Source organism: Zootoca vivipara, chromosome 15, assembly GCF_963506605.1.
Source record: "Zootoca vivipara chromosome 15, rZooViv1.1, whole genome shotgun sequence".
NCBI classification, from domain to species: Eukaryota; Metazoa; Chordata; class Lepidosauria; order Squamata; family Lacertidae; genus Zootoca; species Zootoca vivipara.
Genome location: NC_083290.1, coordinates 36,733,177 through 36,877,355, shown reverse-complemented (window position 1 = coordinate 36,877,355; position 144,179 = coordinate 36,733,177).

The window sequence follows — 144,179 nt, the reverse complement described above, 5'->3', positions numbered from 1 at the left end:
CAGGCCTTTGACCATTTTGGTTGCCCTCCTTTGGACATGTTCCAGCTTGTCAGTATCCTACTTGAACTGTGGTGCCCAGAACTGGACACAGTACTCCAGGTGAGGTCTGACCAGAGCAGAATACAGTGGTACTATTACTTCCCTTGATCTAGAGGCTATACTCCTATTGATGCAGCCCAGAATTGCATTGGCTTTTTTAGCTGCTTCATCACACTGTTGACTCATGTCAAGTTTGTGACATGAGAATGTGAAATACAGTAGTACCTCTAGTTACAAATTTAATTCGTTCCGGAGGTCTGTTCTTAACCTGAAATTGTTCTAAACTAGAGGCTTGCACCTCCAGCACACAATTTCCGTTCTCATCCTGGGGCAAAGTTCTCAACTCAAGGTAACTCTTCCAGGTTAGCGGAGTTTGTAACCTGAAGCGTTTGTAACCTGAAGCGTTTGTAACTCGAGGTACCACTGTATTCATATTTAGTGTGTGTATGCGCAGACAGTTTCAAACGCCTAAGTAAAGAATTTTCCTAAACTTTGCAGCAATCACTTAACAAAGGTTCCCATGTTTGCATTTACTGCCTTTATGCCAAGGGCATTCTTTGCTTTCACATTATAGCATCAGGAAATAAGCTACTTTTGAAGCTCAGTCTCTTTACCATGTTCCCCTACAGTGCAACCACTCAGAGAGCCATCAAAGTGCTGTGGTGGATGATAAAAACAATGTGTTGAAGAATCAGCCATTCATTCTGATCTCACCTTCCTCCCCCTTTGTTCTTTTCCTTCTAAACACACACACTCACTCGCAAAATGCTTGTTTATTACCTAAAAGCTCAAGTTGAGGGGGCAGCGGGGAAGAAAATTATGAGAGATGACATCTAAATGGTTTCATGGATAAAGCAAGCGTATTGATATGTAGACTGTTTGCTTTTGCAGATTAAAAATGCATGTTACACTTGAGGTGTTCAAGCTGTGGAGCATATTGCAAAGGCAGGTTGCAAATTGCCGTAACTGATATGCTATTTGTATGAAAAGAACATTGAGGGATATGTAAATGTAGCATTTGATTATGTTGACCACTCAAGAGCGGGACTGAAAGATGGATGAAGCAATGCAAGGAAAGAGAAGTTTTCCAAGTGACTGCATTTCCTCCAAAACTGATAGTGACAAATGCTGTTTTGATTACAACAGCACACCATGACTATGACTGAAAGAAATACAAGAAGTTTTATTTTAGGACAAGAAGCTACAAGCAATCCCCCCCCCATGTGTGTCCCTTTCTGGACTTACCACTTCCCCTCTCTGTAACAGCAAACTCAAGTGGTGAGTGTCAAAAGGATTGTAGTCAAAATGGGGCTACTAAGAAACAAGAAGGAGGTATTGGTATACTTGAGAGAAGAGAAGTTATTTCTTTCCTTTTTTAAAAAAAAAGCTAAAGAAGCAAAGAAAGGTGGTGATAACTGAAGAGAAAGATAGGAAGGTGGGGTTGACTACCCTGGAAGAGGTGATGGCTGTTGGCTAAAACTTGAAACAGGATCTCAACTGTTAAGAAGTGAGGAGATATTGCAACATTTCTCTGCAGATCCCACATGTCAGTACAGTTTCTGTACTACATTTTACTATTCCACTGAGGGCAGGGTTGTGGTATACCAGAGTTTGCCTTTTCTATTACCAGATGACCTGGTTAAGAGGCTGGGTTTCTGCTATAACACGACAGAGGATGAGATGGTTGGACAGTGTTCTCGAAGCTACGAACATGAGTTTGACCAAACTGCGGGAGGCAGTGGAAGACAGGAGTGCCTGGCGTGCTATGGTCCATGGGGTCACAAAGAGTCGGACACGACTAAACAACAACAACCTGATTTAGAAATAGTTTTCTCCATCCACCCCTGAATAACAGATTTCTGAAATAAATTCTGGTTCATTGTTTGAGTCTGGCATAACTACAGATCTTCCACCATAGCTCACTTGCAGAACACATGGTTTGAATGCAAAATGCCCCAGGTTAAACCCCTTGTATTTCAAGTTAAAAGGGCATCGAGGACAAACTGCATGCACTCTGAACTGAGTATTCCTGCACAAATTGCCAGCACTGGAGCTCTGATCCAGATTGCCCCTCATTGCTACCTTGATCCAGATGAGATTAGGGATAATGCATTCCAACTCACCATGCATTCCAGATCCTCCTGAATCATCCCAGGACCAAACAATGGCAATGGGTCCAAGCAAAATCCAAAGCAGAAGGTTAAGTAGCTTTGTTTCTGAGTCTTTTTCAGAAGTATGAGTATTCACTGAAGAAAACTCTGGATCAGGGTTCCACTGACAATCCAGAAAGGGGAGGGGCAGCAATGCTCTTCACTCTGGTCATTACTGGTGCAACCTTTTCTTCTATCCAGATCCTATCCAGAAATTCCGCAGCTTCTGTGGGCCTGTTCCTTGTCATGCTGGGAGGTAGTAATGGAAGGAATAGGCCACAACCTAAGAAAAAAGAAAAAAGAAGTGTGCTATATTTATGGCTCAAGCTATACAACAATGATATGTTTTGGCACAACCTCAGTTCCCCCACTTTCCTCCCAACCGAGATGCCTTAAATTGACTTAATCTGTCAACATGCATCCTCAGCAATTTCTCTGTGGGATTTATTGGATTAAAACCTGTATCCCTGCTGCTCCCTGGCCTCTCAATTTCAGATCCCATTTTATGGTGAGACTCCATCAACGTTGTCCATCACGAGCTGGCATTATGAAAATTGGATTGCTTTTTTTTTATCCCCATTATGCAAAAGGTGGTTTGATACCAGGCACACAAATATGATTACATGGTTCCCACCCAGCTCCATCAAGCCCCTGTGGTGCACTCTGTGGTGCACCATGAAAATAACTACATATTAATATACTGTAGTGGCATAATGAAAAATAAACCTGCACCCCAACCCAGCGAATGGATCATTGTTCCAAATGGTGAGTACCAAGCTTTTGTTCTGTGACTGCGGAAGGGAAAAGAAACAGACACATCTGCACTGGTGTGATGTTGCCATTGCTTGTGTGAGCAGACACTAGAAGTAGAAATGATTGCAGGGCATACTGTGGCCTAGTGATAAGATTTTACATAATGTTATTCAGATTAACATAAAATTATTTTATTTCACTTTAATATTGCATTTTGGAGAGAGAGAGAGAGAGAGAGAGAGAGAGAGAGAGAGAGAGAGAGAGAGAGAGAGAACAATATTTCCTTTTTAAAGGGGGGTGCTTTGATTTGCCAAAGGTAGTTTATTTGGTTCTGAGATAGAATTCTATGGAGTTCAACTTCTAAACCATTAGGCTTGATGATCAGATGCAAATAAAGAAAATTTGAATCTGATCCAATGATAGAGATGGGCCAGTAACACTACTTTCTGGTTTGTGTCAATTTTAAATGTGCTCATTCATAAGTCCATTCCATCCTGTTTCCACATGAATCTGTGATTTTTATTTTATTTTAAGAAGTACAGACGTGTGTATTTAAATCACACTTCTTATCACAAAATACATATTTTATCTCAAAGAACAGTTCTCTAAACATATTTAATACTAACATGTGGGAGGATTATGGATTGTGGAACATTTTTGCATCAAGAACTGTTACATGATTCAGAGAAATGAAATATCTGGAGAACCGATGATTCACATCTTCATATTAGTCTGGAAGATGTGGTTTAGATTGGTTTACTTCAAAATGCATTTTTTAAAAAAACCTCTCTTCCATCCCTATCCAACAATCATCACAAATGAGTCTTGAAACCAACAGGTTTTCAGAGTCCAGGTTTTCCGGATCCTCGAGTGCAGGATGTCTGCATGAAATGAAATCAGTTGAGTTTCAAAATAAATTGCTATCTCCAGTGGTTGATTTGGGGTGGTGATGGAGGTCAATTTGGGCTGTCGCGGCAAGCCCAAATCACCGAGGGAAATGATTTGGGATGAGCTTAAAAGAGCATGCCAAAAATCACGTCAAGTCACTTAAGCCTCCCTTTGCCCTGGTGCAACTGTGAAGGAGAGGGATTGAAACCATTGCCCCTTCTCAGGCTGGCGCTTACAGTCATAGAATTGTAGAGTTGGAAGGGACCCTGAGAGTCATCTAGTCCAATCCCCTACAATGCAGGAATCTCAACTAAAGCATCCATTACAGATGGCCATCCAACCTCTGCTTGAAAATCTCCAAGGAAGGAGAGTCTACAAACGTCCAAGGGAGTCCATTTCACTGTCAAACCACTATTATGGTCAGAAAGTTATCCCTGACGTTCAGTCAGAACCTCCTTTCTTCTAACTTGAATCCATTGCAGAGGCAGATTTAGGAAAGCATGACTGGTTCACCTACACTGGGTTCCGAGCCAAGAAGGTGCAGCAGGGGGTGATGCACCAATGACAAGCAATGGAAGGTGAAAAGTGGTGGGGCATCAAGGTTTTGGCATTGCACAGGGCGCCAATGAAAATTTAAAGCCAGAAGTCCTCCACCGACCATTGGTTTGGCTCCTACTCTCTGGAACAGGAGAAAGCAAGGTCTCTCCATTTTCCACGTGACAGCCCTTCAAATTTTTGAAGATGGCTTTTATAGCTCTTCTCAGTCTCCTCTTTTCCAGGCTTAACAAATGCAACTCCCTCAACTGTTCCTCATAAGGCTTGGTTTCCAGACCCTTGATCATCTTGGTTGCCCTCCTCTGCACACACTCCAGCTTGTCAACATCCTTCTTAAAATTGTGGAGCCCAGAACTGGACACAGTATTCCAGGTGAGGTCTAACTGGGGCAGAATAGAGTGGTACTATTACTTCCCTTGATCTGGACACTTGATGCACCCTAGAATAGCATAAGCTTTTTTGTTTGGGATGTCGAAGTACCTTTGGTACAATATTTCAGCTGCTTAGAAACAGCAAAGAACAAGGGGGACAAGGGGCAATTGCAACAGGAGAGCTAATGATGTGGCAGGTTTGAAGTCCAGTTTGAATTGAAGATTAGCTTTTTCTGTCAGAGTGATAGACGGAATCAGATGCGCCACCATTTTGACCAGGCCACTATTTTGAACTGGTCAGTACCTGACCTGCTTTCCCATCATTTCTATACAGAAAGGGCCTCAGGGCCACTTCATATTACAGGTAGCCTTGAGGAAAAACAAACCCCCAAAGTAATCCATGCTATTTGAGTGAGGTGAAGGGGAGTATTATTCCTGCAGGAGGGAAATTTTTTCAATAGCTTGGGTGGGGGAGAAAAGGGAAATCATCTGAAAATTAATCAGAAAACTATTCAGTGAAATTTCACCTCATTTCATTTCTTGTTGGTTGCTGATATTCCAAGATGAAAGAAGGAATAGTCAGAGAGGGAAAGACCGGGAGAAAAGCACAGTGGGTAGAATCCTGTTAAGTTCTGCTCAGAGAAGACCCATTGGATCTAAGTTAGTCTTGTCCATCTATTTCAACAGGTCTACTCTGAGTGTGACAAATTTTGATACAACCCACTGCTTCCTTCAATGATATTAATACGAAACTGAATCCACAGTTGTGCCCCAAATTCTCCACTCCATTCATGGATAGTCAAATTGGGCAAGCCATTTCACTGGAAGTTCTCAAGGAGAGAATCGGCATTTTTCTAAAGTTCATTAGGAACTCTAAAATAAAATAATAATAAAGTATCGGAAAAGTTCTCTTCTGAGAATTTCCCATTCAGCCCTAACCCTAATATGGAGGCCGCCAAAATCAGTTCCACATGACTATGTTCTGCCATTCTACACTGTGTAGCATTTGAAAGTCACCTTGCCCCCACATGATTCAGCCTAGAGGCTCTCTACATCAGTGCCAGTGGCTGTCAAAGACTGCGCTTTTCGGTCTTGAAAGTTGGAAATAAGGGACATGACATGAGGCCCACATAGGTGATATTAAAAGGAGTCAAGGCCTAATTGAAAGGCTGACACACAAAGCATAGAGAGAGCTGAGGAAATGAACTCAACAGCATCCACAAGGCCAGCTCTGAGAAAGAGGCATGGCAGTCTGGGAGGACGGAGAAATCAATCTTCTGGTGTGACATGAGATTCCTTTGATCAAACTAATCTTTTCATACCTTTCTTCCCTTCTGTTGTTGTTCCGAACATCGTTTGCCTTCAGGGGAAGAGAAAGAGAGAGTGGGAGGAAAGAAAGAGACAAATAGACTGGCATTCAAAATCTACCCTCGCAGCACATACTGTGATGGTTCATATAGGTGGGGATGGGGCTCCCCAGGCACGGATTCTGCTCTGCACTGATTGCTGAATTCACTGCCAGCTCCTGCCTTAGTGCAAAGTTGGTTAGTGCTGCAGATGTGTTGTGAAGGATTGGTAATAAAGGAAATGCTGGATACTTGGTGGTCGGTGACTAAACAATCTTGGGCAAATAAAGGCAATGCCCAGGCTGGATGAAACGCTGATTGAAGTGGACTGAAGCACTGATTGTGATGCCCTTTAATTGACATTTCATATCTTTTCAATCCAAGTAGTATGCTTTAACTAATTAATTAATTCAATATTGTTTCCATGAAAGAGCAGCATATTACACACTGCAAAAAATGCATGCAATTCACTATTTAACAACTACAGTATATTCACAAAACTACATAAACTTCCTATTTACATACATACAAATTAAACTCCAAACATTTGCCACTTTTATAATCCCATATACTGTACAACCCTTTTCAATTCTGTTACCAATGAGCTTGGTTCAACTGGATCTCTGCACATGTCCTGGCCAATGGAAGGGTACAGTCATTGCAAGGGCACAGAGGAATGAAATCTGGGCATAGAATGGTACAAAAACTCTAGTTGTATGCTTCATGCCTTACTAGGTGCCCAATGATTTGCCAGCAGCTAATTCAAATACAAGCATCTATTTGGTCTTCATTATCCCTGAAGAGAACCAATGGGTGCTGCCCCACGGGTAACAATCTATAGCCATCTGCATCTCCTAAGAGTAGCCCCTGGTACCCAAGGGGCAGCTCTGTGTCACTCAAGTTCAATTAGTATTGCATCCCAGTTTGCTCTTTGCCCTCACCTTCCACCCCACCCCCAACTACCCAGCCATCCTTGGTCAAAAAACCTGAACTGCAGTGACTAAAAAAATTCACCTCTTCTTTATATCTCCTTCTCTTCCTCCTCCCCCTTCCTCCTCCTTAGGTGTTCCCCCCATGTAGGTCAGTACCCTACTTCATTAACAAACAAGAGGAAAGTTTCTACCATTCATAGACCCTGATATATGAGGCAAAATGTACAAAATGTGCTATTCTTCTCTTTCTTTTTTTTGGGGGGGGGAGGGAGGTGAGTGAGAACAGGATAGTTTTGTTGGAAGTGTTGGGATGCAACTCAGCTTGGACTGGATGTTGATGTGTCTGCATGGGAAAGAGTAGATCGAGATGCACCTTGAAGATTCCTAGACCATCTCTTGGCCTTCCTTCAGTGCTAGACAGATATTTAGGGTTGCTGGCCTCATTTCCTACTTCTTCTTCATTCTCACCCTGGGAGAGGAGACATCTTGTGTGTAAGCATGGATTGCTCATTGCATTCTCCATCTTAGTTAGAATCAGGATCTTTCCTATCAACCATGTTTTTCCTGCAATAAAGCAAACTTCTTAATTTCATAAACTCCAGTCTCATTGTGATTATACCCTGAACATATGCTGCCCTTGCGGTATTAGTTCACTGTTCAACTTCTGCTGATGCATTTACACTCCACATGCCATAAAGATTCTGGTTTTATTTTGCCCTCACCTCCTGGAAAAATTGCCGTGGGTACTCATGTCATTTACTATCTCTCCTGATGTAACCACATTGTTCAATCCCAGGGACATCACTCGTATCCAACCTGGGCTACCATACTATCACTGCTAAGAACAATCATCATTTCTCCACTGGGAATTCTGGGATAGGCATTAAATTCTCCACCAGTGCTGCCAGAGCTGGTAATACAAACTTGGCTGCTTCAGGAATGCTGGGCAGGGCAGAAAATGTAAAAGGAGGGAGAGAGAGGAAGATGGGTAGTATTGTTCATGAACACACATGACTGTCTGGGCCCCAGTGCATCCCTATACAGTGGTGCCTCGCTTAACGAATGCCCTGCTTAACGAAATTTTTGCTTAAAGAAAGGATTTTTCGAGCGGAGGTTGCCTCGCTAGACGAATTCGTTTTATGAAAAATTCGTCTAGCGAATCACGGTTTCCCATAGGAATGCATTGAAATTCAATTAATGCGTTCCTATAGGCAAAATAAATAAATAAAAAAAATTCAATGCATTCCTATGGGATTTGCTAGACGAATTTTTTGTTATAAGAAAAGACCCGTGGAACGAATTAAATTTGTCTAGCGAGGCACCACTGTATGTGGCCCTCAAGGCCAGAAAGATCACCCAGCCCTGGTCTACATGTTAGCTTGATGCGTGGAACTAAGATGTGGGTTGAGCTAAAGTACACAGTACATAACTTACTTTGCTCATCCATGAACAATACAGGGCAGTGAATAGAGTGCTATAGTTGCTGAAATAAATGTCTTATTCATGAAGCAATCCTACAGGACTGCCTTCATAGATAAGCAGGCATCACTATATCTAAGTATCTATGCATAAGCATATTTTGACTGGTTAGTGAAAGCACTTGAAGTGGTAGCCTAAAAGAAAATAGAATATCTGAAAGGCAGGTGGTGGAGCAAAATGTAGAAGGGGGGAGGACTCTTGGGAATGAATTCACTCACAGTTAGTGCAATGATCTCCCTTGGGACATGACTAAGTCTAGATGAGCTCAAGAGAAAACTGGATTTAAAGGTAAACTGCAGAGGCTTTGCAGAAAATTAAAAACCAATTCATAAGATCCCTGGAGAGGGAAGCTGCCTGTAGGAACTGTTTAAATATGTTGTTAATGCTGGATTTTAGCAAACATGAGTCAGTTATGACTGCCTTAGGATCCTGAAGAATTTGATCGGCAGATATCTCATTTCTTTAGCCGAAGTGATTTATACATGCAACACTACCTCCCTCCTTCCACCGGCCCAACACAGCCAAAAGTAGAAGTTACACAGCTACTGGGCGCCAGTAAATCGAGCAGTGAATCTCCCCCCCCCCCAATTTACAGCTAAGGGCTTCATTCTCTTGGGATTAATCTGTCAGGGGCTACATTCTGACAGTTTCATCACACTAGAACTTGTGGACATCCAAAGAAGCAGAATGTGGGAAGATTCAGAGTAGACCTTTGCACACAGTGCACAGTTAAACTGTGTAATCCACTCCTATAAGAGGCAGTGATAGCCACCAATGTGGATTGGACAAATTCTGACTGTCTCGCTGGAGTGGTGCATTCTCTGATTATCTCCTGCTTGGACTACTGCAATGTGCTCTACGTTGAGCTACCTTTGAAGGTGACTTGGAAAATACAACTAATCCAGATTGCAGCAGCTAGACTGGTGACTGGGAGTGGCCGCCAGGACCACATGACATCAGTCCTAAAGGATCTTCACAGGCCCCCGGTACGTTTCTGAGCTCAATTCAAAGTGTTGGTGCTGGCCTTTAAAGCCTTAAACGGCCTCAGCCCAGTATACCTGAAGTAGTATCACCACCTCCATTGTTCAGCCCAGACACTGAGGTCCCCTGAAGGGCCTTCTGGTGGTTTCCTCACTGCAATAAATGAAGTGACAGGGAACAAGGCAGAGGGCCTTCTTGGCAGTGGCGCCCTCCCTGTGGAACATCCTCCCATCAGATGTCAAGGAGATAAAGAACTACACAACTTTTAGAAGACATCTGAAGGCAGCCCTGTATCAGGTAGCTTTAAATGTTTGACAATTCATTATGTTTTTATATGTACTGGAAGTCACCCAGAGTGGGGAAACCCAGCCAGATGGGTGGGGTATTATTATGATGATTAGGCTACCAACAAGGCTCCCCTTCATCGTCTTGTCATGACGAAGGGGCTTGAATAACTCCAAGAAGCTATGAGCTATGCCGTGCAGGGCCACCCAAGACAGACAGGTCATAGCCGAGAGTTTAGACTAAATGTGATCCACCTGGAGAAGGAACTGGCAATCCACTCCAGTATTTTGCCAAGAAAACTCCACGGACATAGAAAAAGGAGAAGCTTTGAGAAGAAAGTGAGAATTTCCAAGGCATGCTCTGGTTCATGGGGTCACGGAGAGTCGAACACGACTAAGACAACTAAACAACAACAATCAACAAGGCTACCAGCCCTGATGGCTATGTTCTACTTCTGCTGTTGGATGCAGTATGCTTCTGTATACCAGAGACTGGAAACCACAGGAAGGGAGAGTGCTGCTGCACTCAGGTCCTGCTTGTGGCTTCCCTTAGGTATCTAGTTGGCAACTGCAAAAGCAGGCAGCTGAACTACACAGGCTACTGGTCTGATCCAGAAGGCTGGGCTTATTTGGGCATGGCCAAAGCCTGTGACAGGCAAGAGCAGAGTGAAAAGTAGATGGGGTAAGCCCCTTTTCTCTCCTCCCTTTTTGACATCCCTTTTCTCTTTCTCTACCACCCCATTTCCCTACGCATGCTGCCTGCATGAAATTAGACTGAGGGCCTATTAGCCTTCTGTCACAGGTTGATCACCCCTTCATTAAATTGTGTGTTTGGCCCAGATTTTGGGAGAGTCGGGTTCCTAACTTTGGTATGGGTTTAGATTTGCCTTTGCCAACCTGGGGCTCTCCAGATGTTTTGGACTACAATTCCCAGCTGTGCTTGCTGGAGCTGATGGGACCAAAACCTTAGGAGGGCACCTGGTGGGCAAACTCTGGTCTAGATTACCATGGTTGATTTAAGGCAGGTCACTTCACTGCATGGATATATGCTTCAACACTAGAGAAAAACCCTATTTTGCCATAAATGTAAAGGTAAAGGGACCCATGACCATTAGGTCCAGTCACGGACGACTCTGGGGTTGTGGCGCTCATCTTGCTTTATAGCCAAGGGAGCCGGCATACAGCCAGCATGATTGACTAAGCCGCTTCTGGTGAACCAGAGCAGCGCACGGAAATGCCGTTTACCTTCCTGTTGGAGCAGTACCTATTTATCTACTTGCACTTTGACATGCTTTTGAACTGCTAGGTTGGCAGGAGCAGGGACTGAGCAATGGGAGCTCACCCTGTATGATTCTATGACATAATCATTAGAGGCAAATCATAGCCAGCCCTACCATTAGATGCTTTTGTGTGCCAGACCTGCCTTCAAGGGGCTGCCTCTACCCCAGAGCTTCTAAATGTTTCAGTGTACATCAACATAAAAGGTCAATACAATATTAAAACAACACATGGGCAACCCAGCCAGATGGGTGGGGTATAATATCATTGTCATCAACAACAACAACAAGCCAGATCATAAAAATTGAGAAAAATTAAAGTGAAAACTATTCAACCAGTTGAAACAACACAGGTTAGATGAACTATTTATTGAGTATTCATCCTGATCTGCTTGCACAAAGCATACATGGAAGTTAGATTATATCCAGTCTTTTTGGAGCAATCAGCCTGATTTGTTTGCAGGGCTTTTTAGCAACAATGAAAATTCACCCTACACTCTTCCTGATTTGCTTGCTGAGTGTTATATGGCTTCCTGTTCGTCCCATATGTGTCAACCCATTTCCCCATCGCTCCCCAAACAGTGAAGTGTCTGGTTCTCTTTTAAAAGTAGACTTGTTGTGCTGGGGAGACAGAGCCATTGAATCCAGTTTAACTGTGCAAAGCTAAAGCAAACTTTTGCCCTTCTGTTCCTCCTGCAAAAGAGTGACAGTCTGGAGGCCCCAACAGTAAATTTTAAAAAGCCAGGGCAAATAAAAATGACTTAACCTGGCACTGAAAAGAACACAATGTCGGCACCCGTCTTACTTCCTCAGGGAAGGTATTCCAAATAATGCTGATTCATTGTATATTATGGAGACAGGTAGTCTCTATTACCTGTGCATTTCCCTGTACCTCCAGTATCTTCAACATCTTCAATGTATGTGAACTCCTGCCAATAGGGGTATGCTGGGGGGAGGGAGGCTATAAAACAAGTCAAAACATGGCAGAAAATATAATGGAACCTACCACTGCTGCGAGAAAGGTTCTCCGCTATTTCTCATCCCTGACTTGTTGATTAACTTTGCTATCAGACTGGATTAATGCAGGCTGCTGCATTTTTTTTCTTCCCAGTCCTCCCCTTTATTTTATTTTTTGTTGGAGCCCTTTGTCACACGAATGCAGCACAGAATATTTAAGGTCCTGCATATTCCATGAGTTATAGGAAAGGAGATGGGGCTGGGTTGACCTTTTCAGTATTCTGTATTGTTACTAGCTATAGCCATTCCATTCATTCTGCTGATTTTACAGCCTTCCTGAGCTCTGGAGAGCCTTGTGGAATGGCCACCCCAATCAAAATACAAAATGATGAAAGGTCAGAATTGTAAAGCACACGAGTGTGTTTCAGGGAATATAATGCAATGCAATTCTGAAACCTTGTCCTTGGGCCAAAGTTTGTAATGAGAACGAAAATGGGAGTCCATGAAATTGTCCTTGTAAGAGGCACGGGATGAACAGGACAGGGATCCACTCATCTGCACACCTTTGTGCATAGATAAGCACATCCGCTAGTTTGAGCGTGCTCCACACAACCCAAAAGAAATATCTGGCAGAACACTGAATAAGACATCAAGGATCACAGAGATCACTAGAAAATGCAATCCTAATCAGCAGAACTCCAGATGGAAAAAACCTTTGTGTGAAGAAACTCCTCATCCACTTGGGGTGATTATAGCCATACCACTCTAAACTTCAGACCCAGGGATGCATCAGGGAACAGCATGATATTTTTGACAAAACTGGGGTTTAGGAAAACAGTGGCTCTCCGTGTGTTGTTGGGGTTCAACTCCCGTCAACCCAAGTCAACAGGGCAAATGTTCAGGGATGAGGCAAGTTGGAGCCAGACAACATCTAAAGGGCAATAGCTTCCCTATGGGTTCTCAGTGAGTCCTTGGGTGGTGGGAAAGAGAGGAAGCTTAGGGGAAAGACCACAGCTTAGTGGTGGATCATCTCCTTCACATGCAGAAATTGTCTTGTCCTAGGCAACAATCTGGCTGCTGAAATCTGCACTAGCTGCAGTTTCCAGAATGTCTTCACGCACATTGAAGTAATCCAACCGAGAGATTGCCAAAACACAGTCAAAATAAATTAGGCTATCCCTGTCCAGATAGGGGGGCAGCTGGGCCACCAGCCAAAACTGATGGAAGGCACTCAGTGACACCAAAAACAATTGAGCCTCAAGTGACCTACCTGCTCCTTCAGAGGGAATGTAACCCCATCAAGATCAGGCAACCTCCCATCCCCCCTGTGTCTCAGTCTTATCTGGATTGAGCTTCAGTTTGTTGGCTCTCATCTAGTCCATTATCAAGGCAAGACAGTGGTCTAGCATATCCACTGCCTCACCTGTAGATGTAAAGGATAAGTAGAGCTGTGTCATCAGCATATTACTAACAACATGGTCAAAATTTCCAGATGACTCCACTCATCTATTTAACAGCATGGGGGATAAAATTGGACCCTTAGGTTGAAGGCTCCATGGAGCCAAACAGCACTTCCCAAGCATCACCCTTTGGAAACAACTACCCAAGTAGGACCGGAATCATTGCAAAGCAGTGCCGCACACCCCTAACTCAGACAGCCACTCCAGAAGGATACCATGGCCGATGGTATTGAATGACACTGAGAGGTCGAGGAGCAGTGCTTTTTTTCTGGGGGGACGCAGGGGTATGCATATCCCTAAACATTTTGTGAATCTAAGTTTGGCCTCATTGAGGGGCAGTATTTCAATATGAGTAGGAAAATGAGAGTACCCCTATACAGTTTTTTAAGAAAAAAAGCACTGTCGAGGAGAATAAGCAGGGACACATTTCCTCTGTCTCTTTCCCAGCAGAGGTCATCATACAGGGCAACCAAAGCAGTTTCTGTGCCAAAACTGGGCCAAAACCCTGATTGAAACAGATTAGAAAATCAACATTAAGCAAGATGGACCAATGGTCTACCTTAGTATAAGGCATATTCCTTTGTACCTACTGTATATTTAAGGGAAGGACTGTACCATCTGCTTTGCTACAGAAGATCCCAATCCCCAACATCTCCACTAAGGGTTGGAAATGTCCCTTGCCCAAAACCGAATGGACCAATGGTCTGATTCAGTATAAAGCAGTTTTCTACGTTTCTATGAAACCTTATGATCAAGGACTCACAGAAACTTACAGACTGCCTTTGGAAAAGAGCCAAAGAATGGAGCAACTCTCTCTAGCTGCATCTTATGCCAACAGAAGTTAGAGGTCACTGCCCTTCTGCTAGACATAGAAGAGATTAGTCCTTAGGTGAGAGAAGTGAACAGATTGCTATATGTGGGAGGAAGTTCCATGGCCTATAGTGTGTGGCTTATTAGAGCATGAAAAATTACCAGAAGGGAGGAGAGCGTGGGAGACTCCTGGACAAGTGCTGGTGGGAACAAGTTGGCCTAAATAAGGACCAGTGGGGGTGTTCTGTCTCAGTAAGCTCAGCATGTATTTTCATATAACAGCTTGACAAAGGCAATTCTTGGCAGTTCTTGCCATGCAGTTGTATTTTCCAATGGTTACCTGTTGCACCTGTCAAGCAGGCAGGGCCTGATGGTCCAAGATGAAGCTCAACAACTGTTCCATTTTTCAAGGAACGTGTCCTTTTTTTAAAGCAATACTACATTTTCAAGGGGGGGGGACTTTTCCCTGAGATAAGGAACCGGTGGTAAGCCCAGGTGAATCTGGTCAGTGCTTGAATGGGATCATGAATGGAAGTTTGGGAGCATGCAGTTAACCAACCCAGTGGAAGGGCTGTTAGGAGCACCCTGTCCACTGCTGCTGGCTGAAGGGTGACATTTTCTTTCTGGTGTGCACGGGACAGGGTGTGGGATTGGATCCTGTAAGTGTGTGAAAACAATGGGGGGCGCTCGCACCCACACACGCATACACACACAGCGCAATAGCAGATCAATAGCAACAGGAACTGGGGCTTTTTCAGCTGGAACTCAGCAGAACTCAGCTCCAGCACCTCTCAGGAGAACAAGCGAAGTGTTTGTGGTGGGTTCTGGCACCTCCCTTTTCTAGAAAAATAGCACTGTCCGGAACGCATTCTACCTGAGACTGTATACACAGTAAGTGTTCACGAGTATGAGAGGAAGAAGGAAGTGGAGCAACCTGAGTGATTTGCCAATGTTGGTGTTTCAGCCCCCCACCCTACCCTGCCTCAATGGAGAGTGGGATACTGTACTGAATGTACCTTTACTTTGGGGGTTGCAGTAGAATGCTGTGTCTGCAGAGAGAGGTGTCCCCCCCCCCTCAATTCCATGATCTGGGTGGTGATCCTGCAAGTAAAAATGCTCATGAGTGTTTGGCCAGCAGCAGCAATGGTTCGGTTGAAACATCTCAACCTTGAAGGGAGCATGTGGTAGGCACTGTTCATCATTTTCAGAAGAAAGTGTGATGGAGCAATACCATTCATACAAGCATTCATAGTTAGCAGAGGGGAAAGAAGCATTGGTGACTATTGTAGCAATGATACCTTGTAGAGTGTTTTCCTGTGTGCTCTGTCCTGGATCCTCCAGCTGCTGGAGTGGAGCAGGCTTGGGCATAGGATGGGTTTTTTCCCCCTCTCCTACCAGTATGAATGACCATCACTCAGTGGGAGAGCATCTGCTTTACATGTGGAAGGTCCCCTAGGTAGGGCTGAGAGAGACCCTTGTCTGAAATCCTAAAGATCCACTGCCAATCACTGTAGACAATATTTTGCTATCTGGACCACTGATATCATTCAGTAAGGCAACTTCCTTTGCTCAGGTGGGTGTTTGTTTTGGAATTTGTTTGGGGATTTTAAAAAAATGCTTTGCATTTGAAGCTGATACTGATGTTTTAATTATTTCCCATGCTCCTTCATTTTTATTCTTATTTTTATTTTTGGCCTTCTCTCTCTTTTTGGCTTTTTGTTTAAATTATTTTAATTGGTGGTTATTGTTTACTGCTGCTGTGATAAATGGAAAGGCATGAGTGAAATTATTCTAATAAATAAAACAATAAATATTTTCCCCTTCAGACTTATTTGGCTCTATGTCAAGGGCAAACGATTCACTGAAAGTTTGCCAAACTAATTGCTAACTTTCCACCATCAGTTTTAGATGACACCAATATTTGAACCTCAATGTCTTGAGATTTGTATCTACTTATTTTCTCATTTATTTCGGGAGTCGGATGCTAATTGGCTGATTGGTAATGCAAATAGCCTCCTGCTGTGGGTGCATTAAATGGTAACAGTTTCGGGTTGCTGGCTTTCTAGTTTAATTGAGGAGCTATTCAATTATAGGTAATAATCATTTATTACTAATAAGATCTTCTAAAATCCTCGAATCACAATAAGAAGTGCAACTGCAAAAATTAAATTGCCTGTGTTTGTTGCAAAACATAGAGTGGTTGATAATAAAAGATTTTGAAGGGGGGGGCAGCAAAAAGACTAGCCCCTAATACATAAGTGCTTGCATCAAGGCCAACTTCAGAGAACAGGGAAATCAAGAGAAGTCTGATCAAAGTTATCTTTCCACTCATGTGCTCTTACTTTCTTATAGTTTTCAAGAGGCTTTCATAGCAGGGGAAAGCTTTTCAATGTGTTCAGCTCGAAATAATAATGTGCTTAATCAAAATGATCAAATGTGACATCTAAAACATATAGCTGAGATCAGAGTTGAACATGCCATTTGCCAACAGCACACTCTTTCTAACAAGCTCATTTGTGGTCTCATTTGGATTCCTGGAATTAATTCCTTCATGATATTAGTGATAGTGCCCAGAAAAGTGCTTCTCTGAAGATTGCTTCACAAGCTGATATTTTTTTTCTATTTTCAGATACGCACTCTATAGTGTTCAATGTGGAGCATATGTATGCTTTATTTCTAGAAGGCTGTGTTATTAGGTTAACTGCTGTTAGTACTGGGCTGAAACTTTTGCAATTATCATTGGCTTCTAGCCATGATGGCTGTGTTCTCCATCCGCTGTTGGAGGCAGTATTCCTCTGAACACCAGTTTCTGACGATCACAAGTGGGGAGAGCGCTGTTGAATTTTGGTCTTGCTTGCAGGTTCCCTACAGACAACTGTGAGAACAAGATTCTGGACAAGAGGGGCTTTTGGCCTGATCCAGCAAAGCTGTTCTTATCTGCTTCAGCCATTTGATTAGTGGTATTTGTGATTCATCCTACAAAAAGGCGATGAGTGAAGAGCTTCAATGTAGTTGCTTTCACATTTTCCATCTGGGGTGGGAGGTTGTATTCACCACATTAAATGTACCGTGTGGCTGAGTAGCTTGTTTTCTGTAGGGGCAAAAACTCCCACCCTTGCAGGAGTTAAGCAAAGGTGGTTTTAGGGTAGCATCACTGAGAGCCCAGCTCTTGAAAGAGTCTCACGTTGCATCAAGCATGGACAGGCATATTTTTCAATATCTTAAACACACCACTGACCACCTGCCATGCATTTAATGTAGTTACTGCAACACTCACACCTTGCGCCCCTTTTTTCTCCATTTCCCCCTCTTCTTTTGAAAGAGGCAGAAGACAACACACTTCTTTTTTTGCAGAGGGAGAAAATCCTCTTGAATGTTGGCAGGATTTGGCCCAGCACAAGCTGCTTGCTCTGTCAGGGCTGGTTCAGCCGTAGGTGAGCACAAAGACTCAAAGATGATGCAGCAAAGTTGATTCAAGGAAACAGAATACAAACAGAGAAACCTACAGTGAGACTGGCCCTGGTAAAGCAGTTGCTAGAATTGATGGTCTGGGCCTCCTACTTCCCTCCAAGTCTCCTCCCCATCCAGCTGTTTTGTCTGCAGTCTTAAACGCCACCAGGGAGCCCCCCCCACAACCTCTGGGCTCGTTGTTCTGCTACATGCAAAAGTCTCTGAGCCCTTGGAGACAAGGAGAGAGGGGAGCTGAAAAGAGTAGGACCAGCAAGCTCCTGTGAATCTGATGCAGCCTCAGCCCCCACCTCCCCTTCAGTTGTCTGTCTTAGGTCTGCGGTGATTTCTGTTTCTTTTCTCTCTCACTCACTCAAGCCTGGTTACAGGTAGGTACGGTAGCCGTGTTGGTCTGGGTCGAAGTAAAATAAAAAAATTCCTTCAGTAGCACCTTAAAGACCAACTAAGTTTTTATTTTGGTATGAGCTTTCGTGTGCATGCACACTTCTTCAGATACACTGAAATGTATCAAGCCTGTTGAAAGCCTGTTGCTTGTTCAGCATCCAACCATTCCCCTGGCTCAGAGCATTCCTCTTCAGAGGCTTCTGTAAGGGGTTCTCCAGCTGGAGCGTCCCACCATTCCTAACCATTCTAGCCTGTCCCTGACATACCCCTGTCAATTGTCTAGTGCATTTCTACCACAAAGGACTTTTAAACAGAGGAAGTATAGATTTTAGGATCCAACTCACTTGGTGTCAAGAGCAGCCCCAAAGGAACGTGGTAGGAATGCTTGAGGAATATTATTTTTGGAGACAGGCGGAGTACCCCCAAACCCCAGGCGACCCCTGAGTGGAATAATGACTCAAGACAACGTGTTATGGGATTAAAATTGGCCACAACTTTATTAAGATGTAGGAAGACCTTGGCTCAGGCATTGGGTGTTTATCCTTCCTCAATTTCAAAGACCACAACCGCTGCGCTATGCAGGTAGCTAAAATAGCGTCACCCACAGGTGCACAAAAAAAAAAAGCAAGCAGCTTTCTAAGTGTAGTATATCACTGATGACACTGGCAGATTTATGTGACTCAGCACTTTACTTTTCATTGCCAATTATCTTTTCTTTCTGCATCACCAAAAAGAAGAAGATGCCAATTAGCATACAGGGTTCATATGCTAATTTGTATGTAATGGATTCAAATTTAAAAATAATTACTGCAATTTAAATAGAAGTATGGTACATCCCACATCCCACTACAATAAGGAACATTATTTTCTGTGGAGTTGCTCAGTTTGCTGCACAGGTGCTAATTATTGATAGGCAACTTCTTCTTGTTCTCCCTTTTTATGGTTCTGCATCCCACTTGGGTGGGGTGCCATTCAAATAGAAAATGCTGCTCCCTTCCTCAAAGGGGGAGCATCTTTGCCACACTCCAACTCCCCCCCTGAAGAAGCATCTAGAATGGTAGATCCTGTGGGAGGAGTTGGGGATGACCATGTGATCTGTATGACCAATCAGACTGAGGGAAGGAGGAGACAAGGTTTTATGAGCCAGCTTTTACTTTTGCAGTGTTCTCCCTCCTTTGGTATGCAGTATGGGCTGCTGCTAATCACCTGTTTGGAAACTGAGTAAAAAAATTAGGGGCGGTCCTATAGGTCCCTTTTTTGTCTACTTCATACTGCTAGGAGTGGACATTTTGATTGGTTTAATTGGCTTTTAGTCCAGCCAGGAAAGGGATTTTAAGAATATATCTGATGGGATAGATATTTGTGGCATAATTGGGTTAAGGGTAATATTGAGGTGCCCAGTGCCAGATTCATTTTGGGGAACTGTGGGGATGCCCTGTGGCTTGGCATGCAGATGGTTCACTTTTCATATTTTTAAAAAATATTTTTTATTGATTTTACATAATAAAGAAAGACATACAGAATATATTCTACCTTCTTCTCTCCCCCCTCCATGAGCCCCCTTCTGCCACAAGAGAGTCTCATGAGCAGTGAACAGTCGAAGGTAGTCCATTTTATAGTTGAGTTTCTCCCCACCTCACTCCTCCCCCCCAGAGCCCCCCCCTGCCACCAGAGGCCCTAGGATGGTAAGGCAAAGTAAAGGCGGGTATCCACCCAGCTACTTTTCCATAATTACTTTAAAATCTAAAAAGAAAAAAGCAAGAAAAAAGAAAAAAGAGAATAAAAAGAAAAAAAGAAAAAACAAACATCTTATTTTAGGTCCCTTAACATTATCTTAGTGACTTCCTCATATCCCCTCTTCCTGGTTATTCATAATTTCTATTTACTAATCATAGCAGATTTCTTCATTCCAATTTCAATTCTTATTCTTAAGCACACATTCCAATGTCTATAGCTAATGCCTAAACTTATCTCTTTCCTTTCTTAATATATTCCCCACATTCCTCCTGTCCACCCTCCACAGGCCCCCTCCTGCCACGAGAGAGTCCCATGAGAGGCGGACAGTCAGAAGTGGTCCATTTTGTAGTTGAGTTTCTCCCCGCCCCACCCTCCCTCTTTTCAACCTCGTGTACCCAAGAGACTCATAGCAAGGAGGAAGGATTCCTTCCAATCCTGTCCTGTGCGGACACAGCTTGAGTTTCTTGATGTTTCCAGAATAGCAGAGGAAGATGATCTCTCCTGGCTTAGGGAATCTCCCTGACCAGTTATATTTTGGTTTTGGTTAATTTAGTTGAATTATTTGCAGAACTTCCAGTTTTGCTGTATTTTAATAAATATAACCCTTTCCCCCATAATGCTGTTGTATTCTGAGTTTTTATATGTGTGCTAGCAATTCTTTCAAATAGAAGGGCTGTCTTCTGCTAGGCCTTCAGGACTGACCTCTGTTTAGGGTTGCTATATGTCCTCTTTTTCATGGGTAGAGTCATCATAGCAATTCATAGTTAAAAGTAGAAGTTGGCAAATGTGTCGTCTTTTTTTGGTCTTCAAAATATGGCAACCCTAAGTTGAACATCAGCTCTGCTGGGGACTTAGAATCTTTTCTTCCTTTTCATTCTGCTTACTCTTGAAGACTAGTAATTTAGGGTTTTTTTCTAAATAAATATTCCAGCAGATTTGAGTGCTCAATTTCAGGCTTCATCCATTGATGTTAAATGTGTGTATCCTTAGCTTTTAGTATATTTTCCAAGGAGCAGTGGGTAAACCAGCTAATTCTGATGGCAAATAGGAATCATTTCCCATTTAGAAAACAGGTTTTTACATTTGTACAAGGTAATGAATTGGGGTCTTGAAGATCACTTCTAGAACAAAATGTATTAAGTGAAATCAGGCAGTTAGTTGTCTGTTCTGATTTGTCTGGTTACCCAAATCTTGTGCTTATGCCTTGCTATTATGCTTCTCACTCTATAAAAAAATACAATAAATATGTGATTAAACGGAAGGGGGGGATTATAATCAGCTTCCATTCAGCTCCTGCCCAAAAAACTGATGCTCCTTTGTCCCCAGATTTGTTAATTTGCCTTCAATAGAAACATGGAAACAGAAATGGGAAAGATGTTGCTATGTAGCTTCCAGTATTGAAATGTATGAGGCGCAGTGACCTTAGGCTCTGGAGATTATGTGCCAACCATTTATATGCGCAGCTGTGCAAATTGCCAGAGTTTAATGTTAAATTTGATGGAAAATCATCTTTGCTGCTCTGCATTTGAGGAAAGGACAAGGTTTAAATATTTAATGGGGTTCCTTGCTGTGTGAGCGCATTCAGTGTTGCATTTAGAGGGCAGAAATGTCTCGGAATCCACTTTCCAGAGTTTCCCATCAAGGCGTCTGACATACTGCCTTGTCACCAAGGCACAGGAGATGGTAGAGGGGATGGGGTGGGTCCACAAGTGATGGGGAGGGTGCAAAATGTCTCACAGTTTGAGAGGCCTGCTGTGTCCTGGCTCCCACCCAAGAATTGCAACAGGTATACTTTCTTGTAAGTAGAAGAGCTAAAGTTTGTTCCAGCAGACTGACAGGAGGAGAATAGAAATTGGTCCAAAGGCACTGAGGGTAACAGCAAAGAAGCATGGCTCAGTCTAACTCAGGAAAGCAGCTTCAGGGTTTCTTCAGTGCAGATCAGGGAGAAGGTCGCTGGATTAGGGTTTCAGGATCAGGAGCTGTGACCTTAGACTGCACAGGAGCATGGAACCTTTCCAGGAATTGGACCCACCTACCCATCACACAGAGGGGCGCAGGTGGCACTGTGGTCTAAACCACTGAGCTTCTTGGGGTTGCCGATCAGAAGGTTGGCGGTTTGAATCCCTGCGATGGGGTGAGCTCCTGTTGCTCGGTCCCAGCTCCTGCCAACCTAGCAGTTTGAAAGCACGCTTTAAAAAGTGCAAGTAGATAAATAGGTACCACTCCGGCGGGAAGGTAAATGGCGTTTCCATGTGCTGCTCTGGTTTCGGTGTTCCGTTGCGCCAGAAGCGGCTTAGTCATGCTGGCCACATGACCCAGAAAACTATCTGTGGACAAACGCCGGCTTCCTCAGCCTGTAAAGCGAGATGAGTGTTGCAACCCCAGAGTCGTCTGCGACTGGACTTAACTGTCAGGGGTCTTTATCTTTACCTTTTTAATCCATCACACTTCTTAATAGAAGTGAGGAAAGTGCAGCAACTCATGATGGTGCCATTGCTTGAAGGTTGGGTTTGCTTCTGCGTCTTGAGGCTTCAGTATTAGTGCCTGGCTTTTCTCCTCCTCTTACAGCTCAGTCTGTGGCTGAGGAGCTTGCCCCCTTCCCTGGCAGAACTGGGGTGCCCCAACATTGGATGGGCTTGCTTCCCCCCCTTTCCTGAGCCAAAGAAGAAGGGGCAAGATTTCCAGAGGGAGAGTTGCAGTGGGAGGGCCTGGCTTCAAGTTGTGGGCTTGAGTGGGAGGGCTCTGATCCATGGCCCCTTTCTCCCACTCACCATTCTCAGTGAGGGCCATGACATGGGGCAAATTGGCATTGCAGAACTTACATAAGTTGCCATCACTTAATTCAGTCATGGCACCGGTATGAGGGAGAATTTTGTCTCTGTTCCCATTTAAAGTCAAACCTACCTAATTTCAATCAAAATCAAACATTCATTTGCACTTCCTTGAAACAATACTCAGAAGAAAACACAGTCCTTATTACATTTTTGTATTTCTCAGATTTTTGAAATGCTGTTTTCCAACCACATAATGTACCCAAAAGTGACTGCTACTAAAGTGTGCATAAAAATACATACATCAGTGAAAGTGATCAAGCACACAAATGCTTGATATTGCAAAACACTTCTTTGCAAAATGCACATCATAAATTGAATACAAAATGTGTGCATTATGAGAAATTAACACTAAAATGCTGATGAATTGCAAACTGATCTGGAAATTTGGGGTGCCGAACTTAAGCTTGGGAGAATGAGAAACTGAAAGAAATCAAAACTGACAGATTCACCTGCCCCTTCCTGTTTCTGCCATGCTTTCTGTTTAGCTTCTGCACAGGCTCAAGGATAGAGGACTGTTTCTAGGTGAGCTGTGTGCCTGTTCAGGTGCTAACTACTGATGGGTTACTTGAAAGTTCCTGGTCTCCAGGGTTCTTTATCTTTAAAAATGGACATGGACTGGACATACCTTCAAACAGAGGAGTCCTTCCAATAGTTTACCACCCTCCATAAAGTATGACACATCATCGTACTTGTTGTTGTTTAGTCGTTTAGTCATGTCTGACTCTTCGTGACCCCATGGACCAAACACAGGCACTCCCGTCTTCCACTGCCTCCTGCAGTTTGGTCAAACTCATGTCAGTAGCTTCGAGAACACTGTCCAACCATCACGTCCTCTGTCGCCCCCTTCTCCTTGTGCCCTCCATCTTTCCCAACATCAGGGTCTTTTCCAGGGAGTCTTCTCATCTCATGAGGTGGCCAAAGTATTGGAGCCTCAGCTTCACGATCTGTCCTTCCAGTGAGCACTCAGGGATGATTTCCTTCAGAATGGATAGGTTTGATCTTCTTGCAGTCCATGGGACTCTCAAGAGTTTCCTCCAGCACCATAATTCAAAAGCATCAATTCTTCAGTGATTAGCCTTCTTTATGGTCCAGCTCTCACTTCCATACATCACTCCTGGGAAAACCATAGCTTTAACTATGCGGACCTTTGTCGGCAAGGTGATGTCTCTGCTTTTTAAGAGGCTACCTAAAGCCTGGCCAGGGTCATCTGTTTTGGATACTGTAGTGTCCCAATAGGTCTGAATATGGCCATACTCTATGGAGAGTTTCTTCTGTGGTTGGTCTGATCCAGACAGGCAGCTTCGGTCCTAAATCATTAGCGGTCTGCACACTATGTGAGGCATGTACTTGTGGACTCAGCACTGCCTGTTCTTTTCAAACTCCCAGTGCACAGTTATTAATTCATATTTTGGGAGCAGAAGCCAGAGTCTCCACTCCCAGTAAAGTGACTCAGACATACGAGCTAGAAGGATATTATCTGTCCAATTCATCCCTGTGTACTCTAGCAAAATTAAATGCCCTGCCACTTTGACTTATGGGCTCTCGAATCTGGGCGAACCTTATCAACAACTTTTAGGAGAGATATACACAGGCCTAGCATTTCTCAAACCAGCCATTTTCTAGGGAGTGAAAAGTGGGCAGCACACTCTAAGTCTCCTCCCGCTGGGGACCTTTAGGTAGATTATACAAATTTTAGTTTGAATACAAGCAGCTACCTCTGCTTGAGTGCTGCCCCAGGGGCAATATGGGTAAGGCACCAGAGCCCTATGCCCAGGTCCCTTTGCTCATATTCCATGGCATTCTTGTTTACTAAACTTGATTGGGCAAGGAGAGTAGGAAAGTGTTTGCAATGGAATCTTGTGCCTGGTGGGGAAGAAGGCAATGAGAATTAATATTATTATTATTCATTGTTTATACCCCGCCCATCTGGCTGGGTTTTCCCAGCCACTCTGTCCGGCTTCCAACAAAATATAAAAAATAATAAAATGTCAGACATTAAAAACTTCCCTGAACAGGGCTGCCTTCAGCTGTTGTATAATTCTTTCTCTCCCTGACATCTGATGGGAGGGTGTTCCATAGGGAGGGTGCCACTGTAGAAAAGGCCCTCTCCAACAGCAGGTGGAGCAAGATCCAAAAGCTAATGGGGCCAGAACCAGCAATAGGCAACTACCGGTAATTCTGCTTTTGTCCCTGTCCTCCTCCCCACCAAGTTCTACAAAAGTGCCATTCACTGAACTCGTTGTTAAGCTCAGTGTGCCCTCAGCAAATCCCCACCTGCGTTACAGGGCAGTGCCCCATTTGTTTTCATGAACCAGCCTGAATGAAACCATAGGGACTTGCATGTAAAAGATCACAGGTTCAATCCTCAGCAAGCCCCAGAAGGTCTAGATTATGGTGGTGGAGGTGGTGGACAGAAATCCATAGCCCTACTCTGGGGAATGTCAACAGAGCTGGCTTACAAGATTATGAAGTACCCGTAAGTGAAGTTATACACATGGCCATTTGCATGTGTATAAACCAGTGTCTACAAGTACTCAATTGCACCACTGGAAGGACTCTCAAGTTTCTCACCTGATCAACGAAGACTTAAGATGGTAGTCTAGCCCTTGATACCTTCGCTATACCCATGTAAAAGAACAGGAAAAATGATTATGCAAATCAAGCCTGACTCCCTGGCTCAACTTCTCTGTCTCATCAAAACACAGCTATTGCCAGTAACATCACATGAGCAAAGAAACAATCCCACATCTTTGAAAGCGGTGCCTCATTTCTATTCTTTTATTTTTCAATATTGTTTTCAATTTACCATGGACCCTAATTTCCCTATCAGTGCCGCAGCTTTAAGCATATTGATTTAGACTCTTCTCTGATCTCTGCTGTGGAGCAGCACTAAACAGATCAAGGGAAATGCTAAAGCGATTCCCTAAAGTCAAATCAACAGAACGTTCCCAATGGGAGGGAAAATGACAACAGCAAACTTGAGAGTGAGCGAGCCCAGAAAGTACACAAGGCAAGAATACAATTCGGCAGCTGCCCTTTTTCAATTACATTCACAAAAGGCAGGCTTTTGTCTGTACAGCTTTCTTTCAAAATGCGAAATAGCAAAAATGAAAGGGGAAATGCTAAAGCAGGGATGCAATCCCATGCCCTCATGTGTCCGAGCATGCCCCGTTTAATAAAATACAGCTTGCTTGACATAAGAACATAAAAAAATCTTTCTGGGTCACATGAATGGCCCACCTGGTCCAGCATCCTGTTCTCACAGTGGCCAACTTGATGCCTATGAGAAGCCCACAAGCAGGACTTGCAAGTGTTAATCAGAGGTGCACTGTCTCCTGCAAGGGGCTAAACATAGCTATCGTGGATTGTAGCCATTAATAGCCTTCTCTTCCATGTTGGCAATTTTATCCTCCAGTAGGGATGGGCATATCTGATCCATGCCTGTTTCATATGTGTGCATTCAAAGGTCGGTTCCATCCCATTTCCTGCATTAATCTTTCAGGGAAACAGGAAGCTCATTTTACCGGGGGGAATGCACTGGTGCAGAGTTACTTTGGCTACTGCAGTCGCAGATGCTATTGTGGTTAATCACAGAAGTGTGGAAGCCCTTTCAGATCAAGGACTGCATGACTTTCTGGGAAACCTTCCAGGAGGCAGAGGGCACATGGCAGGAGTAGGTGGAGCCAGAGGTAAAAACGGGTGGAGCAATAAATGTAATTTTTAGCTTTTTACATGAGGCATATTTCTATCCTCTATTCAGGCAGGCAAGACTCAGTATCAGCGCTCAATGATACATCCCAGCCAGGCGAAAATCCTCAAGGGAAAAGTGAATGAGGGATGTGGCCTGGGAAAAGTCCCAGGGGAATAAAGCAATTTGATATGTTCTTCCTTCGACTGTCCCCCATTCCATGAGGTTCCCCATTCCTGTGGGGGGAGCTCCACATAGGCAGCTCCACATAGGGAGCTGCTTTATACCAGGTCAAACCATTTGTCTATCCAGGGCAGTGTTGCATAATATGATCAGCAGTAGCTCTCCTGTTTGATGTCTTGCTCCAAGACTGAGGAGCTTTGAGCAAAATGCCCTCACTCGGACCCCTCCTCTTCCATCTTGGATTTAGCTCACCTGGCCACAGCACTCAGCAGCAGTGGGAACACTCCAAGCAGTACTGCGTATCTACCCCTCGCTGCCATTTTTAATTTCCCAAATAGCCTTGGAATGATGCTACATTGTAGGAATTGTAGGAAATTAAACTGGCGGACAGACCTAGAACTGCTCAAAGTGCCAGGCCAAAAAGGGGGGGGAGAGAGAGGATGGGGAATTTAGAACAGGTAACAACAGCAGACCCAGCTAGCAGTCCTAGCAGTTGCCCAATATTTCCATATGATGGTACCAGTTCTGCTCTCCAGGGTCTGAGGCAGAGGACTTTCATGTCCCCTGGTGTCTGATCCTCTTCCCTGAAGGTGCCAGGGGCTGAACCTGGAACCTGGGCCTCCTCATCCCTGGATAAGGAGGGCTATTCTCACCTGACACACTTTCCCATCTGTAAAGTGTAAAGTTAAACATCACACCTCCAATGATTGTGGGGTGCATTTGCATACACTGTAGAAATGATGAAATATAAAGTTGATGAAGCTAATGGGTTCGTTCTGCTTAGGCTAGCACTCCAGTGAAGAAAATGATCTGCATTAGACTGATTGCATTTCTGATGTTCAAAGTCTTTCCAAACTTTGTCCAATGAATCTAAAAGTTAAGCTTTAATTGTCAGATTCAACTTGAGGAACCTTTAATCAACTGATTGCGGGGCGGGGGGGGGGGGTAACCCCTGGAAGCCTTTGCAGTTTATTAGGTCATCTGGACATTTGTAATTCATGATGTTCTAAATTTATTCACATTCTGATGGAGGCTGCTAAAAACAAGGGAACAGGCCTAAATCATCATAATTTTGTTGGCTCTGATGAATTTGAACCAGCTTCTGATTTATTCGGAACTTGGGGGAAGGATGGGAAAATTCAAGTTCCAACTAGATCTAAGATAAGCTGGTTTCCTAGCTTCCTAAGTGCTACTGGGAATCCCAGGCATGGGAAATGTAAGGCAGAGCAAACATATGGACCAAAAAATGAAGAGAATTGATAGAGGGAAACCCTTCACCCCTTGGAAGGAAAATCACTTTAAAACAGGCTCATGTTCCCTGTTCCCTGCTGAGATGCAGTAGGGCAAGAAAATGTAAGACTTGGCCATATAAATATGCTTCTTTCTAATGGAAGGAAATGTCCAACGCAGAACATCTTGCACTGAGTCTTCTGCCCACTTGCTTAACCTCATTTCCACTCCTAACTTATTTATGTTGAAGACTCCACCTCTATTGAACATAGCTTAATAGTATTATTTTCAGAAGAACAAACACAGCTGAAATACTAACACTATTAGGGTCTGACTGTATCTGTCAGGAGTTGTGCTTAAAGCTTTGCAGAAGGCCACCATGCACTCAGAAAATGGTCAAAAACAAACATGCAAGGGGAATGTTTGAAAGGAGCTGCTAAGGGCCCAACTACACTATTTTTAATTTATTTTATGGACAGGGAAAGAAATGGTTTGATAAAAGTGGTAATGGGCGGAATCCAAATAATTTCTACTTAATTTCTACTTAAAGTAGACTCAATGAAATTAGTGGATCTAAGTACACCATGCCCATTGATTTCAATGGATGTATTCATTCATTCATTTATTTGTGGTATTCAATGCCTAATCCTTAAGTATATATATATCCCTAAGTAGTTCAGCCAGAGAAGTTCCCTAAGTCAGGAGGCATCGGCTTCCATCCATGTTGACAGGGTCAGTCTGTGACCCCACAGCAAGGGACTGGAAGGAACTATTCCTCCTTGCAATGAGAGCCTTCAGTTTGTAACCAGAACCAAGCCAGTGTTGGGCAACCCAAGAGTGTCCGTAACCCAATAATGCATTAGGTTTTTACCCCACCTGATCTTAAAATTCTCCAACTGCTCATCTTAAAAACCAATTAAACAAAGCAGGCAGGCAGGCAGCACTCCAGCACAAGTAATTCCCGGCTATATGATGGAGGGGGGATCCTAATGCCAACCAGGGTCTCCCCATAAAATTCATACTCAGTTACCTAGCAAAAACCTATACCACATAGGGAGGGCAAGAGGGCATTGTAAGAAGCAAAGTGGAGTTTGGAAGCAACAAGTTAATAAAGCCTGGGTTCCTTGCCATACATGGTTGACTCTCAGAGTCATGTGGTTGTCCCAAACTCCTCTCTGAAGCAAAACCAATCTGAGTCTTCTTCCTGGGGAGGTTGGAGTGTGGCAAAATTGCCCCATTAAAATTTGGGAGCGGCATTCTGCGTAAATTTGCCCACAAATTTGGCTAATATTTAATCTCCCCTTTTTTCAAGCATTTTTCTCTAATATAATGCATTCTGGTATGACATTTCCAGCAATTTGTACATTTATTTTGTGTTTCCCCCCCCCCCCAGTATACTTATTTTTATAAGAATTTTTGGTTGGAGAACTGCACTGGAAAATCTGATGAATTGAAAGGTTTGAAGGATAGCTGAGTTTCAGTTCATGAACTGGTTATGTACATTAGATAAAATATGAACTGGGGGAGGGACTCGCCCCCATCCTTACTCAAGTGAAGTGTGACAAAATATTTAACTAAATCTCTTCCACTTGGGAAACTAAATCACACCACAGACCTTCAGTGCAACAGGCAATGTGGGTCTGTGCATTATTAGACACATCAAGCTCACTCGCTGGATCATCCACACTGTGATCAACTCCCACCTGGTAACCAATATCCCCACTGTGGAAGGACGTATATATCCAGAATTGGCCTCCACAGTCACTTACAGACTCTTTGTTAAAATCGTGTTCATGGAAGACAATCTTACTCAGCTACGAGTGATCACAGAAGAAGAGGAAGAGGAAGAGGAAGAGGAAGAGGAAGAGGAAGAGGAAGAGGAAGAGGAAGAGGAAGAGGAAGAGGAAGAGGAAGAAGAAGAAGAAGAAGAAGAAGAAGAAGAAGAAGAAGAAGAAGAAGAAGAAGAGACGCATCAGGTGCAGCAGCTAGGAAACCATATCTCCTCCAAATAATAAAGGCTATTAACGTTTTAATTGAGAATCCCAGTGGGGAGAGGAAGGGCATATACACACTTCCTAGGACGATGTGGCATAGGCAGTCCACCAATTAATTGGCTAGGAAATTGGATAATACAAAGGAAGGAAAACAAATGAGTTGTGGGTTGTTGTTGTTTTTTGTTTGAGTGACTGTAATGATACAAGGTCTTATTTGCATGTATCTATAAGGGAGGCACAGTACATGTTTATAATGGATTTCATGTATCTGAGTTTATACACATTATGCTTCATTTATAACATAATGGTTGGGCAATGCCACTCCTGTCTTTTAGCAGAGTGAATTCACCACACACCCATTTTGGGGGGAAGGCATGAGTTGGTCTTTCCCGTGGGGAGGTTGTATTGGGGATCACATGGGCCAGAGTGCCCAATAGGAGGGAAGGAACCAGAGTGCTTTTTAAGCCTGCTCTACTCTCTCCACCTTCTTCTCTTTTACGAGTGCCCTCAATTCCTCTTCAGTGTGGGGTTTGCTAGTTGCTGTATCTGGAGACTGTAGAAATTTTTCAGGGAGCCCATGATCAGCCCTTGGGACACCCATGTTTGCCCACTTCACACTGAGTTCTTAGATTTGTTATTGGAATACGGTATGTGCTTGTTTGGTCTGTTTGGCATTCAGTGCAGGCAAGTAAAGGAATGTAAGAACTTAATTGAGAGATACCCTGGGGCATTCTGGGATTTAAGGGCACTGTTTTTTTAAAAATAATTTTTATTAGATTTTTATACAAATAAGACAAACAAACAAATCATGCAATATAAAATTTGTCCCCTCAATTACCCTCCACCCGCGAGTCCACTTCTGCCACCAGTAGTACCCGCGGCCGTTGAGAATCAAAGGGGTCCAGTATAAGGCTGAGTTTGACCTCCCCCTCCCCCCTCATCCCCTCCCTGCCACTGAAAGGACAGGGATGGAGGGGCTCTGGGGATTGGTTTCCCCTCAGCTGCTCCTTTAAACACAATACCTATAAAAAAACAAAAACAAAACAAACAACAACAACAACAACAAAGAAAACAACTAAAAATTTAAAAATTCCCAATTCTTATTTTCTTCTCATTATAATTGTGACTTCCTCACATCTCTTCTTCCTGGTTTTCCTAACTTCTCTAATTGATTATGGCGGATTTTCTACTCCAGTTCCGAATCTTATCCTTATTATATTGACTTATTCCTCCTCCTTCTTCATGCTGCCCCCCCACAGGTCCCCTCCTGCCACAAGAGGAACCTGCGAGGCGCAGCACTTCAAAGGTTCCATTTTTGTGTCTGGGCTTCCCTCCACCCCCCTCCACCCCAGAGCACCTTCTGCCACCAGGTGCTTCTGAGCAAAGAGAGGGGGGAAGGCGGCTAAGTGCACTGTTGAGTAATCTTCCACAGCCTTTGGCTTGGAGGGTCTTTTAGGTCTGTCTTTTTTTGGCCTTGATGAATGCTGGACAACAGGCCTTGGGTTTGTATGTTGGATTTACATACCCAGGGTTCATTTAGCAGAAAGGGACAATTTTCTCCCAATCCTTGGCTGGGGAAGCATGCAGTGCTTTTTTCCCACACACAAAAATGTTTAGGGGGTTCTCTCATTTTGACTCAAGAAAATCACCACTACTATAGCAGTACTATAACAGAACAGGAGATCACCACACCCCTCCAAGTGGTTTGTGAATTTTCTCAAAATATGTGTGTATAAAAAGTGCATCTTCTCACAAAACACATATTTAAATGGATATTTTGGTTAATATAAACTACTGAGAACTGTGTTGTAACATTTGAAGAAGTGTAAAACCTGGTGATAGCTCAGTTACAAGCACCACATTTAGTACAAATAATGCAAAGGTGATACTGTGTAGGGATTTGCCCTCCCTCACAGCCTAACCAAACTTACAGGGTGCACACAACCAATGGTTTCAGATGCTCAAAACGATTGTCCCCATCATGCCATACAAGGAACCCCCCCCCCACACACACACTTTTGAACATAGTTTTATGCAGTGCTTCCCCCCCCCTTAAAATGTTTAGGGGTACTCTCATTTTGACTCAAGAAAATTTTATAGTTCAAATCGGGGGAAATAAATACAGTAAATGGACAAAAGTTCAAAGATTCACAAAATGTTTAGGGGTATGTGTACCCCTGCATACCTCACCCCACCCCCAGAAAAAAAGCACTGGAGGCATGGAATGCAGCTGTTACATGTCCAGTGGAGTGAGGGGGATGCTTCCTTCATATATGGCAATTAAAACCCACCTGCCCATAATTTGCTGATCGTCTGTTATGCATTTGAATAAACAAAACATGTTAACCATTAATCTGTCTTCTTCCATTGTGTGCTGGCAAAGCATTGACTTCAAAGTGTATGTGCTGTGTATCTTGGTGACTCAAGATGTCAAGTGATCCTCCTCCTAATTTTGGAAAGAAAAAAAATCCAGGAAAAACCAGTTCACATAATGGTATAGTTTGAGTAAGTTGGGCAAAGCAGCCAAACAACTAAACATAAATGACAGAATAATACAAACTAAGAACACGGTATGATCAGCTGATCTTGTCAGGTGAAAAAGTAAGTATCACACTATGGCTTGCTGGAAATTAATTGTGAGATTAAATTTGAAAATAATAAAGAAAATTAGAGAATTGTGAAAAATCTAATTTGTTTCTAGGTTTGTGATCATGTCGAAGGATAGGAGAGAGGGAAGAGTAGTGGGGATAGAAGAGACCTTCATTTTTTCTCCATCTGTATGCAAACCAACCTGATTTGCACTATTCAAACAAATACATGGATCAGAATATAATTATTTTTCAGATTTTGCACTTCTCTGAATTTTGCAATAATGTTCCCATCTGAAAAATGTACCAAAATGCATCATCATTGTATTTTATGACAAACTATTTATAGCAATGTCTACACTGGGATAAAATTTGTATTTGCAAATCCTATTTTGTTGGTTTATTTCAACAATGATCATCATGTTTTTTAAAATCACAGATTAATGCAGAAACGGTATGGAACAAACTTTTGAATAAAACCATGGAAATTATCTTGTAGCAGAAGCAGACTGATCTGGCTCTCAATGAGAAAATGTATTAATAAAACAAACCAAAACCAAGCAGAGGGGAAAGATCTTTCTGACCCGAGCAGCAAAGATCTAGTCTTAATACAATCTTCTTTTTGACAAGTTGATCAGAAATGCTGTCTTTGTAAAAATACTATAAAAGGATCTATTGAACTCCAAGAGCATCTACGGTGCCAGAGACTAATCAGATTAATGCTCTTGCCATCAGGTGAGCATGACCCTTTCTTTATCCTGCCCCACAGTGATGACTTTGCTGGGTTTCAGTGCACTCCAGATTTTCATCAGTGTGAGTGAGACTCGAGGAGAATGAAATAAGTCCATGTGCATTTCAAATATACTGTACAGACACAGCCTTCTGTTTCCTGATAACTACCAGTCCCTTGCTGACCTTTGCAGTACATCATCATTTTGAATACAGGGGAGAGATGCACTCTGTACCTGCAAGTTAAAATAGATGAGTAGGTGGCAGATTGCAAAGTGGTCACAAAGTGACTCTGTCCAAAGTGCTGAAAAATATGGCTCTGCTGAAATGCAGACCAGCAGTAAAGAAGGATGTTTTCCAAAAACAGCTCAAACCTTCATTTTAAAAAAAGAGAAAAAGATTAATTAGAGTTCTGCAGAAGTCCAAAAAACTGAAGCAAATCTCCCTGAAGAATAACTAAGGGTTGACTCAAACATTCATAAATGCAGGCGGCAGGTGGTGCAACTTGCCCTGATGCTGGCTATACCACCCCAGTTTTTTCAGAGGAGCAATCCTTTTCAGAAAGACCCAAGATGGGAACTATTTATTCCCTTCCTTATTTGATGTATATGGCAAATGCTGTTACCTTGTGACATGGTTTTCCGGTGTTGGGGCCAGGCACAGTATTTGTGCCAGGGTTTTCAAACACCCATCTCCCCAAAAATATCATTCAGAACAGAGAGTCAGTCAAAAACTATCCCCCCCCCCAAAAAAAACCCCGAGTTTGTTGAATTAAAATAAACAAATCCAAGAAATATGTTTGTGTTCAGTGAGACTTACTCTCTAGAAAGTGTGTTTAGGATAGCAGAGATAAAATAATATAAAAGGTTTGTAAAGCCACACACATGCATAAACCCAAATAAAAATGATAAAATTAGAAGAAAATCCTCACGGTTTATGGGTTGTAGCAGCCAGTGTTACTCCTACTCAGAAGGGACCCATCTAAATTAATAGATGTGACTAATTTAGGTCCATTAACTTAACGGATATACTCTTAGCATAACTGAGTTGGATAAATCCATACTGAATAAATAATATTAAAACCAAACTAAAATGGCACAGGAGACTCAATAATCAGGAGTGCTTATTGTGGTCGTTGATGACTGCAGCTGCAATACCTCCTGCATGCACACAAGTAACCAGGATAGCCTGACCACTGTAGTATGTATAAAAATACATATATTTGCCAAAAAGTAAAGAATGCATTATATTAAGGGAAATCACTTGCAAATATGTGTCTATTAGGAAAGATGCATACTAAAAAACTAACAGTACCATTCCCCTTATACAGAGGGGACAAATTTGACACTCCCTCCCTCCCCAGATAGAAAAAGAGAGGTGATTTCCTGCAGAGGGCACTTTCACTCAATGGAGGGAGGTGGAGACAGGCTATTGAAGCCTGCTTCACCCCACACTCTCCCCTCTACTTTGATTGACACCCACCTTCCCATCCTTTGCAGTATGAGCCTTAGGCTAGTTGCCCTGTTTGGGGGATGAGTAGGCTTTTTCAGGAAGCTCCCGATAAGCTCTTGGCCTTCTCTTTTTTGCCTACTCTACAGGTAGGTGATATCAGTGTGACTGGGTTGGTGTTCATCATGTTTTGGCTAATCTGGCATTGGGTCCAGGCAAGTGAGGGGATTTAAGAATTTGTTCATCTCATACCTGTCAGTGTTGGGTAGGGGGCACACCTTGGTCACTTTGGACAGGCATGGCCTGTGGGGTGCTGGGGGTCCTCCCCTTTTGGCCTGGCTGACACATTGGCCAATGGGGCCATGGTGGGCCTGTGGGAATCATACATCCAAGGGCCACACAGCAGGGTGGGGAGAATCTTAGGAAACCATGTGGCACGGACACAGTGTGTGGCTGTAAACTGTTCCAGGTGATGGGGAAATAGATTACCCCCCATTCATTACCAGACACCTGCCCGAGCTTATTTTATTTGGTTACATTGATTTAACACATTAAATAGACTGTTTTCCAGATCTTTGTGTTGTTATATTTTAATAACTTACTTACCCATAATTGTAATCCTGAGTCCTCTTTTGGGTGTGTTGGGAATTGTTTGTGATGACTTTAATAAAATTGCAAACTGATTAAAAAAAAATATAGCAAACTGAACTTAAAGTAAGAAACTGTGAGAAAACAAAATTGACAGAGCTACCTACCTCTAAGCATGGGTGTTTTGCGTGTATGTGTGTTTTCCCCCTTTTCTGTTCAAGTCTAGGATGGGGAAAAGGCACTTTGTAGCTACTCAGTGGCGCTTTCATTTGCATCGTTGTCCTTCTTGTCTTCAAGGGTTGAGCAGTGCACTTAATACAGATTTAGGGAACAGAGCCCTGGTACAGTGTACCATATTTTTCTGTGTATTAGACGTGGTTTTTTGACTAAAAAAACTTGTCCAAAAACTGGGGTTGTCCAATACATGGGTAGTGGCAGGAGGGGGAGAAGCGGTGTGCCCACCAGCCAGCTAGTTGGTGGGAGCACGACTTCCCCCGATGCTGCTGCATGCAGGAAATGATCTAGGGCAGGCATCCCCAAACTTCGGCCCTCCAGATGTTTTGGACTACAATTCCCATCATCCCTGACCACTGGTCCTGTTAGCTAGGGATCATGGGAGCTGTAGGCCAAAACATTTGGAGGGCCACAGTTTGGGGATGACTGATCTGGGCATGTTTCCTGCCCACAGCTGCATGTGGGGAGAAGCTCAGCAACTTTGGGCCATTCTCCCCCAATTTTCTTAAAACTGAGTCCCCCAAAATGGGGGTGTTCCCATATACATGGGAGCGTCTTATAGATGGAAAAGTACAGTAAGTGCTGTTGCCCAAAGAAATCTCCAGGAATACAGTCAGTTGCCTTAACCACAGAGACACCTGGAACCTCTACATAAAAATGGCATATTCATGCATTCTGACCTGAAATATATTTGATGAATAGCAGGCTCTAAAAAATTTTTCAAATTGGGCATGTGAATAATGTTAGCTGTGAAAGTATTTCTTTAGGATCAAAGCCTTCATTACTCAGGCTCCTGTCGTACCTGCATTAGCCTTGCACAGCTATCGGGGGTGGGGGATGTGAGAAGGGGAGAAAAGAAGGAAAATAAAAAAATACATTCATAACACTACCACCAAATTTCAGGGAGCAAATTTCCCGTTCTTGCAAGATGAAGCCTACTTTTCCTTCCAAGAGAAAGAAAGCCTTTCAAATGCTCAAATTATTTCTTTTGACAATGCTCAAATCATTTCTCTTTTGTAAGAGATGGCAATCATGCAGGGCCAATAGAATAATAATGAGCTGGGGATAAAAGGGGACAGGATAACAACTACACAGAAACAATAAATTTGTGGTACATGCAATGTACATTGGGAAAATAAGTCTCTAATCTTTGCTTCTTCGTGCACCTGGATGTTGTCTGTGAGTGGTTAAGTTTGTGAGTGCAAGGATTTGTAGGGAGTGTCAATGTGATCTGCTATCCATCATCATCCCCTTCATGGATCAATGCCTTATCGTGGCGAAGGGGCTTGAATAACTCAGAGAAGCTATGAGCTATGCCATGCAGGGCCACCCAAGATGGACAGGTCATAGTGGAGAGTTTTGACTAAACGTGATCCACCTGGAGAAGGAACTGGCAAGCCACTCCAGTATCCCTGCCAAGAAAACTCCATGGACAAAGACAACAGGCATATAAAAGTTATGACGCTGGAAGATGAGCCCCTCAGGTCGGAAGGCGTCCAACATGTTACTGAGGAAGAGCGGAGGACAAGTACAAGTAGATTCAGAGCTGATGAAGCGGCTGGGCCAAAGCCGAAAGGACGCTCAGTTGCGGATATGCCTGGAAGCGAAAGGAAAGTCCAATGCTGTAAAGAAAAATATTGCATAGGAACCTGGAATGTAAGAACCATGAATGGAGGTAAGCTGGATGTGGTCAAAAATGAGATGACAAGAATAAATATTGACATCCTGGGCATCAGTGAACTAAAATGGAAGGGAATGGGCGAATTCAGTTCGGGTGACTATCATATCTACTACTGTGGGCAAGAATCCTGTAGAAGAAATGGAGTGGCCCTCATAGTCAACGAAAGAGTGGCAAAAGCTGTAATGGGATGCAATCTCAAAAATGACAGAATGATCTCGATACGAATCCAAGGCAGACCTTTTAACATCACAGTAATCCAAGTTTATGCACCAACTACCGGTGCTGAAGAAAGTGAAATTGACCAATTCTGTGAAGACCTACAACACCTTCTAGAAATGACACCAAAGAAGGATGTTCTTCTCATTACAGGGGATTGGAATGCTAAAATAGGGAATCAAGAGATAAAAGGAACAACTGGCAAGTTTGGCCTTGGAGTTCAAAATGAAGCAGGGCAAAGGCTAATAGAGTTCTGTCAAGAGAACAAGCTGGTCATCACAAACACTCTTTTCCAACAACACAAGAGACGACTCTACACATGGATATCACCAAATGGGCAGCATCGAAATCAGATTGATTATATTCTCTGCAGCCAAAGATGGAGAAGCTCTATACAGTCAGCAAAAACAAGACCTGGAGCTGACTGTAACTCAGATCATCAGCTTCTTATAGCAAAATTCCAGCTTAAACTGAAGAAAGTAGGAAAAACCACTGGGCCAGTAAGATACAATCTGAATCAAATCCCTTATGAATACACAGTGGAAGTGAGGAACAGATTTAAGGATTTAGATTTGGTGGACAGAGTGCCTGAAGAACTATGGATGGAGGCTCGTAACATTATAGAGGAGGCAGCAACGAAAACCATCCCAATGAAAAGGAAATGCAAGAAAGCAAAATGGCTGTCCAACGAGGCCTTACAAATAGCGGAGGAGAGGAGGCAAGCAAAATGCAAGGGAGATAGGGAAAGATACAGGAAACTGAATGCAGATTTCAAAAAACAGCAAGGAGAGAGAAGAGGGTCTTCTTAAATGAGCAATGCAAAGAAATAGAGGAAAACAATCACCTCATCTGTCTCCTGAGAAATCTCTATGTGGGACAAGAAGCTACAGTTAGAACTGGATATGGAACAACTGATTGGTTCAAAATTGGGAAAGGAGTACGACAAGGTTGTATATTGTCTCCCTGCTTATTTAACTTATATGCAGAATTCATCATGCGAAAGGCTGGACTAGATGAATCCCAAGCCGGAATTAAGATTGCCGGAAGAAATATCAACAACCTCAGATATGCAGATGACACAACCTTGATGGCAGAAAGCGAGGAGGAATTAAAGAACCTTTTAATGAGGGTGAAAGAGGAGAGCGCAAAATATGGTCTGAAGCTCAACATCAAAAAAACCAAGATCATGGCCACTGGTCCCATCACCTCCTGGCAAATAGAAGGGGAAGAAATGGAGGCAGTGAGAGATTTTACTTTCTTGGGCTCCTTGATCACTGCAGATGGTGACAGCAGTCATGAAATTAAAAGACGCCTGCTTCTTGGGAGAAAAGCAATGACAAACCTAGACAGCATCTTAAAAAGCAGAGACATCACCTTGCCGACAAAGGTCCGTATAGTTAAAGCTATGGTTTTCCCAGTAGTGATGTATGGAAGTGAGAGCTAGACCATAAAGAAGGCTGATCGCCGAAGAATTGATGCTTTTGAATTATGGTGCTGGAGGAGACTCTTGAGAGTCCCATGGACTGCAAGAAGATCAAACCTATCCATTCTTAAGGAAATCAGCCCTGAGTGCTCCCTGGAAGGACAGATTGTGAAGCTGAGGCTCCAATACTTTGGCCACCTCATGAGAAGAGAAGACTCCCTGGAAAAGACCCTGATGTTGGGAAAGATTGAGGGCACTAGGAGAAGGGGACGACAGAGGACAAGATGGTTGGACAGTGTTCTTGAAGCTACAAACATGAGTTTGACCAAACTGCGGGAGGCAGTGCAAGACAGGAGTGCCTGGCGTGCTATGGTCCATGGGGTCACGAAGAGTCGGACACGACTAAACGACTAAACAACAACAATCCATCATCATCAATCTGATTTTCCAGGTAGAGTGAATAACAGTTTTAACCTAACCTGCATAGGGTTACACAACTCAGAAAAACCATGAACATTGTTGACTCATGATGTAATGCAAGAGAGAGAGAGATTTCAAAATGATACAATGGTTCTTGGAGATATGGCTATGTCATTCCTAGGATCTGTGACAGCACACTTTCCCACATGCTTTTTGCTCAGTTATATGTGTACAATTACCTGTTCAATTTCCATTTAATATTCCCTCCCCTTAATTATTCCCGTTTATGGTTCTAGAGGCATGGATTACCTGCTAAAACCATTCTCTGCTAAATGTAATGATTTGACAAACACCAACTCTGAAAGAGTAGGTCTGTGGCTTGGTGGTACTTCTGGATCGAAAACTGTCACCTCAGGTCTCAAGTAGCCTTGGTGGCATAGAGTGGCTTCTACCAGCTTTGACTAGGGCCCAGTTGCACCCCTATCTTGACAGGGATAGCCTAATTTCTGTTGTCTATGTTCTGGCAATCTATAGGTTGGGTTACTTTCATGCCTTTGAAGACATTATGGAAACTGCAGCTGGTGCAGAATTTGGCATCCTGGGACAAGACAATTTAAACATATAACATCAACCTGGCATAACTGCACTAGCTCCCTATGGATTTCCAGGCTCAATTCAAAGTGCTGCTTTTGACCTATAAAGTCTCGTGTGGCTCAGGACCCCAATACCTCAGGGGCTGCAGAAGTCTCCTCATGATCAGAAACGCTGATAAGGTTTCTAACCTCCAATGTGATTCTAATCATATTCAGCTAAATGTGTTCAGATACCACCGTAAAACCTAGACGTGGGAATATTAGGCATGGAGCAGGCAGGGATGGGGGCTTTGGGGGTGAGATCAGTTGATGTTTCACCTCCTTGCATAATATTACATCCATAATATCTGGTTCAGGGTTTGTTTTTAACGTTTTAACATTTACCATCTTGCCTCCTACTGGTACAATTGAATTTGACCTTTTTATCACTATTCATTCTATGCAATCAAATCATGTTTTCTGAAATGACACTCTCCCCCCCCCCAAGTGTATGGTACAAAATGAACACTTCTTACCATTCTGCTTCTTAATTAATAAACGGCGCTAACTCATCTTCCCTCCCCACATCAGAAAATTTAGCGACAAACTTATGACATGAGCTTTGAACAGAAATCCTCTTTTATTCCTTCTGTCTGGACATGATTAAAAGTGAATGCAAAATCCTTCTAGCAGACCTGAGAGCCAACTGCAGCTTTCTTCCTTGGCAATGCTCAAACTGGTTTCCAGCAGAGTTCTGAGCAGCCAGCTGTTTGAACTGAGCATCAGCTCCCCTCTCAATGGCATTCAGAGGTGAAACTCCTTGCAGGGGTTCTGTGACCCAGTAACTTGCTCCTTCATGCAGCCCACTTTCTTTTCAAAGGGAAGTCTCTGATTACACTGATGGTTCTGCAATCAAGGTGGTTTGATTAGTGGGGAAAGGAATGGGAGGGGAAAGCTCAGAGGGGGGAAAATGTCACCATTCTTAAAAGGAGGCAAACTCTCCAGCTCTAATTAAATCAAAGATGACCGCGGAGAAAGAAAAGCAGAAGGCATGTTGTGTCCCAACAGTTTGCTGATTGCCTGACCGACGAGGGGACATCCAAACTGCCCGGGGAGGAATCAGGGGCACTGCTGGGACCAGATTAACCCTGAACTGGGATGCAACATGATGGATGCTTCTGGGCAGCAGTAGCAAAAGTGAGCATCAAATGGACAGGAACAAAGTTCCAAAAAAAATATTTCATCCAATTTCATAACAGAACTTATGAATTCCATCTGAGAGGCCACTAAAGCACAGAAGCATGAAATATAAATGCAAGCCCCTGCTGTCAATGTTCAACAGTGTCATGGCATGGCTTGTTTTTGTTTCTGTTATCAGAGGAGGACAACATACCAGACTGAATAGCAGCACAATGTTGTCTGAATGATGTGCATTCATATGTGACAGGTTTAATATACGCTGTATAAGATTCTGCTCTAGGAGAAGAAGCAGGGCTGAACGATCTTTTCAGATCCTTCAAATAATCATAATCACTATCATTACAATACCACTGTGAAACAGTCACTAATATTCCCATTTTACAGATGAGGAACAGTAACATAAAGCCTGTGATTTATATAATACCACCCTAAGTTTCTTCCAGTACTCAGAATCAGAGTGTTCTGTTATCTCTGTTGCGGTTTTTTAACCAGCAATGAGGTTTCCGTGACTAGTTGAGCTACTAGATAGAATTAGACAGAATAGCCTCAGTGAAGAGTTATTGTCCCTTAAAGTGGACTGTCTGACCAGTGATTGGGTGCTGGTAGCCCAAGCTTTGCCTGAACATTTCCTCATTCTAGCTCTGTGCACACATGATGCCTCAACTGCAGCCTGTTGTCGTCAACTGTGCCTGTTTCCAGTCCTTAGGCTGACTGTTCCTATAAGATAGGGTTACCAGACATCCCTGTTTCCCGGGGATAGTCCCCGGATTTGCAAATTTGTCCCCAGACACATTCCATCCCTGGAATGTCCCCGGGAAACACGGCAACGGCAGTCTCGGCAGCCTGGAGCCAGCCTAGTAGCGCAGTTGGCTCTGGCTGGCTTCAGGAGCTGCCCACTGCTGTGGCGTCCACCATTTTGCGTCGCTGGAAGTCCCCATATAATGTGTTGCGCACAAGACACATCATATGGGGACTCAGTGTAGGGGTTGAAGAAGTGTTGTTGGGCGCTGCCACCAGGCAAGAGCTGCGCAGGGTTGTTGAGCTCTGTGCGCCGCTGCAACTTGGCACTCACCTCGCCATCAGCACCGCTGCCAAAGGCCATTGGCTCGGCCTCTGGCTCGGCCTCCGGGTGGTGCTTGGGTGGCTGCAGCTGCTGCTCGCCTTCACCATTGTGCTCCTCGACTTGCAAGTGGTGGCTCAGCTTGTTGGCCAGCTCATCATTGGCCATCACGGATGAGAGGCGAGCAGGAGACGAGCTGATCTGACCCAAACATGCCTCCTCCCACTCGCACACCACCGGCTCTGCCCCGTACCCACTGACTGGGCATGCCACGGTGCGGATGGGCGGCCGCCGGATGATGCCTGCGCAGGAGATGCCCAGGCAGGCAGGCAGGGCAGCAGCAGGAGGAAGGGGTTTCTGTCCTGAGTAAGCCTATAGGGGATTGCAGTGCAAGGAGGGAGAGGGAGAAGCACTGCTAGCACTAAAAAAAAAGGCCGGGACCCAGAGGAAGGCCACACAACAGAGGAGACCACAGAAGAGAAGATATTACTTCTTTACTTTTTAAATAACCTTTTCCCTCTTTTTTTTATTAAAAAAAATCATTCATTCATTCATTCATTTATTGTGTCCCCGGATTCATTGAAATAAATCTGGTAACCTTACTTTAAGCTGAGATTTGGGAGATCTGTGCTCTGAAAAGCAACGACAGGGGTCTCCAAATTGGACCAATTCACCTGGGGAAGAGCAATTGACATATACTCCCCATATCCTTCCCTGGATCAAAATGGCCTCTCCCTCTCACAAACAGCTAATGGCCTAGCAATGGGCAAAGGTAGAGTATTAGCCTATAGCACCTTGAGGTGTCTTGATTGTGGAAATGGGTTAAATCCCCTTCTCTGATAGAATAGCCCTGATCAAATCACCACTGACTGATTTTAAGCTTTGCACCCAAGTTACATATCCCCTGCGTCTCGCCTACTTTGGCCCTTCCTGTGCTTTGCTTTGTCCCTTTGACCAACTTGTGAGTTGAAATGCTGTATTAATTATTGCTCCAGGTGCATAGCCATGGTATTGCTGACATAGAATTTTGCATCTTGTTCACACTTTGTTATTACTATCCTTCCACCCAGGCAAGGGAGAGCAGTAGCTAGATGGACCAGCAGCCTGACATTGTATATGGTTGTTTCCTCAGGAGAAGCTGCCTTAGAACATCTGCATCAAATCTGTTTTGTCCCTTGAAGGGTCAATGTGCTGCCAATCATAAAACAAGTATATACATTTTTTTAAAAAAAGAAAAGAAAACCAGCTCTATATATGAAACATTTCCTTTAAAAAAATCCACATATAAAAATGCAAACATATTAGAAGATGGTTTAAAAAAATGGTTCCAATAAAGATGTCTTTTATTAATTAGATATTAGTCTGGCAAAGAGGCCGTAATCTTTCTCCCCCACCCCACCAACTCTGTCCATGCTCTTCCTGTGTGAAATACTGGGGCAGCAAACTCATTTCACAACACCCCATGTCAAGGCGGACCAGGATCTCAGGGATGTGATGAGCTTTGGCACAATGTGTATAAGCTTCTCACAGCTGCATTACACTCCCAGTCCCTGGTTTAGTTCAGTCGCTTAGTTCAGCTAATGAGAAAAGTCTTTGGGGATATTTCTAAAAACCACCACAAAGAAATAGAGGACAGCCATCAGGGCTCAGTTAGTTATTGGAAACAAATAGCTAAATGACCTTGGGTCTAGAGCCAACAGCACTCATAGGCCTAACGTCACATAGCATTACCTGTGGGTCATCGGCTGGCTTGGTGGGCATTTAAATTCATATACGTATTCAGGTTGTCTTTTCTGCCTCTCTATGGCAGAGAGGGAGAGGGAGAATGGAAGCAGGGATCTGGGTTTCAAGAGGACAAAATGCCACTGTGCCTTGCTGAGGTAAAGGACACCGATCCAAGGCAGATGGTCAGAAAAGAAGCAGCCAAAGGGTGAGTTAGTGAGAGTGAAAGACGAGCTTTCCTGGATCAGTATGGAGCTGCCTTATAGTGGGGTCAGAAAATTGGTCCATGCAAAGCAGTGTTTTCCACACTGACTGGCAGTGGCTCTCCAGGGTTTCAGGTAAGGATTCTTTCCCAATCCCAGTCCTACCTGGAGATACCATGAGTGCAGACGAGAGGACAAAGGTAAGGGAGGGATGAAGGGAAATGGGGAGCTGCGCAGTATGATTTGCCACAGGCCCACACACCCCTAGAAATGGCCCTGACTCCAGCTACCTGTCCCTGTGTGTTTCCAGTTGGAGCCTGTTAAGCTGATTGGGCTGTCTGCTCCTCTTCCTCTCCAGGTAACTTTAAAAGCTTGGCTCTTGCCACAGGTGAGTGGTTTAGTGGGTGTTATGCCTGCCTCACCAGAACCTGACATCCCATTGGAAGACAGAGAATCTATGAAGTCAGCCCCAGCCCCTGTGAAAGAGAGGTTGCTCTGACAACTGGGGAGATGCATGAGCTTTAGGCAGACGGCCTGGGTAGTGGGTGTGGCTTGCAGAAAGTCCTCAGGACCAGATAGTGAGGTTTGGGAAGGGGGGCTACACACTGGCTCCTGGACCTGACATTCGTCACACCTGATTTAGAGGAGTTCAAAGTTCAGGGATAGGGAACCTTCAGCACTCCACACATTGCTGCCTTGCAACTGCAATAATCCTTGATCACTGGCTATGTCCAACAACATATGGAGAGCCACTTGTGCCTCATGTCTAATCTGGTGTGCCAACTTGAATAAAACATGGGGGGGCAGGGCTTACCTGCCCCACATAATCGATCACAAGTTGTGGCGCATGCACACTACTTGAATGGCAATGCACATCAACTGGGGGCCTGGCCCCCTCTAATATTTTATTGGGAGAGCGAAGGGACCTCAGCCCTTAGGAATTGGTTCCTATGTTTCTGATGTATGGGTTGCCAACTAGACAGAAGAAAACTAGCTTGGATTCTGGTACCTTTAGAACCATTTGATATACCAAAAAAAAAAGGCAGTAAAGATTTTCACAGCATGGAGATAAACATGATCACCTGCTAATTGCTAGAATTTGCACCTGCTCTTTTGTGCCTGAAAGATGGATGGCTTGCAGCGCTTGGATTTATTTACTTCGTATTTGTACCAATTTTATGCTACTAAGGAAGATCAGCAATTGAAATGTGTCCAGCAATTAAGACATTTGTGTGTGTGTGTGTGTGTGTGTGTGTGTGTGTGTGTGTGCATTCTTTTGGGTCATGAGAAATATACCCTAATAACTGTCTCAATGTGTACAATGATAAATATATACGCTCATTATTCTTGCATCAGTAAAACAGTGGGCTAATAATCCAATTCTGGTGGAATTTTATTGATACACAATCTCATGCTGTGTGGGCATTTCATCAGCTGCTTTAAACAATATGCTGTGACTTTGAATAAAACTTTGTATCATTTTGTACTATAATCTTAAATACAGGGGGGGAAATGTTTTGTTTTTATGGAAGGGGGTTGGGATTAATTATCCTCATGAATTGATTTTTTCGCAAGAAATTATCTGTCCATGACAAAGATCAAATACCACTGCCTTTATGAAAATCTAGGTCTGAATAAAACAGCAAACCTATGTCCTGAAACAGGCTCTGCAGCAGAAGCAGGTTTCCTATCTCTTTAAGAGCTGAATAACAGGAAGAAATTCAACCAGACCCTCCACTATTACATATTATAGACATTCATTAGGATAGAATAAATGTGTGTAAAGGAGGGATGAAGGGAGAATCAAGACAATACATATGTCCTCATCCTTCACCTGCATAGGCAAGGAGGGCAGAGCCTGCCACCAGGATGCTGCATATTCATTCACTGAACCCTCATGAAATCCTGAAAAGGCTTATCATTGAAAGCTCCTGTGTGCTGCATTTTCTCCCACTGCAATAACTACTCCACAGCTACTCAGCGGCTACTGGGTGTAAAAAGGCAGACTATTGCATTGCCTACATGAGAACTAGAGGCAAGCACCAGCTACCCACTGTGTTTGGTGATTTAACTGCTAGAAACCAAGGGATTACGCAGGGGTGGGGAATTGGCTCAACCTCAGAGGCTGGATTCCCCACCCTCCCTGGAAATGCCCGCCTGCCAAGCATTTTTTCCCTGGGCAGAGCAAACCACTTCCTCCAAGCAGAGGAAACATTGGCTGCCCTTGGGAATTCTCCGTCAGGAAGGAGTGCTCTGACGGAGAATTCACAAGGGCAGCTAATTGCTAGTCATCGTTGACAGGGAGCCCTGCTTGCAAAGGATAGATCCAGTGCTTACTTTAAGGTCCCAGTTGTCTCTTGATACTCTGTATCCGAGATATGATGTCAGGTGGAAGCAGTGCTTTTCTCCCAAGAAAAAGAGGTGCCGGAACTCACCATGAAATCATTGCAGTAAGTCGCCAGGGCAGCCAGTTTGACAACAGCCACGTTCACTGCCTGTGGAGGTGCTCAAAACTACAGCAAGCTTTCTCCCTAGCAGGTTTGGGGGTCGCCCCTGGTTCTGGTGCAGGTCAAATATGTTTCCCCGCCTCCCTCATTCTCTTAGATTCTGGGCAGCTCAGAAGGGCCCTTAGGCAAACTCCTGTTTGTGCATTGGTAGAGGCCAGGCTGGGAAGCTTGAAGCCTGCCACCACGACACTTTTTTATTTTGTTTCAACTACGGCAGACCAACACAGCTACCTACCTGTAACAGCCACCACTACACGAGAGATGGGATTGAATAAAAGGAAATACAAATTGGCCCACAGCTTGAGCAACCCCACAGCTTGACCAATATGGCTAGGAGTGCCTAGGACCTAGGTGGAGCCAGAGATTTTTTTTAAAAAAAAGTGTAGACTTGTACATGCTGGTGAGCTCCTGTTTTGACATGAAATGTTTGTTTTGGACTTCTCAGAAGTGCATAAAGGCAAGACGCGGACAGGGGGAGCACTGGCCTGCAATGGGACCCACTTGAAAGGTGCCAAAACTGTGGTCTGGTGCACTCTCGCTGGGGCGGGGGGGGGAGCATTGGGTGTTAGAGGTGTGATTTGTGAAGAATGGCCTCATGGGAAAAGTGCCAGATCTAATTTAGACCTATGGGGTGGATTTCTTCACTGCTGCATATGCAGCTGAAGCCTGAAATATGGCAAATCTAGCGCCTTGTGCCGACAATGTTTTTAAAAACATATTCCCAAAGGGCAAAAGCTAGAATGAAACAGAGACTGTGATTTCGCTGCTAAGCCTGATAGCTACGTTCTGCATCCACAGTTGGAGGCAGTAATGCTTTGGAAAACTAGTTTCTGGAAACCATAGGGATGGAAATGTTATTGAGCTTGGGTCCTGCTTGTAGGATTTCCCATAGGAGCAGCTGGTTGGCCATTGTGGGAAACGGAGCAGGATGCTGGACTAGGTGGGCCACTGGCCTGATCCTGCAGGCTCTCCTTATGTTCTTATTTACCAGGATTGGCTAGTTTAGAGAAGGAGGCATTTGGAATATTATTATTATTATTTTCATTTCTACACCACTTTATATTTTTAAGAAAAAAAATCCCAAACCTACATTAAAATATCATATTAAACAATGCAGAATAAAACATTACAGAAGAAAGTCAAATATAAAGTATACATTCAAAGCAATGTAGGCTGGATCTACACACAGGGGAAGTAGCTATAAATAAGTCATAAATTAAATCGTTATAACGAAAGAAAAAACTATGTAAAATCACATAGACAAAGTTTTGTGCTCTACATCGTCATCTGGTGTTACATGTTTATAATGCAGTTATAGTGTTGTAACATGGGTGTTGTAGCTAGGGTTGCCAGACTCAATAGTGGATAGGACTTCTGTGCCTTTAATTGCCCTGCTCTCTTTTGAGTCTGGAAACCTTAAAGAGAAACCAGCAGACCCTTTTGTTTGGAAATTAAACAAAGGGTCTGCTGGTTTCTCTTTAAGGTTTCCAGACTCAAAAGAGAGCAGGGCAATTAAAGGCACAGAAGTCCTGTCCTCTATTGAGTCTGGCAACCCTAGTTGTAGCTGAGTCTATAATTAACAGTAAACTAAAATATTATCTTAAAGATTTCTAAAGAAAACATTACTAAAGGAAGTCAAATATAAAATGCACATTTAAATCAGCATCATTAGCAAGAGAATAAAATATCTTAAGCATATAATATATCTAAGTCAGCCAGGATGGTCTCTGGCCTCTTCAGTAACCTCAGCTTTTGTAGCTGGAGTCAGTCATGGCCCTGTAGAAAAAAAGGCTTGCAAGGCAGGGAGCAGGTCTTCCAGGACTCTCAGTCAATATATCCTATGGAAACCTGCCTTGTTTTCCTAATGATTTGCAGAAGAGGCACCCCCTGCTAGAAGGGTCGTACTAGTTTCTTCTTATTGTTTTTGGTTGATTGTTTTGCTTCCGCTCTTTCTCATTCTCAGGGTTCAAAGCCCACATGGTTTATTGTTCAAAGCCAGTTGGCTGGGTAGGGAGGCGCACGAATTGCTCCAGCAGCACTAGCCCAGGCCCTAAAGAGATTAACCGGAATGAAGTGGAGAGAGGAAGCTGCCGTTGAGCTGTGAATAGGAAATGATCTGTGAGCAAACCGAACAAGCTGGGATGAAGCAAATAGGCAATTAACATTCATTTGGGCAAATCTGCACCTGTCGGAGCTGAAGTGAGAAAAGAGGAAGGAGATTTGGAGGGGGGTGAAGGAAGGGGAGAAAACAGCGCTTAAATGAGGTCAAAGACAGAAAGGATCCATTTGGTTTATTAGGCTCCTGACTGTATGTCATGAGCAGAAATTATCGCTATCTATTATTTATGGAGTGCTGCGAGCGTGAGGAAAAGCAAGAATTATATTTAAATCTGTGAAAATTAAATATTTCTTCCCTAGATTGTGTCGCTTAACCCTTCTGCAATCGGTTCAGATGTTTTCTCTTGTTTGCCTTTCCATGCAGAGCTGGCCCAAGATGATTTCCCCCCTGAGGTGAAAGGCGAGGTGCTAGTTTCCCCAACTTCACATTTTGAAGACAACAAGGCCACATTCGCACTATACATTTAAAGTACGGAGAATACCGCTTTAAACAGTCATCGCTTCCCCCCCCCCAAAGAAATCTGGGAAGTGTAGTTTGCTGAAGGTGCTGAGAGTTGCTAGTGGTTTAACAATCATTCCCTCTTCCCAGGGAACTTTTCGTGCTTCGTGTTTCTGTGGGGCCTTGAACCCAGAGCTTCCTGGTCTCATCAAACAGTCAAACTCCTATACCACTGCTGGTTGCTATAGAGACAAAGGACCTCTTACGACCTTATTTACTGAATTCTTATCCCATCTCAGCATAAGATTACTGCAATGTGTGTTGCGCTGCCCTTGAAGATAATTTGGAAGCTCCAACTGCTTTGGAACACTTTTGCTGGAGCCAGTAGCATAAGGGCATAAGCATAGCCCTGCTAGATATGACCAGTGGCCCATCCTGCTTTCACAGTGGCCAGCCTAATGCCCTTTGAAAGCCTGCTAGCAGGGCATGAGTGCAACAACATTCTCCTCACCTGTGATTCCCAGCAACTGGCCTTCAGAGGCATACTACATCTGACAGCGAAGAAGATACAACATAGCTATTGTAGCCAGCAGCCCACGAATCCTCCATGAATTTGTCTAATACTCTTCTAAAGCCAGCCAAGAATGGTGCATTCTCTGGATAGGGCTATGTTAGTGGTTGACAAAAAAAAAACACCCTGCTTTAGTATATGGGAGAGCTGCCTTTCTTGTGGTGATGGCTTCTGCTACTGCTTCTCCATCAGCTGAATCTCCTGATCCATCACTGGTTCCAAGGCATCCTCAGGGCCATTTGATAGTATGGGAGTGGCAGAAGGGAGGCTGGAACTGTAGAATTTCTGGCTGCCACGCCACTTTTGAAGACTCATCCTGTGTCATTAAAGCACTTTTTTTTGGTTTCCGATAGACTTGATATACATTCCATCTACTTTTTATTTGTAAATAAAACCCAAATGATTAAACAAGCAGAAACCCAGTGATGAAAGGAACACAATATTGAATGAACAAGACCCAATTTGGTACAAATTTATTATCCTCTTAAAATCCATTCCCCTTTCTTACAAGGTTTGTTAATTCAGCTATTTAAGACACCCATCTATCAAAGGTGATTCCCTATTCTTCCATCTTGAAGCAATACAAAGGGCCATAAATTCAGTATCATAAATATTATATCATACATTTTGTCATAATATCATGAATTTTGTCATAAATTCAGCACCACATAGCTCAATTTCAAAACCTCAGATGGTCCCAATTTTCCTTGGACAGCAATTATTTTTTCCCCCAGCCCCATCCCAGACAGCTCACCATACTTCCAAAATTCCAATCTTACCTTGCATAGCCTTCAAATCTAACTTAGCTCAGCATTTTTCTTCTTGCACTTTCAAGAAAAGCTGTTGTGCATTTTCCGCCCCCCAAAATGTTCAGAATAAAATTGCCCTGTTTCTCCTCTTCCGCCACCACCACCCAGCCCAACCCCCGGCATCAGTAATTGCAAAGCTGCCTGCTGTCCAAAAAGCAGTCACTTAATTAGTTCCCTCCTGTTTCCTCTTGCAAATGATTAAGGAACTTTATTTCATTACTGTAGCTGATTGCCACATTGTTTTTGCAAACAATGTCTAGTCATATATATTTTTTTAATGAACAAAGCAAATGCCAGGGACAAAGGGAGGGCTCAGTCCTCCGCACCACACACATAAGAAAGAATGTATACGATGATAGGTTTTGAAAATAAAATTGGTTAGGATATAGTTTATATATGAGACACGAAGCTCACTGGGTTACCGTCCTAGAGCCAGTCACTGCCTCTCAGCCTAACCTACCTTTCAGAGTTGATGTGAGGATAAGCTGGGGATGAAAAGTATGTAGACCACCTTGAGCAACTTGGAGGAAAAGTGTATAAATGTAATAAATAGATAAAAATAATATAAATATATATATAGTAGAGATAAAAAGCTTGGAAACTGGAGCTTCCCCCTCCACTCACCAGCTGTCTCATTCACACATCACTAGCTTTACTAAAAAACATAAAACAAGACACACAGGAGTCCCATTGGTAAAGAAAAATGGTTATTTACTTGCAGTTACTTAGGTGGCACTGTGGTTAAACCACTGAGTCTAGGGCTTGCCGATCAGAAGGTCGGCGGTTCGAATCCCTGTGACGGGGTGAGCTCCCGTTGCTTGGTCCCAGCTCCTGCCAACCTACCAGTTTGAAAGCACGTCAAAATGCAAGTAGATAAATAGGAACCACTACAGCGGGAAGGTAAACAGCGTTTCCATGTGCTGCTCTGGTTTGCCAGAAGCGGCTCTGTCATGCTGGCCACATGACCTGGAAGCTATACGCCGGCTCCCTCGGCCAATAATGTGAGATCAGTGCACAACCCCAGAGTCGGTCACGACTGGACCTAATGGTCAGGGGTCCCTTTACCTTACTTCATATTCCCAAGGATGGCTTTGGATTCTAAGTGTACATTGCGAGAGGTAGTTTCATGGTCGTCTCGTGCAGGACAGAAGAGAGCACAGGAGGGAGGGGTGGAGTGGGCAACCCTAAAGTGTCTATTCTCTGACTATCTGTTACTCTCAACCCTGCTCTCCGTTGACTGGAGGTGTGCAAGGTTGCTTCACCCAACATATGACTGGACCTTTTGCATGTATCAAGCCATTATGGGGCCGATTCACACCTAGTGGGGTGGCAAAAATTCCTGCTACCACATTTTTCCATAGGAAAAGTTCCATGGTCAAAAATTGTTCCACCTATTTTTTTTAAAAAAAATTCCACACATAGAGTTCTTCAGATACACTGAAGTTGTTGTGACATCTGAATGGTTTCAAACCTATATGTCAGTTTGGGCCACCCAGAGCAGTCTTGGGCTATTGGGGGGGGGGCTATCGTAAGTGTCTTTCCTTCACAACCTCTCTCCTTTGCTGGCTGATGACTGCCCCCCCTTCCTGCCTGATGGCGCATTCCTTGAAGCAGCCCCCTGCTGTTGAGCGGAAGATTCCATCTTATGGGGTTCAGGGTGCTCCTTTGCAATTCTGAAGCAGCAACATGCAGGATTGAACACTCCCTGCTCACATTGTCAATTGGGAAGGGAGGGAGGAGACACGGCGTCTCCTTCCCCTGCCCCACATATAACTCTATGTTTAATTAGGAGTTGTAGTTTGATTATTTAATTGTGGATTGATTAATTAAACATTAGCCCCACCTCCTGAATCGATCCAGCGCCGATTCCTGGATGGTGACACCCAGGGTGTCTAGAACAGGGGCCCAGGTCAGCTCAGACACAGGTCCCACACCCAGTAAGATGCAGAAAGTAGGAACATTTAATTGGGGCTTCAATAAGCACCCATACTGCAGAGTTCATAGCTGCTCAGAGAGAGCCAGGTAGCCCCTGAGCATGTGGAGGTGGCAAGTCAAGACACTTTCTGAACACTCTTTATTACAACGTTGGTCACTGAGCATGTTTGGATGGCAAGTGAAGATAGTGTTATTTCTTTGAACGTGTTTCTCTTTGCTGATGTTGCTCACAGATTATCTTTTTGTAGCTGTTGTAAAGTTTTCATGTCACATTGCTGTATCAGTAGTTTTTGTTTCGTTGTTGCTTTATCATTTAAGGGCTTGTCATATTTTTAAGCTGCTCTAAGCACTCTGGATGGGAGAGGTGAGATAAAGATGGGTTTTTTTAAAATAAATAAATCAAAGCACCATCAAACTGATCAGCCTTAGGGACACAGGAGGTTGTATTGTGCTAGGTCAAACAAAGAAATGCAAACTGACAGTTTTATGGGGTCAATGCGGGGATGGGAAGGCCCTATGACATTATATGAACTAGGCTCCTCCTTGCCTGGATCACCACCTAGAGGAGTGCTTTGGCCCTAACTAGACAGAAGCACCTTCCTCTGGATCCCTTTAACGGGATACCCCCATATCCTTGGAGGGGCAGGCAGCGGCTTACAACCTCCCCTCTGACCATGACTAAGGCTTTATTAAGGTCTAGCACTGAACAGCTACACTTTGTAATGGGTAGGCACAGGCTGAACACAAGGGAGGGAGGGAGGGAGGGAGGGCGGGTCAACCAGGAAAAAAACCCTGCAGTGCCAGAAAAGGAGCAAGCCACATTTTATCCGCCAGGAGTGGGACTGGAGTGAAGTCCTCCTGAGGACCCAGTCTGCTCTGCTCCTTGAAAAGGCTGCCCCTGGGTCCTCCTGCATTAGGCCAGTTTGCAGGTGGACTGAATTCAAGTCCCACATCCAGCAACAGAGTTGTCTGGTTTCTCTCCAGCTGGAGGTCCCAGGAGGGAGAAATCTCTTCGGATGAGGTGGCAGAAGTGGCACCCGACTGCAATGCCATACCGTGTCAGAGGTGAGCAGAATTCTATCGCATTGTGTTGGGACTCTTGGAAATACCAATGTGATTGCAGCCTAAGCTGAACAGGTATAGAGTCTATCTTCTATTTCTTCTCTTGCACACAGCCAAAAGCAGACTCCTACCCTCCTTTCAGAATCCAATCTACATAAATCCTGGAGCAGCCTATTCTGTGATTAACTCAGGGTGTTCTAAAATACTGGTCTGGATCAAGGATCTGTTGTAAACATTATGCACCTTGGAGCTCTGCTTATTTCTTTTAGGGTGTTGGAAAAAAATTAAGATTCAAATTTGGCTGTGTGTATGTGTGTAACTTAATGAACACCTGGATTCAGCTCACTGGAAAGAACTGGAACAAACAACTTGCCACCAGGATCCATTCCATGGAAGGGGCTACCTTTTGTATCCCCTAATATGAAGAGAACAAGAGTGAATTCTAAGAAGCCTTCTGTATGCTGCTCCTGTATGATTTATTATTTGGTTATAGCCTCTAAAGAGAGAAATAAGACCTTGTTGTCAACTCTGATTTATAATCTCTCATTTTGCAATTTCAGTGACTAAGTCAGGGGGGCATTGCTGGAAGCTGGTTATGGATTTTGCCCAATGAGATATAATTGTATTTGTATTCAAAGTTTCAGTTTTATTCTCTTGCCTTCTCTTGCTCTCTCTGTGCAGCTTTAGTTTTCCACTGCCTTTGTGAAGCTCAGAATGAAAGGCAGGCATGTCTTATGCAACTCTGAGCACTAGAGTGGCTGTCATTAAGATAATGTTTCATATATTCTTTTTCACAATATATTGGCAGACAAAAAGGGTGGGTGCTGAGTTTGAGAGGGTCCTGGGCAAAGTTCCTTATGGATGGACCCCACAAGTTTGGGCTGCTGAGAATGGCTATGAGGTGTTACAGGAAGGAATGGAGGAGAAATTGGTTCCACTTTTTATTTATAGGCTACCTAATTTGGATTTCTGAAGCAATAGCCAACCTAGGCACAGTCGGCTTCTGAAATTCACCCTTCTCTGAATTTTGTAATAACATCCTCCAGCTAAGTAAGGTAAAGGGTAAAGGGGCCCCTGACCATCAGGTACAGTCGTGTCCGACTCTGGGGTTGCGGCGCTCATCTCGCTCTATAGGCCGAGGGAGCCAGCGTTTGTCCGCAGACAGCTTCCGGGTCATGTGGCCAGCATGACAAAGCTGCTTCTGGCGAACCAGAGCAGCGCACGGAAACGCCGTTTACCTTCCCGCCGGAGCGGTCCCTATTTATCTACTTGCACTTTGACGTGCTTTCGAACTGCTAGGTGGGCTGGAGCTGGGACCGAGCAACGGGAGCTCACCCCGTTGAAGGGATTCGAACCGCCGACCTTCTGATCAGCAAGCCCTAGACTCTGTGGTTTATCCCACAGTGCCACCTGGGATAAGTAAGGTGTACTAAAAGTAAGGTGTACTTATCCCACCTGGGATAAGTAAGGTGTACTAAAAAGATAATACGTATAAAAATGCATATACCCATGAAAATAACATGCAGAACTCTGCAAAAATGTGTATATTATGGGAAAATGCATAGAACAATATGTATATTAGGAGAAAATTGCTCTAAAATGCTAATGAATTATCAGGAGGAGATACATTTAAAATTGTTGTGGAACCATGGAGAACTGAACTGAATTTCAGACTGGAAAAATGAGAAACCAAAAATGCCAGTTCACACATCCTGAATTCTCCAAGGACTGAACTGGGTGAGCAGATCTCAGATGACCTGCGAGGCAATTAGGCTTAAGGGGAGAAATACCTTCTTTACACAAGTGGGACCTTACCTTCTACACCCGAGCCTATTGGCTGTTTGGATGGTCATGGGATGGGGGGCAGATACTGTGGACCAGATCCAAAGGCTCTGTGGGCTGTATATAGCTCACAAATTGGTGGTTAAATTGAAATTGGGACTTCCAAAATACAAGCTCTCTCACCCACTAGGAGGAAAATGGCATATTGTACAAATCTTTACAACCTTGCTTCTTCCGCCCTCCACTTAGTACATCTCAGATCCTCACCAGGGATTCAGCCCAAGTCTTTAGCACAATGCCCAGTAGATAAGGGGGTGGTGCCACTTCATGGAACCATGGGAGGGAGGGTTAAGGGGTAGGACATTGGTGTGGGGAACTTTCGTCAGCCAGAGGGCCACAATGCCTCATGCACAACCTTCCATAAGCCATATAACACTGGTGGAGCAATGGGTGTACAACAGCCTACATCCCAGCTGCACAAAAGTCAGAGGGTTCTGTATACATGCATATTTCTTCTTCCAGCCAAGCAAGAAGAATCTTCACAGCTCAAGGACAAATTCCAGCAAGGCAAAATGCACTCAAAGAGAGCGGGCAGCAAGGCTGGCCATTGTTGGGGCCTAGGAAGAAGGAGGGTGTGACCTGAGAAGGGCCCTGAAGGCCAGGCAGAGAGGCCTGGGCCACATATGATTCCCCACCCCTAGAGTAGACTCTCAGTCATCTTTCTGCATCCCTCACACTTTAGTGACAGCGAGGCCTCTATAAGTAATAAGAATTATTTCCCTAAATTACCATGAATCATTCTGTCAGGGAAGAGTGTAACTACCAGTAATTTTCTGATCAATTTACATGACACACCGCTTATTTTATACAGCATGGTGTAGGTGCTCCTCTTGACTGTGCTAATAACATGTGACCTTAAAATTAAAACTTTTTCCATCTCTCTCTCTCTCTGGCTATACTCCTTTGTCAGCTCTTTTAACTGATCATTTACCACCCAACACTACTGCACAAAAGGCCTTTTCTAACATTCAAGAAAGAAGATATAGTATATCCACGGTGTCCATAGTTTGTGCATTCCTGGGTGGTATTCAATTTAGTTTTACACAGAGTAGACCCACTGAAATTAATGGGACAACCTTATTCATAGCCATTGATTTCAGTGGGTCTTCTCTGAGTAAACATAATGCTGTTTTTGAGACTGAAAAGTTGGCATTAGGGTTGAATTTTCTGAAAACGTTGATGTTGGAGTTATACACATGGTTTATGTCTAATTCACCCCTTGATCTCGACAAGAAGCGGGTTATTTTATTTATTACTGGCTCCACTTAAAATACAAACAATATTTCCATTATTATATGCACTGTCATATGCATAATATTATATGCATTTTTATATGCATATACACTTCAGGTATCCTAAGGAAGCCATTACAGTAACAGATGCACACAGCAGTGAATACAACTGGATTTTTTTATAATAAAAAATTGCAGTTTTTTCAATTGCAGACCAGTACAGCTACTGTTTGGAAAGCAGCTGAAAACAAGTTCTTTCTGACTTTAGTGTGCTATAGACATGTGCTGCAGAAGCCTACCAGTTTGTTCTCAGACAGATGGGGATGGGGGGCAGATTGGTTTCCCCACTGGTTGTATGACTTTGGAAAAAATCAATCCATTTATTTGTGGGGAAGAATTATTTGTTCATTTGTTTATTTATAGTCCACCTTTTCTCCAGAACTGGAACTCAAGGTGACTAAGAAATCTGTCCCCCTGTGCATCTGACCATATTTCTCTCCCACCCCCCTTATTCCTTCTCTATAATAAAAAGAAACCCAAACAAGCAGTTGGTCAACAATTGTACCCAAAGTTACAATTTGTTTTATGATAAAAGGCAGTATCACATCAGAATGCAATAGGGATTTGTGCTCTATGACATGTTTTTTTTTTATATAGAAAGCTCAGATGAGGGCCTCATCGGATCCAAGCCTCAACAGTGCTATGGCACTGAGTTATCTCTCCACATTTCTATTTTTTTTACTGCATATTCATTGAAGAAAAAGAAGAAGAAGAAAACACAGGAAGGAAGGAAAATTAAGGTCTGTGTCATGAGCCCTGCAGCACAGTCAGGACTGAGCTTCGAATAGCAGGCCCAGATGGAGAAAGGGAAGGAAACAGAGAAAGGCAGAACTGTTGCAACTTGGATTGGAGGAGGGGGGTTCCCCCTTTCTGCTCTGACTTCAGCCATTTGGGAAGGGGAAGCAGGGATGCTGGCTCTCCCCTCCAACCCTCCTGCAGAGCAAGGAACCTCAGTGGAGTCTGGCTATGGCTTTGATTAGCCAAAGTGGGTGGCTGAACAGGAGGAGTCAGTGACTGAACCTTGTCACCTAGAACCAGGTGCCGCCTTCACAAATGCAGAAGACCCACCCTCCCTGACACAGTGGACCCTTGCAAGCTCAATGTTCCTACAAAGCAAGAAAGTCCTGCATGTAAGCACACAATGCCTCGCTTTTAAAAGCTTGGTAGGAGAGGTGGAGGGACCCAGGTGGCACTGTGGTTAAACCACTGAGCCTAGGGCTTGCTGATCAGAAGGTCGGCGGTTCGAATCCCTGTGACGGGGTGAGCTCCCATTGCTTGGTCCAAGCTCCTGCCAACCTAGCAGTTCGAAAGCATGTCAAAAAGCAAGTAGATAAATAGGAACCGCTACAGCGGGAAGGTAAACGCCGTTTCCATGTGCTGCTCTGGTTTGCCAGAAGCGGCTTTGTCATGCTGGCCACATGACCTGGAAGCTATACGCCGGCTCCCTCGGCCAATAATGCGAGATGAGCACGCATACCCAGAGTCGGTCACGACTGGACCTAATGGTCAGGGGTCCCTTTACCTTTACCTTTAGGAGAGGTGGGGAAACCTGTTGGGACATGTCTGTCCCTTCCATCCACTTCTGAACTTCCATCCACTTCTGAACATGCTCCTGAACTCCCAAGCCAATTGTTGTTGAGCATGTACTCTTACTTTGCCGAATAAATAACTTACTTACAAATAAAAGTCTTCTGTGTGTTTTGGGTGGGAGCCAGGACAATATGCCTCGCCTCTGCACACCTCTGCCTGCAGGTTCTGTGAAGAAAATGGAGACAGCTGTGGCTGGAGGCGGAGGCTTGCGGCAGATGATAGACTTCAGCAGATGATAGATAATCTGGCTTCCAGAGACCTGCCAACATGGAATGACTCTTCTTCTGGAAGATGCAATGGAAGCAGAAGATAAAGGCATGCAGTGGGCACAATTATGTGCTCTACTTCATGTTCAGTTGCCCTTGCAGATAATCTTTTGCCCCTGTTTGCAGAGAGGCAAGCCGTGCTAACCTATTAAGCCAATTTGTTGCTTTAAGTAGGATCCAGTATTATGTTTGTTTGTTGTTGTTTTTTTCTGGGGCAAGATGTCAATAGAGGCCTGGTCTTCTTAGAATGTTTAAAGTGGCTTTTCTCCTCAACCTTCCCAAGTGAGAGCAGAGAAAGAGACAGAAGGTATTTGCACACAAATGTATGCGATTCATTTAAAAACATTGTTTCCAGGCTTGTTTCAAATGAAAACTCCCAGACCAGGGAGGTGAGGAAGTGTCACACTCTCCCCACAGACTGGGGTGTCTGTAATAGGGAACTGAATTAGCAAGTAGGGAAAACCAACATGCGCTACTCATTATGAATTGTTAATAGCCTGTTTACAGCTGAAGCTGTCACAGAAAACAAGAGAGTCTGCTAAGTCAATAATTTATTTCAAGCCGTGGAATTAATTAGGGAGACAGTTAAATAAGTGTGGGAAAGTAAGAATATGTTTGGTTTGAGATGCGAGCAGCATTTTGCAGCTGGGATTGCTACAGTGAACAAGAAGGTGGGGGGTGGTAACAGCAGCAGTTCATCTAACAGAGACACAAAAAGAGACTTGAGACAGGTGATCCCTGATAGGTTCTCCTGATGTTTAGGAACATAGGGAGCTGCCTTACACCAAACCAGACTCTTACTCAGAGTAGACCCATTGAATTGAATTTAAGATGTAATTGAATCATGTCAATCAATTTCAGTTTCCGCCCGCCCGTCGCGCTGGGAAACGGGGCGGGGGCACCGGAGGGATCCATCACACCACGGCGCCAGGGCACCAAATATACTTAAGATGGCTCTGGTCAGACCAACATGGCTACCTACTTGAATCCTCCGAAATACTTCCAACATATTGGTGTCAAAGCAACCAACCAATATACTAAAATCTGAAGCATTGTATCTTTGATTTCTTCTATTTCCCTGGTGGAGAAACTCACATTTTCAGGTGTTTGCACTTTGACCCTTTCTTTTTCACTAAAGACAAGTGAGAAAAACTGTATTACTTTCATGTCTAGACAGTGGCAGATGAACACCTCAGGCCAGTGGTAGCATTGAGTGTTATATGAAGCTTTGCAGTCTCACTCCCAACTAATCACCTAATTTTTCCCAGGCAATTTTACATGATTACAACCTCCTGGATGGAGTAAATAAGTTGAATGAAAGCTAAACATGCTGTAATTTGTTGCAAGATGTGTTTAAATAACATTAGTCTATGTAAACGATTAACCCTCCATAGGGGAGGCAGACCAGAGAAATCCCATCAAATATAGATTATTGAAGTCCCCATATGGGAGCTCCATGGCTTTTCACTTTTTATTTATATAAAAAATAGCTTACTTGCTGATGGACTAGAAATACTGTTTAGATAGCAGGAAGGGTAGGGATTATAGAGATATAAATTACTGTAAAATTCTATTGGGCTATGATTGACAATAGCTAAAGAAGCAAATATTTACTCAGAAACTCTCAGGACCATGTGAGGGAGGGATTATCATCTGTTTCTTGTTTCATACACTGGGCTATCATGTGTTTCTTGTTTCATACACTGGGCCTACAGTAAGGATTAGAGATCCAAATGGCTAAGGATTCACACTGGGTTGAATGGAACGTTCTCTGTTTCACAGTGCAGGATGGGGGATCTGGACCACAGTGGCTGACTTGAGATTATAAGTGAGCTCTCCATGAGGAGTGGAAAAAAGAGTGTACACAGAAGTAAAGACCCCTTCAACCATCGTCTGTTTAACTCGTTGCTGCTTTTCCTTCTCTTCCTGTTTTGTGGGATGAAGGTTTTGTTAGTATGCAATGAATTTCAACATTTTAAATTATTGTTGTGTTGATATTTGTGTACAGACATGGTCCTCACAATAAATGGTTTTGTTGTTGTTAAAATATTTGTGCAGCTGTGGTCGCATACATGAAGAGGTATGTGTGTGTGTGTGTGTATGTATATATATATATATATATATATATATATATATATATATATATATATATATGGTATTTCCCTTCCTCTTCTGGGTTTTTTTTGACGAAGGTTATTTTATACATTTTATTTAGTTCATTATATAACATTTCCCATTTTTATAACTTTACATTGCCCCCACATATAGTAAAATGTACCTTCAACTTCTTTACATTTCCAACATTTCTTATCTTTTGATTTATACATTTGTGATAACTTCACTGCTGTTAAATACCACCTATACATCATTTTCATGTAATTTTCTTTTATCAGTGTACAGGTCATAAATTTCAAATTATTTCTCCACAATTTCCCCCAATCTGACATTTGAATATTATGTCCCATGTCTTTATCACTACAAATTTGACCTCTTCATCTTTGGTTTCCCATTACAACAACAAATTGTACGTTCTCGATAATACTTTAATATCACATTCTATTATTTTTCTCTGATTTTTTTTATTTTTTATAATTATTTTTATTAAGGGTTTTCTTGGGTTACAAAGGTAGTGCAGTGTCTCGTGCATCATTTTTACACATCAATTTTACTTGTTGAGACATTATGAGGAAGGGGGGAAAGAGGTGGGTGGGATGGGGAGTTGGGTGTGGTGGATTGTCAATGTTTCTGTTTTTCTTGATATGTGTAGGGGATTTCATGAGCAAATCCTATATATATATATATATATATATATATATATATATATATATATATATATATATACATACACACACACACACATACACACACATACACACACACAGTGGTACCTCTGGTTAAGAACTTAATTCACTCCAGAGGTCCATTCTTAACCTGAAACTGTTCTTAACCTGAGGTACTACTTTAGCTAATGCTGCCACCCCGCCGCCACCGCGCGATTTCTGTTCTCATCCTGAAGTAAATTTCTTAACCTAAGGTACTACTTCCAGGTTAGCAGAAACCTGAAGCATTTGTAACCCAAAGCATTTGTAACCCGAGATACCACTGTATGTGTGTGTATGTATATGTATGCATCTTCTCATTTATCTGGAGGTGTTGTAACCAATCGGTTACTTCTCCTCTTACTTCATTATATTCTCTCAATTTTAATTGGTTATCTACTTCAATTAATAGTTCTCTAGATGTTGTCTAATTTGATTTCATAGAACTGAGTAGTTTATATCAGCAACCCTCCAAGCTCAACGGCCTGTTCACAATGAAACAGTTACAGATTGTATAGAGAAGATGATGCAGAAAAAGAGAATAATGTGTTAGTCAGTGTAGAGGAGTTCCCTTTCCCTCAGCTCACACAAGACTGGTGTACATTACACTCCATGAAAATGGATCCAAAAGCTCCCTCTACAAAACAAGTGATTCTTGCACTTAATATTTAGGACTGTTTGCTATGGTGATTTCCACTGTCTTCAGAATCTTCGTGCTTCCTTCTCTTCCTAAATGCTACCAATAATATATGGGACTGGGCATAGACACTCCCATTGTCATAATAGCAACTCTTGCAGTAAACAGTTCTAAACAGTTACATCAAGGAGTCAATTACTATCCTCATCCATATCACTGTCTACCACTAGCAGGACTCAATGGCCTGGATGAGATAGTGAGAGGCAGGCCCAGGACTGCCAGAACCCACTTTGTGCTAGAAGGACATCAGGACCTTGGACAGTTACAAGGAGTTGGGTTGGGATGAAGGAGCAAGTGGTTCAGGACCAAGGATAGCAATCCTGCAGCTGAGACGCAACTGTAGAATCAGGACTGACCATCCAACATGCCTGCTTTATGAGAGCTGCAATATGCCTGTTAAAGGGTCAGTGTCTGTGGGTTTTTCTAGGCATGAGGCAGTTCTGAGCTTTAAAGGCTTGAATTGTGAAAGCTCTGTGTTGTTTTCTTGATCCTCAGAGGAAATGTAGGCAATAGCCAATAGGCAAAAGTGCACCATTGGGATTGGAGGCTTGTGTGTTGGAATGTGTACCAGGATGGTCTGGGGAACGAACCCATTTCTTTGATTGCTTGGAGACTCTAAGTCAGGCATGTCAAACCTGCAGCCCTCCAGATGTTTTGGCCTACAACTCCCATGATCCCTAGCTAGCAGGACCAGTGGTTGGGGAAGATGGGAATTGTAGTCCAAAACATCTGGAGGGCCGTAGGTTTGACATGCCTGCTCTAAGTCAAAGGACAGGATCAGGGTCAGGGGCCAACACACTTCTAATGGAAGACTGTTTTCTGTTACTAACTTGGCAATAGGGACATATTCCCTCCTTTCCCTCCTGCCCATTCAGACTGAATAGCAATGTCACTGGCTTAGTTTGCCTTCAGTGATATTTTTCAATAGCCAAACCTGATTTGCTATGCAGAGCTATGGCATCACTACATGATTCTTGATAGACTGGGATCACATAGTCAAGAAGGGAGAAAAATGGGGCCAGAGCAGAAACACATCAGGACGGTAAAGAGGCACAAAAATATAAATTGTCACAATCATAAGAGGTTTTTCACTCCTCTTGAAATCATACTTTTCCCCACTGAAGATGTTTTTGGACAACTATTCCATGTTGTGGCTGGAAAACAACTGGAAGATGGGCTCTAGGGAGCTTGACCTGTAAACCCACCTGCAGTCCCTTGGCATGTTTGCTGAGTAATCTGCCGACAGCAGGTTCTGTGATCTCACACAGCTGTCAGTTTGGATCACGTTATGTACAACACATGACACTGCATGAAAGCTCTCACAGAGATGGAATCCAATATGACTTTTGAGAATATAATATTCACTTGGAAAAGGAGGAAAAGAATGTCTAGGTAAAGCTACTTATTTTTAATCTTTTAAGCCCTTTGAAGAACTCATTGTGTGTGAAGGGGGCAGGGAGGGAGGGGAGGGGGAGAGAGAGAGAGAGAGAGAGAGAGAGAGAGAGAGAGAGAGAGAGAGAGAGAGAGAGAGAGAGAGAGAGAGAGAGAGAGAAATCCACAGGAGCTTGATGTAGAGAAAGAGAATAGCAGAACTCCAGTCCATGATTGGCAGAAGTGTTGCCAGACCTCCAAGATCTTTTCAGGCACCAGGTAAAACATCTTTCTCTTTGCCCAAGCCATTGGCCCTTAATATGAAACATTTCAGACATCTGTGGCCTCTTTTAGTGGGGTGGAATCTGTAAGACTCATCTTCTACCTGCCTAGATGTGCTAGTCCAACCCTCTGAAAGAATCACAGCTAAAGAATTCTTGACAAATGGCTAACCAACCTCTGCTTTTTAAAATAAAGCAAAACACCAATGAAGGAGAATCCACCACCTTCTGAGGTGTATGTATAGCACACCATGAAAACTGTTTGCTATAACATGACATTCTGGAATGTAGTGATTTGCTAGACATACATTTCTGCTGGTTGTCTCCAGCTGGGTAGGACTTTACTAATACAGCAATATGAATTTACTGCTGTCTCTTGAAAGAGACAATACAGGTTTTAGAGGAGTGGGGAGAGGGACTCTTTCAATCTTCCTGGGCAGAAATAACTAGTAAGATTGATCCTATCCCCCCCTTCCAACAAAATGCATCTCCCATACATGAAAAAGCAACCCTCTTGTTCACAGTGTGGAGAGCAAGCAGAGAGAAACAGCAGTTGTAGCGAAACAACCATTTCAGGGTGATTTATGATTCTTGATGTTGGTACTGCATTATCCTCTGTTATTATGGATGCTTTATTGCTCTTTTTATCAGATTCTGAAATTTTATGTTGTTTTTTTTATCTGTTTTGTAAGATACCCTGAACATTTGCAGATAAGGTGAGATATTATGCTTAACAATTGCAGCAGCACACCACTAATAATAAATAATTTAATCGGGCAGTGAAGTGGCTGTTGTATAAACAGTGCCGGAGTGAAGTAGTAATTTAAGGCTGACATTTATATGAGCATAAATGAATGCTAGATGGAGAGGCCGGTGTGGAGTTACCCTAGCTTCTCAGAAGACTCCAACTTATCCTCTTTCACTCACGGATCCCTTGTAGACAGCCATGTTATTTACAACTAATTGGAAGAAAGCATCGTCAGCTTGGTCATCAAGCATGGTCAATAACCAGGGATGATGGAAGCTGTAGTTCAGCTTGGAGGGCTAAAGTAGCTTACAAAGCACATTTTTCAATATCAACCATCTCTGAGCCTATGATTGGCTGGTGGTGCCATCACTGGATGCTATTGAAAGGGCATTCTCACTGGCAGTTCCCCATTTATGGAACCAAGGAGGTGTCCTTGGTGAGTTTCATATGTCTCCCTCATTACTGACTTTCAAGAGGAATCTAAGAATATTCCTGTTTATCCAGGCACTTGACTGAAAGATACTGTTCCTGATAAACATGGGATCGGGACTGAGAATGTTTTTAGCTGGGGGCTTTTTTTAAAATGTTCTTGATCAGGCACCCCCAAACTTCAGCCCTCCAGATGTTTTGGACTACAATTCCCATCTTCCCCAACCACTGGTCCTGTTAGCTAGGGATCATGGGAGTTGTAGGGCAAAACATCTGGAGGACCACAGTTTGGGGGTGCCTGTTCTTGATTGTTTTTAGAATGCACATATGCATGAATATGATGTGTTTGCTATCCCAGCTCCTTCAAGAGGAAGGGTGGGAGATACATTCAAATAGGAATAACAATACCCTTGAAACTGGGACATGTAATATTCTGGTCCCCGCTGTGCCTGGGGGGCAAAGGATCAGCTCAATCTACCATTGCAGGAGGGAGGAAGAGGAGAGTCATGCCAATATAAATTGAACCTTTTGTGGGTTGTGTCTTAACATAGAATTATTTTATGGGCTGCCATGCATGCTTACCATTGTACATATATTTGTGAATTTGCACTATTCATGCCTTATCCCTTAAGCAATAAGCATTTTTATGTGAGCATATATATATATATATATATATATATATATATATATATGAATGTAAGTGCATGCTATGAGTTCTCTGTCTGAATTCTTTTGCTTGAGACTCTCATCAGCCTGCAACATGTGGCATACAACGTCTCCACAATACAAGTGTCAGAACTGTCAGGAAGATTAACAATAGGTATTTGAAAAGAAAACAGTAGGTAGTTAAGGAGCTGTTCTTAGATTGTGATTTATGGAGGTCTTTATGACAGACCCATGATTTTGCAGGGGGGGAATAGTAGATGTTCCAATAAAACCCAAATAATGGATGTTCTGATAAACAACTTGATCTTTACAAGAGTTGTTATTTTGCTGTTTCTTTTCTTAAAGATGGTCAAGCTTCAGAGAAGGAAGCTAGTAAAGCACTTGGCCTCTCTAAAGGTGCAAAAAGGATGAAATGTGACGCATAACATTCACCTGGTATGCCAGGATTCTCTGACTGACTACATTCCCTGAGCAGTTAGTGTCCATAAATGTTACATGACATCACAGCATTTCAGCCAATGGCTTAGAAGAGGGAAACTCACAATCAGGCAGCCAGTTGTTGTTGTTGTTGTTCTTGTTGTTCTTGTTGTTCTTGTTGTTCTTGTTGTTCTTGTTGTTGTTCTTGTTCTTGTTCTTGTTGTTTAAATTACCTGTCATTGTATAGTATGGTAGATTAAACTGTCCATATGAGTACAGGGAAAAGGCAGCACCCTTTGAGGTCAACAGGGAGGAATCTCTCTTTACTAACTCTTGGGAAAACCCAGGGACAGAGTTCTGTCCCCTCCCCATTGTTATTTTTCCCCCCAGAAGTCAGTAACTTAGATGTCAGGAGAAGCAAATATTTATGGGATGGCTGATAGGCTCATATTATTGAGTGATGTTCATTGATGCCTGTGGCTTTTGAAAAAAAATATTTTTATTGCTATTTTGCCTGCCTTTGCCTTACAATACTCTTTGTCAGCCCCCACCAGTGGGTTTGGGGCTCAGTAGTTACAGTACGCACATCCTATTTTATGAGTCATTTTGAAAGACAAAGCAAGGGGGAGGGTATTTTAGGAGGGCTAGTCTATTCTCATCTGTAAAAGCTTGTTCTTAAAAAAAATCTGGATGTACTGTCTTATTTTTTTCAGGAAGGTGTAGACACATATAGGGGAATAGAAAGAAAACATGGCTATATAGAGTAATAAGTACACAATTCTAATTTTGCTTTGTTTTGAATGCTGAGCTTTTGCATACTAACAACCAGCATCTCTGTTTAGGACTGAACCTGACCTAGGCACCATTAGGGTCAGTTTAGGGGGCCTACATCTGGAGGGCCTACAGAGTAGTACATGCTCAGAACCCTTCAAAGTGTCCCTATTTTCCAGGGATGTCCCTGATTTAGAAAAGTCGTCCCGGTTTCTGATTTGATTCTGGAATGTTCCAGTTTTTTCCTTAAGAGATCCCTACTTTCATTGGAGAAATGATGGCGGGTATGGAGTTATTCAACTCCTGAGCTGCCTGAAGGTAATCCTGTATATGGAAGGTTTTTTTTTTAAAAAAAGTTTTATTATGTTTTTATATATGTTGGAAGGTGGGGCAACCCAGTAAGTTGTGTGGGGTATAAATAGTAAAATTATCATTATGGAATGGGATGTCCCTATTTTCTTTGGAGAAATGTTGGAGGGTATGAAAGCTGGTGCACATCAGTGTGGCAGGAAGCATTCATGGCAGGAGTACCTTGAAGGCAAGAACATGCTGAGGCTGATGCCTGTTGCCAAAAAACACCTTCCCTTTGTTTTTATTATTTCAGTGGGCATCCAGACATGCTACCCAAACATTTTGGATGTAGGACTGTAGCTCAGTGGTACAGCACCTTCTTTGAATGCATAAGAACATAAGAACATCCTGCTTGATCAGGCCTGTGGCCCATCTAGTGTAGCATCCTGTTCTCACCGTGGCCTTTTAGAAACCCACAATCAGAACCTGTCTGCGACAGCATTCTACACCCTTTTGACTCACAGTAGCTGGCATTCAGGCGCATAATGCCTCCAACCATAGGCACCATCCCTGGGGGCCTGGGGGGACTGACGCACCCACAAAACTTTCACTGTAGGTGCCCGGCCAGGCAACTCAGTGCATCACACCACATGCCAAGTCCCAATGGGGCCCATTGCACCCTCTGAAAGGCTGGAGGGCCTGTTGGGGCTCGTTGAAGCTGTGGGAGGTCCTGGTGGGGCCCCGCTGTGCCATGTGATGTCATGTGCATGCCACATTGAGCTGTGCTGTATCATGTGACATCACACGCATGTGCCAGGCATCCCCATTGTGGAGCAGAAACCAACAGACCAACAGTGGAGCTAGAAAAATGACCATCATGCTTTGTGACAGCCATCAATTTGTCTAGTCCTCTTCTTAAGCCATCAAATTCAGTGGCCATCACAGAACCTTGTGGGAGTGAAGTCCATAGTTATTATTTCTCATAGGTCTTTACATGCCAATGTCACTTTTCTTCTCCACCCTCCCCCACCTTGACTTTTCTAGCCATTGTTTCACATTTCCCATGACAGCTAGAAACTTAGCAAGCATTTGCACACAACAACCACAAGGCTTTGAACAAAAGCTCGCAGTCTTCACAGTAGACTCAGAACTTGCAAACTGTTGTTGGCAAAAAGAGCAGATTCACAATCGCCAGGGTATAAGGCAGACTTTAATCTGCAACATCTGTTCATAGCTCACTCCCCGCTTAATAAGCTGGCATTTCCTAGTCCCATTCATCTGTTGCTCTCTCGCTAATTTTGCAATAACGACTAAGATCAAGCTCTGTATTTCTGGCTGGAGCAACTTGATTGGGGAGATTATGTCTAGCAAGCCTTTGCTATCAAGTCTCATCAAGACAAATTTTCGCTTTACTTCAGAGAATCAGCAGGTAAGTTGGACTAGTTGCTCTCCAAAGCAAAACACATTAAGAAGGCTTAAGCCTCAAGCAGGCAATGATAACAGAAGGATTGTTGGTAAGAAAACATTCACCTGTAGGACATTTTCTACTGTTATAATCTAAATGATTGAAATGAACATTACAGTCCTTGGTTTAACACAGAGGATGTCATGCCCCAAGGGATTCTCCCAGTTGATTCAGAAGAATCAAGTGTGCTGAAAAATAGCCGTACATGATTCCTAAGTACCAAAGATCAGCCAAACACTTTATTCAGAATAAATGTATTTGGCTGCATCTCTTTCCACCTGGTGCAAGGTTTTGGAATTAAATCCTGTTAGGCCCTGGTAAACCAGGATGTAGAATGAGGTGGAAAGGAAACTGTATGTAGCCAAAGTGTATTGCTTTCATGCCAATCCAATGTAACTGATGAGACCTTTGGGGGCCCATGGGAACATTTGTAGACTGGAGAAACTCTCGTGGGGCCACCCCACACACAAAGAGAGCAGCCAAGTACTCACCACAACTGAAATCTGTTCTACCAGGCTGCCCTGTTCCATACGGAAGGGTTTTTACTTGTTTTATCATTGCAAGGATTTCAGATGGGGTCTTTCCCAGACTTGTCCCAGCCCTAACACAATAGGTTAAAGGTGAAGGACTCCTGGACGACTAGCGCGTTACAGTGCTCATCTCGCTTTCAGGCCGAGGGAACTGTCGTTTGTACGCAGACAGCTTCCGGGTTGTGTGGCCAGCATGACTAAACCACTTCTGGTGCAATGGGACACTGTGATGGAAGCCAGAGCGCATGGAAATGCCGTTTACCTTCCCACCACAGCAGTACCTATTTATCTACTTCACTGGCATGCTGTCAAACTGCTACCATAGGTTGGCAGGAGCTGGGACAGAGCAATGGGAACTCACCCCATTGCGGGGACTCAAAATGCCAACCTTCTGATCAGCAAGCCCAAGAGGCTCAGTGGTTTAGACCACAGCACCACCTGTGTCCCACTCCTAGCACAATATTCTGAACTTGAAGATGCAAGATTGTGCTCTGAGCCAAAAGGGTTAATCTGGTGTAAAAGGGTTAATCTAAGGTTACCAGATGTCCCCATTTCCTGGGGACAGTCCTCGGATTTACAAATCAGTCCCCTGACAAAATCCATCTATTTAGTAGGAAATCCATCTATTTAGTAGGAAGTTGAAAAGTGTCCCCGGGTTCATTGAAAAAATCTGATAACCTTAGTGTCAGGGGTTCTTGCGACTACTCTAGAGTAGCGACACTCCTCATGCTTGTTTTTAAACAGTTTTTATTAATGCAGTCTATTTACAGTGAGACAGGTGTGTAAAACATGTCTGCTCATTCCGATGCAGAATCCGGCACTGCCCCCCCCACGTGATCTTCTCCAACATAGGAGTCTCGGGACAGTGAATCTCCTCCCTTTCTTTCTCCTGCGTAATTCCGGAACCGGAGGAAAGGGTCTATGCTTTCCTTTTCCCCCTTCTCCCCCTCTCTTTCCTCCCTCCTGTGTAGCCGGGGCTCTCCCATGCTGCTGGAGCCCTGGCCCTCTCTCTACACTTCCTGACTAGCCTCCTCCGAGCCCTCGCTTTCATCACTGCTTGGGGAGAAGCTACTTCTGATGCAAGGGGGAGGTTCTCTGTACTTTCTCCCCCTTACACTTAGGTTAATCATAAAACTGCATCATCACATCCTGTGCTAGCCAGCACTCCTGAACTGTCTTCAAGCCTACCCTTTAGCACTGTTGCATCTCAGGGTAAAGGAACAGCAGCCAGCAGAGGGTCAGATGCGGTCCACTGCTAGGCACTGCTGAAGCCATCCCATTGGTTTCAACAGCCCTACGAGGTGTGAAAGAAATCTCCAAGAAGCACCTACAGAGCTAAAGTTCTCTTGCGTGTAAAATGGATGTAAAATCCCATGTGCCTGAGCTGCATGTTAAAGTCAGACTTGCATTTCTTCCATTGTTGTGGAAACAAAATTCAGAGTGCTGGTCAAGTATTCCTATTGTTTGAGGAACAACTGCAGTGGCTTTATTTTTAATGTCGTATGACAACTTTGTTTAAATCTGATTCATTGTGCTCTTCATTGTGAAATCCTTCCTCTCCCTCTGCTTGCCAGGCATTTCAGGATTCCTCGCATATATGAATTGCAGCGAAGAGAAAGCAAAGAAAGGGATAAACAGAATGGATTGACTTTGATCACAACCAGTGCAGAGATTTAAATACCCCATGATAGCAAAGTGGCTGACTGTGTTGAAAGGAACATAATAGTAATTGTTTGGGATTGTTTTTTTCTAGCTGTTATTTTGTTAAACAGAAAAAGAAATGAAAGAAATGAAAGAAAGAAAAAAAGGAAAATATTTCCGCTTATACCCACAGGGACTCTAGGAAATGGCCTCATGTAATTCTCTCAAGCAGCTGTGGAAATGTTTATCCCTCTTTATAATGATGTTCTTCTTGCTTTATCCAATATCTTTTGTTAAGCTTGAGGTTTTTATTCCAAAGGAAGGTGGGAAGGAGAAGAGAGGCATCACAGAATTTTGTGACTTTTTCCTCTTTTCATATATTGTGTCTTACAATGCCACTCTATACATGCCTGCTGAGAAGCCTCGTTCTGTGCCCAGTAAGTGCAAGACACCTTTGCCTGCCAGTACTCTGGCCCTTAGATTGCAACAAAATACCGGGCAAAGTTTTGTCCAGTATCTTGTTGGTGTGATTTTCCCATGAGCCTTTGCAAAGGGGAGGGGAAAGGCTATGTAAGGCTGCTTCCCCTGGAGCTCAGGGCCATTTTGCCTTGAGAGCTTTCTGTCCACTCACCCTTGGTTTAGATCCTTCACTAATCAATCTTGAGTCTCCAGTGACAGGTCCGGGAAGGATTTCTCTCTCTCTCAACCTGATTGGCACTCTCTAAGGCTCCTCCCCCATTTCCTTTGCCAGCAATCTATGGCTCCTTTGCCTGGTCTCTCTTTGTTCTGGGTGACCATAGGGAGGGGAGCTGGTCACAGGGGGCCATTACAGAGAAGGCATATTGCCAAGACACCCAAGAAGACTCAATAGTCACCACCCTCCTTATGTTTTCTGGAGGTGGGATGCAGTAAACGGTGTTTATAAACCTATGTAATAAAAATGAATATAACTACATGAGATGCTTGAATTCAGAACCTGTGCGGTTCTGAGCTCTGTTTGCTTTCAATTAAAGAGATCAGATGTTCCCTCCAGGAAGCTACACTTCAGGCAGAAACCCAGTTTTGTTTAGTTTGAGGTTTCTTACAAATGTCTGAATATTGCTGCACAGACAGTCCAGCCCCTAGAAATCATAATACCTACTTAAAAATTCAAAGTTAATTCTAAATTTGGAATCCCTAAAACTGTCCTGATGATAGATAGCATAGCCAAACATGTGCTAGCATTTTATGCCTGGAAATGCCTCCAATAACTATTTAGTGATACTGTCTCCCTCTCTCTTATCTTTCAAATACCTTTTTCATTAAGCCTTTGGCACAGCCCCTTAGGCTTAGTTTTAACATGGAATGAGGACTAAGCCCCAAACCTAAGACCTATATGGATTAGGACCTGAAATACCATTTGCTCCCATAATGCGATGGAGGGAGACGGGGGGGGGGAGTGAAGTTCTGGATTTTACTTACTTATTTCAGAGCAAACAAAATGAAATCATCTGCATGGGTACCTTACCATATACATGAGTGAAGGGGGCACTCTTCCTTCTTACAAAATAATAAACCTGTGAGTGAGATAGACTAGACTTAGACAGTGACTGGCCTAAGGTACCCATGAACGTCATAGCTGAACAGGGTCTTCCCAACCAAAATTCAACATCAGCCCCTTTTCAGTTTACAATACTATTCTATCCTACTGAATTAGGGCAGTATTCAACCAACTTGTTCCATCAGTGCAAGGATTCCAATCCCTCTCCCCTACCCATGTTTGCCTGGTACCCTCCCTCATTCTGCTCCAGAGGGTTGGAGACTCTGAAATAGATTTAGGGGCTGCGGGGGGTGGGGCAGAGAGGAGGTGAAAGTATTGTCATTTTGTACGTGTCGTAATTTATTCAATTTTAATTTGATGTTTGTGTACACTCTGCATCTTATCACTTTTCCTCTCTTGCCTTCATTTTTACTATGTTGGACAAAACGCTTCTGCAGAAAACTTTTGCCTACAGTAAATCTCAAGCTATACACTTTGCATTGCTTTAGTTCCCCCCCCCTTCCCTTTTTCAAGATGTCTTTGTGTCCATTAAGTTTTGCTACTTCATCTCTAGCTTGTAGGTTTTCCCCTGCCCACAGACAATCCTCTCTTCCCTGCCTGCAACTGTCAGTCCTGTTGAAAGAGAGGCAAGGGCAAAGGGGATCTTGGAGGAGTTACCTGTCAGTTATGTCTGCATGTAGAATACTTGCTGTGCTGCTTGAATACATAGGTGAGTTATTCTTGCAAAGAAATATCATTATGCTGCTGATAAGAAAAGGGGCTCCCCTCCCCCCCACCTTCCAGCCTAGTTGATGTGCCATACCTGCATCAGAGATTATATTAGTAAATCATGATATTAAATCAGCTCAAGTGAGCTCAGATTGCAAATTAGTTTAGGGGTTCAACAGACCCACGCAGGAATGCTCAACTGTGAGTCAGGGAGATCAACATATGTTACAGTATATTGTGCAACAGCTAGACAAAGGCATGTTAAGCTCATATGCAGTGTATAGAACTGATACAGACAGGCTTGCACCGAGTGTTGGCTCTCAGTTTTGGGGTGGGATGGGAGGGGCTGGGCAATATAACTTCAATGAGGGATGGCCAAACACATCTGTGTTTGCCTCAAAAAAAAATGATCTGGATTTTCTGGGTGGCGCTCCCCACAACCAACACTGCAGCTTCAGAATCATAGGCATGGATGGAAAGAAAAAAAAATGATATGTGGTGTGTGTGTGTGTGTGTGTGTGTGTGTGTGTGAGAGAGAGAGAGAGAGAGAGAGAGAGAGAGAGAGAGAGAGAGAGAGAGAGAGAAATGTGCATTCTTATTTTTACAGAGAATTGGCATGAAGCCGAATTACTACCATTTATTGCCATAGTGCCATTAATGTACATGGTTCTGCGCACAACTGAAATAAGAAATTCAACTCTGAAGAGTCAACAGTCTAAAACAACAAATATAAACAATACAGTAAAAATCAACAGTTAAAAACACCATTACATTTGGTATAATAAAACTAGCTAACCAGACCCAGAGGCCTCTGAAAAAAGGTAAGTTTTCCAAAAAGATTTAAACATATGAAGTGAGGGGACAGACAGCAAATGTATCCCAGGATGATTCCAACCATACAGAGCAGCAAGAGAGAAAGGATAAAGATGTGGTAAAGAAAAACAAACAAACAAACCTTGAATGGGTAAGAAGCATGAAATTAGAAGAACAAAGAGAATTACTAGGCCTATAGTGGGATGCCAAGGCTGAGGGAGAGGAAGGACCTTGACCATGAAGAGCTTGAAAAGTGAAGACAAGAAACTTATGAAGTATTCTAGAGTTAAGAGACACCCAATGAAGTGAGTAAAGAAGAGCAGAAACACAGTCCAATAATCCACCAATAAGATTATATTCTCTGCAGTCTTTTGAATGGAAACAAGAGGATGTGTTGGGAGAAAACGTTACAAACATTTCAATCAGAAATAACCAGAGCATGGATGGCGGGAGGCTCAGGATAGGCAAAAGCAAGTACTTCCCAGTTAAACTACCTTACATAGCATTAAAAGGAGATGTGACAAATTCCTGAAGGATATATATCTATCAGTGGCTACTAGATGTGATGGCTGTATACTACCACCAGCCGCAGAGGAAGGGGACAATGAAAGAGGGCTGTTGCCTTCATGCTCTGATTTTGGGCTCTTTGAGGGGCACCAGGTTGTCTACCATGGGAAACAGGATCTAGCAGGACTCTTCTTAGGTTTGAGATCCAGGGATCCCTCACATGACTCACCATACATGAACTTTATGAACACGTCTGTGATTCTGTCAAACAAGCACTACTGAAACCGCCCCAGAAACAGTGTTGAAGCAAGGTGAAACTACATCACAGGCAACCTACAACACAGCTATGTGCTCTTTTGGCAAAAGAGAGCAACAGATCCCCAACTGGTTTGAGGCTGGCATAAAGGACATGGAGCCAGTTCCAAGGGAGGTGGCTACCCTAAAAGTGTTCTATCCCTAAGACTCTGGCTGTTCCAAGCCTGAAGCCTCCTGTCACAGAGTTGTCTCCAGCAGCGGTGTAGCACGGGGAGTGCCAGTAGGGCCGTGGCCTTGGGCATGGATTATGGAGGGGATATGAAGCAGGCACCCCCAGCAGATGCCCCCATCCCAGCCCAGTATTGTGCTCCTCTCCCAGCATCAGAGGAAACAACGCTCATGGAGAGGAGTGCCGGGACAGGCCATGCTGGGGGCGCTGCCAAGGGGGTCCTGGTTTTCACCCACAAAGTACCATGTCGGCTGGGTGGGCTCCTCCCTGCTTGTCTCCACCCAAAAAAGGAAGGTGCAGGGTGCATGTCATGTGTTGCATCAATGTCTTTGCTAATGCTGAGCCATGTTTCTTAGCCTCTGATGCACCTGCTTAATCCATGCCTCGTATCAAACTGACTTATGCATTAAAGCCTTTGGCAGAAACGAGTGTTCTCATTTTTCGTCCACATGAGAGAACCAGAACACCTTTTATGTTCCAGTCCTCACAAGGTACCTTCCAATAATATAAGACTATATAAAATATACAGGGTAGCCTCACGCCATACATTTTAAAGTACATATTAAAAAGTAAGGGTCAAGGACCCCTGACAGTTAAGTCCAGTTGTGAACGACTCTGGGGTTGCGGCGCTCATCTTCCTTTACTGGCCGAGGGAGCCGACGTTTGTCCACAGACAGTTTTTCTGGGTCATGTGGCCAGCATGACTAAGTCGCTTCTGGAGAAACCACACCAGCGCATGGAAACGGCATTTACCTTCTTACCTATTCATCTACTTGCACTTTATTGTCCTTTTGAACTGCTAGGTTGGCAGGAGCTGGGACAGAGCAACAGGAGCTCACCCCGTCGCGGGGATTTGAATCACCGACCTTCCGATCGGCAAGCCCTAGGCTTAGTGGTTTAGACCACAGCGCTACCCGTGCTGTAGTATGTGTAGATACTACACACATTTAAATCATGTGGCTTCACCTAAAGAATTGTGGGAATTGTAGTCTGCCCCCCTCCGAAAGAAAGCTACATTTCTCAGCACACATAATGAATTAAAGTTCCCAGGATGCTTTGTATGGTGTGGATCTATCCATAGTTCAGCAAACCTGCCTTATAACATCTGGTTGTAATGTATCTGCTTGTTTTTAATGCACAGGTGTTTAATGCTCAAATTATGGGTGGAAGAAGAAGAAGAAGTTTGGATTTGATACCCCGCTTTATCACTACCCGAAGGAGTCTCGAAGTGCTAACATTCTCCTTTCCCTTCCTCCCCCACAACAAACACTCTGTAAGGTGAGTTAGGCTGAGAGACTAGCCCAAGGTCACCCAGCAGCTGCATGTGGAGGACATAGCTGCCAAGTTATCCCTTTTTTAAAGGGAAATTCCCTTATGCTGAATAGGCTTCCTCGTGAGAAAAGGGAAAACTTGGCAGCTATGGTGGAGGAGCGGAGACGCGAACCCGGTTCACCAGATTACGAGTCTACCGCTCTTACACTACACCACACTGGAAGGTGAGGAGGGGTTATAAAAGGTAAAGGTAAAGGTAAAGGGACCCCTGACCATTAGGTCCAGTTGTGTCCGACTCTGGGGCTGCGGCCCTCAACTCGCGTTATTGGCTGTGGGAGCCAGCATACAGCATACAGCATACATGTGGCCAGCATGACAAAGCTGGGCGATGAGCACAGAGGAAATCATGGCAAAAGATGCAGGCAGAAGCAACTGCAATGTTTAAGGATTTTACATTAATTTTGATTACAGCTTGGACCCAAAATTTTAATCTTTCAGCACAAATTTTGAGCTGAACACGTACCACAAAAATTCAACACTGCCTTAAATACACCACTTTAACATAATGCAGATTCTAGTGTTGGAAACCCAAGCCATCAGCAGTGCTGATTTTTAGAGCCAGCAGTGTCCTAGATGACCCACTGAATTATCCATCATCTTCCAAAGATAATTCATTATAAATTCATGAGTGAAATCTTGCCGGCTTTTCCCCGCCTCCTATATCTGACTTTACATTATTAGGGCTGACCAGAGAATGCAGCAAGCATTTGTCTCGAACCTCTGCATATCTGTTCCACACTTTGCTTCAGTCACTTTTATTCTAGCCGCCCGCCCACCTGCCAGCAGACTGTAATATTACAGGTAGACACGCTAACCACCTGCTAGTAAATGGCTGTAAGCTGAAGGAGCAACATGGGATAGTCATGCAGGTATCCAAAGGTTTTATTTGTGCAGTGGGAGAGAGTTACCAGAAGACAAATATCTGCTTTTGAATTGGAGGTTCATTTTCTCTTTTTCTTGCTTGCTTACTGCTAACCAGGATTTTGTAAATTGGGGAGGAAGAGAGGAAGGAAAGAGGGGGGGAGGAAGGAAGGAAGGAGAAAAGCTAAGGAGGAGGGAGAGAGAAAAAGAAAAATGTCAAGGTATAAATGTGTTGAGCAGGGGAAAAGAAACAAAATCCTTTCTTAAGTTTTGGTCAGTAAACAAACCTAGAGAGAATAGTTTTTTCAGTGTGTTGACGATGTTCTGGCAGTTCATTAATCCCAGCAAAATCTCTCCAAAGTTACTGATGCGTGGATTCCATTTTCAAATTTCTCATTAGTTCCTCTTTATGGATTAAATGCTGATGTTCACGAGTGAGTGCACACAGCTTCAGCTGATGGATGTAATTGGGTTGTAATGGATTTTAGCTGCTGTTCCTTCTGATCTAGCCAATTTGAAATGCGGTATCAATGTATTCTCCCCATATCTCTGTTGGGAATGAGAAATTGAAACCTACAAGATGAAATTTATCAACTTTCATAAAGTAAGCTTCAACCATCATAAAACTGTATTTGAAATAAGTAGATTTGATCCCTCTGTATTCTGGGTGTCCCAACATTGATTTAGGTGCAATAAATATTACCAGCCCAGGATGACATTAACATAGCAAAAAATTTAACAGCAGGGGCATAAAATGACAAGGAAAGATTTAAAGGTTGAAAAACTCCTTCCAGTTTTATGCATAAATAAACACAAATGATTTGCCACTGAACTGAGTCTAGCAACAAAGACTGGGTGTTTCTGTTTTCCCAATATGATTATTATTTCTGCAAGATGCATGTTTCTTCATAGGCCTTTACTGATTGTCTGATTTTTTTTTTTTTAGGGTGAGGTCACAATGGACTGGATTGGACTCCAGTCCAGTCCACTGAGTGTAGGGGAGTGAAAGGGCCTTACTCCTCCCCACCCACTAAGTCCACCAGCCTAGCCTCTGGCTGTCCTTTCTGCACATGTGGGTATGGGATGTCCAAATGCTTCCTATGTACAGTGGTACCTCTACTTACGAATTCAATGCGTTCCGAACACACATTCGTAAGTAGAAAAAAAATTGTAAGTCGAATCCCATAGGAATGCATTGGGAGAAAAAAATTGTAAGTCGAAGCAACCCTATCTAAAAATTCGTAAGTAGAAAAAAATCCTATCTAAACCGCATCCAAGATGGCGGACGGAGCTCCGTTCGTAAGTAGAAACATTCGTAAGTAGAGTTATTCGTAAGTAGAGGTACCACTGTATATGCTGTGTCCAAGTAAATCACAAATAATTAATTCTAAACCAAGAAGTAACAACCATAGCAATGCTTGACAACTAGGCCTTTGCCTAGGAGTTCCCCATTGTTACAACCCATCTTTTTATATATACCCAGCTCCCTTGAGCTTTCTGTTACTCCCAGCTGTCTCAAAAGAAGACCTAAAAGGAACGCCACACTAAATCACTACATCTCTCTGCAACTGAAGAAGCCCTCATGCTCCCACAACCCAGCACTACTAAATCACCACAGTGCGTACAGTTCAAGGCGCATAGGTGAAAACCACATGATTTGTGTTAAACATTAAAATACTACCTCAACCACTCCTTTTTGGGCAAGGCACATTGAAGTGTAGGTGATGTGCAGCATTTGAATGGTCCATTCCTGTGTGCATGTCCAAGGCCAGCTTTACACATATGCTTCTTCACACACGAGGGAATGGACCAGGGATAGGGTTGCCAGACTCAATAGAGGACAGGACTTTTGTGCTTTTAAATGCCCTGCTCTCTTTTGAGTCTGGAAACCTTAAAGAGAAACCAGCAGACCCTTTGCTTGGAAATTAAACAAAGGGTCTGCTGCTTTCTCTTTAAGGTTTCCAGACTCAAAAGAGAGCAGGGCAATTAAAGGCACAGAAGTCCTGTCCTCTATCGGGTCTGGCAACCCTAACCATGGATGGTGTGTTTTCCAGTCTGGTCCCAAACCACTCTACATCAGTAGACAAGAATCAGTAGGCTCTCCAACTTCGTGCCCACTCTTGGATTATTGGTTAGAGATCAATGGTGAGGAATGGTTGAATGACAGCTGGTGATACTTCAAACATTGAAGTAATAACTGCAGCTTTGAGTGTTGAGAGCTTGAAAAGAAGAATTCTTCTGTAGGTTTTTCTAAGCATGCTTATTAGAGAGCAAGTCTAGTAACATCAGTCGGGCTTACCTCTGACTAAGTGAGCTTAGGAGACACTGCTCGCTCCACAGGTGTAAAAGAAGCAAACAGCAATTTATCCCATGCCGGTGTAATGAGGTCCACTATGGTCATAAACTCTCTGCAGCAAAGGGCCAAATGAAATTTGAAAAGCCTGATGGCAGGGTTTCTTCCAGAGGCAAGCAAGGCTTCAGTGGAGCTTATAGGCCTATTGAAAATGAGCGCTTTGAAAAAGACACACCTGGTTTTGTCCTGCAAGCTGATGGGATAACAAGCAGAGAAATCATTAGGCGGGAAGTCTGGTGCTGGACAGAAACAAAATCAAGAAAATGATACATTTTCCCCCTTTCTTGCCTTTATGCAGGACTGTAGCTCAGTGGTAGAGCACATGTTTGCATAAAAAATATCCCACGTGTAATCAAGTAGGCCTGGTAAAGACTCTTGTCTGAAACTCTGGAAGTGCTGCTATTGTAGACAATACTGAACCAGGTGATGGTGGCCTGACTTTGGTCACATTCTCACCATACATTTAAAGCAGAACCATACCACTTTAAATAGCCATGGCTTCCTCCCAAGAATTCTGGGACGTGTAGTTTGTTACGGGTGCTGAGAGTTATAGTTCAAAGAATTCCTTAGGAAGAGGGATGTTGGTTGAACCATTCTGAGAACTGTTGCTCTGGGAGGAAAATCATGGTCTCCTAAAAACTCTAAGCACCCTTTAAAAACTACAGCTCCCATAATTCTTTGGTGGTAGCTATGGCTGTTTAAAGTGGTATCATAGTGCTCTAAATTCATGGTGTAGGTGTGGTGTTTTTTTTTGTAAGTTAGCATCCTAATGTTCTTCTGCACTCGTTGCCTTGGAAACATTTTTCTGCACAGACATGTACGGTACACTTCTTTTCATTTCTCCCCACCTTGTGTAGCAATACTACACTGTTAAATTATCCAAACGTTAAGATTTTAGAAATTATGTTTTTCCTCCATTTGGCAAATTATTTCCTTTCCTGGGTGTCTCTATGCCCTTGGTATTCTGTTGCTTTCTGGTCAAACTTGGCAACTGATAAATCAGTTGACTGACTGAACCCAAAGGGTGCTCATCAATGGCTCCTCTTCATCCTGGAGAGAAGTGACTAGTGGGGTGCCACAGGGTTCTGTCTTGGGCCCAGTCTTATTCAACATCTTTATCAATGACTTGGATGATGGGCTTAAGGGCATCCTGATCAAGTTTGTAGATGACACCAAATTGGGAGGGGTGGCTAATACCCCAGAGGACAGGATCACACTTCAAAATGACCTTAACAGATTAGACAACTGGGCTAAAGCAAACAAGATGAATTTTAACAGGGAGAAATGTAAAGTACTACACTTGGGGTGTGTGTGTGAAAGGCACAAATAAAGGATGGGTGACACCTGGCTTGGGGGCAGTACATGTGAAAAGGATCTAGGAATCTTGGTAGACCACAAACTTGACATGAGTCAACAGTGTGATGCAGCAGCTAAAAAAGCCAATGCAATTCTGGGCTGCATCAATAGGAGTATAGCATAGATCTAGGGAAGTAATAGTACCACTGTATTCTGCTCTGGCCAGACCTCACCTGGAGTACTGTGTCCCGTTCTGGGCACCACAGTTCAAGAAGGATACTGACAAGCTGGAACGTGTCCAGAGGAGGGCAACCAAAATGGTCAAAGGCCTGGAAATGATGCCTTATGAGGAATGGCTTAGGGAGGTGGGTATGTTTAGCCTGAAGAAGAGACGGTTAAGGGGTGATATGATAGCCATGTTCACAAATATAAAAGGATGTCATATAGAGGAGGGAGAAAGGTTGATTTCTGCTGCTCCAGAGAAGTGGACACGGAGCAATGGACACCTAAACATTAGGAAGAACTTCCTGGCAGTAAGAGCTGTTCAGCAGTGGAATTTCCTGCCAAGGAATGTGGTGGAGTCTCCTTCTTTGGAGGTCTTTAAGCAGGTCTTTTTATTATATTGCGTACATTGCCTTGAGACATACGGTATATGTGGTAGCGATTGAAATAGCAGTAGTCGTAATAACAATAAAATAATGATATTAGTTACAGCCACTGAATATGCTCAGTCCTCATTGGGCTAGGTTATTTTTTTAGGAGGAGTGGAGTCAGTGGCGTAGCAAGGGAGGGGCGATAGGGGCAGGTCACCCCAGGCTCCACTCTGGGGTGGGGAGCAGCACCCCCTCCCCACCTCGACCGGCGACGCCATCGCGGAGAGGCCCCGCTATGCAGCGGAGCCGCTGGAAAACATCCCCAGCACCACATGGGGAAGCAGCCATTGTGGGGCAGCAGCATCCCCGCACGGTGCCGAGGCCCGCTGGTGGCTCCGCTGCACAGCACGCATGCGTGGAGCCCCCGCGCACAGTGCACGCATCGCGCGCTTCCTAAAAAGTCCCTCTGCTAGTGGGGATGGGAAAGACTTGGAAAAACTGCCAGTGAAGGTTTAAAGCACATCATATTATGGATCATTGCCTGATCAAGCAGCTCTGTGTTTGTGTTTGTGTGTGTGCGCGCGCGCGTGCACACGCGCATACATCAGAGGCAAAAGGGCATTCTTATAATCTTATAATTCTTATAATCTCTTGGAAAAGTCCCTTTAGGTACTAGCAAAATGTGGATACTGCTGAGACCTACAAAAAGATGTAGAGTGATGTCCTGGAAAGCCAACTCCATTTCTATGTATAAACTTAATCAAAGCCATTATCTGGCCTTTCATTATCCAAAGCTACTTATTCCATGCACTAGAATTGGTCTATTTGTGCTATCTGAGTGGTTTATATACTGTATGTGGACATTGCACCATGCTTTATTTTTCTTCGTGGTGTTCAATGGTCCACAGAGCTATTGCTCACCTTGCACCAATTTGCAGTGCCAAGCTACCCTCTGAGATAATAAACCTTAGTTCCAGGCAATAGTCTCCAGATTTAACACTGCAGCAATTCATCACCTTTTTAACTACCTCACATTAGTAATGCATGTACTATTTAGATGCATTTCTATTCCACCAAGGCTTTAAAATCTCAATTATTAAGAGCACAAAGTGGAACAGATGACTCTGTTGTTTTATTCTCACAAAGCAGTACCTAACTGGAAGTCTTCTAGGGACAATATAAATGCCTGGCAAGTTCCAGTGGCCATTTTGGGAGCAGCTTCAAATAACAGGCCTCTTATTTTGATGCTTCGATGGAAGTATAAGGCCTTGATAAATGAGGCAGAAGCTCCCTACTCTGTTACTATTTCCTCTTGCTGATCCATGTTAAATATGAGGAACCTGCAGCTCTCCAAATGTTGTTGGATTCCAATTCCCTTCAACCCTGTTCATTGGGCTACATCAGGGGTCAGCAACCTTTTTCAGCCATGGGCCAGTCCACCATCCCTCAGACCAATTGGTGGGCCAGACTATATTTTGAAAAAAAGAGTGAACGAATTCCTATGCCACACAAATAGCCCGGAGAAGCATTTTAAATAAAAGCACATGTTCTACTCATGTAAAAACACCAGGCAGGCCCAACAATAACCCAGAGATGCATTTTAAATAAAAGGACACATTCTACTCATGTAAAAACACACTGATTCCTGGACCGTCCGCGGGCCGGATTGAGAAGGCAGTTGGGCAGTATCTGGCCCACGGGCCTTAGGTTGCCTACCCCTGGGCTACATGTTTTGTTGCTGCTGCTGCTGCTGTTCTTTAGATTTATGTACCGCCCTTCATCAAAAGATCTCAGGGCAGTTCACAAGATAAAAATACAAGATAAAACCACAAATAAATAGTACCAAACAGTCTGGCTTGATCTTTCCGTTGGAACCACCAGATTCTCACCCTGCAAAGGAATGTTGAACAATGCCCCCGCTTTTCAAATATTAGATCAGACATATGGGTGGGCAAGAGGGAGGATGAACCAGGAGTTACATAAATATTGGGGTTGGGTGTGTCTCCAAGTGCTCCCTTGATGAGTTAGCTGTACACATCTCTGTGTGGATTCTTCTAAACCAGGCACATCCAACAGCTAGATCACTGGACGTCTGTGGTAGATCACTGGCTCCCCTAAAAAAAGCCCTACACACACCCCCAAAATGGGCTTTCCTCCTCCCTAAAAAAGCTCAACAACTTTGACCTGAACCCCGAAAAAGGGGGTAGATCACTGCCAGTTTTCAACTCTGTGAGTAGATCGCAGTCTCTTGGGAGTTGGCCACCCCTGTTCTAAACTATCCTTTTCTACTCTAAAAATACCAAAACACTCTCTAACCTATACTCATAGGTCCCTGAATCTGCTAGTCCCCCAGTGCCCTGAGAGGGGCTCGGATAAAGACTAGGTTCAGGCAACATTCCTCAGGGAGAACCTTCAGAAGTTGCTCCTCACAACAGGAAGTCACCACTCTCATGCTCACAGGGCAAGCCCCAGTAACCCTTTCATGACATAGAACTTGAAGAAGACAAAAGATACAGAAATAGAAAAGGGCCTTTTAAGAAACAAGGAGATAGAGCTTGATGTGCAAAATATCTTGTCGACTGCCTTTATAAAGCCCCAGATGAGTTCAGCTCCCTATTGACCAATGGACACCACTTGTCTTGTGAGAAGGGAGAACAGAGTGCTGGAGGGAGGCAAAGAAAACATCAGGGCTTCTTATACCCCCCCCCCCAACCACAGCCAACTTTACATTTTGTATCATTTGTAAAATTGTAATCTGCCTTGGGGGTCTTGACACAAAGGCAGTATGTAAATGTAAGCCCTGTTTAGGGAAGCTTTTAATATTTAATAGATTATTTTAATATTCTTTTGGAAGCCACCCAGATGGGCCGGGTACAAATATTATTATTATTATTATTATTATTATTATTATTATTATTATTATTATTATTATTACTACTACTACTGGGAATTATTGGGAACTATTATTATTTATTTATTTATTTATTTATTTATTTATTATCCTCACTGGGAACTGTCCAGGGTGCTGATTCCTGCTTAGAGAGTTATTTCATTGACTTGATATGGCCACAAACTCTGTGAGCTGCATGCTACAGCAGAAGAGGAAGGGAGGTATTCTAACTCCTTTAATATTTTGATTGCCCCTTTGTGTGCCTATTCCAAATCTACAATATTATTTTCCCCTTTTTAAACGGGGAGCGCAGGGTTTCCAAATGTGGTTGCGCTACAGATTTATGTAAAAGGGTTATGAGAGTGTTAACCTTGTTTTCAATCTTTCCCTCGATAATACCAATATCTTTCATGTACAAACGCACATACCACAAATCCATCAGCATGGTAGGGTGTCATCCGATCTCCCACAACTCTGCTTTGACATTTGAATATAAAATCAGATATGCACAGTGGCAAAAGTAGATAGAAAGGGGATATACATGCCGTTCTAAAGGACCATGATGGGATTTCAGCAGAACATTTAATCTACTTCCATCACTTATCTTAGAGTTCAGATATAACATTATGGGAGCACATATAAAAAAAGATAAGCTATAAACTTAGCCATGACTCAGTTGAGTCATTACTGGGTTATTTAAAAGACTGTTCAATCAGTGGACAGAGGATTTATTGTGAACCTTTTGACTGCTACAAAAGATATAATAGTAAAAGAACATATGCTCCTCTAATGTGACAGTAGTTGTGCAGGGGAATCTGGACTGTTGTGTCAATGGAAACATTCCTGTTCCTGGTTGTGGTGCTGATGCGGCTCCTGATAAGCCTTCTGCCCTGCTACTGACTTCTGCATGGTCAGTCAATTATCCATTAGAGATGGGAGAGCAGTTCATTTCAGTTTACATTTGAATGCAAACCTACCTAACTTCCAATTCCCGAAACAATAGGTGAACTGAAATGCAGCTATACTTCAAAATTTGAACTTCTTTTCTTTTGATGGTGGGGTAATTTTGCTTCTTCATACAAAAAAAAAGTGCAAAAATGCATATATTCTGGGAAAGTGTGCATAAAATACATATATTCATAAAACTATAACATGCAAGAAGGCATTATATTAGGGGGAAATGCATATAAAAAAAATCACATCTATTGGGAGAAATGAACACTAGAATGCTCGTGAATTTCCCTGAGGACTTCAAACACAAGCACACACACACACACACACACACACAGAGAGAGAGAGAGAGAGAGAGAGAGAGAGAGAGAGAGAGAGAGAGAGTGTAGTGGGAAAGTTGCAAAGTGAATTTAAGGCTGGAATAAATGAGAAACAGTGAGGAGCCAAATTGACAGAGTTATCCATTTCTGTTATTTGTGTATTTCCTACGAATATCCATGTACAAATGTACACGCATAGGCTCTGTTCCTTTACCTTTACCTTTACCACAGCCTAAACAAACTTACAGGGTACACACAACTAATGGTTTCAGACGCACAACATAATTGTCCCTATCATGCCATACAAGGGAAACACCCCCCCCCAATACTTTTGATCATAGGTTTATGCAGTGCTTTTTTTCTTTAAAAAGGTACTCTCATTTTCACTCAAGAAAATCACCATTTTGTAATTCAAATCGGGGAAAATAAATGAGTAAATGGACAAAAGTACAAAGATTCACAAAATGTTTAGGGGTAGGCGTACCCCTGCATCCTCCCAGAAAAAAGCACTGGGTTTATGTTTTGACCATGTAATCCTATGTATGTAAGTCCCATTGAGTTAAATAAGACGTAAAGGTAAAGGGACCCCTGACCATTAGGTCCAGTCGTGACCGACTCTGGGGTTGCGCGCTCATCTCGCATTATTGGCCAAGGGAGCTGGCGTACAGCTTCCAGGTCATGTGGCCAGCATGACAAAGCCGCTTCTGGCGAACCAGAGCAGCACACGGAAATGCCGTTTACCTTCCCGCTGTAGCGGTTCCTATTTATCTACTTGCATTTTGATGTGCTTTGGAACTGCTAGGTGGGCAGGAGCTGGGACAGAGCAACGGGAACTCACCCCGTCACAGGGATTCGAACCGCTGACCTTCTGATCAGCAAGCCCTAGGCTCTGTGGTTTAACCCACAGCGCCACCTGGGTCCCTTAAATAAGACTTACTCCCAGGTAAATAGATATAGGATTGCAGCGTAACAATGCCAGTCTATATGTATCTATTTAAAAGTAAGCGCTCAATAGGTCCTAGCCCCAGGCAAGTGTGCACAGGATGGTAGCCTAAGTGAAATGTCCATTAAAGTAATATTTTTGACATTTAAAGATGTTTTGCTTCATTTCTGACCTTTCATTTCTTGGCATTTGCCCCTTGATTCTAAAAGGTCAACAGGTCAGGGGAGGAACCATTGTCGGATCTTTGTGGGACTGTGCCCTCTCTGCCTCCTTCCAAATTGATCCTTGGAGTAGTAAATCTGCCTGGACTCATTCTAGCCATTGGAATAATTTCCCATGAGCACTCCTCATCTGCACAGGCCTTAATCAGAGAACTTGCATTATGGCAAGCAAGCTGAACATCTCTGATATGTCTTGAGTTTTAGATATTAGAGGATCACCTTCTCTGAACCTGTCCATCAGCTTTGAAGTTCAAGCCAAGGCACTTCCCTGAACATCTTCATCTCCAGAAGTCAGGCGAGACCTGTTAGAGAGAGGGGTTTTTCTGTGATTATGCTCCAGTTGCAGAATTAGGACTGTGCACTAGATTTAGCCAAAGTCTGAATCCTACATCCATCCTGTATGCCTGACTCTTTACTGATAATCATATTACTCTGTGTCCAGTGGAAACTGTTTGAATCGCTCTTAGGTGAGCTGTTGTTGATGATCTTCAGTAGTTTCAAAAAGAATTTTTAATCATATAGGTTGTTGTGGAAGAAAGACAGGAATAAAATACTTAAATAAATTAATTAAAGTGTCCAAATGCTAAAAAGTTTTTAGTTGCTTAATGATGGGGTTTGAAATTGAGCAACTCATAAATTTTCTTATTACCCAGGATCTCAGTATAGGCACATATTTAAAGTTATTTAATAGAAATCTGGAAGAACTTAAAACAGTGTAATCAAGGCTATTTTAATATTTGATATGCTATTATAACAACACACCAAAGAAATGTGTCTTAAAAAGATTAATATGCCCCCACACTTACTCTGCAGATTACAATTCCCCTTGATCAACCAATGAAAGCATCCGTTGATTAATTTACCAATTAAATCAATAAAAGCTCAAGGCCCTACAACTAGCTGAATTTATTAAATTGGCAGTCCTGCATTACTGAAAGTTTCCCTAATGACTCTCCAACAAGAAGAAGTCATGTTGCTGAGAAGACAAGAAAGGTTCAGATTGTAAAAATCAACTCTCCCCCATCAGCATCAAAAAAACAACAGTGAGGAATTCACTGACAGCTCTGGTGTATGAGTAACTAGGGATACATGCCTTTGGTTTATTCATTTCCACATTTTTATTTCAGTTTTCTCCCCACTTCAAATAGAATTTTGCAGACTTAGCTTTGTGCCTTTCCACCTATGGCTGGGTGTGTGTGTGCGTACATCATTTTGACAGAGGCTTTGTGTGCTTTCTGACTTTGACGCTCTCTGAAGTTGCTCCTATCTGATGCAGTGACTCCAAACTGCCTGTGATCATAGGTTCCCGGGTCTCTTTGGAAGAAGAAGCCTTCTGTCACACCTTGACGAGCAAATGGAGGAAGATTCACAGGACTGGTAATATGAACCCTTAGAAATCAGGAGATAAAACTATCCTAACTCGGTGTTCCCTATAGCTTTAAATGCCACTGGTTATTCCGAACCACTAGAATTGTATAAACTACTGTATCAATAATATTCTGCAGAGATGGAGAAGTTTCTGTTGGTCTCCAACTCCCAGCATGGCCAATGTTTAGGGTTGATAAAACTTGTGTTTTGACAAAATGTGAACGGCCCACAGGTTCCCAATTTTTATATAATGTATAAGAAACTGCACGGCTAGGTAAAATTCCTACATTAGGAAAAATATTTATTCAAGTTGGCACCCCTGATGTCAAGTTAGCATAAGGCAAAACAAGCGATGAACCTGAGGGTCAAAATTTTGTTACATATATTACAAGAAAGGAACCAGTAGAAGGCGGCTATTGAGTGACACAGACGTGAAAAGGTTAATAAAAAAGGCGGGGGTGGCAGTGAAACTTAAGTTGAAATCCAATGGCCTTTGTGGGCATCCCAGGAGCTATGGTGTTTGTTTGTTTGTTTGTTTGTCCAAGGGAATAGAGCAGGAGTGGAAACCAGAACACAGGAGTGGAGAACCTTTTTCAGTCCAAGGGTCCACATGGCAGAGGCAGAAGTGGACAGAGAAATTGGTGTAAATTTTACCTTTCTACTATAGGCTTGTACAAACCCACAACACAGGCATACACTTCAGTCCTCCAGTTAGGCAGGTAAGAAGCATTATCAGAGTTCAAGGGCACATTCTAGCCACATTCTAGCCAGACGAAAATACTCAATGAGGGTGCATTTGGGGAAGGTGAGTGTGTGGCACTGTGGTCTAAACCACTGAGCCTCTTAGTCTTGCTGATCAAAAGGCTGGCGGTTCGAATCCCCACAAAAAGGGTGAGCTCCCGTTGGTCTGTCCCAGCTCCTGCCAACCTAGCAGTTCGAAAGCATGCCAGTGCAAGTAGATCAATAGGTACCGTGTTTCTCCGAAAATAAGACACCGTCTTGTATTTATTTTTCCTCAAAAAACAACAACAACACTATGACTTATTTTCAGGGGATGTCTTATATTTTTCCTCCTCCTGCTGCTGCGGCCGGCATTGCTGCTGCACCTATCACTATGTCTTCTTTTCAGGGTATGGCTTATATTCCTTGAATGCTTAAAAATCATGCTATGGCTTATTTTATGACTACGTCTTAACATAGGAGAAACAGGGTACCGCTGTGGCAAGAAGGTAAACGGCATTTCCGTGTGCTCTGGTTTCCGTCATAGTGTTCTGTTGCGCCAGAAACGGTTTAGCCATGCTGGCCACATGACCCAGAAAGCTGTCTGTGGACAAACGCTGGCTCCCTCAGCCACAACCCCATAGTCACCTTTAACTGGACTTAACAATCCAGGGGTCCTTTTCCTTTACCTTTACCTTTACCTATAGAGAATACTGGAGGACCACATTTCACCTCTGATCCTGAGGTTCTCCACTAGGTGGACCAATGGTCTAACTTGGTGCAAAGAAGAGATTGTGGGGTGTGACTGGGGAGACTCCCAACGGCCAGACTGATAGGTCCTGAGTGCTGTATTTGGCCCTTGACAAACAAGAAAGATTCTCCTGTTGCAGAATCTCAAAAGCCCATTATGCTGCTGATCTGTCTTCATCCAGTGCTCCTTCTGTTTTCATGCTCCTACATCAGATTGAGGTTGGGGGGGGGGGGAGAGAAGGCATGCTGGAAGTGTACCAGAAAAGGATGAGGATCTATAGAGGTTTTTGTCAACCTGCTGCTGCTGGTTCAAAACATTTGATCTACAGGGAGCCCACCAACATAGGAGATTTAGGATTCTTGCTCTGTGTTTGCAGTCATGGGATTGTTGTCTATCACACGACGGTGTATGTTTACATTCCACAGTGTGGGAAGTGAGAGAGACAGCATGTTTTGGGGGGAGGTTCAAAAGGTATCCACATGGTGCTCAGAGAACAATCTGCACCTAAACATTGGCAAGACAAAGGAGATGGTGTTGGACTTTGGGATGAAGATAGGGGAGCTAGCTCTCTTGTATATCAGGGGGGCTGTGTGGAGAGAGTCTCTTCCTTTAAATACCTGGGAGTCCATCTTAGTGTAGACCTAACTTGGAAGGTCAATACAGCCCAGGTGGTTAGGAAGGCCCAACAGAGACTTCATTTCCTTAGGCTCTTGCGAAAGAACAAGGTTGGACAGCAACTGATGATTTCCTTCTATCAGTCCATGATAGAAAGTGTTCTCTCATACTGCATTATGGTGTGGTATGCTGGTTTGTCAGCCATGGACAGAGAGTCCCTACGGAGGGTGGTGAAGACAGCACACGATATCATGGGCTGTCCCCTGAGTCCGCTAGATGTTATCGCGGGAGACCATTGCCTCAGAAGAGCGAAAAACATTCTCAGGGATGACTCACACCCTGGCCAGCACCTTTTTTATCTCCTGCCCTTGGGCAGGAGATATACAGTGGTGCCTCTACTTATGAATTTAATGCGTTCTGAACACACATTCGTAAGTAAAAAAAATTGTAAGTCGAATCCCATAGGAATGCATTGGGAGAAAAAATTCGTAAGTCGAAGCAACCCTATCTAAAAATTCGTAAGTAGAAAAAATCCTATCTAAACCGCATCCAAGATGGTGGATGGAGCTCCATTCGTAAGTAGAAACATTCGTAAGTAGAGTTATTCGTAAGTAGAGGTACCACTGTAGAAGCATAATAAGCCGCACCAACAGGTTAAAGAACAGTTTCTACCCATGGGCCGTGAGGCTGCTGAATGGAAGACAGCGACATTGCAGCTGACGTTCGGGGTTGATGGTCGTACGACAACACACAGAGTGTAACAAAGACTGAGAGATTGTGGAGTGGGGGGTGGGGGGCTCGTTTAATCTCACTGTAAACAATTGGTATAGTGACAATAAAGTATGTGTTTATTTTATTATTTTATTTACTGTGTTCCGGAATGTAGGACTATTGTCCTTTGTTTCTTTCTGTTTTTGCTGTCTGATGAGAAAGAGGAAGGAGCTAAGTCAGAATGCTCCGAGTGTATTATATGTAAATAAAAGTAGATTAGCCAACATGCTGAGCTATTGAGTCTGTTACGCAAACTGTTAACACTCTGCAGGTTCCGTAAGTGTGCTGATGTCAGTTGGCATCAGTCGCTGTGATGTTCGGACTGGAGAAAGCTTTGGAAGTTCCCGAACGACAGACCAGGAGGGAGAGAACATGCCAGTCGGGCATGTGTCTCTGCCAGGGTCCTACACGTGAGTAGGACGATCCTAACAGAACTGTGTCAACCTTGGAGGTGGTGTAGTTTGTTTCCCTTAAGCAAAAGGGGGGCTGGAATGGGGGTGTGAGGAAAAATGCTGCCCTTTTTACTCTGCTTATGCAAGCCCAATAAGGGGGGGGGGATTCAGTGGTTCCTCCATCTTTGGGCCCCTCTTATGCTTCCCTCTTTGAATTGCTCTGCAATTATTTGTACTTGCTTTCACTGTAGAATACATTAAAGAGATTCCCACTCACCAAACTTTGTCTTCAATGACTGTACATAAAGAGCTATTTCAAATAGAGGTGACACAAAAAAATGAAGTCATAGAACTAATTAACAAATTTAAAAGTTATAAGCCACTGGAGCCAGATGGTATTCAGCTGAGAATTCTAAAAGAACTTAAATGTGATGCTATTGATTCCCCCCTCCTTGCTAAAATATGTAATTCATTACTAAAATCTGCCTCTCACCAGAGGAATGAAAATGCATAGGGATCTGCGTTATACTGGGCCAAACCACTGGCCCATCTTTATGGGCTGGTAGTAGCTCTCAACAGTTTCAGACAGGGGACATCCCCAGCCCTATCAGTTTGATCCCATAACCATTTTCAAAAGACCAGAAATAATGCAACACACACTACTTATGTGTATGCTGGAGTCTCAGAGCGTGTTGCAACTCACTCCCCTAGATTTTTCTTATTTGTTTATTGGCACTGTTTGGTCTCAATGGATTCTTATGTCTCTTAAGATCAGATCACTGAAATTCCAGCAGCCACAGGAGGTTGTGTTTTATAGAAAATCAAAGACTGGCTCAACCTGGTTTCTGCTGTTTGACTCCCCCCTCCCACCCTTTTCATCCAATCACAGCTGCTTCCTCTGCTATGTCCCACCCCCACCCTTAATTAAATGATTGCAGCCCTTTTTGTGGATTATGAATAAATCTTCATTTGTTTTCTTTATTATCATTCGATCTGCTTTTCTTAATTGTGTAAATGTTCCCCTAAGGCAGAAAAGCAATATCGTTCAGACATAGCAGGCCTTTTTGTTAAGAATAGTCAATTTGATTAAGATCACTGTCAATATGATGAATGTAAATGCTCTCAGTTGAGCTGCCCAATAACTTGGAATTGGCATTGTGGTATTTCTGTCGGAAGGACCGAAACGATAAATTCAATTGTGCATCATGTTAACGCAGCCAGCGCTTTCCCTTCCTCTTAAGAAACAATGTAAATACTTTGTCTCCCACGGCTTCTAAATCACAGATAATTAAGCAATTGCACTTTTCCCTGATCAAAGCAAGTGTTATGAATGGGGGAACGGGTGACACAGTGAATAATAAAATAACCTGTCCCAAAGTATGGCAATAAGAACAGAGAATGTCATTCCGCCTCTCGAGGGGAGGGCAAATTTGCCACACCCTGCTCCCCTGGAAGAGGAGGAGAGTTAGTTTCTCCCATCGGACATACCTGCCAAGTTGCTGTCAGAGAAATAAGGGACCGGCCGGAAATAGCAGACCGGAAGTAGCGCTGCCGCCATTTTGGAACTGGGCGGAGCATGCTCAGAAGTAACTTTTGATGCTGCTTTGCCTAGTTCCAAAATGGCCGCCACGCAAGAATAAACCAGGGAAAAACAAAAAAATCCGTTTTTCCAGCTAGGAACAGCTGGGAAAACGGGGATTTCCCAGGGAAAACGGGAGACTTGGCAGCTATGCCAGTGGAGGCTTTTGGCACAGCACTTGGGTGTTTTGCCTGATAGGGAAGATGATAGCAGTCTCTATACGCCAGCTCCAACCTGGACTCTTCCCTCTTCTTGGTTTGGTGCCCACCCTCCTGTAAGTAAGAAGGCAGACTAAATTTGGTTGGTCAGTGCCCCATTCATCCTAATGGACAGACTCTACTGCTAGTATCTTCTTCTGAGCTCATCTGAGAACTGTGCACTTGCTGAGTGTGTTTTAGCTTTTCAGACAATATTTCAGTACTGTTCTCTTTTAAAGTAAGAAGACCAGTTACTTTTTTATATATAGAATGAACAACTTTTGGGGAATATGATAGGAAGCCCCCCAACTACAGGAAGTCTCAGCTGTGTATATAATGGAGTTTTGAAACAGTGCAGGCACCCAAGATGGCTGTATTTGTAGAATGAAAGAGAGGACACTCACAAACACCCATTGCACCACAAAACGAAGATAAGCCCAAGAAAAATCCTGCGCCATGTGTATGAGAATACCGCAGAACATTTTTTCTCCCATTTCATACTTTTTGAATGCAGTTTGTTTTCTCATTAATTGATGAAGAAAACAAGAATGGGCTTGTTTTTGTTTTCTTAGTTCATCACTGAAGTGTCTGTAAAATGGTAGGCTATGCACCGCGTGGTGCCTTAGTGGGAATGTGTATTCATTGCATTACAGTAGAGCAGGCATGGGGAAACCTTAAGCCAGTGGCTGAGCTTCATGCTCCTGCACCAAGGGGGGGGGGGGGCAGAGAGCAGGTGGGGGCAGAGCTGGCACTCATCCTGGGGGCGTGCTGCTCCGCCCACAGGGGCATGACGGGCATCCTGGGGGTGTGGTGCGCCGCCTGTGTGCCACAATGGCACCCTACTGGAATCATGCTGCCGGGGGCGGTGCGCTCCACCCTCACTCCTCTTCCTCTGCCACTGCCTTAAGCCCTCCCAATGTGGCTGGAAGGTCCCCTCTTCCCTGCTCATTGGACAATGCTCCATCTTATCCTTTCCCTCAGGCAGCAAAATGTCTTAGGCAGGCCCTGACAAAACAGGGAGCCAGAAAACCTTATTCATTGATTATTTAATTTATATAGTGCTTAATGCATTACAAATATCTATGTGCAGTGTACATAAAACTGAAGCAATGTCACAGACAAACAAAATATTAAAAAAATATGCACATACGTATAAAAATATAACGTTAATAGTCACACACACACACACACACACACACTCATTTTCCTTCTGAAACACCGTCCCTCCCAGTTTCTGGGTTCTCACCCAGGGTCCAAACAAACTCTCAGCTCACCCACAAAAGTCTCGCAGCAGGAAGAGTTCCTGGAAGCAGCGGATATCACCCTAGTCTTTCATACCCTACAATATCCCACTAATCAAAATCAAGACACTCATTTTTTGGTCCTGAGCTCTTGTGGGAGTCAGATTACTCGATTTCAGCAAGGCCTTTGACAAGGTGCCCCATGATATTCTTGTAAAGAAGCTGGTAAGATGCGGGCTAGACATTTCAGTGGATTCAGTGGATGTGTAACTGGGAGACCGACCGAACCCAAAGGGTGCTCATCACTGGCTCCTCTTCATCCTGGAGAGTAGTGACTAGTGGGGTGCCACAGGGTTCTGTCTTGGGCCCAGTCTTAGTCAACATCTTTATCAATGACTTGGATGATGGGCTTGAGGGCATCCTGATCACGTTTGCAGATGACACCAAATTGGGAGGGATGGTTAATACCCCAGAGGACAGGATCACACTTCAAAATGACCTTAACAGATTAGACAACTGGGCCAAAGCAAACAAGATGAATTTTTACAGGGAGAAATGTAAAGTACTACACTTGGGGGGGGCACAAATACAGGATGGCTGACACCTGGCTTGAGAGCATTACATGTGAAAAGGATCTAGGAGTCTTGGTGGACCACAACAGTATGATGCAGCAGCTAAAAAAGCCAATGCAATTCTGGGCTGCATCAATAGGAGTATAGCATCTAGATCAAGGGAAGTAATAGTACCACTGTATTCTGCTCTGGCCAGACCTCACCTGGAGTACTGTGTCCAGTTCTGGGCACCACAGTTCAAGAAGGATACTGACAAGCTGGAACGTGTCCAGAAGAGGGCAACCAAAATGGTCAAAGGCCTGGAAACGATGCCTTATGAGGAACGGCTTAGGGAGCTGGGTATGTTTAGCCTGGAGAAGAGAAGGTTAAGGGGTGATATGATAGCCATGCTCAAATATATAAAAGGATGTCATATAGAGGAGGGTGAAAGGTTGTTTTCTGCTGCTCCAGAGCAGCGGACATGGAGCAATGGATTCGAACTACAAGAAAGAAGATTCCACCTAAACATTAGGAAGAACTTCCTTACAGTAAGAGCTGTTCAGCAGTGGAATTTGCTGCCAAGGTTTGTGGTGGAGTCTCCTCCTTTTGAGGTCTTTAAGCAGAGGCTTGACAGCCATATGTCAAGAATGCTTTGATGGTGTTTCCTGCTTGGCAGGGGGTTGGACTGGATGGCCCTTGTGGTCTCTTCCAACTCTATGATTCTATTATTCTACTTTCACCAAAGGAAGAGATAAATAGCGTGTATGTGTGTGTGTTGGCCCATAGCTCTGGCATGAGCTAGCTGACTCACATTGGACTCACACTGGACCAAAAACCAGGACATTCTGGGACCCAGTCAGAAGCTGGGGTCGCTTCTGCAATTCTGGGATGTCCCACTCAAATCAGGGCGGTTGACAGGTATGGTCTCTCTATCTACATTTGCTTTTTATGAGCAGATCCAAGGACGATGGTACTTCCTTAGGCTGCTGTTTCCCCTTCAGCTTCACTCTCCACATCCAGGTATGGCAGGTTTATAGATTTCCTTCCTTCCTTTTCTTGGTATAACCCTTTGTAGAATTAATTCCCAAATGCAACCTTTTTCATGTTACATATCAACAACTTCAAAAGTAAAAAAAAACTACTACGGGGAAACAATAATATTTAAAAAAAACTGAGAAACAATTATAAGTATTCATCATCTGCCTGAACAGTCCAATTCTCTATGGCAGGAGCTGTTCTGTCCTCCTGGCCTGGATGTTGTCACAAGCTCTGCTCCTCGATATGATCTGCAGGGGTGGGGCAAGAGAGCATCAGGAGAGGAGCTGCTCTTTTATCAAGGGGAAAACAGACATAACTGTCACTAAAATTGGCTGTAACTTTAAGAACTTGTGTTTAAACCTCATATGCCAAGTCTTTTTAGATTGTGAGCCTGAGGGCCAAGGACTAATTTAATACTGGTATTTGTAAGACCTTTTTGGCTAAAGGGTGGAGTATAAATTTTGTAAATAAATACCCAATAATAAACAGTATTTCGAGATATCCCGCAAACAGTAAAAATGACGTCATGTGTTTACAAAGCTCTCTACCTCTCATTTTTCCTTTTAAGTTCGTCCAATTTTATAAGTTTTGACATTTGTATGATAACCAAACTTTAACAATCCATTCTTTAATTGCAGGGGCTTGAATACTGCACTTTTTCTTTGCAATTATCATCTTGTCTGCTGTCAGAAGATGAATGATTAATAAGTGGTTTCAGCTCCAGACACAGTGTGTGAAAGTACACACCATTTCTTTATTTTCAAATAAATGTATACAATTTGTTTGTCCACTCTAAATTCTGTGTTAGGGATCATCAGGAAAAGGATGAAAAGGAAAAGAGCCAATTTTCTAAAGCTTATATGTAAATTTATGATGTGACCACAATCACAATTAGAAAGCTGCCCTAAACTGATCAGACCATTAGCCCATCTAGCTCAGTATTGTCTACACAGACTGGTAGCAGCTCTCTGGGTTTTGAAACAGGAAATCTCTCCCAGCCCCGCCTGAGAATGTCAAGGATCTAACCTGGGACCTTCTGCAGCCAAAGCAGATAGATGCTCTACCACTGAGCTGCAGCCTCCCCCCTATTTTCTCTTATTTTCTCATACTCGTTTTCACTCACTGAACATGTATCAGATTTAAAGACCTTAAACCTGAGCACTGCATCTCCTAGATGAGCTACCTTCCCAGTTTGATGAGCCACATCTGCCCTTCGCTTCCCTCTACAGCACATACAAAAATTGTCTTCTTGACCATCGGACCCACTATTGATCTTGTCTGCTCAAACCACCAGAGCCTGTCTTTGCATGGAGGGGAGGTCTCTAACTTACCAATGGTTTGAGACCCAACATTTACCCTGGTTTAGCTGGCCAGTCAAAGCCATTCCTGGGGTGTGTCCACTGCCTCATGCTGACAGCTTCTAGGAGCCACAGGTGAAAGCTGAGTGCAGGGTGGGGACCAAAGGTGGACAAATCACCTTGTTTTGCTTTAGTTTTTGCTTTGAGTTTGGTTAGGAATTCCTTGGAACACACTGTTATGCAGTGCCTGAGTTCTGCTCTCTGAGCCTATACCAAAGGAGACCACTTTAGGAATCTATTCTTGCCACCAGCTGTTCACCACTGAAATAGCCCAGGGGAATCTGGTGCCTGAAACTGTCCTATAAAGACTTTTCTTCCCTCCTTCTAGGAAATGTAGCATCCCCATTCTGATCTACTCTCTACCTATTGTCTATCACTTTCTCCTTTTCCCAGACAGTGTTGTACTATCCCAACTATCCCATGGGACAGAGGGACATCGATGAATGATAATCCAGCTTTTACCTTGGGTTTTAATAGGTTTAATAGGTTTTATTGGTAACCATATATGTAATGTATTTTTGTTAGTGTTTGTCCTTTTGATGCTATGGCCTGTTGGCTACGCAAATAAAGTTTGATTTGATTTGATTCCCAATCTCCTGCTCAAATTTGACTCACTGTAGGCAAGCCAGCCTGACATCTATTGCCTTCCCTTCACCATATTTGGTATTAGGTCCCTCCAACTACAGTACTGCCTCTTGAAGTTAACCTAAAGTTGTTGGGTCAGTCTGTACGCTGCCTGTATAGCCAACTTTTTATTTATGCTTTTTAAAAGGAATGACAATCAACCTCCTTCTGTTTCTATAAGCTTTGATCTCTTGCTTGATTAGTAATCCTCCCCCCCCCCCCGGATACTAGTCTGAATATGTGTAATTTGCCCCATGGTGTTCTGTGACTTAAAAGCTCAAGACCTGAATATAATGTTGCCAATCGGGTACATATGTACATGGAGTTCTGTGTACATGTGTAGACAAGGACACACAGTAAGTGTGGGGAAACAATGAAGAAAGAGGAAGTAGATGAAGCTACTCTGCCGCTTCAAAACAGAAGCAGCCTTCCAACTTTTGCCATTCCTAAAAACAGAGATGCAAACTTGTAGGGAGGAGGCAGGAATTTAGTTGCTCAGAATCAAGCTAAACTGCTGTATTGGGTAGAATCTAGCTAAAACTAAACACAGGGACTTTTAGCAGCTCAGTGGAACTCCTCCCCCTCTAATTTATATAGCCTGTAACTCTTCTCTGGGTTGGGGGAACTCTGGAAGAGATTTAGGGGCTCATAGGGGTAGTGGGGAGAGGGTGGGGAAGTGTCATTCCACAGATAAAAGTCATTGCACTGTTTCATTTTACACCATCCATTATTCAATGTTTGCAAAAACCTTGTTTGTTCAGCAAGCCTCCCAAGACATGTAATTTTAGTATGTGCTTTTGACATGTGCTTTTAGCTGTTATAAATGTTTTTAAATTACTGATATTATATGTGTGTGTGTGTGTGTGTGTGTGTGTGTGTACATGAAAAACCCACTGCCAGGTATTCTGGTCAATGCTCTGCCCACATTTCTGTCTCTTTTTGTAGTTTCAGTCAAGTGACCTTTCTGTTGCTTTCTCTCTGGGCTCATTTATAGTCTCCAGAAGACCTTTGCTGTCAACTCACCTGCTTGTCTCTCCTTCCTTGTCTTGCCTCTTGGAACACCACCCCACTGACCTCAACCTTTGGAAAAGGGCAAGGGAATCTTTTCAACCTCTTCTAGCAGGAAGGGTCTAATTGAAGCTGCAGTCCCTGCGGTATCAAAGAATAAATAAAAACTGCTGGCAACAGACCTTGAAATGCAGCCGCCCACCGGATCTCTGTTCCTCATGTGGCAGATAAGAAGTGGAAGCTGCATAATCTCCTCTTTGAAAACAAAAAAAAGAGCTGACCTCAAAGTGTTCAAAGAAAAAAGGGGAAAACATGACATATTTCATCTTCACTATTCCTTTAAGTAGGGCCTAAATTTCTCTCCAGCTGGTTTACTCCGTAATCTTGTTTGTTCCAGGTTGAGTGATTACTAGAAGCTGATTAATTTAGCCTTAAGAGTCCAATTTCTTAAGGCAGGTTGTACCTTAGGAACAAACATTGGAAGCTGACATCTACACATAGCTGCCAAGTTCTCCCTTTTTTTAAGGGAAATTCCCTTATGCTGAATAGGCTTCCTCGCGAGAAAAGGGAAAACTTGGCAGCTATGCATCTACAGAGTCAGATCACTGGCACATCTAGCTCAGTTTGGTCTACACTGACTGGTAGTGGCTCTTCAGTGTTTCAGACAGAAGACATTTCCAGCCTTTACCTGGGGATGCCAGGGATTGAACCTGGGACATTTTGCATGCAAGAGCTACACTGAGACACTGAACTGCAGCCCTTCCCTTAACAGGAATATACCAGGCTGGCTTAACCATTAAGCAAAATAAGCATGTGCCTAGGGCATCAAGGGAAGGGGGCACCACATATAAATTGCAGGATTTTTAACATTAATAGTCACAAATTTCTCTGCTGAACATTCATTTTCTCATTTGAAGTATATTGAAAATCCCATCAGAACAACTATGCAACCGGGCAGGTTGGATGCCTTATCTCTGCTAAGCACAGAAGCAGATGTACTATGTGAGATTAGTTATGATCAAAGATTTTGCAATTAGAAAAAGTAGGAGAATTCTTTTTAAATATAAATAAAGTGTAAATATACAAAAATAAATATTATTTTCTAGCTTAATGTAGATTTTGTTTCATTTTTAAAATATAATTTACTTTTATAGTTTTGTTTATTGTTACTGTTTATATTTTGAATTAGATATATATGAGGGCACCAAAATATTTTAAGTGCTTAGGGTGTCTAAAGGTTTTAATCCAGCTCTTGGAATACAGGAAGCTGCCTTATACTGAATCAGACCACTAGCCCATCTAACTCCGTCTTGACTACACTGACGCGCAGCAGGTCTCTGTGGTTTCACTTCCAGCCCTATTTGGGGATCAAACCTTGGACCTTCTGCATGCAAAATGCCTGTTCTATCTCTGAGCTACAGTGATTGCCTCTATTCTCCTTAAGAATTGTCAACCCATCAAGAGGTTAAAATGTGTCACTAGCCCAAGATGGCTTGCTTAAGCTATACAGAAGAAATGAGTGGCCAGTACTCAGCACCCAAGGAAATCACCACTCAGACCATTGACTCCTTCTCCCAGTCCTCAGCAAACAGACTCCCTCCACCCCTTCAGTCACAACTTAATCTAACATTAATCTTAGATGTCCTCACAGTTCAGGGAGCAAGTGAAACCTTTCGTCTTTCAGATGAACTCGGAGCCCTGAATGAGACTCGCATGCATACTTGGTTCTAATGAGCCTCACCAATTAGAGGAGCTCGATGTGATTTTTAACAGCTGCTGAAGAAAATGGAAAAATCAATACACATGATTCAATCTTTATTTTGTAAAGGAACCTGTGAAATGGAATGTTCCTGATCTGCAATAGCCAAACACGCCATCAGCCTTTCCACCCTACCATCCTGCAACCCTGGAATTGCATCGCTCTTGAGAGCCAAGAGCTTCACAACTCTGTTTGGCACTTCATGGCACAGAGAATGAGTGTGGGAGTTCTCAGTAGAATGACAGATCTGTTGGTGCTCATGATACTCTCAGTAGCTGAGAGTGAATCCCATGTACCTCAATGGGACTTACTTCTGAGAAGATGAGTATAGGATTGTGCTGCTAGACATGGTGAGGGACTGGGGAAAGGAGGAATGGTGGAGACCACCTCCTCATCCTGACCCTTCCAGTGAGGAGGAAGAGGAAGACAGTACAGATTTACAACAGGGGTTTGAGGGAGGTCACAGCTCAGAGGCAGATGAGGGGGAAAGTTGGGAAATCATGGGAGAGCCAGAACAGCTGGCTGACACGTCATCAGAAAATATTCTAGACCCACCATCTCCCAGAACCTGGTGAGCCTTAAAAGTAGGAGAGCAAAGAGCTTGAAGACAGGGAGCACTTAGCGGCACCCATCGAGGAGGTGATGATGATGACGAATGGGGAAGTGGTAAAGATGGGGGTGGAGATTCACTCAGGACAATGCCATTATCCAAGAGGCTGGGGTCTATAGCCTCTCTCCGGAATGTGTGAAATAAAAAAGGACTGTAAGAAACTTTACTTTGTCTTCATACTTTCCTGGGCAACAAGCCGGGAGCCGCTGACAGCATCCTGACAGTATAGCTCGATCAAAAGCAGCACTGGGATCATATAAGGAGCCTCATACTTGGCGATATTAAAGATACATTTTTGTGCTCCACAGCCAGGCTCTTGAAAACTTTGCAATTAGTTCTGTGTGCCCAAGAAAGCTTTAGAACTATGTTTCTTGAACAAGCTTCTTCCCAAATTTTTCTGAAGCCATCACCAGGCAAATTGCCTTTGAACCTGAAGGAAGTTCCAAAAGCCATTTTAATATACTACTAGGTATAGGTATAGGGATGCAGGTGGCGCTGTGGGTTAAACCACTGAGCCTAAGGCTTGCTGATCAGAAGGTCAGCGGTTTGAATCTCTGCGATGGGGTGAGCTCCCGTTGTTCGATCCCAGCTCCTGCCAACCTAGCAGTTCCAAAGCACGTCAAAGTGCAAGTAGATAAATAGGTACCGCTCCAAGCGGGAAGGTAAACAGCGTTTCCGTGTGCTGCTCTGGTTTGCCAGAAGCGGCTTTGTCATGCTGGCCACATGACCTGGAAGCTGTACGCCAGCTCCCTCGGCCAATAACGCGAGATGAGCGCCACAACCCCAGAGTCGGTCACAACTGGACCTAATGATCACGCGTCCCTTTACCTTTTTAGGTATATGCAAAACTGTTTATCCTAATAGATTATGGAGTGGATTTATGGTTGAGGGGTGAGAATATTGTGGAGGGGGAGGAATTCCCAGAGAAAATTCAGCAAAATGCTTTCTTGTGCGGAGGTGGTGGTCGATGCCTAATGATGTTCCTTTCTGGTTTGTTGATAAGTTTCAAGACTTCCCAGAACCGTCAGCCTGTGTGCACGGTATAAGTATGCCATTTTCTTGTCCTTTCTTTTTTTGCCAAGAAGGCCAACAGGGGCAACTGCATTTTCCACCAAGAACTCCCCTAGAGATGATCCTATGTCAATGATACTAGGCCACCATAATGTTGCATTGTTCCTTATGGGGCATCCTGTTCCAGATTTGAAAAGGCATAATGCTGGGCTGCTATGGGCAGGCGGCCACTTCAAAGCATTATTTCATGCTCAAAATAGGAGAAGGTTGCCTTTATCTTTTTAAATATCCTCCTCACTCTCAGAAATGTCTTCAGCTTTCTCCCACCAGCCCCAAAGTCACCCAGTTCTCCCTCCTACACTTTCATGGGGGATGAATGGACTGGTGAAAGTATGTGATCTGTTTGGCTCAGCTTACAAATATATGGACTGCTTTCAACTAGACACTAAGGATGGACAAATTGGACAAATTTGGTTTCTCTGCATTGCTTAATTCCCTAACTTTAGATTCAGTTTGACTCATTCCTGCATCAATTTGAATGCTTTTTTTAAAAAGCCAATTCAAAAATCGATATGCATTTTAAAGTGGAGTCATTATTGTTATTGTTGTTATTATTATTTTATCACTGCTTTAATCATCATTATTAACATTTATATAGCAACATCAATGTAGAGTTCTGTACAGAATTAAAATAAGTTCTATCTAGGCATTTCTTTATGAAATTATGCCAACATGCATCTTTCCAAGCAATTTTCCCTAACATAATGAAGTTTTACGAATTAATTCCACTAATATATGCCTTTTGGTGTTCACTTTTTTTTTTTTTTTTAACATAATTTTTATTGGTTTTTACAAATTACAAAAGATGGTACATACATAAACACCTTTTCCACCTTCTTCCCACCCCCCTCCATGGGTCCTCCCCTGCCACAGAAGTATCCCACGCAGGTGATCAGTCAGAAGTGGTCCATTTTATGATTGGGTTTCTGTCCTCCTCCCCCTCCCCTGCCCCCCAAGCCCCCCCCTGCCACCAGGGAGCTCCAGTGAACCAGGGCAGTACGCAGGAGTTCATCCATCCAACCATCTATTGTCATACCAAAAAAAAAAAGAAAATACAAAAAGAGAAAAAGAGAAAAAAGAGAAGAGGAAAAAAAAAGACAAAAAGGAAAAAAGACAAAAAAAAAAATTCATCATAATTGTTAAATTCATAATTGTTAAACCATATTTTGTGGGCTTCCCCACCCTCCCACCCTTCCCCGGTTTTCCTCCCTTATTTATCATCTTCAACAGTTTCATAGTTCATATTTTATAACATACACCTTTATATCTTATACCACTTTTAAACTATTATCATTTTCGCCTATTGTCCAATCACTGAGAAATCAAACTCCCATTTTTTCTTCCCGTGCCTAATTTTTACCCCTCTATAGGCCTCCATATTTTCACCTTTTTCCAGAATCAATTCACTTTTTAAACCTATAACTATTCCCAAACTAACCTTACTCCCCCCGAGTACCTGCTCCACCCCTCCAATCCAGCAAGTTCCATAGTCAGCAGTCCAGTTATAGTCCTATTAACCCATCCTTACAATCACCACTTCACTTTCCCTTCACCCCACCCCCTGTTTGCAGTCTTTTGCCATCCAGGCCTCCATATCAGACCCCTGAGCTTCTTCTCTTCTCTGCTTAATTTTTCCTTCTTCCCTGTGGTCATTCTGGAGTTCCAGTAAATCCAGTCGTGCCCCCCTCGAAGGGGAGGCACTCCATCCAACTTTTTGTAGAGTAAAATCATCATTTTTTTCGTGATGGGCTTCATTTTGTGTTAAATCATCACAGTCGTCATCATTGTCATTCTCACATTCATCTTCTTCAGTTTCAAAAGCTTCATCTTCTAGGAAATCATATTCTGTCATCACAATCTGGAATTGTTGCTGTAACACTAGCCGTTGTGTCTCCTCTTGACATAGTTCTATTCTTGTTTCCCACATTAAGGTCAAAACAGTCCGCTGAAACTCAGGCGGGTACCTTTTTGTTGACATAGTTCAGTCCTGTCAAGGTCAAAACTTGTCACATGGGGTGGAATATGATCGCAGTCTATTTTCTCGACTCCATTTTAACAAGCTGGCTGCATTCTTAAAAATAAAGTTCGAACTCACATTTCAAAAGCATATAAACCAAAAAAAAATTCCCAAAAAGTCCAGAGATAAAGATAGAAATAAAATTTAACTATAAATCCTGGTCAGCTCACTGGGTTTTCTGGGCTGCCGGCTCCCGAGAAAAAGAAAGGTCTTTCTTAGTCTTAACTTCATTCTGCAGGGCAATCACAACAGTCTCTCTCCCCTTTTACCCTGCATTTAGGGGAGATTCTCTTTGATGCCTTTGAGGAATCCTTTTAAGTTAAAATCTTCTGTTTACGGCTTCGGGTTTCTGTTTACTGTCTCTTATGTTACCGTGGGGGGGGTGGCTTCCTCTTTTCCCCTCTCTCCCAGGTCCAAATTGTTGCCTTAATTTACATTCCAAAGAATCCAAATTACTCACAGTCTATTCATTTGCTGAATGTTCTTTGAAGAATTGGCCTTGGTGTTCACTTTTTGACTGGAGAACTGCTTCATAAAATTCAGAGAAGTGTGGACTTTGAAAGATCGCTGTATTTTGCTTTGCTTATCAGTTCAGAAGGTGTGAATTAGCTTGTATTAAAATGTCAGATGAACAAATCTCTCCCCCATCCTTAGTGGATACCCCTTGGTTTCCTCATGAGGTAACATGGATAAATTCACTGCTTGCAGAGTTGACTTACTGTAATGTGTTAAAGAAAATAAATATTACAGCTTTTTTTTAGGGGGGGAGAGAGAAAATCAACTTGCAGCACTTTAAAGGCACTAAATCATAAAGATACAGACTACAAATGAACTGAGCTCTTACCTCAAAGTTTGTTTTTTGACCAGCTTTATTGATTTGCATCAGACATGAGACTCGCACTTTGTGGATAAAGGTTTGACCTTGAAATTTACAAAGGGGGTGAGAAAGTCTAAGGCAGAACACAAATATTAAACCTGAAGCTGGAGAAATGCAATATTCAAGAGATGAATGAAAAAAAGATGAAGGCACACTAAATATTAGTTATATTTTAATTGTTTATCGACTTCATTTTTACCCCAATTTTTCCCCAAAGGAGCTCAGGTTGAAATAGATCAGTGTTCTTCAACCTTGGGTTCCCAGATGTTCGACTTCAACTCCCATCATTCCAGGCTACACTGGTTGTGGTTAATGAGAGTTGTAGCCCAACAATATGTGGGAATCCAAGAATGAAAAGCACTGGCATAGATGGTTCTCTCCTCCAGGCTACTAAAATGCTTGGGAAGAAGCAACACTGAAATGGAGGATGAGACAGGGGTCAGCAAACTTTTTCAGCAGGGGGCCGGTCCACTGTCCCTCAAACCTTGTGGGGGGTCGGACTATATTTTTTTGGGGGGGGGAATGAACGAATTCCTATGCCCCACAAATAACCCAGAGATGCATTTTAAATAAAAGGACACATTCTACTCATGTAAAAACAGCAGGCAGGCCCCACAAATAACCCAGAGATGCATTTTAAATAAAAGCACACTTTCTACTCATGTAAAAACACCAGGCAGGCCCCACAAATAACCCAGAGATGCATTTTAAATAAAAGCACACTTTCTACTCTTGTAAAAACACCAGGCAGGGCCCACAAATAACCCAGAGATGCATTTTAAATAAAAGGACACACTCGACTCATGTAAAAACATGCTGATTCCCGGACTGTCTGCGGGCCGGATTTAGAAGGTGATTGGGCCGCATCCGGCCCCTGGGCCTTAGTTTGGAGACCCTGGATTAGAGGAAGAGTCGTAGCTCAGCAGTAGAGCATATGTTTTACATGCAGAAGGTCTCAGATTCAATTCCGGGCCTCTCCTGGTAGGGCTGGGATAGACTCCAGACTGGAACCCTGGAGAGCTACTGGACCCAGAGTGTGACTCAGTATTAAAGGACATTCTGTGTTCCTATATACCTTACCCCCTGTTTCTACTGCATATGTTAATAATATAGAGTCCACCCAAAGTCCTCATTTGCTATGAGTTACTCTCTACCCTATTCTCAGGCAATTTAATAGGGGAAGAGGTTGGCAAGTATTCTCAGTGGAGGAAAAAATTTCTGCACTGTCTTGGGACAAAAAAGGAAAATTCTCTTCTACCAAATTTTGGCTCAGAGGAATCAAACCCATTCCTTACTTCAACAATAAAATAACTATATCAAATATTACACCAGGATCCACACCTCTGCCTGAAAGTCTCTATTTCGGGGCAGTAATATTGGGCATGCTGCTTTACCAAATGTTCTCATGGTAGGGGCAGGGCTAAAATTAGCCAACTGTTCAGGAGGAGCTTGAAAAAGAATTCTCATGAAATTATCTTCTCAGAAATGTTGTCCTACTTCTGTGGCCAATGATCACCTAGCAAGCTCCACACCTGAGTTGGGATTTGAACATTATCCTCCTGTGTTCTAGCACGACAGTGTAACTTCTGCACCACACCAACTCACTGGCAATTATTTACTTGAAAGAATTTTTATTCTTTTCATTAAACGTTATGAGCAACAAACATAACCACCCAAAATTATTTCAGCCAAAGCTTGTACACAGCCAAGCACAGTACAGGATCACGGGAAGTATCCACCAACATGATTTTATGAGCACTCTGTTCTCGTGCATTTAGAGATTTGTCTTATTGCATCTTATTAACCCACTTTCAGTGAGCTCCTGTGTGGAGAGACGTCACAGGAGCCTGAGAGACTTAGGGATGTAGAGTATGTTGTGCCTTATTTATAAAAGAGAAGAACAGAAACCAAATCTCTTTCAAGCCTAACCCTTTTTGGCATGCCCTTGATGGGCCTCTTTCTCTGCTAAAGCAACATGAGATGGGTACGTCCCAGACATAATTAACCCACATCTCCATTGCTGGCCCTCATCCGGCTTTCCAGTGACAGGCCACAGCCAGCCATACTCCCACCAACGAAAAGAACACCAGGTCTTTATGTTTATTCACTGGGTTTGTGTCACTTTCTAACAATAGTACAACTAAGGATAGGTCAGGCTTAAATTCCTGGCCTGCGATGGAAGAGATGGTGTTAAAAATCGTTTCACATTTTTTTTGCACCTTATTTATATATTTAAAAACAACAACATTGAAACAAAATGTTGGTCATGGGGGGGGGGGGGGAACGGGACAAGAAAAAGCTAAAGGGAGGGAGGGAAGGAGCTGATATTAAACAGAAATAGCACAAACATCATGGCAGAGAGTTGGTTTCAGTGGCCAATCCCAGTGATGGCCATATTGTCTTCCAATAATAGTAACAAAAATAACTATTATTCATTTTATTTATAAATCACTTTTCATGCAACACTGTTTACAACATCATAACATATATTAAATGGTTGCATACATAAAAATCAAATGAGATAATAGCAAATGAGATAAATATTTGAGAAGGCTTGCTGAAAGAGAAGCCTATTTAACAGGCACTGGCTCATAGGAAATGGGAGGGAGTTTCAAAAGGTAGGTTCTGATCCACTAAAGGCTTGATTATGACATTAGGTGGAACGGACCTCCTGACAGGACCCTATTTTCAGGATGCCCTCTCTTATCGGATGCAGTGATTGGTTGGGTACGTTGCGAATGAGATGATGTTTCAGATATCCTGGTCCCAAACACAAATAACAATACCTTGAATCTAGCCCAGTAGCTAATTGGCAACCAGCACAAAATGCCCTAGAAAATGTGTCATCTCTCTGAGCATTTGTGTGTGTGGTGGGGGGTGGGAGCAAAATAGTTTTTGCCACCAAAAAAAAAAAAATGAGGCCGTCACTGACAACTGCCATTTCCCTCCAGAACGCCTCAGAACAACTCAACATTTGGGGCATATAGATTCATTGTTTAATACATGTAAATGAAATCTAATAAATGTAATGTACAGTATTACCAGTTATGACAGGGAATACAAAGTCTTTCCCTGAGGTACTACAACTTTTATAGGGGAAACTAATTTCCCCAGCAATAAACCACACTGGAAAAAGTGTATGTATTCTCTCTCTCTCTCTCTCTCTCTCTCTCTCTCTCTCTCTCTCTCTCTCTCTCTCTCTCTCTCTCTCTCTCTCTCTCTCTCATATGCACACAAAGAGATTTAAGCAGCTGTAACAGTTTCCAATAAAAGCAAGGAAAAGGCCATGATGTGTAGAAGGATACACTCTCCTTTGATTCTTGACACATTTTAAAACAGGGATCTAGAACTTCTGCACACACACCCCACACACCCAATGCTGGGCTCTTACTCCTATCAGCCCCAGCCAACCAACCATCATTAGGGCTGATGGAAGTTGTGGTCCAGCAATACCTGGAGGGCCATGGGTTCATCATCCCTGCTTTACAGGTTTAATAGGTCTTAATAGGATGCAAACATTACAATTAAACCCAAGAAATAGCAACCTGAAATAGGTAAGTCTTCAAAGTCCTATGCCAGTTTCAGGGTTCATGTAGTCATTCCCCCAGGTGAGCTGGGGAAATGGGAGAGCTTTGAATACTACAGATCCACAGCATCTACTGCTCTGCCACTGGGGCACACCTTCTTTTCTCGCTCTGCTATTGGAGTTTAGGCAGAGAGAGGAATCCACTTCAGTCCTTTCCACAGCTGCAGGTGCAAAGTTGGATCTGCCTCTCCAAGTGTAGAGCTCTCTCTTTCTGCCTTTGCCTTTGCAGATGGAGGTCTGAAAAATCTCATGGTATCTGGGGGCACCTTCCTAGAGACCATAGGTTTGTGCCCTGAAGTGTTCAGGGAAGGCCCGTCCTAGCCATAGAGGCTAGTGGCGCGGAGAACCATGGCACCGGGCGCTGGAAGGGCGCTGGAAGGGCGCCAAGTGAGCGCAGGGTTCCGGCGATCTGACCAGGACTGCGCTCCATGAGCTGAGAGGCTGTGCCGCGTCTCTCTCCTTCTCTGAGGAAGCTGTTCCTCCTTCTCGTTTCCCCAGCGCTGGGTTCCGCTCAGTCGAACTTTGCCACCAGCGTGTGCACAGCGCCCAAGCAGCTCTTGCTGTTCCCGCGGTGCGCGCGCTGGTGGCGAAGCTTGACTGAGCAGAACCCAGCGCTGGGGAAACGAGAAGGAGGCGCAGCGCGGAGTCCTCGGAGGTGGCCTCCCGCTGCTGCTGCGGTCCGCTTGGCACTCCCGGGCCCTTGGAGAGGCTCTGGAGGGGGGCGCTGGAGGGACCTTAGTGCCAGGGCGCTGGATGGGCTTAAGACGACCCTGGTTCAGGGGATAATACAGACTATTTTTATGAGAGGAGAAGCAGGCAAAGACACAGCTGTGGGCTGATCAAACAGCACAATGCTCTCTCTTTTCCGATTAAGACTAGATGCAAACCACAAACAAATCAGGCTAAATCTTCTACCATCTGATTGAGCTACGTTGATTTATTATCCCTGATCCACAACCCCCCTCTTCTTGAATTGGGCTTGATTCATCTGGAGTCTGAAGGTTATATAACTTGAGGTATTGACTTAATTTTAAAGAGATGTAGCACCTTTCCAGGCACTGATGCAGAGATAACTAGAATCAATCAATCAAATATATATATATAATTTCTGAACGTCTTCAGATTAAAGTCGTTCTCACTCTGCACTGACAGTTTTTCAGCTGCCATCAATGATATTGTTGCATGTTTTCCATCAGTGGTCACCCCTTTACAGCACTGGATGTGACTACAGACAAAATAGATTTGTCCTACAGAAGTGTACATATGAAGCACAGAAGTAAGGTATTTTCCCTTGTGGGCACAGACTACAGTGTGCACCATGACATGGAAAGAAGGCAGGCAAGTCAATCAAGCCAACACTTCCTCCTTGTTAATTTTACCACTATTCCTGTTTATAAGACTACTTTTTAACCCAGGAAAATCTTCTCAAAAGTCGGGGGTCGTCTTATATGCTGGGTCGTATTTCTTATACGGCGAGTATATCCCAAACTCTTTATTTTAACTGGGAAAGTTGGGGGTCGTCTTATACGCCCAGTCGTCTTATACGCTGAATACGCTGAATATACAGTGTAGATCGATTTCCTCCTCCACCCATTCACTTAACAGCTCTTGAATATTTTGGACACAAAATGGTTCATTCTACTCCCTATATACAGGATAAAGTAGCATGACACTTGCATGAGGCCTCAGAACATTTTTTCCCCATTATTATTTTTTTGTACAGCTGTGCATGAACCCCCAGGTCCCCCTGTGGCCCTGCTCTGTGCCTCCTGGATCAGGCCAATTCACCCCGTGTCACCCCCTGGAGCCAGCCATCTCACCCTGGATCCATCCCCGAAACTATTTGAGGGTGGAGTTTAGGGGTTTGTTTGTTTGTTTGTTTGTTTTAAAGAATTTCTTAACTCTTCTGCTAACATAGTTAAAATAGTGTTTTTAAAAGGTCAGGAGGTGACCCAGCACAGTGCAAGACTGGATCAGCCTGCTTAACAGATGTCAACAGACGTTAAGCAGGAGGATCTGATCCTGCATGGTGCTGGTTGCTGCTTCGTCATGACTGGTCTGCTTTTCGATGGTGCATGGAAGCCGCTTGCAAAGGAGCAGAGGCCAGCATTGTGTTATTTGCAGTAGGGAAAAACTTCAATAGTGTGAGGATGGACAAGATTAGCAGGAAGACTGAAAAGCCTGCTCCTGGAGTTGATGGACGTTAGATTGGAAAAGCCGTGTCTTTTAAGAACATTTGTTGTGACTTCTTTTGAAGCTCCATAATAACTAAAGATTTAGGTGCTCCTGACAGCTGTCTTCTAGAAGCTGAAGGGCTGTCAAACAGAAGAGAAAGCAGACCTATTCTCTTGATCCTCCAGAGGGCAGACCTAGAAACAATGGGTGGAAATTGCAAGGGAAACTATTTAAGCTAAACATGAGGAGAAACTTACTAGCAGTGAGAGTTGTTTGATAGTGGGAGAGACTTTCTTGGAAGGTGATATGTTCTCCTTTGCAGGAAGTGTTTAACCAGAAGTTGGGTGGCCATCCATCAGGGACGATGTACTGCATCCTGCATTGTAAATCCCACATTGAGCAGGGGTTGGGCTAGATACCTTCCAACGATGGTTCTATAATAATCATGTCTGTCTGAAACATGGGCGACTATGGCAACTATGGGGTGTGGCGCTCATCTCGCTTCAGGAGTGCTCCTTAGCTAGTGCTTCTGCATGAGCGTCCACAGAGTTAAGTAATCTGGAGTTATGATTCCACTTTTGTTGGGAAAACCATCACCATGGCTGCAACTGCTTGTACCGATTTGCAGAGTTCCAGGTGACAAGTCTAGCAATGAATCAAAGGCATTAAACTGGAAAGGCTGGGGAGCTCTGAAGGTCAGGCTAAGCATTGCTCTTTTCTAAGGTTATGTTGACATTACCCCACGCCATCTGCTAGAGAACAAACAGATGCCATTAGTTTAATGGTGTCTTAAACAGGTCCTATTTCTTCCCTACTATTTTCCTAACCCTTTATTGCTTGCTCAAGGCAGTTGGACCAAAAGGAGCTGATACATCAGCACCTTGCACATTCTTGACCACAAACAACTTAGCCATTCTTTGCCACTAGCCCTGTGACCAAAAAATGCTGATGTGAGAGTTCACAGATAACCTGTGCAATTAAAGGTACATTCATGCATATGAAATGAGCTGAACTCTGAATAACTCTCTGGGTGTTCACTGAACCCGTGAGGAGCTGAAACTGTGTTGACGGCCACGCCTCCAATTCCAATGGTCTTCTGGCTGCTCCTCCCAGTTCTTTAGGCTTGAAAGGCTGGTCTGAGGACACCTTCTTCAGCCTCTACTTGATTCCTCATCATCTCCTATTTCCTCTCACCTGCTTTCCTGAACTGATGACTATACAAGTTGTGAACTTGTTATTAAATCTGTTTATTAAAGTGCTATGGTCCATGGGGTCACGAAGAGTCGGACACGACTAAACGACTGAACAACAACAACAACATTAAAGTGCAGTAGTTCAGTATAGGGAAAAATAAACACACACAAAAGAGCATCTCTGCCAATGCCATCAGAAAGATCCTACTTGACTCAACGTGCTACGTGCTAATCCATTCTACACTGCAACCAGTGCTTGATTGGCAGGTGCCCATATGTCCAACAACTGTAACTGACAGGTAATGTTCCTAAATGTTGATTTATGCCCACCTCCCGTTGGCCAAGCTATGTGAGGAAGGTGCAGTTGGCAGTCCAGACATACTACTTCCCACAAACCTGCTTCAGGGGAGGTGGGATAGGAGTGACATTATTTGCAGCTAAGGCAGGTAGCTCCAGTTTCTAAGACAGGTTGTCTTTGAAATGTTCTATATAGTGACAGAGAAAGAAGGAAGTGTGACTTGCACTTAGGAAACCATTGTCATGGAAATCAAATGTTATATATTTAAATATAGCAATATAATTAGCTGAATTAAACTGTAGTCCAGGCAAAGAATTTGCCTAAAGTGGGAGGCACTACCTCTTCTTCCTCCTTCCTACAAGAACCTTGGGTGCATGAACATGACAAGTGCCCTGTGGTTCTGGCAGCTCAGTGTTTACCCTGGTGATCCTGCCAAGCCTAAAGAACCCACCATCAAGTCAGCATAGGGCGAGGGGAAAGTGCCCTTAGTCCAAGAATGCCTCAGTATTTATCCCACCAGATCTCAACTGGACTAAAAGCCAACTCAACAGAAGAAGAAGAAGAAGAAGAAGAAGAAGAAGAAGAAGAAGAAGAAGAAGAAGAAGAAGAAGAAGAAGAAGAAGAAGAAGCCACTCCAATAAGAGGACACCCAGCAGTATGGAGTAGGGCAGGGAGGCATCCTTGGCCAATCAGGGGTTCCCCCCAAAATCCTACTCTGTCCCTAGACAGCAAACTAGCAAGGCACATACTGCATAAGGAGGGAGGGTATGACAAAGCGAAGAGTGGACATTTGGGGAGGAGGAAGCTTATGAAGCCTGGTTTCCTTCCCCTCCTGATTGACCCCAGCAGCACACATGAATCATCCACAAGTCCTCCCCAGGGATACACCAGCCAGAGCCTTCTTCTTAGGGGAGGCCAAGTGTGGCAAATTCACTCCCACTCAAGGGATGGGAGGAGTATTGGTATGTTCATTCAGTGACTGCCATAGAAGTGAGGGTGTGCAATCAGGGCCGTCTTAAGGGTATCCAGCGCTGGGGTGCAAAATCCCTCCGGCACGCCCCCCCGCTTGCTAGGCGCCATTGGAACGGCGACTAGCAAGCCTGCTGTTGCGAGGGGATGTGGCAGGAACAGTACACCAAAAGGAGCCCTTTCGGGCGCTGCTCCTGCTGCCCTCCTCGCCTGGGCGGGCTTGCTAGGTGCCGTTGGAATGGCGGCTAGCAAGCCTGCTGTTGCGAGGGGATGTGGCGGGAACAGCGCACCGAAAGGAGCCCTTTCGGGCGCTGCTCCTGCCGCCCTCCTCGCCTGGGCGGGCTTGCTAGGTGCCGTTGGAATGGTGGCTAGCAAGCCTGCTGTTGCGAGTGGACGTGGCAGGAACAGCGCACCAAAAGGAGCCCATTCGGGCACTGCTCCAGCTGCCCCGAACATGAGCAGCGTGCGGGGCTGCTGGGCGTCCCAACCCAGCGCCCCTGATGAGGAGGCGCCCTGGCGCACCGCGCCACTAAGCCAAATGGAAAGGACGGCCCTGTGTGCAGTGACCATAGAATTCAGTTAGGATCAAAATTCAACACTTTAGGAAACAGCTCACCTTGGTCCAAATGTTGCCCAATTCAGCTCAGGATCTGGGTCTCCTTTGTTCCTCCTCTCTACTCGTTAGGTATCGGGAAAACAAAAAGTCAACTATAACTTTTTCTCCCTTTTGGCAAAAGTGGATGGAAGTTACAAGGCATATGAACCTTTCCAGATTTGATTCGATTTCTTAAAAGCATGAAGGGAGGAACAGTTTTACTTTGGGGTAAAACTGGATGGAATTTGCAGACAAAGTCACCCTTCTGAGGACATGAATTCTCCTAAATTTCCCAAGGATTGCTGCATGGTTTTCCCACAAGGACATTAGTTACAATTATAGGTGAGGAATCCATCTGCCCTAGTGTTTTGTGAGGAATTGGTCTGAAAGCTGCAGACATGAGAGAAGGTAAGAAGCCTACCAAATTTCAGTTGAATAATTCCAGTGGTTTTTGAAATTATTTGGGGGACAACTATAGGTTTCATTTTCTGTGAAATAATTCCAGCCGATTTCAAGTCACAAATGAGCTTTCCTTCCAACTTCTCCCCACTTTGGCATTTGCTCCCCTTTCCCTCATCCCCTCACCCTGGCATTATGGTAAACTAGAGATATTTCTTACAGTTTCAGCAGACACTTCCCTAAAACATTTTTTAAAGGCTCTGGATCACAAAGGCACCACAAAGAGGTTCAGAGGCCCCTGCTTGAACTCATACAGATCCCGCTTTGCTTCTGATAAGCCAGTGGTCCCTCAGAGGCATCTCACTTCATTTTGGAATTTGGGATTCACTTGAATCCAGTGTACACCCCTTATATGAACAAAGGAAACTGCCTTAATTGGATGGGACTAATTATCTATCTAGCCTAAAAATACCAGTTCCAACTGGCAGCAGCTCTCCAGATAAGGAGCAATTTATGTAAGGTCAAAATTAGGCCTTCTGACATCTACTCAATAGTTCTTCTTTAGACAGGCTTTCAGGAGACAAGTGGTTGTTGTTGAAGAGGGGTTTTGAAATAAGACAGGAGAGGAAAATGTGTTTGACCAGAGTGTTATGACAAGATGTTAAGTGAGTGTGTGTGTGTGTGTGTAATGAAATAAAAGAAGTTTTTTTTTGCCTCAGAATCTGAAGCCAAGACTACTTGACAGATTAATAAGAGCTCCTGCTGCCAAAGAGCACCATACACAAGAGTGGCCAGATTCAAAAGAGGACAAGGCTTGTGTTCTGCAAACAGTCATGCAAGCTAAAGCTGCTGAGATGTCCTCTTCTATACAACTATTAGAAGTGCAAGGGCGAGGGATGGGGAAGAAATTTGATTAAGAACTCATTTAAAGGTGGGCCTGCAAAATTCACATTTCCAGAAAGAGCAAAGGGATCTGTCAAAAGTCACAATTCTCTGAATTTTGCAATGCAGTTCTCCAGTCAAGTAATGTGCACAAAAATGCATGTATACACTGGTAAAGTATGTGTACAAATGTGTGTACTCATGAAAATAAACAAAAATGCAATACATATGGGGAAACTAGTTTGCAAAACAGTGTATATTAAGAGAAATTTGCACTTAAATGCTAATGTATTTTCATGATATTTTCTTTAAGTATTTGCAAATTGCTGCAAAACTTAATTTAAGGTTGGAAAAATGAGAAATGGAGAGAATCTAAATTTATCTATCCCTAGCAGGAGCCCTGTCCAGGGGTGAACGTTAGTAATACAGTGGTACCTCGGTTTGCGACCGCAATCCGTTCCACGGAAGCGCTCGCTTGCCGAAGCGCTTCTGTGCTGATAGAGCGCTTCTGTGCATGCACACGCTGCACAGATTGCATCTGCGCATCCGACACCACGGAACCTGGATGTAAACACTTCCGGGTCTGCAGCAGTCGCTCACTGAAGTGGTCTCTCGCCGAGGTAGTCGTAAACTGAGGTTTGACTGTATGGACCCCTGAGTGAGGACAAAATTTGCTGCCCCCCATAAATATTTCTTATTTTCACAGTAATTCTTTTTGATACAGTTTACCTGCCTATTTACCTATAAGTTTACCCATATAAATGTAGGTGGTTATTATGATGATTATGATGATTGCTACTACGACTATTACGATGTGCCCTCTCGACTCGGCACCCTGTGGGGGGAATGTCACCCACACTACCCCAAATCCATGTCAAGGAATGGCGGAGACCCCCTCCCCCATCCTGACCCTTCCAGGGGGGAGGAAGAGGAAGACGGTATAGATTTACAACAGGGGTTTGAGGGAGGTCACAGCTCAGAGGCAGATGAGGTGGAAAGTTGGGAAATCATGGGAGAGGAGGAGGGGAAGCCCCCCCCCGGGGGGCGGCAGCTGATGGACACAGTGTATTTAGAAATCATTCCAGACCCCTTCTCTCCCAGAACCTGGCAAGCCTTGAAAGTAGGAGAGCAAAGAGCTCAAAGACAGAGGGCACATAGCAGCACCTGCAGAAGAGATGATGAGAATGACGAATGAGAAAGTGGGAGAGATGGGGGGGTGGAGATTCCCTCGGGACAACACCATTATCCAAGAGGCTGGGTTCTAGACCCTCTCTCTGTAAAGACTGAAATAAAAAAGGACGGTAAGAAACTTTTCATTGTCTTTATACTTTCCTGGGCAACCAGCCGGGAGTCACTGGCAGCAGTCTGACAATCCAGTGCTACCCTGTCCTTCCTTCCTTCCTTCCATCCCTGCTTTTATCACTCCCTCCCCTTCTTCCTCTTTTTATGTTGCATCTTGTCACACATGCACTACAGACAGCCTGACCCTAATCCATCTCTACTGAGTAGTTCACAGTAGTCCTGTATGGTGAGGGTGAAGGTGGAGAGTTGGGAGAATCTTCTGGGGTGGGGGAGATATATATTCCAGTTCAGATTTTAATGCTTACCTAATACTAGGTGAGGGGTGCGGGTGGCGCTGTGGGTTAAACCACAGAGCCTAGGGCTTGCCGATCAGAAGGTTGGTGGTTTGAATCCCCACGATGGGGTGAGCTCCCGTTGCTCGGTCCCTACTCCTGCCCACCTAGCAGTTCGAAAGCACATCAAAGTGCAGGTAGATAAATAGGTACCGCTCCAAGCGGGAAGGTAAACAGCATTTTCGTGTCCTGCTCTGGTTCGCCAGAAGCGGCTTAGTCCTGCTGGCCACATGACCTGGAAGCTGTACGCCGGCTCCCTCGGCCAATAATGCAAGATGAGCGTCGCAACCCCAGAGTCGGTCATGACTGGACCTAATGGTCAGGGGTCCATTTACCTTTAATGCTAGGTGAACTGAAACACAGACACCCTTCAAATTCACACTTCTCCAAATGACTCTGGTTTTCCAAGTGCCCTTTCCTAAATGGAAATCTTCCACTGGTGTATTTGTTCTTTGTTCCAGCATTTCTACTGAATAAGGCCAAATGATGGTCCTGCAATAAGCAGTTTTGTGATTGTTATTTTTTGACAAAGAAGGAAATAACAACAACAAAGAGAAAAGTTAAAAAGTGAAAGGAAAAAGCCATTCAACTCACATTAAGAATATAACAGCCACCACCTGCAGGTCCAGCACCATAATTACAAATTATGTAACGCAAAGAAGTGCAAAGATTAAAAATCCAGTGTTGTGATATATAAGAAACAAGTTCAAATGTAGCAAGGGCAGTGAGCTCCTCAGACCATTACATAATAGAAGTTGGGTATTTATCCTTGCAGGCTCAAAGTACAGTATCATAGCAACCACAAGGGCTTGCAAAATCTACCTTCGTTGTTCTTCTGTTAATCCCCATACTACAGAAATGTAATTTAACAGTAGATGAACATCTGCCGACATTAAGGATTTTGCCAGTACAAAATTCATACGGAAAACAGCTGCAGACCAGAAAGAATGTATCACTGGACACACCCACATTGTATGCCTCAGTGGGGTTTTTTCAGTATTACACCTCCACAGTGCCTTCCAGAAAAAAACATTGTAAAGTCCAACAGAGTTTTGTTGCATCAATCTCAACAGCTGCTATGGGGGTAGGGTGGAACCATGGTGGGGAAAAGAAGGGATTTAATCCTTTCCTATTGTGATAGGTCTGGTCCAGGTGGCAGAGAGGGCTTCACCACGGTTCATAGCTGCCAAGTTCCGGCCTGAGAAATAAGGGACTGAACCGGAAGTAGCAGACCAGAAGTAGCACTGACGCCATTTTGGAACTGGGCGGAGCATGCTCAGAAGCTACTTTTGATGCTGCTCTGCCCTGTTCCAAAATGGCCGTCGTGCCAGAATAAACCGGAGAAAAACAAAAAAAAAACCCATTTTTTCAGCTGGGAACAGCCAGAAAAACGGGGGTTTCCCGGGGAATATGGGAGACTTGGCAGCTATGCCACGGTTACTTCCATGTGGAAAGCTCACCCTCATTTGGTTGGCACCAGCCTTCTCCCTCTTTTTCTGTGCATTCTCTTAAAAAGATATTCAAACCGAATGTGCTCAAAGCACTGTGCCCAAATCTCTCTGTCACTTTGGATTTATCGTGCATCTGGTTTTGTCCCCGCTTCCCACCCCAGCCACCACCTGCAGGTCCAGCACCATCATTACAAATTATGTAACGCAAAGAAGTGCAAAGATTAATAATTCAGTGTTGTGACATCTTTGCAATTTATTATCTCCCATGTACGCTGAACTGAGGACATTGGGAAGCTGTCATTGAAAGCATTAGCAGGAGAAAATTAGAGCTTTATATCGATTGCTAAACATGTGTAGTTTATCAAAGAGTGATGCTCTAATTTATGCCTAAGGGTAACTTGCAGCCCCTTATTAGCCGTGCATTGGTAATTAAAATTACACCAAAGGTTTTGCATCACTGCTGCCGCTTGGCAGTTTCCAATTGTCTCAGCTTCCTTGAGTCTTGCAGATGCAGGAGGCTCATTCATCCCAGCCATGAGAATGTGATTATCTCCTTCCACCCTACCATTCCTCAGCAAAAGGGGAAATATACCTAGGAAAAGCGGAAGGCAAATAACAATGGCAAAAAAATGCCCCCATGTTATCTGCTGACTCTTGTATTTATCTATAGCTCCTGGACAGGGTGCTAAACACAGGCCTACAGCAGGATTTATGGGGGGGAAGAGAAAACACAGTTTAGGTTAGGAATGAGGAATCTACAGCTTCCTGGATCCTGCTGCCATGCTAGATGGGAATAATGGGAGTTGAAATTCAACATCTGGGGAGCAAAAGCTTTGCCCCCTGTAAAGGAACAGTGCACAGCTAATTCACAGCACCTGAATGCAACATATCCCCAACACATGAATGAATCTCCCCAACACATGAATGAATCTCTACCCAGGATATAGGACCTCCAAGTCGCCTCTCTTATTTACTGCATACGTCTCTCTTAGACAGAAGTATAAACAACTAATAAAATGGAAAAGACAGAAAGACGAATGAAATGCCTGGTGCAACAAGAACACATCCTGTTTTTGGCGTACCATATCAGGCCTACTGGAGCATGAGCGTAATGGGCCGATTTGCACTATTGAACCCCAACAAAGGAGAGTGCACCACCTACCGAGATCATCCATTTCTGAATGGCTCTTACCCCCCAGAAAGTCCTTCCTAATTTTTAGTTGGAATCTCATTTCTTGAAAATTTTCTACTGCTAGAGCTTCAGACAAGAGTCTGGGGGTCCAGGTGGGGCTGTTTTCATCCCGTTGCATATTCCACTCTTTTGGAGACACTGTCAGGAGAGGTGGAAGTGAAGGGGGATGCAGTTAACATGCATCCCTTTGACTTCAAAAGACAGGTCACTACCTCTGAGTAGTGAAATATAGGATTGTGCTACCAATTGCTTTATTTCCAGCTTTTGTCATTTATTCGGAGTGGAAAGCCAAGCACTGAAGGAGCTCTCCAGGTTGCCATTTAGTTGATCGTTTGGAAGCAACAACAATAAAAGATTGATCAGGAATGAAGCCTCAAATGGATGAATTAAGTTGGCAAAAGTTTCACCAAAAGAAGAAGAAGTTTGATAAGGAAAGTGTAACACGCCCCACCACCTATTTGGGGGGACTACAATTTAAGAAAATGGGGGAGTTAGTCCAGAGTTGTTAAGCTTTTTGGGGGGTGGTTGCCCTGAGCTGTTGAGCTTTTGGGGGGGAAGAATGCCGAAAATCACTCACCCGACTCACAGACACTGACAATCGCACACATCGCCGAAGCCAAGAAGCGTCTGCCCACTCGCTGCCAGTAGCCGACAGTTGCCCGCCCAATTGACGCAGCAAAAGCCAATCCAAAACAGCCATTGCCACAGCCACCAATCGCCCACCCAATTGCCACAGCAACAGCCAATCCTAGGCTGCCCTTGCCACAGAAACAAATCACCCACCCAATCACCAGTGACAAGTTGCTGCTTGCGCCAGAAACAAATTGCCTGTCCCCCCTCTGCACTATCCGTGTATAAGATGACCCCCGATTTATTACATTCTTTTATTACACCTCGTCTTATACATGGAAAAGTAAGGTAATTGTCTTGCAATAAACACATTTGAGAAATGAAGAAAGAAAGAAGTGCATGGATTGTTGTTTTGTGGAGAGAGTTGCTTTCTGGTTAAGTGGATTTTTTTATTTTTTTGAAATAAGTAAACAAACCCTGCCCTTCCCCCAAGTAGCTTTGATGTGCTAAGACTGCCTACATTCAAATGACAGGAGGGAGTGTTAAGAATGATCATTTTAGGGGCCATTAATGCTTGCAAACACACTGTGATGCTTACAATGGCTTGCTGCCGGCAGACCATTTAATACCAGTGGTTGGTTCTCCTGGGGCTCTGTGAAAGAAAAGGGGACAAAAGATCTGTAGGTGTCCATGGGGTAAAACCAATGCCTTTTCCTATCAGTTATTAACAACTTATTCCAAGGCTGAATGTCATACATTATTTTGCCAACCACTTTGGTTTAAAAAACTCCCCCCCCCCTTTTTGAAACAATGTTTCAACATGGGAGAAGCTGCCTCACACCAAGTCAAAGCCTTCATCCATCTTCATTGCCAACACTGACTGGCTGCTGCTCTCCGGGGTTTCCAGCTGGGGGTCTTTCACAGCTGTACCTGGAAATGGCAGGAATTGAACCTGGGACCTTCTGCACGCTAAGCGAATAGCCAATAGTCAAAGGCTGTAGTCCAACAATATCTGAAGAACAGCACCAAGTTCCCTGTCCCTTCTATGCTCTGCAGGGGAAGCTTGGGCCCCCCAGATGTTGTTGAACTGCAACTCCCATCATCGTTGACCAGTGGCCATGCTGGGGGTCTCATAAGGGCTGCAGGTTCCCCATCCCTGTCCTAGAGAAATGATGAGTGATTTCTGCTCCCCCCCCAAAAAAAGTCTAAATACTACTGAGAAGTTTGCTCAGTATGAGCAGGCTTACATAGTTTTGTGGATAGGTATGATCACATTCCCCGTGTTCTGTCGCATGTTTATAGTTCAATGGGATTTCTCTGCTCTGTTTCACCTCTTTGTTCCAGAATATTTACGAGAATATCTAAAGTTAATTCTGAATTTGGATCATGTGCAGCTTCAGTTCCTTAACTTCACTAACATCTCCCCAACCCCCATATGCAACAAGGGCACCTGTGGTGAGATGAGGCTGCCCTCCCAAGATTGATGTATCTGCTGTTTATCTGGGCGGGGCTGGGATGGGGAGAGGAAGTAGCAGACTTTGGGCTGTGAAGTGTTGGATTAAATGTTAGATTCTTGCATTGCAGAGGGTTGGACTAGATGACCCTTGTGGTCCCTTCCAACTCTACAATTCTATGATTCTGTGTTACACCTTGGGAAGGGGATTCATTGCATGTTAGAACAATTAACTGTACTTGAATCTCAGTATGAATGCGGGCAGTCATTCATTTTCCACTGTGCAGTGGTTAGAATGAAGAGTTCTTATAAGTACACCTTGTTCCCTCTGGGTATTTTTGTGCATATTTTGACATTTTTAGAAAAAAGGATGTTTTGACAAGGAGATCAGCCTTACATAATGTCCTAAATGTAGTGTTTGATGTTTGAATGTTCATTATTTAACCGATTAAAGGTGCAATCCTATTCACAATTTCCTGCCGCAAATCCCATCGGGACTTACTTCTAAGCAGACACACAACAGAATGCCAGAGAATTCTGATGAAAATGGATGCACAAGGGGAAATTGCAGAGCTTTGCTTCCATGTATCATGTCCAATATGGAACTCAATCCAGAAAAATATTGTTATTGTTGTTGTTTTCAGTCCACAAATGATGTGTAATTGATGATGTTTCCCCCCCATTAAACCTGCAATCCCTTTGCATTGAAATGGTATGGATATAATTACATCATTGATCACATTAAACTTGCAACTTATGTATATAATTGCATAAGTGAGATGAATAAAATAGTATATGGGAGAAAAGGAACTGTGTCAGAATGGAAACAGTGCTGATTGTGCTGAAGACAGTTTCAGAATGGAAATCTTTGTCTGTTAGCATCCCTAGACTTGCTGGAGTCAGGGCTGGATTTACCCCTCAGCCCAATTTATCCAGCTCTCAGAACTCTCTCCAGTCCACGCCCCGACTTCTTAGGCCACACCCCCTCATTGACCCTGTTCCATTCCCTTTTAAGTGAGTGAAACTGTGGCGATGCCTCTCGTTTGCCTGGATGGCAAACGAGGAGGTTTGTCTGTAGAAAACTGACTTTTGCATGATTGAAATATATCTGTTGGAATATATAGAGCCTGTTGGAAAAGGTTCTTTACTCCTGCTATAACGGAAAACATGTGTTCCATTCTGGTTATGATTGCAACGGCTAAGGAAGGACTGGAACATGTTGTTGTTTAATCTTATGGAATAATTTATTTAAAACCATTTGAACAACTGGAATATGCCTATGATTAGTTGGCCAATGTCTTTCTTTTTTAAGTATGCATAAAAATCATAGTTGACAAGTGTCATCTTAAAATAGGCATTCCCTCTTGTGGGGGAGAGACTAAAGTATATCTCTTCCAAGATGGTGCCCTGCTGTGACACATGGGAGCATTTAAAAACAAAACTCCCTCCTTCCACAGACCCTCTGGTTTTGCCTTCTCTGCAAATTTAATTCATTAAACTCATAGGGCAACATCCAACTAAGTCACACTCAGACTAGAAATCCACTGGAATCCATGGGTTTGCTGTTCATTTCAGTGGGTCTAGTTTGAGTATGGTTAATACTGGATATCAACCATACAGTTTTAATTTCTGCTAGATCTGAGCTGAAATTTCCCAGGAGACATTTTATATGTTTCTCTTCCACCCCTTCTAGAAAAAAACAAGGACTCTTGGGGGGATCTTTTTAAAATATTTTATTATTTATTTATTTACAGGTAGGTAGCCGTGTTGGTCTGAGTCAAAACAAAATAAAAAAAATTCCTTCAGTAGCACCTTAAAGACCAACTACCGTAAGTTTTTATTTTGGTATGAGCTTTTGTGTGCATGCATCTGATGAAGTGTGCATGCACACGAAAGCTCATACCAAAATAAAAACTTAGTTGGTCTTTAAGGTGCTACTGAAGGAATTTTTATTATTATTATTTATTTATTGTATCTATACCCCACCTCTCCTCCAAGGAGCTTGAGGTGGTGTACATGGCTCGTGCCTTCTTCATATTTCCCCCACAACAATCCTGTGAGGTAAGTTAGCTTGAAAGACAGTCACCCATTGAACTTCATGGCTGAATGGGAACTTGAACCCTAGTTCCACCATTTTTTGGTGGCAGCCACTTACCCCTCTGCCCCTCGCCTGCCCCAATGCCCTGGAATGATATAGTATTGGAGCCAGAACATTGTGGAGAATGCAAAATTGTGACCACGCTTCCAGCACAGTTTCTCCTGCTACTGCCGCATAAAATTCCAGTAACCCCCGGGGGGGGGGGGGGGGTAGGGGAAAAATAAATACACTACTGCTAGTGGTGAGTCCCACCCCCAAGATCAGTGGAGAATATCTCCCCCAGAGAAATTTGATGAAATATTCTCCGTTCACATATTGGGATGGACATGTGAGAGCTCATTCACACCTAAAACCCCTAGTCTGTCTGTCTGCCTGTCTATCTAATCATTGCAGCCTTTCTGTATGATGGTCTGAATGAGGCTGCATGAATAATACTAATTATAACTCAGTTTCAAATAGGCTTAATTTTAAAATAAGAAAGTACTTATGGCAGATTTCTGTATTACATTGAGGAGGGGACTTCCAGGTAATGCATGTTCTCCTCTACTTTGAGTTCTTGAAAGATGTGCTGCACATAATTCCAAATACTGAGGTTTGAGGTGTCATTTTGATGTGTCTCTTTCTGTTTGTGAATTGGACAATGTTCCATAATTGATTTGCATTTTAATGTAGAGTATGTTTGCACTGTACGACAGCCCCGCTTCGTGATTAAGGCATAGATGCAAATCCAAAAAAAGACTGGCACTACTTGGGAGTCCAGCTTGTTAAGAGGAGACTGACAATATTTCTGACATGATTTCTGGAGTTGAGCCTGTCAATAGCAGCCAGGCTCAGTTTCTGGAGTCCAGCTCGTTAACTACAGGTATGCAGTTTTATGAAGGAGTCTAACTGATATATGACAGCCTGATACAGTCTCATGAGGGCAAATCAATAGCGCCATATGTTTTGTGGGTTTGGGGGATTAATAACGGTAAAAATAAAGCATACAACATGGGCATACCCAGAGAGCTGACAAGCAAAACTAGTTAATAGGCCTCTTGATAACAAAAACAACACAAGTATTTACAGTGGCGTACCAAGCCCAGGCAGTACCCGGTGAGGTGCTTGTGCGGCACCCTGTACGGACTACGCATGCACGGGATGCCACACATGCGCAGTCCATAAGGGTGCCACTGGTGTGCAGTGGCCTTAAGGGCTGCTGCACGCCAGCAGCACCCCGTAGCCTTACGAGCTGCCGCTCGCGCATGGCGGCCATATAGGCCACCGCCGAGCAGCACCCCAAGTGTCTCCCCCCTCCAGGGTGGCACCCAGGGTGGCTCGCTCCCATTGCACCCCCTTGCTACGCCCCTGAGTATTTATACCTCTCAGGTTGCAAACCATGGAGCTTTCAGTCTGTTTATGTCCCTGTATCAATACCCCTTCTTACTATTAAGAACACAGAAAGCTATCAAAGACAAAGAAATCCATTAATTCCTCAATGATGGCGTTACTCGCTCTGAGCACCTCCCCCCTCCTTTCTAGCAACAACTCCTGCCTCTTCAGTGTCTGCCCATGGTCTACTATCTCTGTGCCCTTTGTTCTTGCACTCTTAATGAATGCTGCGTTTTGGGAGAAGGGGGTCGTTTATGCCATCCAGTGACATGTAAGCTGGCTGCTCTGCCTCCCCTCATCCTTCTCCTAACACCTCATAACTCTGCTGTTCGCCTGTCTCTGAGCTGTTCTCTTCCTCAAAGCCCTGCTGTAATTTGAGACTGCCTTCCTCTTCTGTGGAAGCTACGGGGGGGGGGGGGGCAACCTTCACCATTCCTCCTCTTCAGTCCAGTCCCTGACACTCCCTTACAGTTCCTGTTCATATACTCTCCTGGCATACTTGCAAGCAAAACTAAAGCACAAGTGCAGTTATAGGGTGGTATATAAATTCAATCAATCAATCAATCAATCAATATACCAGGATGAATTCACAAGCTCTGCGCCCATCATCAGGGGGTTTGGGCTGGGTGTTCATCAGTATGCAGATGACACCCAGCTCTACCTTTCTTTTAAATCAGAACCAGTGAAGGCGGTGAAGGTCCTGTGTGAGTGCCTGGAGGCGGTTGGAGGATGGATGGCGGCTAATGGATTGAAGTTGAATCCTGACAAGACAGAAGTACTGTTTTGGGGGGACAGGAGGCGGGCAGGTGTGGAGGACTCCCTGGTCTTGAATGGGGTAACTGTGTCCCTGAAGGACCAGGTGCGCAGCCTGGGCGTCATTTTGGACTCACAGCTGTCCATGGAGGCACAGGTTAATTCTGTGTCCAGGGCGGCTGTCTACCAGCTCCATCTGGTACGCAGGCTGAGACCCTACCTGCCCACAGACTGTCTCGCCAGAGTGGTGCATGCTCTGGTTATCTCCCGCTTGGACTACTGCAATGCGCTCTACGTGGGGCTACCTTTGAAGGTGACCCGGAAACTGCAATTAATCCAGAATGCGGCAGCTAGACTAGTGACTGGGAGTGGCCGCCGGGACCACATAACACCGGTCCTGAGAGATCTACACTGGCTCCCAGTACGTTTCTGAGCACAATTCAAAGTGTTGGTACTGACCTTTAAAGCCCTAAACGGCCTCGGTCCTGTATACCTGAAGGAGTGTCTCCACCCCCACCATTCAGCCCGGACGCTGAGATCCAGCACGGAGGGCCTTCTGGCAGTTCCCTCATTGCAAGAAGTGAGGTTACAGGGAACCAGACAGAGGGCCTTCTCGGTAGTGGCACCCGCCCTGTGGAATGCCCTTCCATCAGATGTCAAGGAAATAAGCAGCTATCCTAATTTTAAAAGACATCTGAAGGCAGCCCTGTTTAGGGAAGTTTTTAATGATTGATGCTGTACTGTTTTTAATATTCGGTTGGAAGCCGCCCAGAGTGGCTGGGGAAACCCAGCCAGATGGGTGTGGTAATAATATAATAATAATAATATATTATTATTATTATTATTATTATTATTATTATTATTATTACTATTATTATTAAATGAGTTGGAGAGCAACTCTCTCCAGTGAGGCATTTCCTCTTGCCATGAAGTCCCCTGCACAATGTAGAATCCTGATTCTAGGACTCTGCACTGTATGGGGATTTTACAGAAACACAACAGAATTTTGAGATGGGTGAAATGGCTGGGAAATAGTTCTTGTTGGTTCAGCACAGCTCTAGTTCAGATACAAACTCTCACAAAGTGATGTCTGCATTGGCATTCTGAATGAAAAACCTTTCAGAAAGTGATTGATGCATTTAGCCAGTTCACAAAGGGCTGATGTGGGCAAGCTTTTTCCAGTGAATGTTTGCACACTGGAAACTTATATGATTATCATTTTATCCCAACAGTATCTGGAAGACTACAAGCTTTCCAGCCTTGCTACAAATTGCAGGCTATGGGTTTCTGAAAAGAAACATTTTGTCAAACCTAGACCAGAGCAAGTTTATATACAAGTAAAACAAACTCCACATTTTTAGAGACACAGTGAGATGAGACTTAAGCTCCAACATTATATATCTGATTTCCTTTCTTCTTTTAATCACAGTTTCCCATGGGAAGATAGAGAATGAGAATGGGCCCCTTTCAAGAGAAAGGTCTACTGGCCAACTTCCAAAATATACAGTATGTGGTACATACGGTAGAAATAGAAGCCAGCTGGTAACCATGAAGTTATCAGCCAAACTAACTGTGGATCACTTTGCGTTGTCCTTCAGTTCATTTTCATTCTCTGCCTATTTCAGCTCTTCAAAACAGGATGTTTCAGTGCATTTCAACATTTATACAGTGAAATGGATGGTATTTTCCATCCCATGGGGCAAACGGGTTGTTGTTGATACGCAGGGGCAGGGCTGTAGCTCAGAGTTAACACATCTGCTATGCAACCAAAAGGTCCCAGGTTCAATCCTCGGCAAGCTCCTGTATTCCATTTCCTGAACTAACCTGGCTTGTCTTATTTTTCATTTATTTATTTTAAGAAATGTCTATTCTGCCCTTCCTGCCAATGGAGCACAGGGCAGCAAACAGCCAAGTAACAAAACAACTAAAACTAAATAAAACAGATTGCAAACACCTAAAAGCATCTAAAAGCATTCAAAATAAAAACAGTTGCATACCCTCTCAGCTAGGGCTGGGGAAGAAATTCAATTCAGTATGCATTGAATACAAGTCTATCAAATTTGCATTTCCCAGAACTGAAGCACAACCATGCTTCTAAATCACACTTACCCTAATTTTGTTATCAGTTTTCCAGGTAGTGTTTACAGAAATACACATTTTATAGGAAATTGTGCATAAAATGAAAATTCCATACAGAAATGTATTATATCAAGGAAATTTGATTGCAAAAATGTGTACATTTAGTCAAAACTTCATAAAAATGTGTTTATCAAGAGAAATTTGCACGAAGGTGCTGCAAACTTTCACAAGATTTTTTTTAATTTTAAAAAAATCACAAATTGCTTTTAAATGTGGTGGACTGGTTTTATGACTGGAAAATGAGAGAATCCAACTTAACAGATCATTCCATCCTTACAGTTAATAAATCCAGGTGTTGCCTCTTTCAGAAAACTATAGTTAAACATAGTATCATGTGATCATGAATGAGGCATTGAATTCTGGGGACCCTAACCCACAAGTAGAACCAAGAATAGCTGTGTTGTTTTCTTGGCATATCTGAAGATATATCCTGGAGGGATGAAGAAAAAGAAAGAAACAGCTGGTGGTAATACACATTATGACTGAAGTTGTCCCTCTGTGACTCATTACCCTTTCAGGGTATGCTGCTCATCTTGTGTTCCTGTTCAATTCAATTTACCTTCAAGTGTATCTAACGGCTGATAGCCATCTCTGTGGTTCTCACCAAACTAAAACATCAATAAAACACATTTGTCAAGCTTCTCTACTCTTTCTTGCAAGCACAACAGTGCTTAGGAATGTCACCACCTCCCCGTTCTCCCCCTCCCCAGCACCCACCCACCCTCATTCTATAGCAGTAGCGGCTGGTACTCAATGGCACCAGAAAGCAGGGAGTCCAATGGCTGGCAGAGCCAACGAATTTTAGTTTTGTGCCCATCACCCCGCCTGCTGTTTTCTACAAGGACAAGACAAACCAAGGAAGAGGAAGTGGAAGCTAACAGCTAGAACCACCCACCTGGACTGGCTGTAAGTAAGAAGGCAAACTGGTGGTGATTGGCTGAGGGCAGACTGAGGTTGGTGGGCAAGTTAGCCATAGTTGACCAGCTTCCACTGTTCCATAGGATAGGAATATAGAACACTGCCTTCTTACAGTGCTGTTTGCCCACCTAGGCCAAAATTGTCTATTCTGATTGGTAGCAGCAATCCAACAGAGCTCTTTCCCTGATTCTTCTAACACAGGGTTGGAGAAGCTCCGACATATTGAGATTATTAATATTGTGCATATGGAAGCTGTTGGATGAATAAAAACTGGCTCTTGTATTGGAATAAAAATTATCCACTCCAAAAATATTGTTCAGAAGCTTTACTTAAAGAACTTAACTTCAAAACAACTTAAAACAAATAAAGTTGAATTCACTTGGTTGCATAATTTCTTATACTGGACCCATCATAACGCATATATATTAAATTACAAATATATTGTATCCTTCCAACTAAAGAACAATGGCAAGAGAAATTGATGAATTATGCAGAACTGGCAAAATTGACAGGCAGATGTCGAGAAAAAGACAACAGTGACTTTGAAAAAGAGTGGGAACCATTTAGAATATACTTGCAGAATCAAAGGAAGACTATTGCCTTGATGGCAGGATTTAAATAAACACTCACATCTTTATTAACAAAAAAACATTTAAAATGACGAAGGAATGATATAGTGGATTTTAAAGAAACAGCAGTATGTAATAAGGGGGAAACAAACCAGAAGTGGAAGTTGGGGGAAGCCCAGGAGGGAATGGAAGAGGTGATGTAATATAAATGTTATTGATATGGGATGTATGTAATGATAGAAAAAGAAAAGTAAATACAAATTTAATAAAAAACAAAACAAAAAAACACAAATATATTGTATACTGAGGTAAAAATATAAACTCTTCTCAATTGCACCCTCCATTAGCCTCAGGCTGTTTGCGAGAGACAGAGATTCATATGTCCATTCTCTTCAGTAGCTTGGAACAAAGAGCTCACACCCAAACATGGATGCCGTCTAGAATAAAATATGCTTGGATCTGTAATGCAATCCTTTTTGTATGACTGTGCCTGAGGCACAGAGATACAGCCCCACCTAATGATTAACCTGTCAGGCTCTTCTTCAGCTTCAATGGAAATTTTCAGTCCTGCTTCACAGGCACATTATATATTTATTTTTTATTTCAATATGCATCAAACAATTACACTTAACAAGCCGTGGGGTCCAAATACAGCCTCCAGACATCTCTATCTGCCCCCCTGGGAGTCTTCCTAAGCTACACAACTTCCTAGTCTACACCCTCTGTCTCCGGGATACCCACTCACCAGCACCCTGATCTTTGAGTGCTTTAGCCTGGCTGAAATGTGTCCTTGAAGTATGGCAATGTCTGGATAGGAGACAGATATGTGAGTGGGTGTGAGAAATTTTCAGTTTTACCATGGACACGTGACCCAGGAAGGTTACCCATGAGGCAAAGTGGCCCTCAGAATGAAAAATGTTCCCTACTCCTATTTTAACTGGAGATGTAGCCTGCAAGTCAGGGGCTGTACCACTGACCTACCACGCTTCCAGTTCCATAAATGACAGGAATCAATCACTGTTTTGTCCCGCTTATTAATTCCTTCTGGAGCATCTAGTTGGTCATTGTAGGAGATACAGAATGGCTAAATAGGCTGGACCCACTGACTTGACTTAGCACGACAATTTGCATGATGTTCTAGGGCAGTTGTAGGAAACCTGTGGCCGTCCATATGTTGCTGGACTCCAAATCCCATCCCTCCTGATTGTTGGCCAGACTGACTTGGGCTGATGGGAGCTGAAGTCCGAGAACATCTGGACACTGTCCCTGCTCTCCCCACTCTATAGGAACTCTTGCCATCTGAAGGAGGAAAAGGCCCACCCTACACTTTCAGGAGAGAGAACAGGAGGTTGTAAGAGCTGCTGCAGTGACTTGTTATGTCAAAAGGCCTGAGTTGCAGCCAGTTTCCTCACTAGGCAGTGCTGCCTTTAAGTTGGGACTTTAAAGAAATGAATGGAAAACCAGCAATTTCCTTAGAAACGTCAGAAGTGCCTATCACCTTCTTGCCACACCCAAGTGTCATTCTGTATCTTAGGGTCTATGATTTAATTAATTAATTTGTATACTGCACTATACCCACAGGTCTCAGGTCTCAGTTACAACATAAAAACGCAATGTAAAAACACAAAATACATAATAAAAGCAAAAGCAACCCAATAATCCTGAGCATCCAAAATGTTTTAGATGAACAACAATAATTATTTGTCAGTTGAGGTTCCTACTTACTTTTGGTGTCACAAATTACGGTATCTTTACTTGTGATGAATACTTTATTTAAATCATGTTAAAACATGTTTTAATTTACCCCTGAAAGAACCCTGCCAAGCTCATGAGGTGCTTCAAATGAGGAATATTTTCATGATATAAGGCTGACAATGATCTTAAAAATCCACCCTAAGCCAAGGAGGATGAGAAGTGGATTTGTCAAGTGGAGGGGGGGGGGCATGTATGTCATCCTGGAGGAAAATATGTAAGAATAACTGAAATGAATAAATATCCCTGTGCTTTGCCCCCTCCATGTGAATTTGGCCCAAAGGAAGGTGACAAGCGAATTAACAGCACAATTCAAATTGTTGGTGCTGACCTTTAAAGCCCTAAATGGCCTTGGTCCTGTATACCTGAAGGAGTGTCTCCACCCCCATCATTCTGCCTGGACACTGAGGTCCAGTGCCGAGGGCCTTCTGGCGGTTCCCTCGCTACGAGAAGCTAAGTTACAGGGAACCAGGCAGAGGGCCTTCTTCGTAGTGGCACCTGCCCTGTGGAACGCCCTCCCATCAGATGTCAAAGAGAAAAACAGCTACCAGACTTTTAGAAGACATCAGAAGGCAGCCCTGTTTAGGGAGGCTTTTAATGTTTAATAGATTATTGTATTGTATTTTTCTGTTGGAAGCCGCCCAGAGTGGCTGGGGAAGCCCAGCCAGATGGGCGGGGGTATAAATATATTATTATTATTATTATTATTATTATTATTATTATTATTACGGTATTATTATTATTATTATTAGGTGGTGAATCACTCAGCAAAGGGAGAGGGGTCCTGGGGGCATCTTAGCTGAACAAAAACTGGTACAAGTTAGGTGAGTGGAGCATGGAACATGGAGGTGGCATAACCACCTGCAACTGATTATTCAGCTGCTTCTCTATTCTCAAAACAAGTCCTCCTCCTTTAAATGAAAGCTCATATCTTGTCACAAATTAAAGGATGGGGCAAATTAGTATTGTGTACTCACTGCCCCCTTCCTAGCAATCACCGTAAAGGTAAAGGGACCCCTGACCATTAGGTCCAGTCGTGACCGACTCTGGGGTTGCGCGCTCATCTCGCATTATTGGCCGAGGGAGCCGGCGTACAGCTTCCAGGTCATGTGGCCAGCATGACAAAGCCGCTTCTGGCGAACCAGAGTAGCACACAGAAATGCCGTTTACCTTCCCGCTGTAGTGGTCCTTATTTATCTACTTGCACTTTGAAGTGCTTTCGAACTGCTAGGTTGGCAGGAGCTGGGACCAAGCAATGGGAGCTCACCCCATCTCAGGGATTCGAACCGCCGACCTTCGGATCAGCAAGCCCTAGGCTCAGTGGTTTAACCACAGCGCCACCTGCACCCAGGCTAAAAAATAAGCCACCTGGTATCCACAAAGAGCATTTCTCACAACATTTCTCTTCTCTTCCTTTAGGGGTTTGGGACTCCTTGGCAGATCATTATGATGAAGGCATAAAGAAAAGAAAATTTACAGAGGTTCTGAAACTGCAGTATACAATGTCATCTATCTCTCCCAACGTATCCTATAGAGAGCCACACAACTGCGCAGAGCAATGATGAGCACTAATGCAATTCCAAGATACCCAAATCCCATGAGCTGTGAAGGGGGAGCTTCTATTTGCTGTTTTTACTTACCTTTCCTTGAGAAAGAGCACACTGCAGTAGTAAATAAGGTTAGAGTGCCTAATCATTAATTCTATTTAGGCGTAATGTGTCATAAAGCTAAGGAAAGCAGGGCATTTTCCTCTCTGTTGGGGCACAAAAAATGTATTAACTATTCCAGCCAGGACTGTGAATGATTTATTAATTCAATTTTGGAATGTGTGACTGTCAGATCATATAAATTCATGTTGTAAAAAAGACACTCTCTTGGAGGACTCCTTTGCCCCTTCTTTAAACCAATTGAGTGACATTTCATATGGTTCAGGGCTGTATTAATCTCTCTCTCTCTCTCTCTCTCTCTCTCTCTCTCTCTCTCTCTCTCTCTCTCTCTCTCTCTCTCTCTGCATGTCATTCTGAGGTTATGCAATTTGGCACATCCATATTAAGAAGTTGCTCACATTTGGGGTAGAGAGCGGAGGGATGATCTCTGATGTAGTGAACTATGGTTTGTGTTCATGATCTGAAATTGCAGAAGATGTATTGAAGGGACCAATGTGTTTCCACTCCAAATGGTATTCCTCACAGGCATTTATTTCCAAAAAGAAAAGTGGCTTAAAAAACCCAAAAACACTTAGATTGTATATATTGTTCTATGCTTCTCACTTCCCTGAGCAGCAAAAAGTTTGAGAGGCAGTGCAGACAGGGTTTGGATTCAAATGGAAAACAGAACACTAGAGACTGGTGTAAACTTGGTAATCTTTGGTTTATTAATTTTTTAAAAAATATGAGTAGATCCTAGGGATGTGCTCATTTAATTGATTTTATCTGCTTGTATTTTATCTTGTTAATATGTTTCTAGACTCACTTGTATAAAGCAACTGACAAATGTAAATAATAATAACATAATAAGATGCTGCCTTATGCCAACTCAGACCATTCGTCCATCTAGCTTAATATTGTCTACGCTGACTGGCAGTGGCTCTCCAGGGTTTCAGGCAGGGAGACTTTCCCAGTCCTAAATCATCTCACCAGTGATCCGCATTCTGCAGCCTTCCCAGGTGCCCACCCTTCAATTAAAGTCCAGAGGAAGACATCACGAAGGAACTCCTTCCATTGAGCTTTTTCAGATCAGGAAGCATGGGCCGGGGATATAAAAATGTAAGAGGAGTCTGCTGGATCTGGCCAGTTGCCCATCTATTCCAGCATCTTGTTCTCATGGTGGCCAACCATTCTCCAGCAAGCAGAGAATGACAGACCCTCCAAGTGCCCCTATTTTCCAGGGACAGTCCTGAATTTACAGAAGCCACCCCTGTTTCTGATTTGATCATGAAACGCCCTGCTTTTCCTTTGGACGTCCCTATTTTCATTGGAGAAATGCTGGAGGGTGTTGAGTTATGCAAACCCCAGCCAAGGAGATAAGTAACTATACAACCTTTAGAAGGCATCTGAAGGCAGCCCTGTATAAGGGTGTTTTTTAATGTTTAATGTTTTATTATGTTTTGATGTTGGAAGACGCCCAGAGTGGCTGGGGCAACACAACCCAGTCAGATGGGTAGGGTAAAAGTAATAAAATTTTAATTATTATTATTATCATGGAATAGGATGCCCCTAGTTTCATCAGAGAAATGTTGGCAGGTATGGAATGAGTACAAGACCACTCTTCCCTCCTGTGGTTCCCAGCAGCTGACATTCAGAAGTATGTGGCCCCTGGAAGGCTTCCCAGAAGGGAATGCATCCCTCATGCTGAAAAATGTTCCCTATCCCTGCATTAAACCACAACTTATTTTAAACTATGTTTTAATGTGTCGTGCACAGTCTGAATGCCTCACTGTATCCAGAGCCTTTCATTTCAAAGCCTCTTTGCTTTACAAGGTTCAGTTAATTGGAAATGGATCAAACCCAAATCCCAATTGCTCCAGTTTAAGGAAGGCAGCAGGCCTGCTCCAACTTTCCTGCTCTCTCTCTCTTGGGGTGCCCTCACCTCCCCTCGCTTTCGAGATTATCCTGGCAGGTGGATGTGAGACAGCAGAAGTTTGGCCACTCTAGGCTTCTGGGAGCCAATCCATCAATATAATTGGCACCTTATCTGTCAAAAGACCTCTCAGGGACCGCCAAGCGAGAGACACGTAATTACCTGGCATGATTCTCTCTCCCGGAAAGAATAATTGAACTTAATCAACATACTGTCCTCTGGGCATATGGGTGAAAATTGTTCTCTTATTGCACTCTGGAGCCTTCTTCTCTCACCTTAACACATCAGGCAATAAAGTGACCTCTCAAAAAGGGACAAGTGATTCATTGCATCTATGCAGCTAGCACAAGTTATAATTTCCACTTGTACCTGCACTGTCTGCCCAAATGAACAGAAAGCCTATTACAGTCACTTCCAAAGAAGCAAATTTGTCCATCATTGAAACTTCGCCCCTCCCCTTTATGCTATCAGTTTGTGACTAGGAACTGTGCTTCACTCTCTGAAACAATTTGGTACCTGCCAAAAAAAAAAAAAGCTTAAAAGTTCTCTCCCTGTGTCTCTAAATCAACCTTCACTGGCCTTGGGTGCCCTTACCATTGACCATGCTGTCTGGGGCTGATGGGCATCATCGTCCAAAATAGCTGGAAGGCATCAGGTTGGGCAAGGCTGCACTTAATCACTTGTGTCTAGGCTGGGCCAAAATCCCACCCCATGTTCCCCCAACCCAGAGCAATTAACTACTTCCTTGGGCACAGGATAAATAGCTGTGAATTGTGGGGAGGGATTGGCTTACTGGATCACTCCAGAACATGCATTCTGTTCTCACGGCCCACACAGAGGAGCACAACAGCATTCTCCTTACTTGTGATCACCTTCAACTGGTGATCACTGCCTCTGATAGCAGAAGGAAATGGCCATTACAGCTGCTATCATCCTCATCCTCATTAACCCTTCACTCTAAGGTCCCAGGTTACAACATTAAAACACCATATTAAAAGCAGTTTGAAGACAGCTTGCGATCACAAAATAAGGTGGGCCTAAAGATATACACCTCAAGTGTCAAAAACCAGGGTAAAGAAGCTGTTTGGTATTGATAGCTTCATCCTCCTTTCCATTTCCACCCCAGTGATATTTTTGGAAGGCTTTTGTTTTGCCCAGTGGTGATGGGTGCCTATTGAGACTGGTAGGGTGGAAGGCAGGTAGACCAACAGTAAAGGTAAAGGAACCCTGGATGGTTAAGTCAAAAGCGACTATGGGGGGTGGCACGGTCAGGCTTCAGGGAATTGGCTTCCTCTCCCGTGGCCATAAATGATCAGTTCAAATGAAAGGAATTCTTACCAGTTAGTTTCTTTAATAAACACAGCAAAGAACAAAAAAGTGTCCCAACTCAGGGTCACTCCCCCTCCCGTCCCTATTAATCTACGTCACTCCTATGTTTTGTAATCTGAGTTTGTAGCCTCTCTGCTTTCCGGTTCTGACACTTTCTGAGCTGTCTGTGACTTTGGAGAAGTGGGGTGGATACTACCCAGAGACTGTGAATCTATTAACTCTCTCTTTTCCAGTTTTTCTTCTTCTAGCTGTTGCCCATCCAGTATTTTCCAGTTTCTTCCTTCTGAACTATGCCCCTCTGCAAACCACTCTTCCAAATCTATACTGTCCTTCTGCTCCTGGGAAGATTCAGGATCAGGATCAAGGGGAGGGGGTGACTCCCACCATTCTTCCTTAGTGCAGCCCTCCTCAGCACAGTCCCTGACAGGCACCCATCTTGCTTCAGGCCGAGGGAGCTGGTTTTTGTTCACAGACAACTTTCTGGGTCATGTGTCCAGCATAACTAAATGGCTTCTGGTGCAACAGGACACCATGACAGAAGCCAAAGTGCACGGAAATGCCATTTACCTTCCCGCCACAGTGGTACCTATTTATCTACTTGCACTGGTGTGCTTTCAAACCGCTAGGTTGGCAGGAGCTGGGACAGAGCAACGGGAACTCACCCTGTCACGTGGATTCGACCTTCTGCTCAGCGCCACCCGCTCCCTGAGACCAACGCTAGGTAGTGCCTGAACCAGTGACAGGTAGAGCCAACTGATTCCAGTTTTATCCCAATCCTCCTTCTTGGTGAGTTCTACAAGGGTAACCCTGAGTCTAAGGAGGAGGAAGCTGCCAGGCAGTGCCAACCCTTAGACCAGGGGTAGGCTAGGCTTGGGGGCCAGATCGCCTTCTCAATCTGGCCCACGGACGGTCCGAGAATCAGTGTGTTTTTACATGAGTAGAATGTGTACTTTTATTTAAAATGCATCTCTGGGTTATTTGTGGGGCATAGGAATTAGTTCTCTCCCCCCCCAAAAAAAATAGTCCGGCCCCCCACATGGTCTGAGGGACGGTGGACCGGCCCATGACTGCAAAAGGTTGCTGACCCCTGCCTTAGACCCTAGTTGTACATAAGAGGACTGTGTGGTGGGTCCTGGCTGACAGCAGGCTGAACTTGGTGTGGCATTGGGCCATTCACCCTAACAGACCAGCCACTACTGGCTTTTCTCCCATCCAACTAGTGTATGGTCAGAAAATAACATTCCTGTACTGCCAAATTGTAATTGGTGTTTAAATAACAGGGACGGAGGATGGTTCATTGCTTGCCTCTTTACCCTCTCATTCTCCTCCCTTGTTGTGAAGTTCCCAGATTCTCTGCAGGGAGCAAATTGCCACTGGCTCAGCTCTCTGGTCTGATTAGAACATTCTGATATAAACTCCAGATGGCAAGCCATGGATTTTCCCCAAGTGAGGATCATTTCAAAGATTAGCTCAGATTGGCATTATGTATTTATTTATTTTATTTGATCCCGCTGTCGCTGCAAGAGGGGCCTGAATTGGAAAACATTCAGATGCAACCAGAGTATGGAGACCCAATAATTTATTATTATTATTATTATTATTATTATTATTATTATTATTATTAACAACAACAACAACAACAGGTTGAAGACATTCCTAAAAGCCTCTCAGTCCATCTCCCACTCTTGTTAGCATGAGGCCTTCCATAGCCAAAGAGGCCTCAGAGATTAACGTGTTTTCTAGGAAAACGCAACCTACAAAACCTAAACAACAATATGCAATGTACTGAGAGCAGACACTACCAAAAAGAGCGATTACAGAAATGTTTTCAGATAAAAAAGGATTGAGTACGTTCAATAAATGCAAATTCAATTGCATTACAGGGTCTGGTCAGGCACCAGCCAATCTTAGTTGAAGGAATATCCTTTCTGGGCCCCAAATGTAGCAATCACTCTATTAAATAATGGGCATATGAAGAAAGACCATCTGCCACAGCTTTCTAGCAGCACACAGAAGCTAAGGTCGGGTGGTGGCATAATCCCACTCTTACTTAGGCTTAATTTATTCTACTGTTAGAAATCAATGTGCTGCAGTAGCTGGCCCTAATGCAATCCTAGTCCATGGGCACCAAGCTGTGTATAACAACTGGCAAACAGCATAACATGAAAGGAGCCCTGCTGGATCTCACTAAAGCAGTAGTTTTCAACCAGTGTACCGTGGCACCCTGGGGTGACTTGAACGATAGCCAGGTGCACTGTGGGCAACACTGGCCTCTGGCCTCTTTCCCTACCTCCCTCCTCTGATGCCCTCTCCCATCTCTGCCTCCTGAAGGCTTGTACAGAATACTTAATTAAGCATAGATAACGGGTGCATAAAAGTTGGTAAGAAAAATTAAAAGATCGGTTAACACAGCTAAATGGGGTGGGCTTCAGAAGTGCGGATCTAACAATATGGGCCTTCAGTTTAGGATTGAATTGTAGCATAGACCATTCCTTCGTAACAATCAGTCAGAGCAGGCATAGGCAAACTCGGGCCCCCAGATGTTTTGGGACTACAACTCCCATCATCCCTAGCTAACAGAGGGCCGAGTTTGCCTATGCCTGAGTCAGAGGATGGATCTGCCTTTCCTTGACTCTGACTCGACTTACTGTTGAGTCTCACTGTCTTCTGCTTTACGAGTCCCAATGGGCACCACCCACTACTGAATACAAGGCCCCTTTCTTACAGCAGTTTTAGTCTGGTGGTATGGAAGCGGATACAAGGCATCTCCTTCTTTTATTGCTAAGATAAAACGACATGTTCCAGGGATTGGAAAGGGCGGTAGGCATCACCATAACATCACCAAGCTCCACATACTGAGTCTCAGAGTTTGGGATGCTGCACCCCTGACAACCGTACTAACAACTACATGATAGGAAACAACATCAATGTAATGACCATTTGGTAGAAATGCCTTTTTTGGGGGGGAGGAGGTCCTGCGCCTTTAATGACACATCAATATGCAGGCAGCAGAATGCCTGAAAAGCTTTAGATCAGGCATCCCCAAACTTCGGCCCTCCAGATGTTTTGGGCTACAGTTCCCATCTTCCCCGACCACTGGTCCTGTTAGCTAGGGATCATGGGAATTGTAGACCAAAACATCTGGAGGGCCGCAGTTTGGGGATGCCTGCTTTAGATGCTGATTTCTGTGTACCAAGTTCCTGTTAAAGGCTGTTTATTATTATTTTTCTGATCAGTTGGGAATCCTATGCCTAGGAAGGTACAGAGAAGTCACAGAAAGAGCACCATAGGCTCCCTTCAAGCCATATAGAATTTTGCACCTACTTTTCAATAGTTTAAAAGACGTCCCTTGCTTCATGGTACTGGGCAACAGAAAAGCTTTGTGCTGGAAAGCTCAGAGAAGAGCAAAGCATTTTGGCAGAGAAGATCAATTTAGGTCAGTATTCCTGAAAGTGCTTCCTTCCCTCCTCTAACATCACTGGCCTCAAAGATTAATGATTATGCAAATGACTCAGCCGCACATGTCTCAAGAACAGATGGGCCTGTTTTGGCTCAATTGCCACCAAGAGGCATTCTATCATTCTTCCTGTTCCCAAATGTGCTTCTTTATTTATTTTGTCATGTCTCTTAATTTCAGTGAAGGGGCGGGGGGAGGAAGGCAGGCGGGGCATTTTTTGTTTTCTTAGGGCCAGGACTGGGAATAAGGCATTTGGATGGGTGGCGATTTCTGTCACTGGCAAAGGTATCAAAACTCCTGTCTTCAGGCAAACCAAAGCCACATTCTGTGTGAACATTCTGTTCAGGTTAGGAGTGTATCAGAGGACTTGCATCAGTTCGCGGGTGTCTGTTGTGGATGACGGTGGTTCTTATTATTGAAGGAAGGCGATGTGGCTGAAATCGCACACTATACAGCAGTGGTCTTCAACCCCCGGGCCATGGACCGGTACCGGTCCGTGGATCAATTGGTACCGGGCCACCCAAGGAACATTAAATACAATTAAATTAAAATTATTAAATCAAAACAATCTAAATAAAATATAAACAATCAACGTTCCCCCCCCCCTCAGCGGGCCGCAGTAAAATTACCAAACGTTGACTGGTCCACGGCGATAAAAAGGTTGGGGAGCACTGCTATACAGGAATGAAATGTGGAAACATAAGCCCTGCCCACAGGCTTGCAATCCAAAATGCACAGACAAGCCACAACGAGAAAGGACGGGCTATAAAATGGAAGGAAAATTAATCAGGAAGTGAGGGAGATGAACAGATGTTCATCTTAAGGAGGCACTTAAACGCCAGAGGGAGAAAGTCAGGTGCCAGGCAGATGGGCTGGCTGTCAAGTGGTAGGGACCTGCAAGGGAAAAGGGAACTCAGGGAGCCATATTTGTCTTAAGCAGAAGTCTGGAACCTACTGAATGAAGATTCTGAGAAAGAAGCATCCTTGTGTGTTTGGGTGTCGCTTCTTCTTCCAACCCCCAGAATGAAGATGCAGGACGAAAGTTGAGTTAATGGGTGGCAGCTTTATGAACTAATAAGCAAAAGTATGTGTATTGGGGGTGAATCTCTTCTGGGATTCTACTCCCTGGAGGCATCCTGGGTCAAGCAGAAAGACCCAAGTTGTCATGATGGCTTCCCACTTGAATGGCTCTAAAGCAGGCATCCCCAAACTGCGGCCCTCCAGATGTTTTGGCCTACAACTCCCATGATCCCTAGCTAAGAGGACCAGTGGTCAGGGATGATGGGAATTGTAGTCCAAAACATCTGGAGGGCCGAAGTTTGGGGATGCCTGCTCTAAAGGAAGATTGATTAGACAACTGTCAGTGGCTCCTAGTCATGATGGCTGTTCTAGCTCAAGCAACATGCCTCGGAATACAAGTTGCTGGGAATCACGAGGCAATAACAATGCTGCTGCTGCTGCATTCTTGACCTGATAGTGGACTTCCTATGGGCATCTGACTGCCCACTATGAGAACAGATTGGACTTGACTAGATGGGCTTCCGGTAAAACCCTCCTTTCTCCCATGTGGGTAACACCAACCAGGCTCCAACAATGGTTTGGTTTGTTACCTGTTATGAGGCTGTCATTATCTTTTAACCTTGAAAACAAGCTGAAGGGGTGCATCTCTTCCATCCCTCTCACAATGGGGTTTGAGTCTGACAAGGCCCAAGGCTATCTCTCCTCCCAAGTCAATTCACTATAAGAGGTTAATGCCTCATTCATTTCTCTACAGTGGGGAAACCTTTGGTCCTTGTTGCTGAACTACAACTCCCACCATCCCTGGCCATTGGCCATGCTTTCTGGGGCTGGTGGGGCTCATAGCTCAGAAGCATCTGGAAGGCCAAAGGTTCCCCACACCTGCACTGCAACCTTAGCAATGCCTCTTAAAGCCCCACCCAGGATCCCCCAATATTTCAATGTGAGTTATTTTAATGATCGTCTAGTTCATTGTTGCTGTAAGCACAGATTTCCACAGTTCAAATGTTTGAAGATTCTTGATTTTGATTGTTGTAAACAACTCTGAGGAATGTGGATGCGTTAGGAGAGCAGAATCTAAATCTTTGAATAAAAAAATAATGAGAGAGAGAGAGAGAAACAGAGCAATTTGAAAGACATGATTCCCCTTTGTCAGTTATATGGAGGAAATGTTTGATTTGGAATTATTTGACACCTTTTTGCTGCTGAGATAATAAATTATTTATATAAATTATTTATCAGATATCTTCAGATTCAAAGGTTTTGGATGTTTATTTATCTGCTCAAAGTGATTTATTACAGATTTTGTATAAATCTATGTCCATATATTTTGAATTTGAATAATGCTTTATATGTTTGTTTGTTTGTTCAAGTATGTTTGTTCCTATGAAAAATCAAAACATACATGCATACATAAGACAGAAGATCATGGAGAGACAATCAGATGGTAGTCTCCAGGTCAAAGGAGTACCATTGTAAGGCTCTTTGTTCTTGATTAATAGATTATCTTTTGACTATGAGCAGAAGTCTTATAACCATGAGCAGTGGGAACACTGTACATCAGAGAGCTGCTTACCCACATGGAAGGTATTAGGTGAGATCAGGCTGGAGTTGCAGGACCTTGGATACTTCCAAGAAGGCAACATCATTTGATGAAGTCTGGAGCTTAGTTTAAGCCTGTTTGGCTAGACTGCTTCTCCCAGGCTTCACCTGCCCTCTCTATTCCTGACCTCCCAATGTTGAACAGAGAATATCTGAAGGGTGGGGACATGTGCCCATGTTTGCTTGAATGGAAGTAAGATATTTCCACGCATTCAGGGCTCCATATCACATGGAAGTTCCTACTTATGTTAAAGGAAACACAGGTAGAGGTCTCCTCCAGATCTTCCTTGCTCAGTACAGGACAGTCAGGGAATGAATGAATGAGGACAAGGATACTAGAGGCTGTGGAACACAATCCTGTGCCCCCAACACATTTCCTGTTCAGGTGTAAATGAGCAGGAGGTGGGTCTTTCTGGAAAGCAGAATGGACTTTTTATATATACTTCAATCATATCTAAGGCGTTTTTTATATATGCTTCTATCATATCAGGCACTTTGGACTTGCTGCAGAGATGTGGGATACTGCCAAAGAATAGCAAAGGATTAGTTATGAGCCAATTATTTCTCTAATAAAATGCAGCTGTCCACTCATGTGACTCCACTCCCTGATTCTTGAAGGTATTGTGGAATGGATCCTGAAAATGGCAATTCATTTTGGAAAGGTCTTAGAGGCACTGGGCACTTTCTCTCTCTCTCTCACACACACACACAAGCTGGGAATAGCAAATCTGACCCAGAGCCCTCAATCGGCCACAGCCTGCATCAAACTTTTTAGAGCAGCTGGATCTGTCTGGCACCCACTGTAATTAATAGGATTGCAACCGACACAGTATCAGTGCCCTAGATCATTAAACCTCAACGATTCTCAGGAAGGTATTGATTCAGTTGCATTGCTGTAAGACACTTTAATCAGAATCAGAGAAGTGGTGGAGAGGGAAGGATCTGATTAATCCATGAGATACCATTGAGCAGGGAGGACCTCATTTATGTGAAAGGTCTCAAGTGCTGACTATTGATATGAAAGTATCCCCCTGGACTGCAGTTGGTCTATCTGAAGAATGTACAGTGGTAGTGCTGTTCTGCAGAGACAGGTGTGCTGTATATAGGCAGGATTTGGAGCTTGCTGAAACATGCATGTTGGGGGCTAGTTTATAATACTGCTGTTGCAGTCATTGAGCGTATGAATTGTGTGTGTATGAGCAGCTCTTGGTGATGAACACTCAACTGAAAAGCAGCATTCAGTGTGCCTCGAAGTGTTAATGCTGTCTCTGGTGTTTTAGCTACTGATTGATTGATTGATTGATTGATTGATTTGCTGCATTTATATCCCACCTGTCTGAAATCCCAGAGAGTCACTTCCAGTGTTGACATCGCTAAGCTAGATAGACCAATGGTCTGACTCTGTAAAGGCAGCTAACACTGTCCCTATGTCTATTCTTTAAGAATTTCATTTTTCTGCTCTGGACAGACCTCACCTGGAGTACTGTGTCCAGTTCTGGGCACCACAGTTCAATAAGGATACTGACAAGCTGGAATGTGTCCAGAAGAGGGCAACGGAAATGGTCAAAGGCCTGGAAACGATGCCTTATGAGGAACGGCTTAGGGAGGTGGGTATGTTTAGCCAGGAGAAGAGATGGTTAAGGGGTGATATGATAGCCATGTTCAAATATATAAAAGGATGTCATATAGAGGAGGGAGAAAGGTTGTTTTCTGCTGCCCCAGAGAAGCGGACACAGAGCAATGGATTCAAACTACAAGAAAGAAGATTCCACCTAAACATTACGAAGAACTTCCTGACAGTAAGAGCTGTTCGGCAGTGGAATTTGCTACCAAGGAGTGTGGTGGAGTCTCCTTCTTTGGAGGTCTTTAAGCAGAGGCTTGACAGGCATATGTCAGGAATGCTTTGATGGTGTTTCCTGCTTGGCAGGGGGTTGGACTGGATGGCCCTTGTGGTCTCTTCCAACTCTACGATTCTATGATTTTATGATTTCCCTCTGAACCCAATCCTCTTTGTCTTCATCACCTCACCTCACAACTACGTCTGCCCTTTTAGGATTGCACTTCATGCATCTGATGAATAGGACTCTAATCCACAAAAAGCTTATGCCATTATAAATGAAAGAAACGTGCCACAAGAGTCTCTTTTTGTCTCAACCAGTGCTTTTTTTCTCGGGGGGTACACAGGGGTATGCATACCCCTAAACATTTTGTGAATCTAAGTTTGGCCTCATTGAGGGGCAGTATTTCAATATGAGTAGGAAAATGAGAGTACCCCTAAACTTTTTTCTTAGAAAAAAAAGCACTGGTTGGAACAGTACATGGTTGTCGTTGGACATGTGTTGGTCTCACAGACAATGGAGTACATCTCCAGGGGGGGGGGACCATATTACTGGAGAA